General features: G+C 33.2%; 9 protein-coding genes and 2 long non-coding RNA genes across 15 annotated transcripts in view; 4 read left to right on the top strand and 7 right to left on the bottom strand.

Annotated features, from left to right (window-relative positions):
• Positions 1-3,713: 3,713 nt before the first annotated feature.
• On the bottom strand, positions 3,714-4,701 carry LOC145728178 (uncharacterized). The gene is made up of 3 exons (XR_014178020.1): positions 4,484-4,701; positions 4,056-4,416; positions 3,714-3,996 (listed from the first exon to the last, which is right to left on the bottom strand). It is a non-coding gene; the product is annotated as an uncharacterized LOC145728178 (long non-coding RNA).
• A 5,547-nt stretch (positions 4,702-10,248) lies between these two features.
• hb (zinc finger protein hunchback) lies at positions 10,249-14,885 on the bottom strand. 2 transcript variants are annotated; one of them, XM_081977533.1, is made up of 2 exons: positions 14,514-14,885; positions 10,249-12,483 (listed from the first exon to the last, which is right to left on the bottom strand). In XM_081977533.1, exons 1-2 carry the CDS (start codon positions 14,655-14,657, stop codon positions 11,116-11,118), a joined length of 1,512 nt encoding a protein of 503 aa, XP_081833659.1. In that variant the 5' UTR covers positions 14,658-14,885; the 3' UTR covers positions 10,249-11,115. The 2 variants fall into 2 exon arrangements, with proteins under 2 accessions (XP_081833659.1, XP_081833660.1); XM_081977534.1 differs by lacking the exon at positions 14,514-14,885 and adding an exon at positions 13,837-13,961.
• Positions 14,886-41,374: 26,489 nt separating this feature from the next.
• LOC145728174 (uncharacterized) lies at positions 41,375-42,782 on the bottom strand. Its single transcript, XM_081978218.1, has 2 exons — positions 42,660-42,782; positions 41,375-42,473 (listed from the first exon to the last, which is right to left on the bottom strand). Exons 1-2 carry the CDS (start codon positions 42,735-42,737, stop codon positions 41,628-41,630), a joined length of 924 nt encoding a protein of 307 aa, XP_081834344.1. The 5' UTR covers positions 42,738-42,782; the 3' UTR covers positions 41,375-41,627.
• A 9,732-nt stretch (positions 42,783-52,514) lies between these two features.
• On the bottom strand, positions 52,515-53,928 carry LOC145727741 (uncharacterized). Its single transcript, XM_081977557.1, has 2 exons — positions 53,801-53,928; positions 52,515-53,747 (listed from the first exon to the last, which is right to left on the bottom strand). Exons 1-2 carry the CDS (start codon positions 53,822-53,824, stop codon positions 52,638-52,640), a joined length of 1,134 nt encoding a protein of 377 aa, XP_081833683.1. The 5' UTR covers positions 53,825-53,928; the 3' UTR covers positions 52,515-52,637.
• Positions 53,929-57,799: 3,871 nt separating this feature from the next.
• Positions 57,800-58,945, bottom strand: LOC145727743 (uncharacterized). The gene is made up of 4 exons (XM_081977559.1): positions 58,663-58,945; positions 58,478-58,615; positions 58,243-58,422; positions 57,800-58,191 (listed from the first exon to the last, which is right to left on the bottom strand). The coding sequence occupies exons 1-4, from the start codon at positions 58,837-58,839 to the stop codon at positions 57,952-57,954; spliced, it is 735 nt and encodes a 244-aa protein (XP_081833685.1). The 5' UTR covers positions 58,840-58,945; the 3' UTR covers positions 57,800-57,951.
• Positions 58,946-60,989: 2,044 nt separating this feature from the next.
• Positions 60,990-66,839, top strand: LOC145727742 (uncharacterized). The gene is made up of 6 exons (XM_081977558.1): positions 60,990-61,151; positions 65,343-65,466; positions 65,524-65,778; positions 65,836-66,039; positions 66,101-66,316; positions 66,378-66,839. Exons 2-6 carry the CDS (start codon positions 65,362-65,364, stop codon positions 66,684-66,686), a joined length of 1,089 nt encoding a protein of 362 aa, XP_081833684.1. The 5' UTR covers positions 60,990-61,151; positions 65,343-65,361; the 3' UTR covers positions 66,687-66,839.
• A 327-nt stretch (positions 66,840-67,166) lies between these two features.
• Positions 67,167-68,562, top strand: LOC145728665 (dynein regulatory complex protein 9-like). Its single transcript, XM_081979077.1, has 3 exons — positions 67,167-68,123; positions 68,172-68,303; positions 68,358-68,562. The coding sequence occupies exons 1-3, from the start codon at positions 67,419-67,421 to the stop codon at positions 68,559-68,561; spliced, it is 1,041 nt and encodes a 346-aa protein (XP_081835203.1). The 5' UTR covers positions 67,167-67,418; the 3' UTR covers position 68,562.
• A 138-nt stretch (positions 68,563-68,700) lies between these two features.
• LOC145728666 (uronyl 2-sulfotransferase homolog pip-like) lies at positions 68,701-71,641 on the top strand. Its single transcript, XM_081979078.1, has 5 exons — positions 68,701-69,692; positions 70,131-70,288; positions 71,004-71,144; positions 71,204-71,370; positions 71,459-71,641. Exons 1-5 carry the CDS (start codon positions 69,258-69,260, stop codon positions 71,593-71,595), a joined length of 1,038 nt encoding a protein of 345 aa, XP_081835204.1. The 5' UTR covers positions 68,701-69,257; the 3' UTR covers positions 71,596-71,641.
• On the bottom strand, positions 71,629-84,348 carry LOC145728664 (obg-like ATPase 1). 2 transcript variants are annotated; one of them, XM_081979075.1, is made up of 11 exons: positions 84,188-84,348; positions 83,524-83,709; positions 77,119-77,175; positions 76,152-76,279; positions 75,916-76,091; positions 75,198-75,275; positions 74,337-74,434; positions 73,580-73,726; positions 72,750-72,846; positions 71,961-72,108; positions 71,629-71,887 (listed from the first exon to the last, which is right to left on the bottom strand). In XM_081979075.1, the coding sequence occupies exons 2-11, from the start codon at positions 83,706-83,708 to the stop codon at positions 71,802-71,804; spliced, it is 1,200 nt and encodes a 399-aa protein (XP_081835201.1). In that variant the 5' UTR covers position 83,709; positions 84,188-84,348; the 3' UTR covers positions 71,629-71,801. The 2 variants fall into 2 exon arrangements, with proteins under 2 accessions (XP_081835201.1, XP_081835202.1); XM_081979076.1 differs by lacking the exons at positions 83,524-83,709; positions 84,188-84,348 and adding an exon at positions 77,653-83,250 and having other exon boundaries at positions 77,119-77,179.
• A 26,991-nt stretch (positions 84,349-111,339) lies between these two features.
• The window catches only part of LOC145727435 (transcription factor Sp9-like), a 48,440-nt gene continuing 15,600 nt past the window's right edge, over positions 111,340-144,179 (bottom strand). The window contains exons 1-2 of one of the 3 annotated variants that reach the window (XM_081976995.1): positions 133,507-133,703; positions 111,340-113,491 (exon numbers count right to left, since the gene is read on the bottom strand). In XM_081976995.1, the coding sequence (XP_081833121.1) occupies positions 112,178-113,491; positions 133,507-133,581 (1,389 nt within the window). In that variant the 5' untranslated portion in view covers positions 133,582-133,703 and the 3' untranslated portion in view covers positions 111,340-112,177. Of the gene's footprint in view, positions 113,492-124,875; positions 125,126-133,506; positions 133,704-144,179 lie in introns of those variants that run through there. The other 2 variants (XM_081976997.1, XM_081976996.1) reach the window with 2 other exon arrangements.
• LOC145727438 (uncharacterized) lies at positions 121,632-122,241 on the top strand. The gene is made up of 2 exons (XR_014177884.1): positions 121,632-121,772; positions 121,931-122,241. It is a non-coding gene; the product is annotated as an uncharacterized LOC145727438 (long non-coding RNA).

Below are 144,179 nucleotides of genomic sequence, written 5' to 3'. Positions count from 1 at the left end.
AAAAACATCAGCCTGAGTGTTTCGAAAACTGAGAAATATGGACTCATCGTTATTTACTAATTTGCAGCTTAATTTTTACTGAAGAGTAGTTTTTAACCATCCAATTTTTCATTTTTTAATTATTGTTTTTCTCTGCTATTACCAGTAGCAAAACATTTTTATGTGTGGGAATCTTCCTAAAACAATTAGCAAACAATTATTTTCCAGGCCAAACAAGCTACACCTCAGAAATAAAGTAATCGATCACTAATTATGGAATTGAATTCATTAGGTTTTCAACTTACAAACAACCACTCATTCATAAGTACAATTAATTAATTAAAAAGTACAAATTTAGAGGAAAAACCTAATTGATTTGATAATCTTCTAAGAAGAAAGTGTCATAACTTATCTGATGTACCTATAGTGCTAAAAACAATCAAAAATTATATAATTTAAAAAAAAAATGGTATTTTACATAATGTACCGAGTATTCCAAAAAGAATCATAATTAATATAAGCAGTGTAAATGGTTAGCATTTTTATCCAATTATTCTTCAAAGTCATAGAGTTTTGATTATGCACAATGTTAAAGTAGGGCTGGAATTTAAGCAGGAAGAATAAAATCAAGTTTGCCATTACGATAACCCTAACCAAAACTCTTAACCTCAAGGTTAAGAAATAACAGAATAACATGTAAAACAAATAATTCGAGAGGTTCCCCATTTTAGCTGTTCCAAACATGACCTTCGTCATCAACTAGCGATTACAGTTTTTCAGACTTTTTTTGGGAATAAAGTTCGAAATTACAATGTGTACTAACGGGCTTATCTGTAAATTATAGTTGTTTATCACCAGTTTGTTTAATTGGCATCGTTCAATATCTTTCAAACGACCTATCTCTATTTAAAATAACTTAAACCACGACGAGTTCATACAAATAACAAGTTTTTAAAAAAATTAACAAAAAGCGACTACGCAACTCGAGATAAAGATATTTTGCAGGTCGTTTTGATAACTTCGTTCTCGTGTTTTGTAAGTCGGAAAGTTTCGGAATAGCGCAAGGTCACCCTTAAAAACATGGATTGAAAAACCACTTCTTGTTGTCACCCCTTGAAATTCCCATAAAAAATGGCACGCGACTTCATCACCCCTAAGTTTTGAGGGTTTTTAAATTTAGGGTGTTTTTTATACCTGTGCTTTCTAACAAGTGCTTTATTATAGTTTTTTATATACTAGGCAATTTGTTGCTTGTTGAAAGTAAATTTTTTTAAATAACAATTTTATGTTATTTGTCTGTTAAACAAATTATAAACTTTAAAATAAACTAACTGATCGTTTTGAAAACTTTAGTTAATAAAAATCATTTTTTTAGAAAATCATTATCCAGTTTGCAGGTGTATGTTGCAATACCTACTTGCAAACTTTTCTCAAACTTGTTGTTGTGGTTTTCCAATAACTTTCGCAATCGGTTTTTGGCAAAATGATAAATTTATAATTTTTTTTCCGATAAAATACAATCAGAAAGTATTATGTTTAGAGATGATAGTAATTTATAATATCCACGTGTAAACTGTGTTTTACTCTGTTTTGAGTAAATTGGCGTCAACATTATGCATCACTAAGTAAATAATCGATTCTACTTATTTTGACACATATTAAATTCCCAAAGTGTTTTAAGAAAACGTCTGATTTAAGTTGTTATTTTAAAAAAATACAGTAATTGGAAGTAAAAAAATTTAAGTGGTAAATTACACATTATGATTTAAGCTTTCAATAGTATAAAATGACTAACTAAGGTCAAAATACAACCTAGAAATATACACTACTACTAAGATATAGTGCAATTAGTAGAATTTATTTAGGTAATTGTTGAACCAATACAAAACTGAATATTGTTTATTACTTATTTATAAATGCAAAGTCCAATAAACAAAACTGAAATTTTATATTTTTATTACTATTATCTTTGTTGATGAGTATTTGTTTTTGGTAAATGTTGACTAAAATTTTAAGAAAACTTTATTATAACATTTCATGAATGTTATTATGTCCAGGTCTTTAAAAAGTTATATTAGAGAATTTTCTAAATCTATCTAAACGTCTTGAACTCAATATCAAAACTTTTATAACTTTTTAAATAAGATTAGTTATTAACAATGAATAAACCAAAATAAGTTTAGTTAAACTATTCCACAATGTTTTCTAAACAAATATGGTGCAATTTTGTAAACTAAAAAGTGACGTATGTACACTAAAACTGTAATCAACAGTAGCATTAATCCATTTAAATCATATTTCGAGAGTTGTGCAACGTACAAATTGCGTTTTAATTTTAAAAAACATATTTTTCTAAAATGAAAAAAATCTATTAGATAACAAGTTGTACAAATATTTACGACAGTCAACCACAAAACTGTTAGTTTACAACTGAATTGTGACTTTAATAAGTCATTTGTAATGTGTGCATTAAAAGCAAACCTATTTTTTCACTACACTGTCATTGTTATTTTGTCTTAATGGAATATTTCAATCAAATACGTACTTATCGTTTTGCGAAACTATTATTAGTTGATGCAATCGAGAAATTATCTATTGAGTGTTTGATATCAGGGATAATTAAAAAAAACTTATTGAGTACCGCCTTATTTACTTAGGGCAGGTAAAATCTGTAGCACCAGAAGAAAAGAATATCCACGTGCTCGTGGGTTAAATGTCATTGGATTGTCGCAACCGGAAGTACCTAAAAGCTGATGTAGAATATGTTATAGAACATTAAGGAAATAGGTACGTTAATTTTCGCAGAACACCATTTTGCTTTTCAAAAAAAAATCTACGTCATTGATCTATTAAACTATTAATACCACATCTGTTGAGCCAAACAACAATATTTATATCTTTAGTTAAGGGAAGCGACCTGCACCAAATTTTAGGGGAATTTAGAGGGCATAATTGCTTTCATGTGTTAAACGGTGTTTGGGTGGTTTTTATAGTGATTTACGGAAAAAACGCTGTACGTTATTCTGGAAAGCGTTCCAGCGATCAACAACGTGTTTGTCAGGGTTTTTTTAGCTCACTATCATAATAGTTGACGCAATCGTTCGATTAACTGTTGAATTAATTGGTTGAAATAAAACGTTGTAATGCACGTGGCCGTTGAAGTAGTAAAAAATAGAAAGAATCTAGTATTTACATTTTTTACTCTCGAAATGTAATTTGATTAATTTAGAACTTGTAATGATAACATATAGTGAAGCAGTCATTCTTAAAACGTACTTTACAAACGCTTATAGGAATCTTAACGAAGAAGGAACAGGGAATTTTTCAGAATTCATCTTTGAATTGTCCTACACCAGCAAAAAAACATAATTGAAAACAGAACATCATCTAGAAATCATTAATAATAATAAATTGACACCCGCCTATAATACACAAAATGAGCTTATAAGCTTCTACCTTCATTACTTGCCAAAAACAATGCCAGATGTGTTTCGTCGTTTTTGCGTAAAATTTTTAATTATGCGATAGGGCCAAAGGCACGAGCCCCAGGTATATTTATCTATGATTAGAAACACCCCCAGTAGTGAAAAGTGGCGGCGTTTAGTTAATTGGTTCTTGTTGCGGCTTTTTTATGGGATGGACCTTTAAAATTCTTGTCAGATTGATTTTAAGGTGTTTTACTGGACCTTTGTTTCTGCTAACCACCCTCACCCTGAATTTAATAAAACTCGCCAGTAAATATAATAATTGCTATTACCAACAAAGTAAACTGATTAATATTCTGTCAAGTAGATGTAGGCACATATTGTCTATAGAAAATAGCGTTCTTTTGTGCCATTTGTTCGGCCCTAGGCCATTATTTTTGTCGGACCCTTGCCCTTGGCCTTGCACTGACCAACGGTCAGCGTGATTCATCTATAGTATTGTTTTTCTTATTGCAATTGCAACCCCTCCTGAAAATAACAATGGCAGTTTTATAGTTAATATCCTGTAGGGGAACATAAATTTTCATCTTTCCTGCAAAATGAAAATTTTTAGATCTATTATTTATACGGATTTATTAATGTTTATTATACCTCAACATGTAATGTAGTGAGACTTTTTGTATATACTCAAGGTTCTAAGGCTTGACTTTACTGAAACTCAAAAGCACTAACTCACTTTGATGGTCACTACTTAGTTCTTACACCATCAGTAAAGTTTCCTCCAACTCCATTTCGACTGAAAACTTTGGTAATCCAAGAGGAATAGCAGTGTCAATTTCTTTATCGTTCACCAACATGGAAAGATATGATTGATTGTCCTCATTTGCCTTTTTATCATTCCATCGAAATGCGAATGTTGTTACAGTTTTGTTTATTTCCATAATATTAATCAATTGCTTCCAAATATATGCAAAGCTTCAGATTGTACTTTCAGGTGTGCTTGTAGACAATTCTGTAGTAGGTACGTTGGATTTTGATCCAAATATAGCAAATACGAACATCTCATTAAAATTACTTACTATATTTACCATTTTATTAGACACAATTTACACAGTATGACAATGAACGAGCCAAATTCAGCGTCCAATGTAGTCCCAACAGATGTAGAATGGCTCACAAATCATAATCACAAATTTTTGTATTTTAGAACCATTATGGAAATATTTTAATATCGATTTCACACATTTATTTATACCAAGTTAATCAGCAATCATGAGATACAGTTTGTTTGTCAGATTTAAGAACAAATAAGTAATTATTTACCAAATTATTTACTTGTTGTTAAGTTAGAAAATACTCCTTTATTCTCATTTTTTTTTCTAAATTGAAAACAAGGTTGTTTTCATCTAAATTGTTTCGCAAATTTATATAGTTATAATTGTTATTTGTCGTTATATTTTTATCTATGGAAGATAACAATTACACTATTTACTATTATTTTATAAAATACCGGTAATATCCGGTTTTCATACTATCATAAATAATATAAAGTATATTACAAAATCAACAGGTTATTTGTTTCACAATACTTTCAACTTACTTAAATATTTATCCACTTTACATTAGAATTTTGAATATTACCTACAATAAACAAGTTTAAATCAAAACACCTTCCATTACGTAATGCCTCCAATTTGTCATTTAGCCACGATATATTATATTTTCACTTTAAAATGACATTGAACTTGATTGAAATGTGAATTAGATGTGCAACCACTACCACGAATAGCAAATAACATAAATTTGGTTTCACTCAATTAATCATATTAATTTAGCATGGTAATTAGCAAAAAATCCATTTAACTAAATTGCATACTTAGTCCTGTGTTCAAAAACTATTAGGGTTTTTACTTAAAACTCCTCTCATTATTTCGTAACGTATCTTCTCACAGGAAATAATCCAGATCTGACCATTGGACGTGGCTAGACCCGTTCGGACATTGAAAAAGCGAAAGGAAAAACCAGAGGGTGGAAGGGTCGTTCTTTTCATTTTCGCAATTTATTATCGCCTACAATCGAAGCATTTGAAGAAACTCGCGTAATCTCCAGCTTACTGGCCAATTTAATGGCTTTAATTGTCCGAGTACCCCTCCCGGTACTTTTGTTCCGAATAATATGTGCGTGGGACGTTCACGTCCATCTGCGAATGTGGGAAAGAAATTAATTATCCGTAGAGGGTGATACGAATTCAATTTTACAATTTTTAGGGGATGAAATAAGCCGTCAGATGGCAGATGACCAATATGTGTGTAATACACTTTTTTTCGTCAAATTTGGACAAAATCACTCATAAAAAATTGGCACGTGTTTCACCCTAAAAAGGGAAGTCACCATTTTGTTCTGTTTAGCTAGGGGATTTTTTGCTGCAACCAAAAACAGGTTGACACTCATTTTTTTGTATTGGTTGTCTCTTTTTAATACTTAACCACTTAATTGCGTGACATTCCTCACTAATTACCCAAACTTTCTTATCTAGTAATCTAGTATTATAGTTACACTATCAAGGGCACCTCCGTAACCTTGTTGTTTTTAGATGAAAAAAATTATACATTTATCTATGATGACAATGACATGATTTATCCATCATTATGTGTGGAAAATTATAAATATTTTTGAAAGTTATACTTTATCGAAAACATTAATTTCAAACTAATTGTTAGTTTTTAACACTTCATTTATTTAAAAAAAATATTAGCAGTCAACGCAAATGTACTTTACAAACAGTGTAATTATTATTTGTTCTTTCAATTATTACTAACATACAAAACCATATGTTTATGGGTTTTGTCGTTATTGTTAAATTGTAGTAAAACAACTAGTTTATGACGTATTTCTATTTTACTTAAAGTGACACTCTAACCCAAAACTAACAAAGTACTGTCTAGTTTGACAGGTCATAACTTTGGTTGTGTCTGAGCTACAGGGTGGATTTTTTTACCAAAATGTAGCCAACGCAATGCTTAATTTGACCACCCTGTACAACTTGCCCGGAAAATGTTGTAGTGTCAGCGCCAGAAGAAAAAACGTCAAGTGACACTCTAAGCTAAAACCAACAAAGCACTCTCTAGTTTGACAGGTCATAACTTTGGTTGTGTCTGAGCTACAGGGTGGATTTTTTTACCAAAATGTAGCCAAAGCAATGCTTAATTTGAACACCCTGTACAACTTGCCCGGAAAATTTTGTAGTGACAGCGCCAGAAGAAAAAACGTCAAAGTGACACTCTAAGCCAAAACCAACAAAGCACTGTCTAGTTTGACAGGTCATAACTTTGATTGTGTCTGAGCTGCAGGGTGGATTTTTTTACCAAAATGTAGCCAAAGCAATGCTTAATTTGAACACCCTGTACAACTTGCCCGGAAAATTTTGTAGTGGCAGCGCCAGAAGAAAAAACGTCAAAGTGACACTCTAAGCCAAAACCAACAAAGCACTGTCTAGTTTGACAGGTCATAACTTTGGTTGTGTGTGAGCTACAGGGTGGATTTTTTTACCAAAATGTAGCCAAAGCAATGCTTAATTTGAACACCCTGTACAACTTGCCCGGAAAATTTTGTAGTAACAGCGCCAGAAGAAAAAACGTCAAAGTGACACTCTAAGCCAAAACCAACAAAGCACTGTCTAGTTTGACAGGTCATAACTTTGGTTGTGTCTGAGCTACAGGGTGGATTTTTTTACCAAAATGTAGCCAAATAAATGCTTTATTTGACCACCCTGTACAACTTGCCCGGAAAATTTTGTAGTAACAGCGCCAGAAGAAAAAACGTCAAAGTGACACTCTAAGCCAAAACCAACAAAGCACTGTCTAGTTTGACAGGTCATAACTTTGGTTGTGTGTGAGCTACAGGGTGGATTTTTTTACCAAAATGTAGCCAAAGCAATGCTTAATTTGACCACCCTGTACAACTTGCCCGGAAAATTTTGTAGTGGCAGCGCCAGAAGAAAAAACGTCAAAGTGACACTCTAAGCTAAAACCAACAAAGCACTCTCTAGTTTGACAGGTCATAACTTTGGTTGTGTCCGAGCTACAGGGTGGATTTTTTTACCAAAATGTAGCCAAAGCAATGCTTAATTTGAACACCCTGTACAACTTGCCCGGAAAATTTTGTAGTGACAGCGCCAGAAGAAAAAACGTCAAAGTGACTCTCTAAGCCAAAACCAACAAAGCACTGTCTAGTTTGACAGGTCATAACTTTGGTTGTGTGTGAGCTACAGGGTGGATTTTTTTACCAAAATGTAGCCAAATAAATGCTTTATTTGACCACCCTGTACAACTTGCCCGGAAAATTTTGTAGTAACAGCGCCAGAAGAAAAAACGTCAAAGTGACACTCTAAGCCAAAACCAACAAAGCACTGTCTAGTTTGACAGGTCATAACTTTGGTTGTGTCTGAGCTACAGGGTTGATTTTTTTACCAAAATGTAGCCAAAGCAATGCTTAATTTGAACACCCTGTACAACTTGCCCGGAAAATTTTGTAGTAACAGCGCCAGAAGAAAAAACGTCAAAGTGACACTCTAAGCCAAAACCAACATAGCACTGCCTATTTTGACAGGTCATAACTTTGGTTTTGTCTGAGCTACAGGGTGGATTTTTTTACCAAAATGTAGCCAAATAAATGCTCAATTTGACCACCCTGTACAACTTGCCCGGAAATTTTTGTAGTAACAGCGCCAGAAGGAAAAACGTCAAGTGTCACTCTAAGCTAAAACCAACAAAGCACTCTCTAGTTTGACAGGTCATAACTTTGGTTGTGTCTGAGCTACAGGGTGGATTTTTTTACCAAAATGTAGCCAAAGCAATGCTTAATTTGACCATTTTGTACAACTTGCCCGGAAAATTTTGTAGTAACAGCGCCAGAAGAAAAAACGTCAAAGTGACACTCTAAGCTAAAACCAACAACCAGAGTACCTTTTAATGGTGTTTCCTTATTTGCGGAATTAAAAAAAAATGCTAGTATAAAATGAGTATTTACCATTAGTGAGACTGGATTTAACCGGTTTTACGAAATATTTCATCGTAAACAATATAGTAAATCTCCCAATTTCGATAACTATTGTAACAGATCAATGTCACACACGAGTTTCAACCTCAAGCTGTGACTAATATTAGACTTACCTAAATTAGCATTATGGTTTTCTCCTGTTTTAGATTATAATAAATATTGTATTTTTACTTTACAAAAATTGTTACTAACTAATCTAACTAAAGCTTTCTCATGTTTTTTTTACATTTTTAGCATGTTTGTGGTTGTAAAACAGGATATGATAGTATAAATCTATACTGTGGGTATTGTCAAATTTGTGGTTTTTGTCTATCAATTAACATAGCTTGTAGTTTAATTTGAATTGCTGTTTAAATAACTTTAGGTAACTGTATATTAAGTGATTTAGTGAACGCTTAATATGCAGCATATAATTTAGTGTGTCGGTTTCGTTTAGATAAGCAATCAAAAAATACAATTCAGTTCAAAATAACTCTCTTTAATTTTAACAGAAATAACTTTAAAAAACAACAAGTAAGACCAGTTAAAGTAGAAAACTTTGAAAGATTATTGTTTTGAAAAATTTTGTCTGTGCTTATAAAAAGCTAACATTAAACCAAAAATAAAATAGTTTTATCTGTTTAATTGTCTTAACATTTCCTTAAATATTTCATAGATAAAAAAAACATGGCAGACCGCTATATTACTAATAAATGATTAGAATTGCTTAATTATTATTCAAAAACCAATAATATTGGCTTGGCGCAATATCCACATTGATTGCGTTTGTCACAAAATATCCTTTACAACTGAAATTGCAATTAATTCCCACTTTGTTTGTATATTATCAATAAAAAATCACTACTAGTGATAAAACCTTTTTCGATTGTTTAATAATACCTAAAAGAGACACAAGCGGATTTTCAATAAAAACAATTTTTGAAACTAAAATAAGTTACTTTGAGTAGGTTTTCCACCAACACTTTCTGTTTGGTTACAGTGTGTTCTGGCTACATTTCAATAGAAATTAAAACATGCTGTTAAAACAAACGATTTGAGAAAAACAATTCTGATTAGATGATAATTGCACGTGTCAAGAAAATAGTGTGAGTTTTGTAAAACAGAGGTGACACGCAACTTATAATTTTTACCCTAATTTGCGGTTATCGCTTTTGTTCTCAACAAATTTGTTGGGCAAAAATATTAGCGTAGTAAAGTTGAAAATTGAAATATTCAACAGTAATGTATTTTGACGTTTTGGTCGACTGTATTTGCTTCTTCAGGAGATGAAGTGTCATATTTTTAGGAAGAGCAAATAAATAACACACATTTTTATTTAAATCCATAGCTTAGGGCAGATAATAACTAGCCATACTTTTAATAAGACAAAAATTAGTGAATTAAAAATAACTAGTTTCTAAGCACTTGAGCAATTTTGGCCATATAAGTAGAAGCTGATCTTATCAAAAATTCATTGTTGGGAATAGTTTATTCAGGGTCCACTTTAATAGAAACTACGCTATGCTGTCAAAATACTTGGGCGGAGAAACATGTTCTGATTAGATGACAATTGCACGGGTTGGTAATGCAAGTTATACAACAGTGATGATAAGCAATTTCGTAATACACAGAACAAGCATTTCATAATCACGGTAATCACAAGTTTTTCAAGTAACTGCTATTGTTCATTCATCACCAAATGTAAGTTTTGTTGCTCTTTCTGTGAATAAGATTCATCTTTTTTTTATTATCTACACCTTAAACCAGTTGACTTATGTTTTTAGCGAAAGAAAATAAACAAAATATACCAGTTTTGAAAGCGATTTTATTCAAACCTTTGACATAATTTACTTAAAAATATCTATGTACATAAACATTTTCTATCATTTTTTGGTATAATAGCAATAAGCATACTTACTATTTTACACTAAAATAATAGTAAAATAACCTACTCTACAGTTCAGTCGTATAAAAATCGCTTTGGTTTGATACATTAATGTATCTATATTATTGGTACATGTACTTCGTACAGTATGTCACTTACAAAGTAAAATTTTTGATTTCAGTGCTCTCCATAATTTACAATTGAACCTAACCTAACCTAATTCAGTCTTCGGTAAAGTTACCTAGTCGTCAGTACCAACTTCAATACTTTTAAAAAATCACAAAAATACATAAAATCTAAAAATAATCCAAACGCACTACAAAAACACTGTTAAATTAATCTAAGAGAGATCAAAACTTGTACTCAAATTTACATTTATGGTCAGGAATTACTACAAGTATTTTAGTAAAATATTAACCTTACAAAATGAGCCCAAATGCTACTACTATTCAACTAAACCTAATGTCTTTACAATAATGATAAATCATCAACCTACTATAAAATAACTTTAGTTTGAAACATTTATAAATTCTCTTTATTGTAATTGCACTCTCAAGTGACTAGTTTGATATACATTGGATTTCTCCAGAGTGACTATTTTATGAATCAAAGGAACTCTACTGGTCTGACTACTGATACTTAGGGTGACACACTGATCTCAACTATCTTACAATTAAACAGAAACTGTACAATATTTTACAATAAAAATCAAGAAAACTGTACAACTATGTGCATGTAAAAGTATTCGAATCAATGAATCAGATCTGGTCATTGGACGTTCGAAACTCTTTAGTGAGCCACTCTTGCGATATGCATGAAGAAAGTGTATTTATCACTTAATTGTTCGCCGCACATATTACATGTTAACGGATCATTGTATCCATGGAATCCCATATGTACCCGATACATTATCTCGTCCGGATAAATAATTCCACAATGCTTGCAAGTAAAATTGGCAGATGTATTAACCGTCTCACTAGTAGAAGTTTCATGTTCCTTCTTTAATTCACGTGGATTTTCGACTACTTCTACATTACCAAAGACGGTGGTCATGTTTTCCTCGTCGTTATCTGATTCGCCGTTTACAGAGTTATCAGCTGATTTTTGGGTGAGATCCAGCGCTTCACCTTCAGATGGTTCTGGAACAGGTGCAGGCCTTTCCACGGTTTGGTGGTTGGTGTTTGCTTGACCCATTAATTCAAAACGTTCTTTTAGGAAAGCAATCACAGCCTCTGGAGGAACGCCTGGTGGAAATCCACTAAATGGTAGTAAAGGGAACGGCAACATTGGTCCCGGATTAGCCAGCAGCGGATTCATCACATTCATCTGTTGAGATTGAGGTTCTACCTTAGGTAGCGGAGCAACAGAAGGCATTGATGGGCTAGATTCTGTTTTCTTGACTTTTGGTCCTCGTCTAGTGCCGTATACATCAATCACTGGGTATGGATTTGGGGTTCCGTCAGGGTGCAAAACCACATCAGGTTTATGACCGTACTTTCTTAGATGCAACTTTAGTGAATGACAGTATTTAGTTTCGTAGTTGCAGTTAGCGCAGCGATATTGATATATTTTAGAGTGAGACTTTAAGTGGGAGTTCAGCATGGATTTATTCACGCAGGAGTAATCACAATGTGGGCATTTGAACGGTTTTGCTCCTGCATGATTAAGTAAATGATACTCCAAGTGGTGCTTATATTCGGTCACGAACGGACATTTCGGGCAGTTGAGAATTTTATCGCTTTTTAAATGCACTCTGGTATGCTTCCAGAATTCCTTTTTGGTGTAAGTGAAGAAATCACATTGTCTGCATTTCTGGATTTTCACTCGACCATGTGAATTCACTTTTGGATTGCTTATATCTTCATCGTCATAGTCATTGGAGTCTTCGTCATTCTTTGAAGTTTGTGCATCGACAGAGTTTTCTGTATGATTTTCGGGACTGGATGGTCCTGGACGGCTGGTTGGTGAGTTTTGATGAGAACCGTACCAAGGAAACTGACTCTCTGTTTTTAGGGAATTGAAAGAGTACATGCCCTTAGGAACTGGTGACGTAGTTGGATGGCTCATACCGCTTCTGTCACTTTCAGGAGAAACGGAAGGGTCACTTTCTGAGGTCACTCCTGAGTCGTTTCTATTATCGTCCATTGGCTCTTCTTTCTGTAATGAAAAAAAAATTTTAGTTTCTGACAGTGCAATCAAGAAACCAAATCCGCCTCTGGCGATTACGAGTAATAAAAAATGTTTACGCAACTGAAAACCAATTGTTTAAAAGAATCAAAAGGCTCGGTTTAAATTTAGGCTGTTTGTTTGTGTTATCTTTTTAAGACAGACAGTGGATAAGGAAACGGTAACATCCCAGATTCCGAAATTTTATCAAGTATATTTCGAAAACAACGGTTGTTTTGAGAGTGGAGCCGACTAATTTCGGTCCAATGCCGAAGTGCGCAATGTTTTTTACTAGAAAACATCCTCGAAATGAGTCATTATTTTTTAAGAAATTGAAAAAAACAACTTGGAATCGAGGTTACGGAAAGTTTCTTGCTAAAAATACTGTTTGTTCGGTCCGGATAACAGTTACCCAATCAAAAACTAGGATGATATACCTAGAAGATTAGAACGTCATTGTAATGATATAAGAAATTTTAATGATTGTGTTTGTAAAAAAGTCTGTTTTCATAAGGTTTATCAAAATGTCACAATAGTACATAAAAAATTGGAGCCGCAAAAAACGCAAACTTGCGTCATTGTTGTTGTGCATTTGATATAACAAAATGCAAAGCTAGATAATACGACGTATAGGAAATGACTTATCAGCATGTTAAATTATTTCACTGGCGGTAAAACATTAATAAAATTTTTAAATAGGATGGGAAAACAAATCTTATAAGGTGTTGCTGGATGTGTGTCAATGATTCATTATCACATCAAGGTGAAACCTCCGCTGTGACACCAATTTTCGTTTACAAAAATTCCTACTATGCCGATTGTAAAAAAATACATTACGTATACACGTTATTAACGACTAGTTTTTATGGACTAACCATTACTATTCCCCAATAATTCCAAAGAAATTTATAGAGTGACTCATAAAAAAAATTGTTTTTTTGCGGAACAAGTGGGCGATGGAAATTTCCAGTGTCGTCACAAAAACAATAACAAATTCAGACATATTAGAAAATTTGGATAAATCATTTTTTGTCTCCGTTTACCATAGAATTGAACTTTGTTTACTTAATATACAAATAAGTGTACTGGCAGGTTGTCTAAGGGAGATGAGGATAATATAATGTGATTTATATAAAAAATGCTTAATTAAATAATGCTGTCACATTCAGATTAACGCAGTTAGCTATTGAGTAATCTCTTGTATTTAACTTTTTGATTTTTAATTAACACTGAAATCTTTTATCTTTACTAATCAGGACTAATTTAAATTTAAAAAAAAAAACTGAATTTTTAAATTTGAATATTTTTTGATGTATGTTGATTAAAAGGAAATTAAAATTTTACCTGTATATTGGATAGTACAACATTACCAAAACAACTGACTAATCAAAACAATAGCTTTATAACGTAATTAGTAAATTAAGACAACTAGCACCGATTTAAGTCAGTAAGTAATTAATTCAATTAACAGCCTAGAATACTTACAAATCACTTTAGTTTTATAGTGCGGCTGATAAACACATGCGCAATAAATTAAATTTGAATCCAAAAATAATTGACTTTGACTTTCAGTTTTCAAAAAAATATGATAATATGTACATACATACTTAAGTTCGGGAAGAGAGTGGTTTTACTTTACATAAATTACGATATTATGAAATGTCATGAATAGATTGACTTGAGTAACTTTTTTTTTTGACTTGCCGCTGAAATATTAGAGCAAAGTAACTATTAGTGAAAACGTCATAACTAGTCAATCTAAATAATTTTATATTCACATTTTTCATATGTCGCTGTTTCTCCGCAATAGTGACATGTTCTCTTACAACTTATTTGCAATAGCAATATATGCAAAGCCATTACAATATATTTTTGCTTTAATTTAAATTAATAAGTCGTTGTTCTTGCTGATGAAGATGGATTTTCTGGTTAAATTTTGAACTTAATGCAAAATGGGCCATTTTTGAAAATATGTCACTATTCCGGCAGAGATGTGTAAACATAGAGAAACAATTACTTACCACTGTTGCTCCATACATAATGTATCCATTCCAATTGGGGGCTCCTTCTATAGGGCAATTGCTGTTTCCCTGCAGAATCGGAGGTCTTTGATTATCCATCTGGACAGCATTGCTGGAAGAATGTTCTTCCACTCTTCCCAACATCCTAACTCAGTGTTAGTCACACTATTCGGAAAACGTGTTTGTTTACGGAATAGCAGCACGAAAAAGCGTCCAAATACGTTAGCGCCAACGATCACGAATGAATGGTAGTAGTCTATTCAATAGTATTTCAAACAATAACAAATCGCGTAACCGATTTTACTATCAATGACGACACCGAAAATATCAACTCATCGTCACGAAACATCAGAATCAACTGACTGAATGCAGTACACGTTTCGGCTTGACATGCTAACTTAACGCCTCCCCACCCCGGAAGCCCTTGACTCCACCCTTTTTCACCCCGAGTTGGTGGGGGTGAACTTTCGGTTGTTCTTTGTTCGATTGCTGACGCAGCCCTTGCGTTTACCCTGTTTCTTGGGGCAAGAGACAAAAAACCACAAACACAAAGAAACACGTTTTTTATACAAATTTGAACTTTTTTACCAAAAAAATTACAAATGAAGCGCATGCTTGAGAAATTTGATGACATGCTGCAATTTTGATGAGAAAAGTGTTATCGTGTTTACCGACACATATTCCACTATTTTTATGATCTGTCGATTATGCTTGGGTGGAGTGATTAATGAATGTATCGCTATACTTGCAATCTAACTATAATTTCGATGTAATAATTGTTTTTATTTGAAATTTCACTTCATCTCGCTCTTTTGACCAATTGAATGAATGATCAAAATTCTTTCTTTTGGCTAAATCAAACTCTGTAGATAATCAGAAACAGTAACACCCCTCTTATAAAGGAATTCTCTGATTCTCTAACGAAGTGCATGTTATATTTAGTAACCAAATAATGCTGCATATCATTGAACTGGTAAAAACTGGACAGCTTTTCTAATCGATTTTGCCATCTTAAACCCTCATCCAGGCCAAGTTATTTTTTAATTGTACCATTTTTCAGCAAAAGACAAAAACCATTCTCATGGTGGGACTCCATCATGACGACAGAGACGGACTGGGTATTTAACTTACCGGGCCACCAGGCTGACCTGAAAAGGCCTTATTTCATGAAAAATAGTGATTTTATTAGTATAACGGCAGATGACAGAAAAAGCAGTTAAGCAATGCCAAAATGTTGACAAAAAATCATTACCCATCATGTTCAGTAAGCTGCAGTAGCAGTTACTTCCAAAGTGAGCTGGCATGCTGCAAGCACACCCCTTGAGACCCAGTGGTTATCTTAAGAAAAAAGAAAAAAAATCTTTATCTCACTTTGACTTGCATTTCTTTCCGTAAGTCTATCCCTTTTAATTCTCTTCTGTTTCTGTCTCTAACCAGTTACTGAGTAGACGTTATTGAGATTTTCTGTTTTCAGGTAGCTGGTTGCTTTAAGGGTGGAGTCTTTTTTGCGAACAAGACGATGATTCAAAACAACTTAATTTCTATGAGTTGTTTTGAGCGGAGATTTCTATGAGAATATGTACTAAGGATCATTTGATTGGCCAACAACAGTGATTTCCAATTTAGAATTTAATTATTGTTGTATTAGTTGTAGAGAATAGTTTATTCTATAATGAGCGTTTAATAACGGTTATTACTAGTGAAGAAACGACGAGTTTTGGGATCATCTGAGAGAATAATACACATTATACGCGAGAAGAAAACCAAACATTCTCTATGACTGTTTAAAACTGTATAACTTCTATAGTTGGAATTTTAATTTTCTTAAATGACGTCAGTTTTTATCATCTTTCTTTCTCACATATACAACAAATAAAATGCTAATTGCACATATTCTACTTTGAATACGAAAAGAAACACAGAGTGAAAAAGTCTTCATTGATTACTACAATGTGATTATATGCTTGGATATGGTTCTACCCTATGCTGAATTTAAAAAAAAAACGGGATTTAAGCAGATTAAAATTGTAGAACATTTTAAAACTTGCAGTGCCATTTCTGCCTTACAATTATGATGAAAAGTGTTGGTTTTAAATGGAAATAGTCTAGTAACTGGACTATATTTTTGTGCAAAGCATTTGCAGATTAAAATTAGGGTGTTTTTTGACCTGCTTGAACTCATTTAAAAAATCTTACAATTTTTATTATATGAAAAATTCTAGGTCAAAACTACCTGGCCGTCTGGTGGGCTGGCACCATTGCCAGATTTACTGGGCGACGTGCATAATACATGAATGAAATGAGCAAGAGCGATGAATTTCAATTTGGAATTCACTAAGGTATGGAATTGATATGATGTACACCATCGGAAATGCGTATATTATTTGATAAATAATCAATAATTTGATTAAAAATTATATCACTGTAAATGACATTCGCTTATTAATAACACATCTCAACTCAACTTTTTCTGTTTTCGGCCTTAATAGCCTAAATTAAATAAATTTGACCAAGAAGGTCATTTTGATTGATTAAATGGAAATCAGAACTGTCTTAAAAGTGTATGTCTGTTTTAAGATAAACATGTTATCTAAATATAATGCCGACTAATGCTTTTTTTGACGTACAGAGTGTCAAAGTTCAATATAATTGAGTTTTTTTCAATTTCTCAATAATTTTTTTGAAACAGTTACTTTTGCCGATAAGTACTGTATTTTTTCTAATTTAAAATCACAATCTCCTAATTTAATAGGTTCATTTGGTTTAATGCTAAAAAGGAACTACACCCTTAAGTTGTACCCAATATTGTAGACTGAAAGCACAGAAAAAGTATACCTATGTACACTTTATGGTATCTTTTTCCAGGTCATTCTAGACCTTTTTTACCTGGATTTTATTGCAACTATAATAAAAGTAATAAATTGTAAAAAAAATTAACAAACCTTTATATTTTTAAAATTCGGCAAACTTCATAAGGTGGAAATGTTTTGGGTAATATTACATTGGGTCTGGCTTTTTTTCTTGTTTTGTGGCATCAGTAAACTCGTAAAAGACGAGACAGTTTGCAAAATTCCAGAGAAGAAAAGTTTGAACGCCATTAAAATATGCAAAAAGTTGAGATAAATGCAAAGTTTAAGAAAGTTTCGTTCCTTCCAGTTATTAGTTACATAAGGATTATCCCTTTTTGTTTAGACATAACTTATTAACGCTTCATCAAAGTATAAAATTTAGTTGACCTGATTAATTTTATCATTTTGTGGTTTATGGTAATTCCAAAGTTCCCAATATTTTTTGGTATACTTATTGTGAATTAAGGAATATGTAATTCACCGAGAGAGATGAATATTATAATGTTACACGAAAAATGACGAATGCGGTTTGGTTAATGGGTTTCTTAGAATAACAAAGCACTAGATTTTTTATTTCAGCTCTATCCAAGTTGTAATTGAGACTTTTTTGGTTTAATTAAATACAATTAAAAAAAAGCTAAATGGAGTTTATTTTTAGTAGATTTACGTCTAAAGAAGCATTCTTTTAGGTAACTGTTACACCTTTCCATACAACTGGTGAATGTTATTATCCCAATAGTTCAGTTCGTAAAACATAAAATTTCTATGAATTCACATAATATTTAAAAACCAAAAACTGATAACCTTATTAAGTTTTTAATATTTGCTAATATTCAGCTAAATTTAATTTCAATTGGACGTAATCAGCATGCGACAGACCATTTTATTATACAATCAAACAGATTTGAATATTATTTATATTTCTCAATATACAGTGCTGACCTTTTATTTTTTTTAATGTTTAAAACGTGTCTTTTTACTTGGTTACCAACTTTTTATCATTTAATCTATCTTTAACTCCTATCAATTATAAACAAACTGCAGCAAAAATATTTAACTTGCTAGCAACCAAAAGAGGACTTGATACATAAAAAAGTGTAAGAATACCGTGTCACCAATGGTTAATTTGAATGATAGTTTTCATATATTCGCAAAATTAAGTCATTATTCATGTATATTAAAAAATTCTTAGAATACAATGCAAATTTATGTTAAAAAACTAACTTAATTTAATATTAAGCTTTGTATTTTAATTACTTTACAGTCAGCATATTAAAAAAAATAGTTACACGTGTTGAATTTATAACACAATCTTTTTTAGGTTGTTAAAAATAGGAATGTGTGATATCAATTTTTTTATCTTTGAAAATTATTTTCACTTAATAAACAAATTATGTAACTGCTGTTTAATTATACTGAGAATTTTTTAAGTACGTTTAGCATTAAAAATTAGTGAATAACATCGTTCTGTAAACGTAGCTACAGATCGTTTCCAAAAAGTGGATAATTAGTATTTTATGGATATCGAACGATAACCTAGAATTCTAGAAGTTTTCCTGTCAGTGTTTTTATTATTCTTTTTGTTCGAAATAACTCTAGTATGACTAGAAAGAGGTTAAACGAATAAAAAGCACAAAAACAGTAAACAGACTATTCATAAAATTTCCAGAAATGTTTATGAATTGGGAATCGAGCTTTTATAACACGTATGCCAGTAACGTAGCTGCACAAATATGAGATTTAATAAACATTTTGTTTTGTGCAGCAATTTTAACAAATAATAATCGAGCTTTGAATTAAAACATTTGATGATTGTCACGAGATTGTTGTAAATTACCATCTCGTGACTCATGAAAATAATTGTGATAGCACGCCACTGAAATTTCACCATTCACAAACTGAGGAAAACAACGTTTTCTATTTATAAAGGAAATTCTTATTTCCGATAGGCACGTATAGATTTTTTATTTATTTTGTCATAAAAAAGGACAGTCTCAGTGGCGCCGTGTATAGGTTTCAGACAATTTTATCATCCATTAAAACATTTCCTTCTAGTTAATCATTTTATTGTGGTTTTTGTTTTATTCTAAGTAACCGTGACTATTTCACTTCCATAAGTGGACACATCACATTTAAAAGTTGTTCTGTTGTTTAAATTAACAATTTTTTATTATTTAATGGTAATCATAGTATAAAAACTTGAAAGCTGAACAAATAACATAATCTGGAATACGTCATATCAAAAAGTAAGCGAATTATAAAATAGTTTGGTTTTCACACTGCACGCTCTATTTTTAAGAGATTTACTTGATAAAATAAGTTTTTGAAGCTTTTAATCAAACATGAACTCAAACATTTAGTACTTTGTACCCTTAATAGTGCAAAAAATTAAGAAGGCACTTAAATTTGCGATTCTGATTTAGATTCCTCATTGAACACGTGGTTTAAAAAAGATAAGGTGAATGGGAGTATTGTATTTGATCTACAAACAAACAAACAGAATTGAAGTGGAAATTTCTGACCAACATATTTTTTTAAGAAAGAATATGTTCAATTTAGTGAGAGCCGTTAATTTACCGGTAAGGTAAAGTAAAATAATATTGGAGAAGTAAAATTCAATGTGACAGACAAGTTTACCAACTGTACCAGTTGAATGCCAATTGAATTAGCAAGTTTATGGGTCTAATTGAAAGTTGCTTGAAATATATCATTTTCCTGTTACGGTTGTCATTAATAAGTAAAGTCTTAAAAATTAAAGACTTAAAAGGCTGTTTTGAATTGTCATTTTGGTGGAGGTTTTTGGTTTAGCAAAAATAAAATAAACGAAGTAAAACTTTTCTGACAAAGTGATTCTTGTATCAAATGAGTAACCATCTTATAACTTTTTTATGACAAGGCAGCCTTTTCTAAAAAAAAATGCTTTTTTTGCTTCTTAATTTAGCTAAGCAGTCACGTGACCAATGTCAAAATAACTGTCATAAATCTCAGAAACACGTATTGTATCGAATGCTGCAAGAAACTTTTCTAAACCCTGATTTTTTCAACTTTTTTAAGCATAGCCAGACAGTCAGGGAGAAAATTGCTTATCAAACCCAATTAGAGTAAGAAAATTACAGTTTTAAGGACATTTTTGGAATCTTCATTAAATTCTTGAAAAAACCCTACAATATTTGGTACATTCAGGGAGAAAAGCGGTGTCAAAGTTTGAACTGACAGAAACACAGTATTTGTAATTTACTGGTAATTTATCCATCACTAGTTCAATTGTAAGTTGGTTAAGTATAAGTAATATTGTCTACACCAGAATGTATTTAAAGAAAACCTCGAATTTGCTTGGTTTTTTTAGTAAACTTGGTGTCTAATTTGTTACTAAACGGAAACTATCATTACTTCCGAAAAAAATGCACATATTTGGCTAATTACCATATAGAATACTGCAACAAAAATCTACTTTCACCTATTAGTAAGGGCAATTTATTACCAATTCGCTATGAATTTACATTCTTAATAGTATGAGCAACGATCATTAGAGTTAAACTTTTTGGTATTTAAATTTTCCATTTGTTTGCATTGAAATTCAGTAGCGGGCCATTGAGTAACAGCTCATTTTAAAAAAAAAAAAGTTAGACAAAGAACGTCACTGACAATATTAAAACTTTAATCTGTAAAAAATGCTTTCTAAAGGTAATTATAAACTCTTTAAGGTTCAGGCAATCACTTACTTTGAAAAGAAGCTAATGATTATTTACATTTTTAAATCAGAAGATTAACTAATTATTAGGTAATTTAGTTGTACTTGTAAAATTAACATTTTAATATTCTGACGTCAGGATTACGTTGTTAAAAAGTTGGTAGATGATGTGATACTTTTTTAGTGGAATATTTTTATTTTTACTAGTGTCTTACTAATGAAATTTTTTGTTTTTATCAAGGATTAAGCAAAAGTTCACTAAACATTTACTAAGACTAAAAATTTACTTGAGAATCGTCATAATCCTAAGTTATTTGGTATTTACGGTAGAATAGTACCAGGAAATAGTATTTTTAGTTCAGTTCAGAAATTTTAAGTGTCTAACTGACAAATTAGACCTAATTATCTATAGAACATGTTGGGAATCTTATTTTACATAACTCACTCTATGAATCTGTTTCTGTTTGTTATATAAACTTACTCCAATAGTGGATAACAATTGTTTTAAGTCAAATGCTTTATTCTCCGCTCAACGTCTGAATGAACAGAAATCAATCAGCAAAATGTTATTGATGAGAAATCTCTTGATTTGAATTGTGCCACGAACTTTGCGTCAAACTCGAAAGTACATTATGTCTAGTTAGTACGTTGCTCTTGATATTATTACATCATTAGTTGTATCCGCCTTAGCATTAGAATCGATGTTTTGGTGATGAGATCAACATAAAATATATTTTTTTGTTGGCTTATATACTGGTAACATCCTGTATGGAATTTCTTCTTAGAGATTTCTCACAAATTAAGGCTGTGACATTTCTGTGCTACTTTTGTGACAGCCAGCCAGAACATACGACATCGTCACCAGAATTGTATTTTTATGTAATATTACATAATTACAACCGAAAATCGTAATATATTGTGCTGATTCAGTTAAAGCAAATATATGGCCAGTTAAAACAAGAATTAAAAAACCATTATCTAGTAACATTATTATATTTGCTTTCAACTGACGCAGTTAACAAAATGCATGTCAATGTTTTCAACCATCTCGATTTACTTAATAAAAAACCCTGAGGAATAATCATTGTTTAAATATGAGAAACCTTCAGAACACTGCGGTTTTCCATAAAAATTTTAACAATCTTTATACGTGCAGAGTTAATTTAGTACAACTTAACAATACTTCTAGTACTTTTTTACGTTAATGTTTTTGGTTTTCCAGAATTTCGTAATTTATTACAGACAATTTGCTTACTCCACTTTTTCGAGCAAAAGTATTAATTTTAGGTAAAAGCCCTTTTTTTGTAGGTCAGGTACAAGGTATGATGCAGGGTCGGACTTTCACCAACGTTTGAAACCATTCACCAAGATTTAACTAAAAACTATACCCACTATGCTGAGATTGACGCAAATACTGTCACGTCATAATCTGTCTGTAATTTGTATATAAATTAGTTTCTTACCTTCTTATAATCAAGTTTTAATTATTTTTTTTAAGTGTCTAAAAATGGCTTGAGTCCGAACCTGCGTGTAAAAATAAGTAAATAAGATTTGCTTCTGGCCGCTATTCTACTTTTTCCGAGAAAGAGGAGTTAAATTTGCAAGTTTCTTTGCTTTTTATGACTTTTTACTCTTTTCCCTTATACAACCAACACAGGGTCCGTGACCAGAAAAGGTATTGAAAGGAACCATATAATTTACAAGGCATATTTATAAGTAGGAACCCTGCTTTTTTGAATACGCAAATAAACCAAAAAGGATTTGTAAAGGCTTGAAAAATAGATTTTTCTGCCAATCTTTTTGTGCCGTTTTCATTCTTTCGGTTGTCACGTTGGAAGAAATTTGCGTTTAGTGTTCGAACCCTATTTTTGTTTAGTCATACTGTTTTGCAAATCGGAGCAGTTTTGATCAGCTGCCCGAGTATAGGGTTACGGCGTCCCTTTTGTCCTCGAAAGGGTCAATCAGTGTGCTTTTTCCCGAAAAAGGATTATTTTTGAAGCGCCTCCCCCGAACCTTTTGTGCAAATATGTTATTTTTGTCGGTTTTGTTTGATTTTTTCAAGTTTTGCAGCTTGAGCTTTGCCTACTCGGATTCGTCATAATATGACATATGGCCGGTTTTTAAAAACCAGAAAACCAAAAGAATATAAGCCTTTCTATTCCTATCCTATTCTATTTTGCCTGTAGGTAATTTTAGACCCAGGTAGTTGAATATTTGAAGAAACAAATGTGGTTCAAGAAAAATGGCTATAATATCGAAACCATATTAAAATAACAATTACTGAGATCTTCTAAATGGTTATAGCTGTATCTGTCCTGTAATTTTTTACGTTAGAAAACTTGTTCAACGCACAACTTCGAAAATCGATTGCAATCTCCCCTTCATATAATCTCCCAACAAAGCAGAATCCATATTTTCCTTAATAGGTTTTTTTCTCCGATAAGTCATCCCCTCGTCTCATTTTTATATTTCCGTTCAACCCCTTTGGCAAGGCGACCCTCACTTTTGCGCCATCCTATTGGTCGTTGAACACTTTTTCTATTTTCGTCTCCGGCAGATAACGATTCGCCTTGAACTAAAAAAATACTTTATTTCAATACCAAAAAAAACCTCGTTTTTATCTAATCATTGTTTTTAAATAAGCACAAACATACGTGCGTTCTTTCAGCAACTAAGGTTGCATAATGCAGCATCCTTCCATTTTCCCGTTTTTTTGGGATATTGGAAAAAGTTAAACACTGCATTTTAAGCATTTGATGTAGCTGCTTAATCAAGTTATAGATAGTTTGAAGTAAAACATTATCAAGACACTTTTTTTAGGTAAAATACGATGATGTATTTACAAAAATTCTTACATCATTTGTTTTCGAGATATGGCTGCTAATTTTGCAATTTTTTTTTAAACGCTATCTTGGACCTTGTAATTTTAGTTTTGTTAATATCATTATTAGTACAGGGTGGTTTATTCTAGAGTCCTTTTCTCTAGTGTAATCGTGCATACCGTTGACCGTTCTGTGTTATTATTAAATTACCTCCTCATCTATTTTGTGACCAAAACTAACTTTTTCCACATTTCGCCGTTAATTTCACAAACCGGACATCATATAAACTGAAATCCATACGAAGACTGTATACACAGCCTCACCCAACAAAAGACAAATAATCGATGACAGACTTTAACTCGACAGGCCATTTCCAATAAAAATAAGATTCTCTGATGGTTTACTGTATGACAAAGCCCTTTTTTCGATCGTAAAAGGAAAGGGTGCAGTTTGTGCGAGGGTGAACGTTGCCAAAAATAAAATGGAGTTGATGATTAAGATTCATTGTCCTTAAAATTTTCAAAGAGAGACACGTGTAAAAAAATTGTGCAGTCAAAACCTTTTACTAGCTTCCACAACCAGAAGGACGTATTTAAAGGAACCATATAATTTTGACAGGGCAAATTTACGAGTAAAGACCCTCTTTTTTTGACTATGCAAATAAACGAAGAAGGATTTGTAAAGGCTTGAAAAAAGGTTGTTTTTCTGCAAATCTTTTTGTGCCATTTACTACGACCTAAAAATGGTAAATCTTCTTTTTTCGGTTGTCACGTTGGAAGAAATTTGCGTTGGTTGAAAAATGAGTTAATTAAAATTACAATGTCATTGAAATTTTCAAAGAGAAACACGTGTAAAAAATCACTATTTGCACAGTCAAGCGGAATTGTTTGGGAACAGTTGCCGAACCTGTTATATAAAAATAAAAATACTTTATTTGCCTAGATAAAGTTTATCAGTAATGTCGGAAAATATTAAGCTTTTTAGCTTTTTTTATACTCGATAGCCTTATTTCTTCATCACTGTTACAGCTGTCAGTATTTATTAAGATTAAGATTTCGAAAACGTGTCGCTATTTTTTACACGTGTTTAAATGATCATGACAATTTTTTTACAAGGTCTCAAAAATAAGGATTACTGATGAAAGTACTTTCTTATCTAGTGAACTACGCGTGGAATTTGAAATGAACAAACAAAACTCATGATTACCATTTTATTTGCTAATATGATAACTATTTATTACATAGTTGTCCTTTTTTTAAGTCACATGCTTAAATATTTTTAATACGTTTTGAGTTGTTTGTCAACCGGAATTCCTGCGTAACGTAACGAGCTATAATAATGACGTATTTGTCTCATACTGATATGAACATAAAATAAATATGACTTAAAATGTCTACGAATTTTTCAAATAAAGCCACTGCTCTTAAGAAAGTACAAATTTATAAGTGTTGATCAATATCTCGGAATCTAATAACTACATAGGTTTTTTTTTAATAAAATGTTTTAACTGGACAACAAATATTATTTAAACAGTAAGTGTAACACTATAAGACCATAAACTATAGCAAAAATCAAAGTAAATTGGGATGACGTCCAAGATTGAAAAAAAAATACTTTGAATGTGTATTTGCTTCTTTATTTAACACATTTTTCTTTCCTACGCTTATTTTAGAAGGGTTTGTCATTTTCGAACTAAACATGTCAATCGAAATCCCATAAATTAAGAACATAGCAACCTTATGTGAGTTTTAAATAGATTTATAGAAAAAAAGAATATAACGTTTGTAAACATTTGCTTCTTCAACTGTCAAATTTAAAATATTTACCTTCCTGTGGCGACGTAGAAATCCATAGTGTAAACCTTGATTTTTGTTTCTGTTTCTATTACATTATTACGTCATATTTTGACAGTTATGATATTTGGCTGTCAGTTACAGTTCTGTCTTTTGTTCTGTTTTAAACCTAAAAACTGTCCCATAGAGGTACAAAACAACGAAACATACTTGAAAAGTTACAAAATCAGTGTGACTGGTTGAATGCATTTTATACCTACATCAGTGCATTTTTGAGATTTGTAATATTTGGCTGTCTATTTCTGACTTACTTTCAGTCAAAATTTTTACCATAAAGCAGTAAAACCACAAAATATTCTTAAAATCCAGCACAAACAGTACCAAGAACATTTTATAGTTTTATGAGCGGAATTTTGAAATTTTGCTGTCAATTACAGGTTACTACCCTGTTAATTGTTCTGTTTTCAACCTAAAAACTGTCCCATAGAGGTATAAAGCAACGAAACATACTTGAAAAGTAACATAATCAGTGTAACTGTGGTTGAATACACTTTTTCAGCTCATTTTTGGTTCGCCTTGTATAACAGTAATGAACATGTCACAGGGACTATGAAATTATATAGATAAAAATTTTCCTAAAACAGCATACCTACATAGAAAACCCGACGATAAGCCGATCGGATGTGATCACTTCCTTTCCAATAAATAGCTGATTTGTGACTGAATTATTACTAACAACAGGACTGGTACCTATTTTAAGCGATGAAACAAATATCTTTTAAAGTAACACATTTTTTGAGTACACGTGTGCAATAAAAATCCAGATAAAATACGAACTGTATGTTTTTATCTTATTTAAGAGAAGTATCAAAAATTTCAAAGCGGTAAATATGTAATATTCATGTTTTTGTCTCGTTTAGATATTTGGACCAGTCATACTGTTGAGAAAATCCTTAAATTTTGTATAATTAATAATAATGTCGATAAGTAAAAAACAAACATTGAGTAATAAATACGAGGCCTAGTTTATATCGACACGTGGAAGTAAAAAAACACGCCACGAGGACGAGGAGATTAATCGAAACGACGACATTTCTGGAACTATCATCAATTTACAACAATAAAAGTTTTATCTTCTAAGACCAAAATAAGCTTAAAAAAATAGAACAAACTAACCTGCGACTCATTCACAAAAAGCAGCCCCATATGTTTGACCTTTTTTATGGGATTTTAGCGGTGTGTAAACGAATAAGGGAGGTATCAGGTAGATCTTTAAATCTGGGGTGTTAACATCCATAAAGATAATAAATAGAATTAGGGGAGATTCAAGTTAAAAAAGCTTTTGTGCTTTTTTTTTCACAAGTGATTTTTGAAACGTCAGATTACGTGACTGATGACTTTCTTAGCCTTTTCTGTAAATATCCTGAATAACCCTTGGGTAATATGTTTTTTTTTTTGGGTAGAAAACAAATTTTTGCCAAACGGTTTTCATATATAAAACAAATAAACTGTCTCGCAACTAAAACAGCTTGGGGGTCGTAGGTCCAAATTTGTAAACAAGGGCTATTATAATGTTTTAAAATCGCAGCTTTTTCCCACCAAAATTAACCCAACACACAAACAATAAACGTACTAAACAAATAACTTATCTAAAAATAACAATTTTGTTTTTTCTTGTGGTGCACTTTGAATTTGGTCGGGTAAATAGCGAAAGATATGGCGTATCAGGGGCGGATGTCGATAGTCTATCTAAACAAAAAATTCTGATAAAACGCGTTTAGTTTTCAGTGTCTTTTTAGGAGTATTTACTTTAAAGTTTTATTATTTACGTTAGATTGTTCAATCCGTTGTTATTAATAGAGAAATTTGGTTCAATTGCACTAGAAACAGGTAGTTTTTGATATCAATTTAACCTTTTAGTTATTTGGTGTCTGTATTCTAAAACTATACAGAGTAGTCAAAACTTTATTTTTATAATGTGAACTTATAAGTGAACTTTATAATGTGTTAATCAAAAATCCGGGTGGATTGTTTCTACAGTTTATTTTCGTTTCTCACTAATTTTTTGGTACCTAGTCAGCTAAATTTGACGCCATTGCAAACGGTTATTACTTTTTTTAAGGCTCATAAAATGGAAATGTTGCAAAAATTTACGATCCTAATTTGGTAGTAAAAAATCAGAAAGGAAAGGTTTGGCGACAGTCTATTTTGAAACGTCCTATTCAAAGACCTTCTAGTAAGGCAAAATAGGGTCATAATATATTTTATGAGTGAATTTTTGGTTAGTTGTTCGCCGAAGGCATTTTATACTTTTATGTCTAACATATTCTTACACTAAATTACTTACTAATTCTTAAACAAACGTCTTCTTATACAACCGTCATTTATTTTCTATGAAAAAAACATTTATTCCAACATTCCATATTAGGATTAATTTGAATTTGATGGGGCTACGCGTGTGAATTAATTAGTTTACGGTTAATCTTTGTTTTTACAGGAATTACTAAAAGCACTGCGAAAGTAAATAAATGTTGAGTTAAACCATTTTTGTGGTTAATATAGTTTTTAATGCGACTTTGATGTGTATTAAAGTGAGATACAAATACTAGACAGTAATGTAAAATATGTTTTTAAGCATGGGGTACTAGTAGTTTAAGAAAATCCAAGCAAATACAAATAATCTTTAGTCAACAATTACCGAATTATTTACATTAAATCAATGTCAAAATGTCAAAGCTCGAATTATGAGGCACAGTAAAAGTCACTTTATATGTGACATGATTCTCTAGATAGATTATGTAATTTACAGGATGTTTACAAATTTTTGTTTAACTTACTCTATGAAAATAGTTAAATCAACAACATGTTTTAATAAACTTCACTATAATCACCTATAGGTTAATTTAAACTGAAACTTTTAAAAAACAGGTTTTAATAGATATTTAATAGCATTTTTAAACAATTATATTTTCGGTTGATTGCAAAAGTATACAAATAAGTATAATAAGTTGACATTTGGTTTAGCAGTTTTCGAATTATTGGTATTTAAAAATTGTGATTTTATTGTTTTTTTAAATTACAAGTTGTTGTCTTGAATGTTCATGCTCCATCCAGTGTGCAGAGCACATAGTTTAACAAAACAACTGTCAAACTACGTCATCGTTAGGTCTTTTAATTACGGAAAATACCAACTTTAGCATAGAAAAATTTACAAAGTTAAATTATAATAATAATAACATTTAAACAGTTGGAAAAGCTGAAATTGTAAAATCACGTCTTCTGATCGTGACAATTTAAATTAGCAGCAAGTAACAATGGAAAGTTAAGTTGAAGCTTGTCAAGAACTTTTTCAAGTCACGTGACCAGGAAAATGTCATCTTTACCCTTGGCAAGTCTGTAAATTACATTTAAACAGTTGGAAAAACTGAAATTGTAAAAACACGTCTTCTGATCAAGACAATTTAAAATTGAAGTTGGCAACATTGTTAAGTTAAATTGATTGATTTTTTTGGTATGATGATCAGGTGAAATATGCTTTTTCTAAATGTTTAGCGTTTGCCTGTAATTTCATAATTAGAATCAAGTTTTCACAACTGCGTTCTTCAAAACGACACCAAACAAATCATTATTACAAAATTAATAGTTTCTATTAATAGTATTAATTGACATTGGAAGTTCACAAACCTCAATCTACAGTTAATTAATCTCATGCAACTATTTTGTTAAAACTATTAAAACATTGTCGTCATTTACATATGTAAATTCACCTCATCACACCTGTCGCAACATAAAAAACAGTGTTGACGTCAAACAATAATTTTAATACGTTTCGGGCCGTTTAAAAACATTTTTTTTAGGAGAAAAAACAAGTTATTAATTAGAATGATGTGATTTTCAATTGGTTGTGACGTCAATAATTCTGCTGTTTTCTTCATAAATCTATTTTTAATCTAATTTTTATTTGACTTACCCAAAATAGAATATGTGAGTGATAAAAGCTACGCGTTATCTGAATCATTATGGTACAGACGACTCTTCGTTGTGTAAAATTAGATAACGTATGACAAGAGAGAAAAAAATTATTACAAGTACATAATGCACCCACTCTAATAATAACTTATAATGTTCTATTGAAGCGTAAGTTGATATAACAATGTCAACCATCTGACATATGACGAGAAATAGAAGCGGAAGCTCTCAAATGTATTTTGAAAAATACAATAAACGAAACAGTTGTGAAAGGGCACATGTCCGAACTGTTGCAATTGAATGTGGACCAAAAATACAATTCGTACTAATCCCAACTAATGACGCTGAAACCACCCCCGAAAACGGACAATGGAAATGTTTGGCCCTTGGTCAGTTCCTAACGTTCGATTCCGTTCCCACAGGTCGCCTGGCCAAAATTAGTCTGAAAGAATAATTAGTACTAATTTGAGGTAAAAGACCAAGTGCGAACTAAAGATGTCTTGTTAATAAATTAACAAGGTTAAACGAATATCGGAAGCTGGGTCGCATTCTTGGTCTGCCAAAGCCACGTCCGGAATGCGAAAATGACGCCGCTGGCCGCCAGGGTCGGCCCGTGAGACAGGAAGAACCCGGGGGTTAAATTAGTCGCCCTCTGGATGATGGAGTATCGCGGAGAATTTAAACGACCCCCAAAAAATGCTGACCAACACGAAAAAAGACCGTTTATCATTGAAGTCGTTTGCCAGTTTACTCCAACATGTGGCATTAACTAGACTAACAATGACATTTCCACCAAATATTTATGTCAATTATGAAATCACAGATGTTTATGCAAGGTGTCGCAGCTTAGAAGAAAAAAAGTTGAATATCTTAAAGTTGAAAACTTTCAAAGTTGACTTATACACGGTGTCCCTGAATTGTTGTCACAAACTGTAAGGAAAGACACAGGAACTTCTTCAAGATACAGGAAGTCAAAGCTAAAAACATAATATATTTAAATACTACAAATAAGCCAAAACCTTGGTTTTCTAGCTCTTCGTGTTGCAGAAATATTGAATTTCAAAAAATAGTAAAAAATACTTTTTTTGAAAAATTAACAATTTGAAAGTGTTTTTTTGGTGTTTATTTCACCGAATTTAAGGTCCTTTGGTATTAATATACCCTTTTCTGAGCATTGGAACTCTTCTGAAGAACAATAAAAAACTGACATAATTGTACTTTTTACAAAAAACAGTATTTTTCCAAGAGAGATAATGAACTTTATCGTTGACTCATCTTGTACTACTTCCTTTTACAGTTTGTGATAACAATTCAGAGACATTAAAAACTTGCTTGCTTTCTTTTCATCACTTCTGTTATTTCAATGCTTTAAGAAACACTTATTAAATTCATTTTTCCTTCACCGTTTAAAAAAAAGTCACATATTTACTGAAATATGTTGTTTTACCAAACAAAAAACGTGCCAAAATCCATTTTATGACTTGACGTAACTATAACTTAAGATGGCATTGCTTATTCATAAACAAACAATAAAACTGTTTCCTAAAAGGACCCCCAAGGAAGTTGGTAATTTGCTCTGGCTTAAAACAACTTGTTATTATTTTAGGCCGAATATTAACACCAATTTAGGTATGTTTGGTGTAGTAACTTTGGATTTAGCAAAAGCTTTTATAAAATTCTTGCTATCAAATCGATCAGTCAAAATCGAACACACGAACTCACATAAAGCGATATCAATCAGTGGAGCGGTCAGTTGGTCATTTTAAAAAATGTGTTCCGAACAATGCAACCCATAAAAGTCCATAATGACAGCCAAAAAAGGAAGAACGACCGACAGTAGTCCCATAATTCACTTTTTGGATGCTTTGTCCATACGTCTCGCTTTTTAACGTTAAAAAAGGAATCGAAGTGATAAACGGTCATTTATTGACATTGCGCAAAATGTGGGACAGTGGTTTTTTTAGAGAAAGTCTGCCAGTTCTTGGAAGGTTCGTATAGTGCTTGTGTTATGGGTTCTAATGTACTCCACACTTATAGATTTCTTTGGTTAAAAAAGCGACAAAAAACTTTAGGGACAAGAATCGTTGGTATCATGCCAAAAATGAAACTGAAAAAAGTCTAAATTCTGTGAAATATTCTTCAAGTTTGGACCAGCAAAGCACAGTAATTATGGGTTTGTTATTAATATGTTGAATAAAAATATGCAACAATCATAATTTACTTACTTTTCTATGACTATATGTAAGTTTCAGAGCCCATCTTTGGGTAATGCCCCAAACAAGGCACTTATTTTTGTTGCCTGGTGAAAAAGAGAATGAGATGTGAATGTAAAAAGATGAGTTGAGAATCTTAATAATTAAGTAAAATGCATTTTTCAAAATGCTAACAACTGTACAGAGTGGGCAAGATTTCGAAAAGTATAAAAGATTGATACCCTAGTCTCGATGTTTTGATGCCTTTAGTTTTGTTTAAGATTCGTTTAGTGTTTTATTTCATCTTATTCTAAAAAATAGTTGTTGAGTTAAGCGTAAAAAACCGATTTTCGCCTATTCTAACAACTTATTTCATTTTGTTCGTTTCGTTTCATCGTCGTTCTGGCCCGTTTTAAAGAAAAGTTTTATTTAATAAATAAAAAAAACCGCCTAACTGGAATCGCACTGGAATCTGTTGAAATAAGAGTCACAATAACGTGACCCAAAATCATAAAATAAAAATTGTTATTTTTATTATATAGTTTAGGTTTTTCAAGGTTGAAAAATCGGTAAAGAATGCTAGATTTTTACACTTTTATAACGTAATATAAACTGAGACAGATCCAAATTGTTTGTGATAAAGGTCTGCTCTTCCACTGACCATTTTTACAATGCCGACAAATCAATCACTTTGTTTTACAAAAAAGGAACGATGATATTTGTTTAGAACTTGCTACAGGGTTTTTACCTTTTTATAGTAAAATCTAAAAGGAAACAAACAACTTCTTTTAAAGAAAAGAAAGATAAAGCAGGTGTTACATCATCTTTCCAGTATTTCCTAACACGTGGTACTATATTTTGTAATAGGGTGGTTTTCACTTTTCTTCCAAGTTTTTTTCAGGGAAAATTGTTTCTCTTGATTCGTTACACTCTAGAGTGCGTATTCTAAAAAACAAAGGAGTTATCAAGGGAAAAGTATGCAGAATGACACAACAAACTGAAATTGTCAACTCTTCTGGAACATTCTATCAACACTTTCTTGCCAATTCTATTCTCTTTGTTTCCAAGAATTAGAGCCCAGGTATATTTTTTGTCTTCAATGGTATGAACAATGTCGCCAAGTCTACCGTTATACCATTTTTGTTGTTCTTCTTTCGTTCTCTTGTTTTTAGTTTTTTTTTTGTATATAATCTACCGTTTTTAATAGTATTGTGAAACATTTTATATACTGGGAATTGGTTCTTGAATAGAAAATTTAATCAGGATTCCTAAAATGTGCTCAAAACAGTAATTTTCTTACTCGAATTAGATTTTACAGCCAATTTTGTCCCTGACTGTTCTTTTAAATTGTATTTCTGGCAGTTCAAACTTTGACACCACTTTTCTCGCTTACAATAGAAAATTTTGTAGTGTTTTTACAGGTTATTGAATAGAGGATTTCAAAAATGTGCTCCAATTGGTTCACGTGTAACAATTTAATACAGTTTTCGAAACGAGACGTGTTTTTCAGATTTATGACAGTTGTTTTGATAATTATCACATCGCCGTCTAGCTAAATAATGTTCTAGGACCACGTGAGAACTGTGGTGAAAACTGTCAAACTGTGCTTAAAAGTTGTAAAAATCAGAATTTACAAAAGTTTTCTTGAAATATTTCGTATAAACCGTGTTTGAGATTTATGCCAGTTATTTTGATAGTAGTCAGATGACTGTCTAGCTAAATTATCCTCTACATTGTCACGAATGTCAAAACTGAGAAAACAATTGTTAAAAATGTGTATTTTTGAAGTATTTTTTTATTTACCGTTTTTGAACATTAATACAGTTTACGCTCTGTTCCACTGTTGTTCTTTTCTCTAACACAGAAATGTTAAAATGAGAACATTGAATGCGAATCTGGCCTTTTCCTTTCTATAAACCCTTCTCTTGTAACTCCGTTCTTTACTTTCAAGAATTAAAGCCCAGTTATTTTCTTGGTCTTTAAAAAACAACAGTATACAAACAGACGCTCTGTTCCACTATTGTTGTCCTTTTCTCTCACACAGAAATATTTTCGAAATGAAACAAAATGAGAGTCTAATCTTAAACCCTTTTAGAACACCCTTTAAAGCATGTGCCACACTGACAATAGCATAATAATGGTCTGGGTCGATATCAAAAATACGTCTCCCTCTCGGGTTGTTATTAAATGGAATCTCGTGCCAACCCTACATCCTTTTCACCAATGACAAAATGCAAACGAAATCGGAATACGGTACCTGAATCCAATTTGGATTTTGATAAACTGGCTCGCATCTGTCAAGGCTTCAATGTTATAAAGAGACATACACCCCCGCTTGAGTCACTGATCGAAAACAGTGATGGAGGTTTTATTAATTTTTCTTGTACTTTCATTTTTCTGTTTCAGCTCAGTTTACTAGTATAATAAGTTCAGTGTTTTTCCTTAGTTTTTCTTTGATTAAGCAACGTTTCACTGTATTACTAAATGAATAACAGCGGTAAAAAGTGTCATTTTAAATTGTAGGACGCCACTGTTGGCTGACCGCCAGTTTTGGGGGAGAGTCCGAACCGAATCTTTGGGGATGCTGATAGTGTACGAGGGTCGGGACAGCAGCCATTTTAGATTTTATTACCGTTCGATACTAAAACACATATCGACGACTGTCCGTTCGAATCGGGGGTGACAATCCCCGTTCTCCACCCTTAAGTACTTCACCATTAAGCCGCCGCCCAAGTTATATGCGCTTTTGATGTTTTTTGGTTGGTGCCGGGCTTTACTTGAAAAAGTTTTTTTATTCCTTAATTGCTTTACCTTGAGAGGCTTTTTCGGTCGTAAACTCTTGCAATTTTTGCCTGAAAATATTACGATCCTTCTGCTTTGAAAGTCAAGTTTTGAAAAAGTGCGCATTAGGGTCAGTGACGCAATAAACCCTTCCAAGAACGAAAATAACTCAATTTAACTATCATATATTTCAATATTCTTGTAAAGCGTCCCAACTGTCCCTATTCATGAGGGCACTTTCTAAGTAACAAAGATGTGGTGGCCAGCCAGGTTATATTTAATTGCCTTTGATTTGCAAAATAAAATGCCTACATTTCTGTGTTGTTTTTATATCAAGATACGAATATGAAGCTTTTGTGAAACGCTAAGGGTGTCACCCACCCCTATCTTATTTCATTGATTGCATTATTTATAGTTAGTAGCCATTTGGACGTTCGTTGTTATTTTTCCCATCATATTTTCACTTTGGGGGTTGATGGATCTCTGTTTGTTTTGGGCACGTACTTATTAAAGCTTTATGAGTAACTGTATGATTGAGAACATCAATTTTGGTGCGAAAAATGTCAATTGTTGTTTTGTTAATATAGTGTCAAAGAACAAATTTGCCGGTAAAACCCACTTGGAGTGAGAAAATTACTGTTTTGTCAACGTTTTTAAATATGTGTGTTTTCTTACATATTCCAAATGAGTAAGGTTTTGGAAATGAAAGCCAATTTCTGCAAGAGTTGGGTTATCAAATGATTTTTTTAAATAGCAAAGAAAATTCATCTTCTAATTAAAACTTCTTGATTTGTTCGTTAGTAGTGATGAATTTGCGCGCTGCAAGAAATGGAATATCAAAATTACAATATATTTCATTTCTTGCAGAAATGTGCTTTTATTTCCTAAATCTGACTGTTAAGTATAATAATATGCTCCTTATTATATTTAACAAAACCAAGTACCCAATTTGACAAACCCTGTATAATTTAGAAGAAATTTTATTACTCAAAACCATGGTTCTTCGTTTTAAGTTTTTTTTAGAACTAACCTTGCGTGGAAATTTCAGTAAAAAATTTGAGAAAAAAATATATAGAAACAATAATATAATAATTTACAAATCATTAAAATTAGTTATAAAGTTACACAAAAAAAATATATTCAAATAGCGGATATAGGGATACAATACTATACAGGATCTCATTTAAAACCTTATTTTGGTAAAAGCGACAACGTGCTAAACCAGGTAACCAAATTCAAGTTTATTGTCTAGGTTAAAACATTTAATTTTATTACTCAAGACCATTGTGCAGTCTACACAAACTAAGCTTTCCTACAAATTTCAGTGGCGTAGGATAATATTTTTTCGAAGCCATGTTTCAAGAAAAAATATACAAATTAAATATAATAACTAGCAAAGCATTAGAATTAAGTATACAAACAAATTAGAATTAAGCAGCAGATATAACGGTACAATTTAACATACTCATTTAAACTATAAAACATGATATTACATTTTTGTATATAATAAGCGGTAACATCGCATTTTGACATCAGTTTAGAATAACAGGTCATCTGTCTCACAGGTTCTGTATAATTTTTAATAATTAATTATCACAAGAAGACAAGAACATAGTGGCAAAACTAAAACATCTAAATGCAACAGAAGGGTACATAAAAAAGAATCTAATTTTTATTTGTTTATATGAAACGATAGTGATGTTTAGTCACCATATTTCTATACATTTTGACATAAAAAACCATCAAAAAATTGTTTTTTTCACGTTTGTATTTGAATAAATAAACAGTATTTGGAGTAATAGCTGTTTTAATTTTTGCATTTGTAAGAAAAGTAAGAATAATTCCTCTGAGGATTGTTTTTTCAATAATAAATTGAAGCATGTTAATTTACTTATTAAATTGGAGAGATTTTAAGTTTTTTACCTTTTTTATTGGTAAACTTCCCATATCCGGATCGAAAATCAATACATCCAGAAAGATACACTCTACATCTGGTATAGGAAAACCAGCGGGAAGCGTTTATTTTGAGAAACGCATTGTGCAACCAGGAGTAGTTTACGATTTTTTTAAAACACTTTTAACGGCCTCATAAATTCTAACGCAACATCAAAATAGGTTAATTGCCATTGCACATTTGTAAACAATGTTTTTTTAAGGAATTTATTTGGTTTTGCCACTAGATATCCAGGTGAATAACATCTTAGCCAGTTAGTCAAAAATAAAAAATCTAAACTGCTTGTGATCTGAGGTGAGATAAAACTTTTAAAACTATACTGTATGAGTAGCTTTTTATTTATCGTGGGATTATTAATAACGATTGTTTACAACATTTTTATCACTTGACCTATTTTAATGCCGATAAATTTCGATATTTTAGAAGTTACATAAAAAAACGACTAAACAGATGTATCGGTGTCGTAACCTCCGCTTACTGTTTACGAAACGCTAATAAAAAACGTAAACAAACAACGGTCGCACATACATAAAAAATATGTTTCCAAATGAGAAACAAAAATCAATAAACACCTATCGTTCGATTTAAATTTGGCTGGTATTTTTAGGAGAATTTGATGAAGCAACTTTCTTTGGTAATTTGTTATTCAAATTGATGATTTTCTTCATATTATGTTTGTACTAAAAAGTAACATTGTAACCTAGAATCTACTTAATTGTATATCAACGGTTTTACTATTGTTTAAAAAAAAACATATTTACTTAGTAGTATTATTAGTATTTACTAGGCTTCAATAATCCGTAACTCTGATTGTAAATATTTTTTGAAGTTTGTAAAAAAAATAATTATTCCGATATTAGCTTTCGCTGTTATTTAATATTTTTCTTATTTCACATGCTTCAATAATCCATATAATCTCATTGTATATATTCATAACAAAAAAAAATATTCCAATATTTCCTTCGCTGTTATTTAAATGTAATTTATTTTAAAAATAGTATATTTTCAGTGTGAAAGCAACAAAGCTAAACTTGGGGGTAAAACTCCACCCGTGCGAAATGTCCGTTGGCCTCATTAAAATGGAGAAGCCATTAAAAAGACAATAAATAACCGCCCTTCAGGTCTCTGTCAAAAACAGAACAATCTCAGGACAGTCCCGAAAGTATTGAAAAATTGTCGATATGTTTATCCACGGTACAATTACGAGGGTCAAAAAGTTTAACCCTAGGGTCTTCGCTGACAAAGAAAACCCATTTAAAGGACAATGCATAGGGCACATATTAAAATTTTCTCTGACCAAGGGTCAGTTTTTCAATAGAAAAACGCCAAATAAATCACTTATCGGCTATTGTGGTGCGGTTGACTTTTGGCCTACATCTGTTCAAACCGTGTTAATGCCGTGTAAATTGAATGATTAAAATTTTTACGGGTTGAGATAAATTCGGAAAGCTGCCTTTATTATTGATTGTCAGAATTTCAAAACTGCGATCTGCATCTGCTTACGTGTATTTACCAACAGTTGGTTCTGCCAAAAAGAAAAAAGTTCCCAGAAAAGCTCACATTTGGGGCAAACTAATCAAAGTCTACATGGGAACATCATCTGAAACTCTTCTGGTCACCCAAAAAGTCGGAAACCACTTAGGATGGACAACGAATCGGACAAATTAGAACTAATATGTTATGCAGTTTTCGTGTTTGTTTGGTTTTTACGAGGTTCCGTTTCCTGCATTCATTTAACATTATATTTAACCTTAATTTATGATAACAGTTGGTCATTCATAGACACCATATTAATTTACTACTAGAATAGTGATTGATTATTTTCACGCCCTAATAAAAAAATAAAAACAATTTTACTCCTAAACCCTCTTTCAATACTTTAAAACAAGTCTTAATTGTCGCCCAAACAGAAAAGTGTGCAAACACATTTTTCAAATCGGAAACGGCGACTTAAAACGGCAAAACGCTTCCCCGTTATTGGTTTTTTGTTATTTTTGGAAGTGTGCCTGTCAAAGTGATTGAAATCAGGCAGATGTATTATTTTAAAGGCACATGTGACCTTTTACGATACTTGTACGGTTTATGTAGCAGATTTTATGTTTGTTTTTGCCTGGAGACAAATCGGTTTTCACTTAAAAAGTTCCTGGGTAGGATACGTTTAATTGGTTGTGGTGACACGTTCCTAAGACTTTTTAATTTGTCACCTAAATTACCTACCTGGTGATGTAGTTTAATCGGTTTTGGATTGCAATTTTTTATAAAATACCCAAAAGACATGGGTTGGATTTATTTATCTCTTGGAAATCAATACGATATTATCGGATTATTTGAAAATGTATCCAGTTTCTAGACTTCCGGACCTTTTTTACGGTTTCCGTGAATTGATGCTACACCACATTGGGTTTTTATGAAAGATGTGTTCATTCATTAGTTTTTTGCCTGTTACAACTTAAATACTAGTAAGCAGGCTGATTATCAATAATTCGACTAATTAGTTCGTGCCATATTTAGTAGATAAAGTTATTTATAGTAAAAATGTCAAAAAACCAATTTGAACACTGTATCTTCATGATAATATAAACATTTTTTATATTATCATGAAGTGTATTATCTTCGAAATTACATACATACTTCAAAATAATGTTTTTTTTTTTGGAATTATGCTTCTTCTTACTGAATGAATTTAGAGATTGCTTGAATAGTATTTTGTGTTCTATATACCAGAAAAGTTTACATCAAAACGTATGCAAATTCCAGATGTGCAGAATTTGAGTAAATTACAGCACAGAGGATAGTTTGTGGTTGTTCAAAAACAGCAGCAAGCTGAAAGCTGCCTTTTTGACCAATCATAAACTACCAACAATACTGCGATTTACAAAAAATGCTGCACATGTGGACTTAGATTTTTACTGAATCATTACTAACTTCCATTCACATCTAGACAGGCTGGTGAAGAATTTTTCATCTGTATTCTATTAAAGCTGATGTTCTAGTTATGAAACTGATTTAAAACTAAGTAATTGAAGTGTTTTTTGTGAAGTATTTTTTGGGGTGTTAGTGAAAGTTTTTTAAAATTATTTGCCATAACATTTTCCAGGCAAAGTCTATTTTTTTTCATCTCTGAGTCTCTATCTAAGTTACTAAAAAGTCTGAAGTAAACAGGCGCCACTTGCTTTACAATACAAATAAATTGTAAAGCCAAAAAGTTGGAAAGAAGTTAATCAGATTTTGAAGACTTCATTGACCCACAGCTCTGAATAATGATTCCTAATAACAAATCAATAAACAACAAGAACCATAATTGAAACTTAAACAACTAAAGAGTACCAGTAGCAGCAGAAAAGTCCTTTTACTACTTCTACTGCATTATTACTGGATACTTCCTTCTGTTTTGGAAGATGTTTTGTCACCATTCTTTCTTGTAACACATACAACACTATCATGACTTTAAATGAGTGAGTGTTGGAAAGTGAATTTAAGAGCGATTTGAAAACGATTTAACTATACAACAAACGCTATTTTAAGTATAAACTTATTACTATAGGTTAAGGATTTAAATCAATATTGAAAGTTAATACAGCTTAGGGCGCTCACGAACGATTAACATTATAAATTCATGAATCAATTAGAACGTTTTTTTTTTTTCGATGATTGACAAGTGATATTTTCGTGTTTTGCTTTTGCCGAGAGGGCATATAATGATGATTTATGTCAAGAAAAAAATTAATATTTGGTAAAGGTAGTAGTTGCATGATGTAAAAGAGGGTCAGCAACATTTATTTTGCATAAGAGAGTTTATTGAGTTCCGATTTTCGTTTTTAAAGGAAAACAAATGTTTTAAGAACTTAGTGGTTATTAACTTGACATTCTGGTTGAATTACATAGGTTTTGTGTGTCTTTATGTTATAAAATTGCTGTATAACCACTTAATCAACGGTTGTTTTTCCCTGGGACTTCCTGTATAAACTTTAAGTTTAATAAGCACTTTCTAAACTAATTATGAATAATGTATTGTTAATTTTTCCTTTCTTTTAGTAGCTCTGAACTATGAGTTTGCTCATGGTATATTGTGGTAAATATACCGTCACCAGTCTGTCCATATAGTAATTTTATATCGAATAAATAGTTTTGTGAGTTATAGTTGTTTCCCACCCGACTATATCAGGTTGTAAAAAAATCGAACGTGTTATATAGTTGAGCTGGTCAATTGCCCAATTTTTTCTTAAAAGACTGACACTAATTTGAAAATCCAAACATAATTTAAAGAAGAAAGGAAAGAAGACCGTTTCCAAAGTAAAATATTTGTTAAAGAAGAATTAAAAAATTCTAGAACAAAAACTAAAAAAACTGGAAGATTTTTGCACTGACTGTACTAAACAGGGTCGTACCTAGTTAAATCATTACAGTAGACACTATTTTAGACACCTTTTCGAAGAAATTCCTTCTTGATGGTTTTGGTGTCCACCAAATTTTTGGGTGCATCATAAATAATAATTAAATCCAGTAACAGCATCAAAATCAAGATGATTGTCTTAGTAACCCAAATAATTGGTTATTACCTGGGCTGACGTAACACCCGGTCAACGAGCTACCTTGTGACTCGTTATGGTGAAACTACACGCGTCTCATTAAGATAATTCTATTTTTTTTTTCTGGTTATGAAGAGCAAAGGAAAAGTTAAATTTGCGTCATTATTCTGACTGAGACCTACATTTTGCCCAAAAACCTTGAGATAACCTGAATTTAATACACTTTTGCAACTAAAGAAGAAGTATCTGGTTTAAAATAAAATCCACTTTTTTTAGTAGTATAAAAATAATACTCTATTCATATATCGTAAAAATTATTTGTCACCGTTTCTTAAAATTACTGAGCATTACTATAAAAAAGTTCTTAAATTCTAGTTCTAAGCGATAATATATACAAAAGGCAATACTATAGAACTTACAAGTGTACGTACTGAAACAAATCACAGAATCAGATGCATCTCAACAACTATCAGACCAAATAAATTATGAAAATTGGTAACTTTGAAGCTTTAGGAATCGCTAAATCAACATCGTTTATTTGTGGTATCCTGGGGGTCCGTATTGAGGAGCGGCACCGCCGGCAGATGAGGATAAACTGCCTCCAGAAGCTCCGCCAAGAGATCCGGAGTGGTCAATTCCAAGACCAGCGCCAGATAAGTCACCTCCAATTCCTGATAATCCAGAACCAATACCAGCTCCAGCGCCTGCACCAGCACCAGCTCCACCAGATGCAAAACCTCCAGCAGCAGCAGCGGCAGCAGCCTCCTTTTGAGTCTTGTATCTGATGAAGTATACTTCGGGTTTGCTTGGTTGAGTGGGAGCTGGAGTTGGCACAACAATTTCGGGTTGTTCTTCTGGTTTCTTCACCAACACATAGACTAAGGTCTTTTCTTCGTTTTGCGGTTGTGGTGGGATAATTGGAGCAGTAGGGGTAGGTGGGTTAGGTGCTTTGATGAAGATGATTTTGTAATGTTTTTGGGCAGTTCCGACAGGAATTACTCTTTGTGGACGACGTTCTTCTGGTTCTTCAGGAGCGACGTGAACGTAGACATGCTTGTGTACAGTAGGACCGGCAGCTGGGCCACCAAAACCTCCATCCAGACCAGCACCACCTCCAATACCAGCACCTCCTCCAAATCCAGCACCTCCACCAAATCCAGCGCCTCCTCCAAATCCTGAACCAATTCCACCTCCTTGTCCAGAGCTGAAGCTGGAAGAAGCATCAAATCCGCTACTGATGACTCCTCCACCACCTCCTTGGGCCAAACCTCCATGACCTGATGGTATGCCTCCAAAGTCGATGGGTCCAGAAGGGCTTGGGTAGTTGTAGCCTACAGGGGGTTCGGGCCTGGCAGAGGCCAGGGCCACAAAGCAAATAATCTAGAACAAAAAATATCTGCTTTATGTTTTGTCCAAGTTTTGAGTATAATAGAAGTTAGAATTTTATCCAATGCTTTTGTGTAACACACTATAATCACACAACACAAATAAAATCAACCCCGATTATTTTTTTCGGTGCAATTACTTTCACTATTCGCACGGTTTAATGTTTAATCGCGTACTTACCAGATACGGCTTCATATTACTCCAAAAAAAATACAAAGATGTTAATCGGTCAATGTGAGACTCCGATTTAAACCACATTTCAACTTTTTATAGTTTAAATTTGCCCGGGTCCCCTCTCGGATGCTGAACGGCGGGGGGATGATGAGTACCACTGTGCTTAATGCAGGTAATACAATTTTTGGCGATTTGTATTAAGTGAATGGTAGTTTTGATTGTCCGTCAATTGCACAAGGTAAAACATGAATTGGAAATAATTATCGTCAATGTTACATTAGGCATCGCTTGTGTCATTGCCGATCTTCTTATCTCATCATCTAACCCAATTCTCGAGATATTAGATCTATGTAATATCGGGAATATAGCAACCGCTGCTATTATTTGTATTTAATGGTTTTTGCAATAAGATTCTTATTAGAGTTTGTTACAAACACGTTTCAGTTTAATTTTTATTAGGTACTAGTTGATGCAATTGAAGTGAGATTTGCTATATCATCTGCATTTGTATAGCAGTAGATGCTTTTACAATACACTATTTTAGGAGTAATTTTGATAATACCTACAATATTATAAGTAGTAATGTTTTTGATTTTTTGCTTCCTTGTTTAGGACACTAGCTAATGATTTAATATCTATAAACACTATCTATTGTAAGTTTAGAGACTATAAAGCTTTATTGTTAATTATATTTAAATTCTATTATATTATGACATGTTGCCACACTATTTATCAAATTCGTTGTTACTGAAAATTTTTATTGGTAACCAAGTAGATACATATTTCAAATACACCTTTTGAGTCTTAGCATGACTAACAAACTTCCTAATAATATTTTAAAAGGAAAATGCAAATTAGCCTAAAAATAAACATTTTAATGTGCTGTTTCCAGGTTAAAGTGAAAGGTCGTCAAAAACAAGAATTTACCAATAAGTCTGCTAAAAAAGGCGTCTGTGGGAGTCGAAAATTGCAGGATTGTTAAACACAATTTATAAATCAATTCAAATTCAAATACCTGTTCTATTAGTAAAAATAGATTTGTGTTCAAAGATATTATGTATAATTATTGTGCATTTGGTATTTCACCAAAATTGACTTGTTGATGGAGAGAAAAAAAGAATGATACTTGTAATTATTTTAAAACGTTTTGGAAAGTTTGAGTTGCTTTAATTTTTTTATACGCAACAGGTTAGTGTATTTAACGACTGTTGTAAATAACATTTTAAATTTAAGCAAGATTTTTCATAAATTGTGAAAGTAACCCTAACATCAACAAAAACCTAGACTTTAACGACATGTGTTTTGCTATATTGTTAATATTTTAAACATAAACACTCATCATAAACTACAGAGTTTAAAATTCACATTTGTTACACCAAGAAGGTATTAATTTCACTGAAACAGCCTTGCTTTTCCTAATTATCGCATAATTAACATACATGCGTAGCTTGAATTTTTCACTTTTATGTTAGGTAATCTTTTATCAGTCAAATCAGGTATATAAAAGTCTAACCTTAAACAGGACGTAATCAACACATTATTCTGTATTTTTTTCAAATCCGTTTAATTTCCTTGCATAATCTACGATGTTGTCCATTAATACTAATTGCACTCCTGTTACTCGTTAGAAACTTACAAAGATATCAATTAGAGTCAATCAAGAATCCTAAGTAAGTTTATTAAACACACAAACAAGATGAAAAGGAATGGACAACTCCAAAAACATCAAGAAGATACGAAACAATGATAAACGTTCCAAATGTCACAGATCCAAAAGAAGCCATGAAAAAGCTTAAACAAAACGTTAATGTAAAAGAGATAGGTGGAGCATTCAAAAACGTAAAACAAACGAAAAGTGGAACAATAATTGTTGAAAGTCACAGTAAGGTCCAACAGGAGCAACTACAGGCAGCAATACAAAAAATAGAAGATATCAATGCAAAAGAAAAACTAATAAATGATCCTATGTTCATGATCACCGGGATTGAAAAAGGCTTTTCTGAAGAAGAATTTATAGAAGAACTGATTAGGCTAAATGACGAAGTTGAATCAGAGCTACAAACAAGTGTTCGGGATAAAATTAAAGTGGTCACGAAGAGACAGTGTAAAAACATTAATAAAGAAAATTGGATTTTACAAGCCCCTCCCGCCATCTCAAAGTGGTTCTTAAAAAGAGGTACGGTTTATTTTAACTTATTGACAGTTTACGTGAAGGAGTATTACAACCTAGCCATGTGCTTTCAATGTGCCGGTTTTGACCATGTAGCAAAGTATTGTTCACAAAAAGAGTGTTGCCATAAATGTGGAGCGGAGCACAAGTCAAGTGAGTGTACTGAATTAGTTCTACGATGCCCGAATTGTGTCAAAATGAAACTGGAAGATACTAACCACTCTGCCAGAGATATGAGAATCTGCCCAGTGTATCAGCGAAGACTTTTAAGGTACAAAAATAATATTAACTATAGCACGGTTTTTCAGTAACTGAACAAGGGGAAAACAAGTCATACAAGAAATTTTTTGAAAATATTAGCATTATACATCAGAACGTGCAATCACTCGGGAATTCAGTAGATATACTAAACGACATGCTTGGGGACCACCCTGAATGTAGGATATTGTGCATTACAGAGCATTGGAAATCAGAAGAACAACTCAAATATATGTCTTTGAAGAATTTCAATTTAATTGCAAGTTATTGTCGTGAATTAAATAAGCATGGGGGGAGTGCAGTATATGTGCATAAAAGCATAAAATGCAAAACGCAAAAAAAATATTCCAAAGTTTCGATAAAATATCAGATCGAAATAGCTGCAACAGAATGTGACCTACAAGGTGAATTAGTTTTGGTACTATCAGTATATAGACCTTCAGGTGCAAGCATAGAGATATTCTTTGACCGCTTTGAATCCTTACTTAGTGCTGTAATGAAGGAGAACAAGCGCGTTATTGTTGCTGGCGATTTTAATGTGGAAATGCTGAAAAGTAATACAGCTAAGGGAGACTTTGGTGACCTGTTGGAGTCGTTTGGATTGAAACAAACAATTTTTGAGAACACTAGAATTAGTAAAAATTCTAGCTCTTGTATAGACAATATATTTGTAAACTTTAACAATATTGTACATAGTGCCGTGCTACATACATCTACCTCAGATCACACTGCGCAAAAAGTAACTTTTAAGATAAAGAAAGCCTTTGAAAAAAATATGGAATACAAAAGATTTTTTTCAAGTGAGAATAAAAATAAATTCTTTAAATATTTAAAAGAGCAAAACTGGGAACTTGTCTATAAAATACCAAAGAACGAAGTAAACATGCAGTGGTGCACCTTTTTAAATGATTTTATCAGAATATTTAATTTCTGTTTTCCTTTAAAATTAGTAAATACCAATCAAAAATATAAAATCAAACACAAGAATCCCAGAATCAGTGAATGTAAAAATAGATTGGACTTACTGTTGTCTTTGTCCAGAGTTAATAATGATTTTAAAGAGAGCTACAACAAAACTAAAAAAGAATATGACCAAATATTAAAAGCAGTGCGGTCTGAGGAATATGAACACAAGCTAAGATTATCAGACAACAAGAATAAATGTATGTGGAGGATTTGCAGAGAGATAACTGGACAGAATAATAATTTTCCTGAAACTGCAATTAAGGGCGATCCGGAAGATATTCCCAACGAATATAATAACTACTTGCTTTCAATTGTTCCAGATATTTTAAAACAATTAAACACCATCCCCTTTAACTGCAGCATTAGGGAGAATGACCAGTCTATGTTTCTTAGAAAAATGTCCACTCAGGAGTTATGTGAATTGTCAGCAAAAATAAAAAATAAGCATAGTAGTGGGATTGACGACCTACCTACTAGCATCATCAAACCAGCTATTCCGGTTGTTAAAGATGTGCTTTGCCATATAATTAATAATTCCTTCAAACATGGTATATTTCCAGAGCAATTAAAGATAGCGTTGATTAAGCCTTTATTTAAAAAAGGAAATGCGGATTTGATGGAAAACTACAGGCCTATTAGTTTGTTGCCGGCTTTTTCAAAAATTTTTGAATTATGTATGTGTAAACGGTTGATAGATTTTTTCAAGCATTGTAATTTATTGAGCTTAAATCAGCATGGTTATGTGCCTGGAAGGTCCACGCAGACTGCAATATTTAACTTTACAAAACGGATATTAGAAAGTATGGAAAAAGGTAACCTGGCGATTGGCATCTTCTTGGACCTGTCAAGGGCGTACGACTGTGTTGACCCAGATATGTTGCTTAGAAAACTTAAGGCTTACGGTGTGCGAGGTCAAACATTACATTTGTTTTCATCATATTTAACTAATAGGCAACAAAAAGTTAAAATATTAAAAAATGGACAAAATTATTTCTCAAGTCTGAAGGAAAATAAAATTGGAATTGCACAGGGAAGCATATTGGGACCTATTTTATTCATTGTATTTCTTAATGACCTGAGCAACATTCTGCTTTCAGAAAATGAGCATGTGACGTGTTATGCCGATGATACGAATTTATTGACAGGGGGAAGAAATGTAGAAAGCCTAGCACTATCGGGAGAAAACTTATTTTGCAGAGCACAAGATTGGTTTAAAAGTAACAGATTATTACTTAATAATAATAAAACAAAGGTTCTACTCTTTAGAACAAAACAATTCAAAATTGAAAAACCTGGAACACTAACTTTTGGACAATCAAATACAGAGCTAGTAGAACATACCAAATTTCTTGGAATTCACTTGGATGAATTCCTAAACTGGTCAAATCATATTTTAGAGTTAAACAAAAAGCTTAGTTCAGTTTGCTATGGCATACGAGTCACTGCGAAATACATGAATGAAAGAACATTAAAAATCCTATATTACGCAAACTTTGAATCTGTGCTCAAGTATGGGATAATATTTTGGGGTTCTAATAGCTTAATGGAAAAAATTTTTGTTTTACAAAAACGAGCACTTAGAATAGTCAAGAAAATGGGATACAGGGAGAGCTGCAGGGGGGTTTTCAAAGCTAATGGCATTCTGACGGTGTGGGGACTATATATTTATGAATGTATAGTTTTCTTTTTCAAAAACAAAAGTATGTTTGATCTGGAGGTACATCATAGTTATAACACTCGAAGCGTAAATGTAAATTATCCGATACACAGATTAACTATAACCGAAAAAAATCCATATTATGCCTGTTTGAAGCTTTTTAATACATTACAAAATGATTTAAAATTAGAAAGAAATGAGAAACTTTTTAAAAGAAAGGTAAAACAGATGTTAATTAATTTAGAGCCATATTGTATCAGGGATTATGTAAGAGACTATTAGGTGTACACTCATTCTTAAAATGACGCTGTTTCTTTTTGTGTTTTCATGTATGTTTTTTGTAGTTACAGGAAATGTATTGTGACCATAATTAGAAATAAAGAAGACTAACTAACTAACTAAACTGGCATTGATTCAAAGGACTGAATTGCTTGGTGTGTAATAGCGAATCAATTAGAACATCATTTGTTTGTCAAGCTTTTATGTAAGTTTCGGTGAATGTTACTAATAAATAAAAGAAACCTTTAGTAAAAAGGTTTTAACCTTCATGTGTTGTTTGTTGATTTCAGACGAAAGATCTTAAGTACTTATTGAAAAGTAATGGGGATCACAAGATGTTTGCTAATGTAAATAAATGGTTTCAGTGACAGAATTATCTGTTAAATCTAAGACAGTAGTTGTACAACCTTTATCAAAAGCATGTACTCTCTGCATGGCTTCTAATTACATTGTACATTTAGTTAAAGCGAATGGAACATCAATCTTGTCCATTGGCATAACTGAAGCATGAAAGCTGTAGGTGGTTGGTAGAGAGGACGCACACACAAAAAAGCGCAATTAGAATGTTGTGGAACCGAAAGAAATGCTGTTGAAGCATCCGCATATTCAGAAGTGGGTGGCCAGTGCTTCTCGCAATTCTGTGAACGGCGAATTGTTTCAATGACGTAATTTACTTTTACCCACGTCTGGTATCTAATTAATATTGTTTATTTTTGTGCCCAGGCAGAACCCTCCCAAGGAGAACACATATCTGGTTGGTGGGTTATGTACCTTGTAAAGAAAGACCTATAATGAAGCAGTGATTGAGTAAGATAAATGCTGAATAATCTCACAACATCATCTACAACCTAAAAAAAATCCAATAACAATAACAGAAAGTGATAGTATTGGAAGAACCAATATTACACAAACAGGACATTCACTTGTTAGCAATATTGTCCAATACTGCAATAGTAAAATTTCACTAAATCAAATACCTTTATTGTGGCAACACCCAGTTCATCCAGAACTCATTCCATATAGTAGGCAATTTCAGAAATTTACTTAATAGATTATTATTAAATATCTCAATAACCATATCTGTAGACAATTACTGTAATGAGTTGTTTTATTTCATTTTATTATCATCAATTCAGCATTTACATTAAAAAAACTATTAACTAAATTAGATCAGCAATCAAAGTGAAATTTTTATCGAGAGGGTTATTTAAAACCACGAACCTATCATGAGCAGATATTTAAATTAGCCAATTAGCTCTTAATATAAGCTTAAAGTATTAATGACAAAATAATATTTGTAATCAAGAAGAGCCAAATAAAACAATTACAGCAAAAAGTCTTTGTAATATTGTGTTTTAACATTTACTATTTGGAACGTATTTTTTAAAATAAATCGACGTACATTATGTAAGTGAAACAATAGGTGGTTGTCCATTGTTTCTTGTCTCTGTCAACAGAAAAAAATACGGAAAAATTTGAAATAACGTTGTGAGAAACAAAAGTTAGATGATAATGTGAATCCTTAATCCAGTCAATGTATGGTCAGAATTTAATGAGTTACTTCGTAATAAAGTGTTGGAATTTTTTTTATAATTTGCAGTCTGTCATGGGAAAAAAAATGATTGGAACATCTTAGTTTTAGTAGAACAGTATACAAGTATGCAAACTTGTGTTCTGTTTAAGTATCACCCTGTATATTTTTCCATTGAAAGTTTTTCTTTCTCTTGGTCATCCATGTTCTATGCTTGGGCATCTCTTAATTGCCTAGTTATATGAATAGTATGTTATACCTTAGTAGCTTCATTAATATTTTTTTAGAAAGTTTTTGAACAAATTGCTCTCAGAGGAATTAACAATAGTTTGGCAAGTAAATAATTTATCAAACTTTTGAAACACATATAACACACCCAACCATTGTATTATAAACACCTGAAGTGGGTATAAATTAAAAATTAAAGATAAGTAATAGTAATCTGTCATAATATTGATTTTTGTGTTTTGTTTATTGATAAATTAATCTAAAACTGACAGTAATCACCAAATTTATCCCAGCCTAAAAATCTGTTTCTGCAATATATTTAGATACAACAGGCAATAAAAAAATTGTTAATTTTGAATCTTACAGTAGTAAAGCAGGTCAAATGTTAATTAAAATTTCGTAATGTAATTATCAATTACATGGCTCATATGCTTGAAGGCCGTTTAGCGATTATCATACCATACTTGTCACTCCCGACCTATCCCTCTTGGGATCATTTATTAAACGAAAACTTTCTAAAGTTCGAACTTAATAATACGGAAGAGACAAAACTTAATTTGGATGTATGAAGCTAAATGGTGGTTTAAGCAATCGTTTTTATTACCTTCATTAAGTTTAAGTGCTTGAATTTCAGATCGAGTACGTGAGATACAAGAAAACGCTTCTCCCGAGGTGCCGCAGCTGATTATTGCAATTTGTTATGAAGCTGATTGTAAATTGTTCAAGTTTTGCGTTATTTGGGATTATTGTAATGTCCGGCCGATTAATGTACGGAAGTGGCAACTATGTATAATTTGCAAAACTATGTCGTAGAAAGCACAAAGTTGCAGATTAAAATTTTCCAACCCACTAGGGATCTTAATTAAATGACCCGTCAGATGATTAATCTTTTTTTTGGCGCAATTTAAATGTGTAATAAAAATCCTTTCTCTTTTCACGTCTAATGTAATTCGGTATGTCAATGCTCGTAATGTTGTTGTTCACTCGTAATTTAAAGCGCTTAGTCGTCTGGTTATTATTTTATAATGATAAAAGTGGTCTTGAAAATTAGTATAAAAACATATTTGGCAATCAACAGCAGATGCTACCACATTTCAAATCAATCCTTGTTATCTTTAATAAAACAGTAAATTTAAATATAAGCAATATGTCATCTTGATTATCTTGCAACACTGCGTGTGTGGTCTTACATAAGGCACCATAAAATATCACATTTTTTAAGGGAAATTTAGTGACTCGACTAAAATTTGGGATTCCCAGATATTATTTCTAAAATATTTCGCTCATAAACATTGATTTGTCACAAGGTCGATTGTTTCGTAAAATGTTTTGTTCACGATTACCATGTCAAAAGCAATTTCACATTACTATATCGATACACTTGTTGGGGATATCTACTCATTAATCTTTGTAGGTCCGAGTACCAATTTTATGCAATCGGTAAGACGCATATAAAAATAATTATTTTGCTTAAATTATTAATAAGTAACTCTAATCTGCAATGGTAATATTTTTTAGTTCTTTTAGTGGGTAGTAAGTGATGAAATTAATATTACAGGAATTACAAATTGCTGCATTATCGATGCACTTTTGGTATCTTGATTTTGTAATATACAAATATTTCCACTATTTTATTATTGTGATCTCATTACTAAACTTTAGTCCAAATGTACTGTTAGTGAAAGTGTGATAACTTTTGACTAATAGATTCTTTTCAACTTGTCTTATCTGTTAATCTACACTTGTAATCCCGTTACAATATAAAATTTTAATCAACCAGCTCATCTTAAAAGCTTCGAAGCGTGCTTCTTTTATTTATAAGAACACCAATAATTTGTCTGGATTTTTTTTGCAATTATTACACGTTACTTTTTATTCCTTTCAACGTAAAAGTTTTTTGAATGTATTCACTAATCTCTAATTAATGTATATGATATAGTAACTTTGGAATTGCGAAAGTCCATCACAAAGAGAAGTGATGAAGACTCTTGCTATTGTTATCAATCTGAATTGTCTTGGTACGTTCGTTTTTTTTTTGTCTTCTCAATTAAAAGTATTGACAATGCAAAAAACAGTGTCTGGCGGTTAACAAAATTATTGTGTAGTCGTGATAATACATCTTCTTTGCCTTCATTACCTAATACCAATTTTGATTGTGAACGGGCAATACCTATAGACTTGAAGACACATTTACTACTCCAATTAAATACTTTCACAACAGGTTCGATGTAGTCGGTCTCATCCGGTAAAATGTATCTCCATTGTTAAGAACTCATCAAAGATGTCTTTACCCTGTTTGGTTGTACATTCTAAGTTATATAAAGATTGAGAAATCTAAACCAGCTTAATAATTGAGTAGATTTGACAAGTCATTTATCATTTAAACTTCTTTTTTGTAAAAGAGTAATAATGCTTTAAAAAAACCTGTGCAGTTTTACGTTTGTCGTAATTGAGACACCTTAATGCGAGGAGGAGCAGGTGCAATGTCTTTTGCCAGTATCCTTAACCCACATTTCACGAATACTGGGCAAGTAAATCACTTCAGAAACTCTTTTATTGACTTTACCTTAAAAAATGCGGCAACACTAATGCGTTTTCCCTTGTATGGAAAGCACTAAACGTCAGTTGTGTCCATAACTATTTTGATGAAGGTGAGATGATTGCGTAGACAAATAATAATAATAATAATTTTCAAGCCATTAGGAAAGAAACGATCTTCAACTTGTATATCGCATTCCGTTAATTTCCTATAGTTGGAGATAAATTTGAGAATTTAAGTTATAACCAACTGTATATTTACTAAAGTGATATTTTAAAAAACCTCATTACAACAGATCAAACAATATTTAATTAATAACAATTCAGTCACAATAATCTCTAACAACAAAACTATAATCACATTTTAGCTTCCCTTTTTTGGTAACCGGGTGGACCATACTTGGGACTGATTCCTCCAGAAAATAACGAACTGGTACTTTCTCCACTGCTCACTGATGGTTGAGGAGGCACAATTGCAGTCTGCGCCACTGAACTGGTAGCAGTCGATAACACTGGTTTTGGGTTAGCCTTGTACTTAACAAAGTACACTTCAGGTTTAGATGAAGCCGCTGCTGTTGGTGCTGGAACCACAATTTGTGGTTGTTGTGGCTTGTCTACCAACACGTAAACCAGAGTCTTTTCTTCAGTGGCCGCTGGAGCTGCAGGCAAATGGATGACTGGTTGTTGGGCTGCTACACTTGGAGCTTTAATGAAAATGATTTTGTAGGTTTTCCTTGGTGGAGGAGATGAGATGATTTGAGGAGGTAGTGGAGGCTCTTCAGGGGCCACATGAACGTAAACGTGTTTTGTTACAAGGGGGGATTGCGGGGATACCTGTGGAGAGATTAGAAATTGTTGTTGAGGTGCTGGTGCGCTAGATTGAGTGACTTGGGGTAATTGGGATTGAATTTGGTATAAGTTTTGCAGATTGAAATTTGGTGTCACCTGAGGTATTAAGGTAAAAACTTGGTTAGCCAATTGGGGAATTTGCTGATAAACTATACCAGCTTGACTTGAGCTTGAGCTTGAAGCAGTTTCACTTAAAGTGAGCTGAGGAATCTGGTTACTGGTAAAATATGTTGGCTTCTGGAAAGTTGTTGACTGAGGAATGTAAGTTGTGGATGGTTGATTTGGCAGTAAGCTTTGAACACTAGGTTGACTAAGTGTTGTTTGTTGAGTCAATGGTACATTCTGACTGGACAGTGGAATTTGAATGTTGGATTGACTTTGGCTTAATGCAACTGGTGGATTTGCTATGAAAGAGGTACTTTGTTGACTAGCAGGAAGTGAGGTTTGTACGGATGATTTGATTGGAGTGTAAATCAGTTGTTGTTGGGAAATTTGTGGTATTGCTTGTTGGTAATTTATTTGACTTGGTGTGGTTGGTAACTGTTGCTGTTGTGGTTGCTGATATGAGTACCCTCCTGGCTTAGCAAAAGTGACTGCTAGCACCGTGCTAAGTAGTATCTGAAATATAAAGAATGATTATTTGTTAACAAAACTAATTACAAAGTACTCACCACTACTCTTTTCTGGTCTATCATGATTATTGTACGACAAACTATCTAGATGTGACTTAAAGAATTTTTCTGACATATCTTTATATAAATCCCCGCCTTACCAAAATTAGGATTTTCTAAACGATAAACTAATGTAGTAAACATCGAAAAAATGTTAATTAGATCGCATATGCCGATCTCATCCACTAATTTAATAATTATTAATGAATTCGTCTATCTTGGTAATGTTCGAGCCTCAGCTTAAATGTCGTAAAAATTATATAAATATTTAGATTAAGTGAGAGTTTAGATGATTAGATTTAATCATTTCCGAATTCTGTGACATACAATTTCAAAACACAGGTGAAAATAATTAAATATCTACCCAATAAACTAAAGCATCTTAAGAAAACAGACGGACGTTAAAAATTGTTATGTAAGATGCTTTGCGGTTATTATTTTAATTGAATGGTTGGAAACCTCCCAATACATGCCGATATACATTTTTGGAACATTTTGTGGCTGGTTCATTAACAAAACACTTTCACTACCGATATTTTAAAAAAATTTAAACTGGTTTGGATTACACCTTATAATCTCAACGGGCATAGGAATATGGGTCATCGAAAACCGCAAATAACACTGATGGCTCGCTTTAATTGAGCAAGGTAGATGCAAAATTGTATTCGGTTTATTTGTGCATTCATGGAACTAATTGCATGTGAAACGAGGGACATAAGCAAAAATGTCTTTTTGTTTTTAGGTGAGTTTTGATAGTTTGTCGGCTACTCTGAAATCATCAGAAATGGATTAACTAATTTGCTAAATTTTAAGTAAAGCCTTGAAAATTGTGACTCTAAAGTGACTTATTATTACTAAAAAATAAAGATTATAAAGAATGACATACAAGACATGGCAAAAAATAATATTTCCAGTTTTGTTTGAGAGTTTGGCTATTTTTTATTTTAAAGCTTCCTCCTTTGTGACATTAGATTGAACATTTTACTCATTAGATGGTGCAAAGGCGTTTGCAATTAAAACTAGTTTAATAAATCCTTAAGTTAATTAACTTTTATATGTGCAATGGTTTAAATTTTCTTTAAATCGATTTCTCACTTTCTTAAGCATTTCCGGTGTTGTAAGACGACATTTGTTAATGTTTGCTGTCGTAAATTTAGAAGGTATATTTAATAACCAAGTGTATAGTTTGAGATTAAAACTAAACTTGTAACCACAAAATAAAAATCGAATGAACGCAAATCTGGCGGTTTAGGTGACCATCAGTATCGTAAACAGAGTTATTTCCATGTTATCCCTAATTCCACTATATTTTAAGAATATTATTAAAATTTTTCTATTTCTGAACTGCTCGTCTGAATACCGTGTTTGTTCAAAAATCCCACTGCAAATTATTCCCACTATAATCTATACCTTTCACAGCGTTATTTTCCTCCTCATTTTAGTTGTAAATCTACACTCCGGTCCATTTTTAGTTTTAAAAACCCCAAGAAGAAAAGAAAAAGAAAGTTACACCATCGTTAAAGAAGAATAACTAAAAGACAACAGGAAAAGATGAAGAAAATGCGATCAAATTAAACCAAAGAATTGAAAAGAGAAATTTAAATATGAAGAAGAAGTTAAATAAGATAAAAAGAAGAAGACTGAGATTCCGCCAAAAATTGCATTCTAAGGAAGTTTAATGAAGAGGAATTGGATCAAATATAACTTTGGCGTCAAAATTAGAGAAGATATAATTTTCACAGAAAAGTTGTGTTTTATCGGTAAGGTCAGGTACTTGCACCTTCGGATAAATTTATTTTTAAGATAATTGCTACATAAATGACAGAATTGACCAATTGCAGGGTCTGATTTCACAGTTTCCATAGAAACTATCCTTAGAATAAAGTTATTTTGAAGTGAAGGTACTGGCCCTAACTGAATAACTGCAAGAATTAGTTCAAACCTTCAAACATAATTTTTAAGTGTCTTTATGCGTACTTACACATCCTGTATATAAATATTCTTCTTTTTCTTTATTTCTAGCAATTGATTAAATGGGTTATTATGTGTATGCATAATCAAGTTTTTTAAATAATAACGTCATTTAATAAATTATATTTTTTTGTTAAATAATTACATTATGTATTTCTGTGTCTTTGTAATTCTCTGTGCTTGTAAAATGCTGTAAGACAGTAAGGTTCAGCTAGTCCTTGATGACCTGGTGAACAGTCTGTTTTGTGGTACTTTTTTTAAAAAATACTTTTTTTCTACCCCATAGAGACAAAAATTGTATATTTTATAAGATAGGTGATTTTTTGACTTTTGGTACCACTTTTCTGTATTTTTATAAAAAAAAATTGTTACGTTTATATTATGTGTAACAACTGTCACGACCATCAAAATATTAGTGTTGAACTGTTTTGAGAAGTTCTCAGATTACAAATCATTTTAAAAAGAAGGAAAATGATGGCAACTATATCTAAAAAGAGTTTTCCTTTTCCATTAGTCACTAAATTCCTAGTTTTTTTATACAATTAACTGTTTTTCCCAATCAATTACTACTTGATTTTTTATTACATTTATTTTGAATCAACCATGCATTATACCTGTCGCCAGAGTGTCGGAACAGAGTGGCAATCCACTGGCAATGTCAATGTCTTTGAAAGCTTAGGTAATTGAATCTAGTCTACTATAAATAATTTTTTTTATCAATCTGCTTTAAAATTAACTCTTATAAAACCACCTGCATATTTCGTTAATAACATAATTGAACCACCATGTGGTAGACTTGCTTACAAAGCTTGTAATAATCACCCAAAAAAACCATCAAATTTACAATAACATTCCGTTATATTGCTGTTGGTTACTAAAAGTACCATTTATTCATTACTATCAAAAACAAACTGAAAATAGTATATTCTATATTAAGAGCGGAAAGTATATATTTGCCGCTTGCACATGAAATTTGCAGCTTGAGGCGAAGCCGAACGCTGCAATCATGTAAAAGCGGCAAAAGTACTTTTGGCTCGAAATATAGACGATATTTTTTCGACGACTGCTGTGGGGTGGATTAGAAGGACAACTCACATCATTTTCGTCGCTCGAACTCATTGTCACCGATAAATCACTTTGACGGAATGTGGTTATTTCAAACAGGTATGTCAAGCGTTGTTATGGAAACGCCGAAAAAAGTTGGTGACTAGATTGTTAGTAGAAAGCGAAAACGCTCTAGAGCAGAAAATCTCTCTTTCTGCTCGCGCGCGGCAAATAACCCCTTTCTGCTTCTAAATGGAAGCGTACATGAGGTACTTTCAAAGTAAGTCGTCGAAAAAATAATAAGCGTTAAATAAAATCAAACTTATGTAAATTACATTTTAAGTTAAAAGCAAACACACGCTGCTGGTGGCGTATCATAAATTGACTTGTCGCGCATTAATATCGAATAGTAAATCAACATTTGAACAACGGTTGTTTACCACTTCTATCATGTTACATGAATATTAAAGCATGAAGAGTTTTTCTTTAAGATCATACATACAAAAAGTATGATATTTTTATATTGAGGTTAACAGTGAGTTTTAAATTACTGCTAATAATATACTTAGTAAAACTAGGGTTTAGTAGCTGTAGAGCTACATCTACAGATCACTTAAATTTATTAACTTTTCTTTTCAGAAGCATTGAAATAATTGTAGGTAAATTACCACTTGTACTTTTTGATCACGCTATTCACCGGTTCAGTACTAGAACCAGAGTCGGTAATCGCACAATGCAATTTGCTTAACTTCTTCCTGCGGAGAGTATCGTTAATAACAGGAGAAGAATGAAGACGCATCATTAAAAAATATATAATTTGACTTGTCTACTAATGCTTGGGCATTGTGTGTGACGAGGATGAGAACGTTTTTAATAGCTCATAGCATATAATGAATTATTTTAATAGCTGAGTAGTTAAGCAGAGTATAATTAAAGCTTAATCAGTGCAGTAGAGAATAATTAACCCTAAAAGAAGTTCGTACGTTATATCTAGTACCGTTTATTTTTTCCATAGCAGCGCCCGCAATTACTAATTTCTCACGCCTTAGGAAGTATTGCGTAAGATAATGTGTTTTCGACACGAACTTGTGGATTTAAGATTCACCACAAATATTGCTTTAATAAAAACAAGAACGTCAATATTTTACATCCTCGTTTAGAGACTGTAGAATTTGCTTGTCGTCTTTTACGTTACTGAAATCCTTATTATCATCGTCTTCATGATAAGTAGTAAAATCTAAATCACACTCAAGCTCCAAATCAAAAACAAGCTCGTCTTCTTCATCACCAACTCTAGAAGATCCTATTTCTTCAGCGTCTTGTTCAGCGTCACTTAAAGGAGTAGGAGCAAATCTTATTGGACTATGGAACTCGCTCTACAACCAACCCGAAATGTACTTTGAATTTGGTTACAATTCAGGTAAAACCTGTTCAAGTACTGCATCTAGAATTTTTTCCAGCACATCTTTTACTGTATGGTGCACCAAGTCCAGTTCAATTACAATGCCTTCACTAGAATTCATGGAAGGACTTTGTCCACTTGCATCCACTGTTACGTGTCTATCCTCTTTTAGTGAAGGTGTTACTGGAGAGAGTTTGCTGGACAACTACAACAAAAAAACTGACTTAACCAAGTTAGTTAAATTTAATTAACTCTATTACCTCCTGAACGTATTTGTTAACTTCCTGGACAATATCTTCCCATTTAGTTCTAAAAAAGTTTCCAACAAAACGATCTATGTCATGGGTTGGCCGTTCTAGTAAAAGTTTTCTAATGATAATCTGAAGGATTGCTCGAATCTGTAAGATACTTTTAATATTTTAATAAATACAAGTAATTTCAATACCTCAGGGTTTTTATAAAGGTATTTCTGGTGATCACGAACTACTTCAATTTTGTGGGTGTTGAGCCTTTTCTGTTGCAGATCTGTCAGGCAGGTTAAATCGTAATAATCCATTCCTCTAGGTGGATCGCAAGAATGAAAATCAAGGGGATCAACAAAGTGAGTGCTTCTGTCTGCCATTTTATGTGTATAGTTTTAATTAGTAAACCAGAGAAAGTTTATATGAAATTTTCAATGTATAGCTGACAGTTGTTTGTTTGGTCAGAGATGACATAATGTTTGACAAAATCATAAATAAATATAATATAATACTTAATTAATATTATCCTGAATTTTTATTTCCTAAAAAGAAGGAAATATCTCAAAACATACTAACTGTATTTTTGGTAAATGTAAGAAATGTTTTGTCTGATGAATACTTCAATGTGCGTTGAATTATTTGGCATGCAAATTACCAGCCAGGTCGCATTGTTGCTTCATTGCAATTGAGTAAATTCCTTGATTTAACTAATAAAATAGTTTGTATGGGTTTTGCATTCTGGGCGTTGGTTATACGAAAGCAAGAATGTAATTTTATTAAGATACCATAAGAGGGGGTCAGTCACAGTTTTAGTGAAAATAGATCAATAGTATTAAAGGTTGTTATTTTTAGCATTAACTGAGAAAATATTACATACTGAAAGAAAGGAGGTAGTAATGTTCGTTTAATTGAATCTTAACAGTGGATGTAAGTGCGCAAAGTGGAATAGGTTGACCTGAATTTTAATTAAATGCACTTTAACTGGCTCTGCTGATTAAATTCCACACCAATAAAAATTGCACCTGTTCCTTTAAGTGACGATGAAAAAATAGAATCTGCAGGAATTTTATGAAGAAGGAACTACATTTTGCTACTTATTGAAGACAATGTTCTAGTTTTATAGCTTAATGGGACTAATTTTTGAAAGTCGTCACGTTTATAGCAGTATGATATGTGTAAAGGCAATAGCCAAATGTTACAAACTGTTATTTCAGTTAATTTTTACACATTTACAAGTCTATTTTGTGGTTTTTTGTGGCAAATCTCACAACTGTCAAAATAACGCTAATAAACATATAAAACGCAATTCAGGTTATTTTTACATATTTACATTCTCTAAGTCTGTTTTAACAAGTTTGCCATACTCTTTACAGTAACTATTCCCTTTTATGTCTATTATGTATGTACAACTTGTTTTTCTACTCAAAACTTAGTAACTATTCAAAATAAACTAAAATGGATATTAACTATCAATTATTCATTTGGCATTTTCTGTATTGGTCAAACTAGTAATAATTAGCTTCTCTTCACGTATACTGTTAGCAGCTACTGAAGAACAATGGTCTCAGACACAAATTTTTAAATTATTCTTTTGCAAGTATTACAACTGTAAATTATACAGCCTTTAAACAAACTGGCATATAATAAACCAGAATTCACACGCATGATTATTAAACCATCTCCAATACGTATAATTTTGAATGACAGTTGTTAAGCGTGACGACACGTTGTTGTTAATTAGTAAAGTACTTAATTTGCAACTTCACATCTATAATGTGTAAGTGTCAATAATTAGTTCCAGGAGCTCATGGTAGTGCTGAAGAAATGGAAATTGCGTTTTTGCTGCCTGCTATGGAGTGTTATTAATCGTTTTTCGCTGTGGGGTTCTATCATCATCATTTATTTGTGCAGGTCATTAGAATTATCTGGAAATGCCCTGCGGTTTGTCTAAAATTTGGTACAGTTTACTTTCACAATTAATTAATTACATTGGGAAACACGTTTGTTCAAAAATAATTAATAGATCAATGATATGAGATATTTATGTGTATCTGCTAATTATACGGAATAATGCAGTGAATAAAACCAGTAAAAAACAATTTGTTTTACAAACGAAACCACCTCATACCTACCGATGGTCCTTATTTAGGGAAAAACAGTCAAACTGATGTGTAAAATCAAGATTTTTAGTTTTAACGTTTTAACAGTAAAGTGATTTAATTTAAATAACTTTTTTCCTAAGAAATATTGATAAATATGTGTCTCTCTCTGTATTTTAGAAGAAATATGACAGGTGTCCCATAATATACCTATAAAACTTTCAAAAGCAAGTATTAAAATGTAATCAATAAACATCTTCTTAACAATGAAATAAAAAATATATATGCGAAATTGCCATCTTATAGTTCACCTTTATTTAATGATTGATTTTTTTTTTCAACCGAAAATAAAAAGCAGATATTGCATTCTGACGAACTTGACACCCCTTGACCGTGGTCTCTTATCATTAAACCGGTAGCGGCTACGAAGAAGTGGTGGCAGATATAAAGAAGACCAGCAGGAAGGTCGTCGAAGAAGCTTTCCGCGTTCCGCACGTCCGACGTCCGTGCTGTCAATCGTTTTTCCTTGGTTCTTCTTAGCGGTACTGGCTTGTAATCTTTAGTGCTAAACCATCGACAAATTGATATTTGCGGTAAGTATCTTTGCTTTACATGCTTCAAAGGGACACTTAATTATTTATGGTTTTTTTTTTAATAGTAACTAGCATTAATTGTTTGTCTAAAAGAAACCAAGCTAATATTAAACTAAAAAACTCTCAAGAAGTATTATAATATTTACATAAATGCAGCTTAATTTACAGCGATTGGATAAACAATTATTGTTAAACTAAAGTTTTTGGAAGATACAGATATTACAATTTTTCTTATCTACAAACATCAATTTTCTAAAATGAGCTGGTTCAAGAAGAAATTATAATTCATGCAAACTAGAAATTAATTTGTATATTGTCTTTTATTTGATAAGTACACTAGTTTTGAGACTATAAAAATGCATATAAATTGCAGTCAGTCAATAATAGCTATATCTCTAGGTAATCACTATTTAAAGTAAAAGCTCATTAGAATCAATAACAGGTCAATGATGTAGTTTGTTTTTGGTTGATTTTTAAGTTACATACATAGAATAGCTACAGGAACTTCTCTATTATTGCCAGACATGAAGATGCCAGAACAGGCAGCTAAATACTGTATGAAGTTTAAAGCATAAAATAGTTTCACCTTTTTGATTGGCATTTAACACGTTCCCATATCGAAAGGAATCTGAGCCTAATTTAATAAAATTTGCAAACAATAAGAACCGTTAGCTGTACCAGAGTGCAAGAATTCGACGATGTCAGAATTTTAAACAAACGTGTAGTGGGTTTTAAGTAGCACTAGTAGTTGTATTAAAAACCTAATCATATTTATTATTACTGCGAACAGCGGCGGTAAATTATTTTAATTAACATTGTTATAATACAATGGTTATAGAAAAGCCAGGACGCTACTGAGAAAAAAAATACAATAGTCGTTAATGGATTTAGCACTTCTCGTTTAGGTGTGTTATTGAAAGTAATATCGATACCTATATTTGACAGTCATTACTGCTATTAAAAAAAACTGTTATACTTTTCCTAAGAGGTTCAACAAATATAGACATAAAATGTGTCTCGTTCTTCAAATACCACATAACAACATTATAATGAGTTACCAACCATTAACATGCAGCCAACTAGAGAGTATTTCAACTTCATTAGCGATCCTTTAACTATCTCTAACATTTTAAACCGGAGCAATTAATCTATTCCAATATGTACGCAGTAAATTCAGACCACACTCGTTTATTTAACCTATCATTTAGGTGTAGTTACACAGTGAGCGTGATGGTGAAACTATTATCATAGAAGCAGAATCTCATCTTCAGGGAAAATCTGCAGGAAGTTAACTATTTTCGTAGAGCCGTGAGAATGTTGGTTTATGGCGAAAAATGGGAAAGAAATAGATGTTGTGTGACCTTAACAACATAATAATAAAAAACTAATGGTTGCAAACATGAACGACAAGATGTTTCACTTCCTGTAATAAGGATGAAGAACTGGAGCAGGGAAGTAATTTGCTTGATGGTTGAATTGATCAAAATTCAACATTTTATTCAATCAATTTATTGAAAATTGACTGCTATTAAGTTCAATAACAGAAATGCTAGCATATCAACACCATTTTTAAACAGCAGCAACAACATTCACGAACATTATAATATGAACTCTAGTCTTAAGTGCGAATGTGGACAACCATCTGCTATACCAACTTATCCAATTATTTTCTTTTGTTCTTCAAATTCCCCAACTTGTGAGATTCTTATGAAACCTCATTTAAATATGTATTAATTTATAATACTGGGTCACTTACATAAACTCTTATCTCACAAACAATTATTAACTAACTATAAGTGACACAGTCTATATACTTATTATTATTCAAAAAACTACTAGTTTAAATGAACCATCACATAGTTTGGAATTTTTCTATTGTCTTGAAAAATTCAATCAACCACAACTATTTGCTGTAGAATACTGTGCGTGTAGTAAAAAAGCATAACATGCATTAAGCATCTTCATGAAAAATTAATGGATATTGTTTCATAATCATGTTTTATGATTGCTTCAGCATAAAAAAGAATCACTCAACTCAGCTTAAGTAAATTCCCGTCAAGTTAATATTACTCTGATTTTTTTCTCGTATTCGGTTAAGTTCATTAGTCACAACCACAATATCTGCTAATAAACTTTGGATCAGAACAATAGATGAAAAACCAATTACCATTTCTCCTATTAGCACGTGATTAACGCCTCGCTAAACCAGATGGAACGGTACTTAAAATTCTCTCCGATCTTAGGAAACCAAAGAGCCTGTGAGGTCGTTGGTACTTATGCGTATACATATAACGGTCTCATAGGTAAGGAAAGAAACCAGCTTGGTTTTTCATTGAATATACACAAGTCTTGTTTGTCCACATCTTAAATCGAGTGTTTCCGCAACAATACACGTTCCACGATTTAAATGTACACTGATTCATCAGGATGTGGTTCTAAAAGGAAATGTCAATTTATGTAAATTGTCTGGTAACTGTTCTGGTGGTACCAGATGAGTTTTGGTATTTTTTCCAACCAAACGTGTTTAAGTACCCAGTTACCTTTCTTAAACAAACACTATATTCTCACATCCAACGTGTTAAGTAAAATGTAATGTTGGGACTTAAATGTCTATAGAATCAGCTTTGCTGGTAGAAAAGAGAAAATACTTTTTATTTGGTTTCATATATGGGAAGATTCAAATATAAAGGTTGTGAAGTGTGAAAATCACCATAAAGATTCTGTTTCTTTTAAACTAAACCTTATTTCTGGTACACTCTAATTGGATCATTTGTTCCTACTAAATGATAAGGAACCAAAACCTTTCAGGAGGCATTCTGTATACCAAATCAGATAAAATTATTTACATGGACATTTTCTTTTAAAACTTACAGTTGCTAGAACTAAAGTATAACGGTACATACAAATATAGCAGTATCCCCTAAAAATTAACATAAAATAAACATTATTAAGTTGAGTTTAAACCTTGTTTGGATACCAGTTCAATTAAACATTAAATAGTCGTAAATTTCCCAAAAAACCAGATCTTTTAAAAAAAAAACCGATATGTTTATAATAATTTCACCAACGTTTTAAGTTCAGGTCAGTGTTTCACGGTCAATGCGACAACGTCCACTTTATTGTTATTGTTTTTATGCCGTACCAGTTTATGAATGAAAGCCGTGACAACGTTTACCACGGTCAATTGAACTTATAAACAATTACCGTAGATTATAAACAATATTTTTTATTAATGAACGTTAGATGAGATAGCTGACTAAATATATGCGTAATTAGCGATGCTATGAATGAATAACTAAGAAAATAGATTCCTGCATAATAATATACAAATGAGATTATCTGGAATGTTGACCAATCTCAGGAAATTATGCACGCTTTGGCAATTTGCCAGCTTTGCGCTATTTGAAGAGTTTAATCTTCACAGAGTTTCAAAGTCATTAGATAAAATACTTCTTCAGTCTTTATCTGTTAATTTCTACGGAGATGCTAGATAATCCGCTTTATGGGTGGCCAATAGAACTGGTTAAAGAACCTGAAGACAAGAAATAGAATAGAGCGTATAAAGCATAATGAAAACATTAGGTTTAGAGGCAAAACCTAATAATCTACGTTCCGATGATGATGACGCTTGGTAATTTCAATGTCTTAAAAACTTTATAAGAATTGCTAAATTAATGTTCATTACATGGGTATTAGTGTTATTACATCTATTATAGTGAAATAACACGGTACATGAACTTTAGTCATTAAAACGCTTTAAGATGATGTGACGAAGTAAAATTTTACTTTTGTAACTGTTAATGGTTTTAGATGAGAAGTTATATTACTCCATGGGAAATCTAAAATGTATTTTAACCGAAATTACTTTATAAGAAAGTTTTATTTGAAAACTTTTGTACACTTCCTTCCTTCCCATCCTAGAGTTAGCATTAAAATCAAGGTTGAAAACAGCAGCAAAAGAGAAATAGTTTTTCAAAAATTATCTAAAAATCAGACTGGAACGTTATTAATAAACCATAATTTTTCATTCAAATAAACCTTCAATTTCTGCACTGTGTAGTAATAAAACATAAACAAAACGTTTGTCTAATTATAAACAAACTTCTCTACAGTAATAACAAATTATACTATTTAATGAATGAACTTTTCATGAATGAACGTTAATCTAATCTAATCTCCTCTTGATTACAGCGGATTACATACCGCAACCATGAAGACCGCTGTGGTAATTTTTGGTGTGATCCTAGGGGTTAGTATGGTGGAGGGCTTTGGAGGCAGCGAAGACCGATTTATTAAAAAATATGCCATGATGAAGGTAAGTTTCAGTTTTAAATTGTGGTAAATTAGGTTGATTTTTAAATAATTTTTCCAGATTTATGAGAGTTGTTTTGGACCTGAAGTAGTACGTCAAATACGGAAAGAAATGAAAGCAGCTTGTGCCAAGTGTGCTTCCTTGGAGCCAGTAACTCCTCCTCCAGCTCCTACGACTCCTGCACCACCAGCACCTTCAGAAGAACCTCCTCAAGCTGATGCGCAATTTCCTGGTGCTAACTCCGTCTACCCTAATGCCAACGCTCCTGGGTTTGACATAGAAAAGCTTAATCAAGCCATTATGGCTTTCAGACCTGTAAGAAACTTAATGTTACTAAGTGATCATTTGGTTCTAATTTTTGTTTCGCTGTAGAACTCTCAGGCAGCCTTTAGACCAGCCAATTATGGTCCTCAAAGTATGCCCAACAACTTTTACAGTCCCATGGCTTTCAGTGGATCCAACTACCAAGGTGGCTTTCCATTTTTATATCCTGGATATCAACAAATCCCATTCTCACCTTATGGAGGATATCCATTTGGAGGGCAACAATTCTATGGAGGTGGTAGCAGAATGTCGGTATGTACTAAATATTTACAAACTACAATAAACTGTGTCAACTGAACCAATTTTTATATAGCGTGATATGGATATTAGAGGACAAATTGAGGCAATTACTTCAAAAATGAGTGGCAGAGTTCGTAACGTTACTTGCGTCATGCAAGAGCTGGGATACTTGGACGACAACCTAGAACCTAACTTCAGCAAGATCAGTCAGAGAATTGGAAACCTCCCAGTAAATGAAGAACTAAAGCGAGACATGCAAGATGGAGTCAGTTTTTGTCAGCAATTTTCGGTAAGTCTTTTAAATAATTAATTCCAACATCACTCACACTAAACTTATTACGTTTATCTAGCAATGCGTACCAGAAGTGAAAAAGGACAAATCTCCATTGTCCCGAGAACTAATCAGACCAATGTTCTTCTTCAAATGTTATAAACACAAAAAACTGGAGGCTTGCATCATGAAAGATGTGAGGGAAAAATATGCCGGAGTGACTGAAGATGACTTTGAAAGTGGAGACGTCGAGTTGAGGAGAACTGGACGACAATCGAAAGCCTCAAAATTAGATTCTCAGGAAAAAGAGATTGATGATTTAGCAGGGTCTATGTATGAATTTTTGTATGCTAGCGATAGTGGGTTTGATGTTGATGGGATTTTGTAAATTCTGTCTTAGACGGCCATCCGTATTTTCTAGATTAATTGATTAAGTATTCTTGGATTTTTGCAAAGGAACGGTTGCCCTGATACGGTTTTATTTGGCATTATAGTTTCATTGTGAAAATTCGATAAATAAAAACATTTTCTTTCCTAAAAAGGTGTTTTATTGGTTTTTTTCTGTCTGCATCATCTCATTTGAGAAAATCATAGTTTAATTCATATTGTAAAACTTTGTGAATACTCAAGAAAGTAGTCAGAGAGTGCCATCTGTTGGTAGTACTGTGTACTATATAAAGTATATCCTACTTTAATGGTATTGTGGTATTCATAAACAGTTTTCTACTGTATGGAAAGAGCTATGGAACTTAACTTATTCTCTCATGCAGAAGTCTGTAGTTTCTATCTAATTAAGTACTTCCAGCAAATCCCTGTAATCTGAAGACATTTTTAGGCAAAACAAGGGATTTAATTCTGCTTTAATTGTTATAATTTAATTAACAAATTTAATGAAAAACAAAAAATGCACAAATTTTCTCAACATACATTGTGGTTTTAGATTTTTACAGATTGTACCATTAAGGGCTACATGGTTATTGGATAGTCTCCTCTTGTAAAACCTACCAAATTACACACAAAAACGGTATTATTGTATAATCAATACACTACATCCAAGAACAGTTTGATCAATATCAGCAACTACTTTCTATACCAGTTAAATACAGTGCGGCTTACAAAAATGTCTTTCAAAGAACACACTAGTCAGTCACCCACAAATTGTGATGAAAATGTAAGCAAAAGTATTGTTCTTAACGTACTTAATGAAACTCTTGACAAGTTGGCCATTTTAAAATACGTAAACGGTTGGTCTGAAGATGAACAAACCACCATAGAGTATCAAACAATAGAAGAACAATGCAACGTGATCAAAAACGACGACGTACTCCCTCCTGCTTCCAAAGAATGCGTTGATTTATTGGATTTTCGTAAAGATTGTTCCTTTATTCAATCAACGATCAAAAGCACTTATAAAGAACTAACATCTCGAGGCACTTTTCGAAAACTGTCTGAAATTAGTGAGACTTTTAACAAACTGCAACTGGAAGAAGCTGAGTTTCTAGAAGAGGTGGGTGTGAAAGAAGTTAAGTATGTTCAGTTGCAAAACTCTTACTATGAAGATAGAGAAAGGTTTCGGAAAGAAATCCATAATACCATGGTAAAAATTGGTAATTTAAAGGATGAAATTGAAGATTTTATGCAAGAAGCTGCTATTAAAAACACCTATTTAGATAAGTGGATAAAGTCAAAAAGTGAAATGAATGATTTCAAACTTGAACATAAAGAAAATGATGCTAGTAAGGTAATTAATGAGAGATTACACGATTTTGAGAGAGAAGATCGAGTACATTTTGAAGTGGGTAATGTATACAGTGAGACAGAAATGGTGAGTTAACTGTTGTAAAACTTATCATGTCTATAAATTTACTTATAGGACCTTCAAAAGCAAATTAAAATGTGGAAACTGAAATATGAAAGTGATTGCAACTCCTACGATAAAAAAATCAGATGTCTACGAGAAGCTATAATAACGCAGCAACAGAAAACAGCGGAAATGGTCGCCAAGGTATATCAATAAAACACTAAACTACCAAATGATTCCCATTAAATATTTTTGCAGTATTTAACTCGTGAAGAAAAAATTGAGGCCTATAAATTATATAAAGTAGAACAAGAAAAAAAACGGCTTGACAAAGAGAGAAAAGACAAAGCTGCCACTACAATTCAAGCATGGTGGCGTGGAACAATGGTACGCAAAGGTCTCGGAAAATACAAAAAGAAAGATAAAAAAGTTAAAAAGAAGAAAGACGAAAAACGGAAGTAGTCTTTTGAGGTTGCGTTTTCAAATGTTTTGAGATTGTCAATGTAAAATTTAATTGAAAATAAAAATTATTTCACTTTATTAATGACATAGAGTAAGTTTGTATTTTACCTTAATGCAAAATTATCGAAATGGCTTTAGTAAGAAACATCATTGTGTAACAAGTTCATGCTAAAAGGAAGCAAACAAGCACGATCACGAAAAGTCAATAAAACAACTGCAACGCAGCCATTTTCCAAATTTCTACTTTGACTCCAAGTCATCAATTAAGCGGTTATGCAATTATCATTCCAAATTAAAAGTGAAAACCAATCCTTGAATGCACGCCAACAGAACTACGCAAAGTGCATGAATAATACATTTCGAGAGAGTCTCAAACTAATCATCATTTAAGCATCTAATTACTACTGAACAAGCTATTATGAACAATAGGAATTTCTCAGAGTAAATCTATAATATAGTTTCAGTGAGTAAAAACCGTTTGATGATTAAACAACAAAATTACAACTGAAATCGAAAACAAAGTGCCGGTAAGCGAAATTTCATAGCTTTATACCTTTCACCTTTAGGTAATCTGAGGAGCAGTGTGTGCAGTATGTTCCCAGAAGCTTGACCCAGTAACATTATGGTTTCGTGCTGTGCGGTTCAAATAAATAATTCTCAAATAATTATAGTAAAAAGAAATCGTCGAGAGCCGGTATGAATTGGCGGAGAAAAAGACTTAAAGTGCGATGGTTCCTAACAACTGTTTTTACGTTATTTGTGAGTGCCACTACCATTTACAAAATAGAGTGCATTTTAAATGAGTGTCAAAAAACTCCGACCCCGATGAGTTATCGTCTGCCGAAAAAATCTTTGTTAAGTGTAAAATTTAGTGTTGGTAATAGTACCACAGAGAACACCAAAGTGGAAACTGTTTCAACAGCAATTCGGCACACTAAACATGTAACCAAATCCATGGCTCAGTTGGATAAAATGGATGAAGTTAATAAATATTTCTTATTCCTAAACTTTGTCCCTAAAAGTGGATCCGAGATTTTGGTTTTCTTGTTAGAGAAAATTCAAGGATTGAACAATTTCAAGCATGTCAGATTGAAAGGTGGTAACAAGCGCAAATTAAATAAAATCCAGCAGGTAAATGTTATAACTTATGTATATAATTTTATATTACTCATTTATTTAAACTGCCCAAGGATAAACAACTACGTTATGACAAGGTCGTCTTCTTAAAGAAGACATAAATTTGACCATGAAACTTGATTTATCATCAATGATGCGAAGCTTTGCTTTCTTACCATCTTAATTTTATTAATGTTCGTTATAAAATTTATTACAAAATATAACTGACTTATAATCCAAATTATATGCAATCGTTAAATGAGTAATTCAACCTACACAGATATCTGATTTATGTAACAATGAACGGCAGATACAATTTCACCCAATAACGGTTTTAATTTCATTCTTTTGAAAGGTCAAGAATTCTTGCGTAAAAGTAGTAACATTGCTTTCATACCCCAAATACCAATAACATTTACTAGGCCAGCCAATAGATATTTGATACTATTTTAGGAAGAACTGGTGGATGAAATATACGGCTTCAGAAGAAACCTCGCCATTCCTCTAAGTTTTGACCGAACAGTGTATTTCGTAAATTTTACATCATTTGATAAACAGTTGCCGATCTATATAAACCTTATTAGACACCCCGTCGAGAAAGTTTTATCAAGGTAAGCCCTCTGTATTTCGTAAATAAATGGGTTTGTATTCATGATATTTATGTAGTACCGTTTCAATTCTGGTGTCGTGCTGATTTTATTTGAAGTTTAATTAACTAACAGCACGTTTGTACGGTTAATAGAAAATGTTTTTGACAGTTGTATGTTTAAACGTATTGATTTAATGTTTAAATCTAGATTAATCAAATGCTCGCAGACAAATCGTGCAAAATAAAGTTATACTGAAACCAACACAAAATTTTATTAAATTGTCTTATGATTAGGCAATCTTTCTGTAAAACTTCGAAATACGTTCGCTCTAAAGCTTAATTTAAAATAGTTGCTTATAGCAAAAGAATGACAGAATGTAAATTTACACTTTGTAATACCTACTGAAAAAAATTCTGTTTTCAGCAACAGTACAGAGTGAAGGTACAGTTTCCAAGAAATCAAAAGGATTGCGTATGAGAAAACGGTAATGTGTATAAAAGTTTTAAGTGGAGAAACCTAATTTAATGTTCCTTTCGCTGTTATTGAAATCCCACACACATCTGTTACACAGTACGCAGAAGACATGCGAGCATAATGTAAAATCACTTAAATGTTGTAATTTTATTTTCAGTTTTACAACCACTGAATCATAAAAATTATAAAAACAAAATGTTTTTTTTTTAGTTTTTAAGTTGCGCTATAAGATCTAATAACAACGTTTTTGAATGATTTTCAGAGCAATCTCAAAAAACACTAGGGCTTTAAATGAGTACTTCATCGATTGCATCCAAAGGGAGAACAATAACTGTAACTTTAAGAATGGACAGTCCTACGATTTAACTATACCCTACTTTTGTGGACATGACCCTAAATGCACGTAAGTTACATTATTCGTCCAGAAACCCTAATACAGTAAACAAATACCGCATATTTTAGGTTGTTAAACAACCAATGGGCCTTTGACACAGCAAAGCAGAATGTTGAAAAATATTACCAAGTTGTAGGTGTGCTGGAGGAATTAAATACCACTCTAGATGTTTTGGAGGGCCAAATTCCACAGTTCTTCAAAAGAGCCATAATAACCTATGAACAACACTTATTAGGTAAACACAGTTTAGTTTACTATACTGTGCATAGAATGAATACAATAAAACTCATAAAACTGAGTCTTAACAGTAATTTTCCTTTCAGATATTTATAAACACAAAAAAGACCCAATTGTACCTGAAAACGTGCGTACTATTTTGGAGAGGACCTTGACCAAAGAAATCGACTTTTATAACTGGATCAAGAACCGATTGTTCAATCAAGCTAAATTACGACTATAATAAACAATTACTCAATAAACAATAAAACATTACTCCCGTACAACAATACTTTAATAACTGAATAACTTACAATGAAAAGCTTGTTAACCAATTACTTATTTAGAGAAAAAATACAAATTAAAAGTCTAGCAATTCGTACTTGCAAAAAAGAATATCATGTTGATGTATAAGTAAACCATAACAAAAATGGTTAAAGAAAGTGTTAATCATTTCTTTTTGGCGTCTTTCAGACCGGCTCCAGCGTTGAATTTAAAGAAAATTATATCACCATCTTCTACTACATAATTTCTTCCTACAAATTCAAATTTACCATGTAGCTATCTATGTTTGGAATTGAAAATTCTAACAAAATTACAGATACCTACCTTGTTGTCTATATTTACCGGCCCCTTTACAGGCGGCTTCAGAGCCCTCTTCTTTGAAGTCTTGGAACTTCATCACTTCCGCCATAATAAAACCTTTTTCGAAATCGGTATGGATTCTACCTGCCGCTTGTGGCGCTTTAGTCCCTTTCTACAAACATACAGTAGGTACGTGGTTAGTATGACAGACGGTTGATGGCGCCACTATGTTGAACACCATAGAAAATATTTAATGATATTTTTTTTTAGAATACTAATATTTGAAGTGAGATATCAGCGCATTCTCTTTAGAACGAAAAGAAACAAAGCTGGTAATATCTATGATAGACTTGGAGATCTTATACAGATAGTTTCTGGTAACTATCAAAAAATCAAAACTAACATATAAAGACAACTTTGAAGAGGGTGACAAATTGTATAATCTATATTAATTGGTTAAACGCGAGTTCCATTCGAACCAATCAGATAAAAGCAAATTTTCCTCAAATAAAACAGACGAAAACTTGAACTTTCGACGAAATTCAACGTCGAAAATTCCATGCCAGAACACTCCACTTTTCAGCGAATCGACTATTTTCATGCAAATTCCGAAGACAATTTCAGGGCCCCGGTAATTTATTTCATTCGCCTTTGCGACAATTCAATAGGTTTTGGGTCTTTTATTTTGCGAGGCGCACTCGGAATATTAGAATAACTTTTACATTACGTCGAGTTTGTCGAGCCACGAACAAAATTAGGGATTTACGTTGACTGCTCCGAATATTTTGCAGATATTAAAGTAACAAAATTTACCTGGATGGTCCAAGCTTTTACTTCATCCGGACCGGCGGTGAAGAAATACTCCAACTGAAGTGCTTTGTATCCTTGGACTATAATTTTATCCAATGCGCTAAAATATAAAAGTAAATTAAAAAATTTGCAGAATACAGTGAATTAAATGAATTTCAACCGTAATTTCTAAGAAAATTACGTCAATTTGGCGGCACCTTGACACACCAAAAACCGTTCCCATTTATTGACAAATAAGCCAGGGTCAGTCTGTCTGTCTGACGGCCTCTAATAACCCAAAAATACATTTTAATGGTCTTCCAAGATACGTTTCTAGGTCCGCCTGTTTATGAATTGACCATTTAAATGGTATTATGTCGGTATCATTTCTGATGATGACCAAAATTCAGTGGTGGTGTTAAAGAGCACCTAACCACCATACATTATTTAACAATTTTACTGCAATATATCAGCATCACTACAAATGCTGAGCAAAACTATTGTGTTAATTTAAAAGAAACCTAAATAAAATTGCGTGAAAATATGAACGAATAAAAATACACACGCCACTGTAAAATGTTATGTAAACCCTGATTACTTGGTCAGAATTCAGCTTTACAAACCACAAAAAAGTTAATGGCAATAATTGCTGAATTCTTAATATAGTTTTTCTGAATGGCCTGACTCAATGGACTGAAAATCTCATTGTTCAAAGATGAAACCTATTATTAGAGGTAACTCTTACGGTCTGAATGGTACGTGTTTAAAATAATGGATTTGTCTACCATTACGGCTCAAAAAATGTTGAACTTATTGAAGCTATTTAGTAAGGAAAAAAATATAGATAAACTCACCTAGGAACTCCAACATCTTCTAAGAACTTCTTTCTAAGAACCGGATCTTCATATTCAGTAACTAGTTTGTATTCAAACGCTCCAGAAAAAGGGATAATTAGAGAACCTGGGTCATTCTTGTCAACCCACTCTTTAATTTTTATCAACCTAAAAATACCTTTGTAAATTTTTCTAACATGTAAAAGACCGCAAATTTTGCGGTTCGAATGCACCACAATACCGTCGGTATAAAACATGTAAGTATTTCAAATTCTATTCAGCTTTGATATCGGAACGAAATGAAAATTTTTAACTTGAAAACAGATGCGGTTGCCTGTGAAAAAAGCCTTAAAGAAACTTTCCAATACCTAATAACAGCTTGTCAACGAAACGTCATCGATTGATCCATTTGCGGTTTGATAACGTCTCCGCCAAGTCAAGGGGTTTATAAAAACTGTTTCAACTACAAAAGATCAATCTTCGTTTACCTGTCCGATTCGATACGCCTGTCACATGTTAACAAAATGAAATTTACTCCAGCATTGTGAGTCGTTTATTAAAATGAGCACGCTATTTGGATTTTTTTTTGGGGAGCTATTAGAGGTTTTCTTGAAATGTGCTGCCTCGAATTGATATATTGAAAACGGTGTTTCAACGCTTAATTCATGAAAAATATCTTAAAGTACTTGACTTGAGAGTAGTGGCAAAATTGAATCAATCATTGTTTCGGTCCGGAAAATAGCTTGTTCGATAAAAAATGGAAAAAAATATTACTTACCATTTGTTCTTCTTCTTAATGTAATCCTTTTCCGAAAGATTAACTAGGTATATACAAGGCTTCGATGTCAAGAAGAGGTATTTGTTTAACACTTCAATCTAAAATACCATACAAAAAATATTAATTGTAATATTACACTGCAAAATTAATGAAATTTTATTGCATACTAAATAAAAATTACAGCATTTTTTCTCAGCTCACACCATAAATACCCCATTAATTTCCCCTATTAAGTATAACGATACAAAAACACCACGTCGCCCAGACATAGAAAACAAGAAAGATTGAAAACAGTTTACAACAATATGCAATTCATTGGAGACCCTTGTGCGGCACCCCGCGATAGTGTCAATGTCGACAACCACGGAGATGATCTCCAGGTGGTGATATTATTATGCCACATTAGCATTGTACGCAGTCATGGTACCCTTTGTGCAGCCTTCTCTAAATGGAATCATTCATCGGCTAGATAACATCGGTACATGTATCGTTTTGTTTAATCAATGTTATTATTTATTGTGTACCTGTACCAACGACGCCCACGTATTAGTGGTACTGTCGGCTTTTATTAGCATAATAATATACGACCACGCAGCTTTTTTAAAATATTTTAGTGTGAAGGTTGTCCGTGTCAAGTAATTGCCATACCACGATTGACGTGCCAAATGCGAATTAGAAATGTCAATTTGCCAGTTACAATTAACATTTTTAAAAGTGTTACACCATGAGGGTCACGACACACGTTAGTTAACAAGCATTGAATTAACATGAATTTTAAAACAAAGTACTATGTCATTGATTTTGTTACTGAAACTATCAGAAAAGTAAACTTAATGAGTTACAAGTATAAATTACACTTACATCTTTGGAATCCCAGTCGGCAAATCTAATGTGTTTCTTCTCGTCTACTAGTACAGACTTAACTTTAACTAAAGTGTCCTGAAAACAATATATTAATCAGGATAACATTACAAACCATATTCTCAATTCAATTTAACAATAATATACTAGTTTGAGTTATTAGAAGTTTTTGATTGATTCCTGAATCGTTCAAGTACCACCTGGAAAGAGCAATTTTAAACAAAAAAATTAATCCAACAGAAAGATGATTAAAGGACTTTAGAGATGTTACATGCCTTGTCATAAATTATGAATGGTCCCAAATATCGTACCAGCTTGTCAATATCAACAAACATTAAATAACATTGACGACGGCGGCGTTAAAAAGGCGATAGGTATCGGTGCCAAGTCACGGTACCAACAGAGATCGGTAATGGAACCATGGACCACACGTGGCGCATGCGCCATAATTAGCATAACCAACGCTTGATATTATCTGACCTGTCCTTTCTGGTACGATCTTTTCGAAAAAAATCGCAAGTCACCGTTTTCATAATTGAATTTGAAATTTCTGTTTGGATTGTTACTTTCCTGTCGGGTAAAACATAACGCGTGGCCGATCGTCCGTCATTTCTGTCATATTGTTCTGAGTTTTGATTGATTGTGAAAGAACTGTTTGAAACCGATTTTTAGCGTTAACAGTGTCTGTGTGTAAAAATTCGAAGCAAAGAAAACTTACATATTCAGGTTTGCCTTTCTTGTCGCTGCCTCGAACCACAGTTCGTTCCAGTTTCTCCAAATTCTTCAATAAAGTGTCCTCGTCTTTCAGTCGCAATTCTTCAGCAATAATGTCTAAGTCTCGAACTGGATTTACATCTCCTTCCACATGAATTACGTCATCATCCTCAAATGCACCTAAGTAGCAAACAAACTCAACAACATTTAGAACAAACAGATCTTAAAAAAAAAACTTACGGCAAAGATGAAATATTGCGTCACAGGCGCTTATATGGGACAAAAATGCGTTTCCCAAACCTTGCCCCTCTGAAGCACCTTTTACTAAACCAGCGATGTCAACTACATTAAGAAATGCTGGTACTTTGCTGCAAAAGACTAGTAATTACTATTGTGTGCAATTAATAGGATCCTAAACTGTTTTAACCCTCCGTTAAATAGCCTCAAATATTGTCTAATCGTAAAAATGTGGAGGTGAAACCCAATACAACACAGGTACAAACCTAATCATCAGTTAGCCAAAAAACCGCTCCTTAAGACCAGAAATTAAATAATAACGTCGATCTTTCCTATTTAAACCGGTAAGTCATGTTATTATGTGTTTTAGAGAATTTATCACCCAGAAATCTCACACTTGTGCGTGGACGGTTTCAATTGTCCCAAGAGTTCTACCGTACAATTTGCACTAAACATCAGCAATTTACTCTAAAAATTTTTTCAAAACGCACTGTATTCGTGAGCCGCCAGGAGGTATTTAAACGCACAAGACTGCAATCGTAGCAAATCCTGAACTCATTTCAAGGGATAATTTGAAATTATTGCTAAACGGTGTCTTTAGCACAACTCCGACTCTAGGAAACAATTTTGAATTACGTGACTACAAAGTTGAGGGAGGTAATTTTCGAAACTATGAAACTGTAATTGCGTATAAATAGTTGGAGCCAAAAACTGGTGTAACATTGATGTTTTTAGTAAATCGAGGGAGCTAACAATGTAATCAAGAGTTAATGAGGGTGGCCACACCAATTTAGCTGGCGCCGACTGACGATGGGAACAAAACATTCGTGGCACGTGAGAAACGCGTCATTACGTCACCAGAAATTTCATTATAAGGAAATGAGGCGGTTTATTAGAACATAATGTTATAATAGGCTACAAATTGTCGAGTCGAACCGAAATTAGGGTTAGGTTATGCATTCCTACTCACCTAAGTGGTTTAAAGTATTCACAAAGGTAGTCAAACCTCTCGTCAGGCACTGGAACCCTACGTAAAGAAAAAAAAGTCGTTAGATTCCTTTAAAACGCTTATATATTATTACAAAAAACACAATAAACTTTAATGTACATTAATAATCTCCAGCTTGAGAATCAACTGATTGATCAGTGTCTACTAAATACATATCCATGTCGTCCACGCATTGATCTACAATTCTTGAAACCATCGTGGCCAAACTTTGAGTTTTAGTTGAAGGAGGTGGGAGAGCAAATGGTGGTAATGGTTCTTCGTAATAAATGTAAGGGTTTCGATAATTCTTCATAAAATCTAAATACTTCAGCAAATTGTCTCGACGTTCATTGTACAACTTGAAACCTTCTTCGTAGTAACGCTTCATGGAACTAAAATTTTCATTCTTCACTTTTAGAAACAGACCCAATCCTACTAAAGCTGATGCTGATATTGACAAGCCGGGTATTACTGGACGTCTTTTAGCTAGAAAACTCACTCCTTGGACAATATATTTCGCTACGTATTGCTCCAACATTCCTAATATTGGTAATTCTTTGTACTTCAAATCAGGGTAAGTTGGAGTACGAAACTCGATAGAAAACATGAACAAATTGGGGTTTTGTAGAAATGTTTTTAAACATGCAGGTGTGTCAAAAAGGTATACTTTACTATTAAAGGAAGCAGCGTAGGAGAGTACTCCTTTGATAATAATTCGTTTCTCCTTGTAACATACAGCGCAGGATCCATTTTCGTAAACGTTCGAAGGAATAGCAGTCAGAGAAACTTTAGTGGGGAATTCGGAAGGCAGACTATGCTGGTTGTATGGCGGCAGAAACTGATCAGGGGAATTTAAAAACAAATCAATGTGATCATTACAAATCCAATAAAAATAACTTCTGTAATGAACTAGTCCGGTTCTATCAGGTGGATCACCTCCAGTGACTAAATTACCAGCTACATGTAAACACACCGGGCAAATTGTCTTATAACTGCTCTGACGTTCCAAAAACTCTAAAGGGGTAACCAACATATTTCCAAGTCTTAAAGGCCAGTCATCCATAACATGCTTGTAATAATGATTGATTTCGTAAAATGTACTTAGCAAGTACTCTCTACTTTTACTCCACACATACCAGTTTGAGGTTGAAATTGAAAAAGTCACTGCAGCTTGATATTGCTGATCAAACCATTTTCTAAAGAATTCCGAGTCTTTCAACCACTCTTCGTATAAATGCTGCATAAAACCACTACCAAATTTAGGAAGTGTTATTTTAGGGGGCTCTGCGGTCAAACAATCTAAAACTTGTGATATATCGGCCAATAAGTCAACCACTAAATTCGGAACCAAATCAACGTAAGCTAAATGTCTAGTTTCATTTAAAGTGTTGGGGAACCCATCAAAAACTACACCTTGCGTGATTGCCATTGGGTTAAATGTTGCAGCTTCCACAGATTTGATTACCATTTCATCGGTTAACTCCCAGCCTTTTCTTAAAACTACTTCCATATTTTTGGCCAACTCAGACAAGTATAAATTCTTGAGCACATATCTCACTGCCTGTCCGCGTGTTATCAATTTAAAACCAAACTCATTCTGAATTCTTCTTGCCAGCGTTGTCTTGCCACATTTTGGAGGACCAGAGACAGCAACCTTATAACGGATTAAAGGCAATCTGAATTGTTGGTCAATGTATTTTAAAGGATTTTTCTTAAAACCTTCACTATGACTTTTTCCAATAATAAAATAGACGTAACTTCTATGGACCACAGGAAACACATTTTTGTTGATTACCGCAACCTGATACATCTGTATAGGTATTTGAGCTTCGTAGTACTGAACAGGACAGGTTCTACCAAATTTACTTAAAAATTTATATCCTGACGATAGTAATCTATCAGCCACTTCTAAAGAGACATCGTAACATGATTCTAAATACGATTTGTTTCTGAATTTCAACGGTTCAACTAACAAGAAACTTTCTCTGACAGTTTTCTGTATGTTATCCAAGTCCAAAACAATAGATACTAATTCTATATTCTCTTTAGTAGCCTGTGTTTGAATGCCATTAATTGCAGCTAAACCAAATTGAATTCTTTTTAAAATTTCTGGCTCCATTTCTGCAATAAAAAGTTCCGGGTTCTTTTTCGGCACAGTATGAACCACAGGAGGAAATTCTAAATCCAATATTTTGTTAACTTCGTCAATATCCTTTTGATCAGCAACTGAGTCAAAACTAACCAACGATGTTCCTTTTAAATCTGGAGCTACATCCGGTTCTGGTAACTCTACTAACTTCTTGGTGTATCTATTTTCTCTTCGTTCTTCTATGAGAGCATCAAAGCGAACTGATCTTTGCTCATGCCACTTTTCTAGTGCTTTACTATACTTTGCTTCAAACTCGTCCTGTTGTCTTTCTTGTTCTTCTTGCCAAGTCTTCAAGTAGGAGTCCAACATTTTAGTTTTTAAGTAAGTTTCATCGGCTTCAGGGTAAATTATTAGATCTGGAATTAGCTTGTTTTCCACCATGTACTCTATATCGTAATGCGTTTTGGGAAAATCATCAAAAACAAATCCCACTGATTTGAAAGGTTCATCATTCCAATACATTTTTAAATTAGTCAAAATATTACTTGGTAAAGCAGCTTCGGAATTTAAGTAAGCACGTAACGTTGCTATTGATGAATTTGAAGCCAGTTCAAATAAAGTACTTTTATTATCAACATGATACAGATTCTTTAAGATGTTCTCAAAACTTAAGTAAGCAAGACCATAGTTTTGAGCAAGTAATTTAGATAAATGGGTCTTACAACTACCCGACCCACCTGAAACACAAATTCTTGGTGGAGGCACGCGAAAAGGGTAACCACAAGGTAAAAATTTAACTGGGTCTTCTATAAATCTGTCCATATCTTCCTTTGAACTCAAAAGATACGTTTCCGCATTGTAGTTTACAGCAAACTCATCTCTCCCCTTCCACAACACAAAATTTTCTGTTAAAGTCACGGGACAATAGTACAGCGTATTGCCAAATTTTCTTTCCTGCACTATGTTGTAATAGAATTCAACTGTTGCAGTGGGACTAGAAGCTTCTTCGTCAGGTTCAGAATCTTCAGGTGCTAGTTTTATGTCTGGTTTTTCTTCAGTTAATGGCGACGCAGAATAACTGTATTTAGCGATTAACATTTTGATGGTGAACTCAAAGAGCTCAGGTAGAGATTTTCCCGAAACATCAATTTCTATAGGGGTAATATTTCGCTCCAAATAAAACTTATTCACGTCCTCCCAACTTTGATTAAATGTACTAATGAGAGTTTGATATTCTTCCATTCGTTTATCGAATCCATCTGCTTCGTCATAAAAACTATCGTCATCCAGAATACCACTTAAAATATTTTTAACTATTCCTTTTCTGTCATCATCGGAGTTTAAAGAAGGGCACCTCATAGATGCTGCATATACTCCAATGTCTTTAAAAAAATTCTGGTAATTGTTAAAATAAGTTGACTTACGCTCCTTGTAATTTTTTACTAAATATCCAGTACTATCTTTTAGTACTATAATATCGTCACCACTGTAATCTGGACTAAACTGTTGTAGAATATTCAAATTACACATCATACCGTCAATTATCCAACCACCACAACCAAATCCTGCTTCAAAATATTTTTCTTCGGCAACTTTCATATGTTTCATAAATAGTTCGAAAAGTTCCCCTCCAGTAAGGTGAAATTCGTTGACACCTGCTTGAGCCAAAGCGTTTGCAACAAAATCTTTTACAAAGTCATCAAACACTGTTGCCGGTTTTGGACGGCGTTTTTGTGCTAAGTCTGCAGGAAGATACTGTAACAGTTTTCGTCGATTAGTTATGTAAGATTTCCAAGTGTCAACGTCTAATTCATATATAGGAAAGTTGAGTGCTTGTAGTTCTTCTCGCAGTTTTGTTAAGGCAACAGCGTACTCGGAGTCTTCTAATGTATCAGTTTGTTTTTTCTTCATAGCCATTGGAAATGATGAGATTTCAAAGTGATCCTTTTTCTCTTCTAACTCCATATCTTTCAATATGTGACTCATATTCTCTAACATGGTGATTATAGTTTTGACCCAGTCCTTTATGTTTTCAGTCCGGTTTCTTTCCTCTTCTTCTGCTTCAAGTGCTCTTTGTTCATTCAACAAGGCTATGCCTTCTACTATTGCTTGCTGGCGAATTTTCTCTAAATATTCATCTTGTCGTTGCTGCATGAATTCAAGCATGATTGTGTCCGCTGACAATACAGTTCCACCAAAATAATAGGCAAGGCAATTAGCTAATGCTGTGCGTCCGCTTCGTTTAGGTCCAAAAATAAACATTTTACACGTAGATCGAGGAAATGGTGGCAGTAAAAATGGTCTTGGATTATCGCAGAATGTTTGATAAGTATTCTCATCAGTTAGGAAGTATATTTTGTTCATAAACTGAACTGCATACTTGACGGTTCCATCACGAAGATACCCCATTTTCATTGATACTGGGCATTTAGTGCCAAACTCGCTCCAAGACCATAAGTATGACTTGCTCGGGACCTGAACCGTTCTGAGCTGTTTGAAACAATCTTCTGGAGACAAATCTGTTTTGTCTTCAATTTCTGGTCTTGGTGTATCAGTATCCACAGACGACAAAGTCACACCGGATTTAAGAAACGAGTCTCCTTCATTCCCAATCAGTTTGTAAGGAACTAAAACTTTCTGAACATTCATAACATTCAATCTAGCTTTGATTAGAGTCAACATTTTTGATACACTTGTGCGACCATCTACTTTTATGTAATACTCAGGGTTATGGGCTAGAACGCGATTTTGAATAAAATTCAATGCTACACAATGGTATTGGTCTAATTGGGATGAAATGGTAGCACTGAAATCTCCCGGTAATTGAACTAAATGTTTGAGACGGAAATTCTCACTGCTTAAAATACTTGGATCAAACGCCTCATCAATTATATCAATGTCTTCGTCCAGTTCTAATCTATTTCGATATTCCTCATTATAACACCTTCTCTGTAAATCATGTAATTGGTTTAGAATTGGATCAAACCGGTAACTGTTTCGTTTGTTTAAAACATCGATTGCACTGCACTGTATGTAGATAATAAAATACGGTTCTTCTAGTAAGTCAAACAGAACCATTAACTGCTTTTCATAGTCTTTTCCAATGTGAACTTCTGATTTTGACTGATTAAGACTAGGAGTGTGTCCGGAAGAAACATCAGTCTGAGACTGATTTGTATCATCTTGTTCACTTTGGTATTTGGAGGAGATGGATACTTGCGGATTGCTTGGATTTATGCACAGGTCCGCGGTTTTACTAAAAAGATCTTCAAAAATATCTTGAGCAGTAAAAATTGCAGATTCAGATGACGCAGGATCTTCTTCATACAAATCGTTGGGAATAACTGGTAATCCACACAAAACAAAACCTCTATGTTTAGCAGTTTCTGACTTCACTTTACGCTCTACCAACTTGAGAATTATATCAATACCAATTGCTCGTCCACAACGTAAATTAAATTCGATGCATTCACCAGCTCGCGAACCAGACATAATCTCTTGCACAATCAAATCCTCTGGTTCAACATAGACACAACCCCAATGTTTTGCTAGCTCCCTTCCTAGAGCTTGTTGTCCAATATCAGGTTTCCCCAGTATTATAAATGAAACAGGGGTGGAGGATAAATACCGTATGTGAGCATCCTTTTCCGAGTATGCATCATAACAGTAAACTCTTCTTTTCTCTTCTTTTTCCCTGCTTTGTTGAAGTATATCGATTTGAGCTAGTAAAGAGTTTACTTTGCTTAGGGGATCAGAATCTTCAGTGTGACAATAATAAGAGTTTGTGTAAGCGTATAATTCATCGCATCTTTTAGGTTGTTTTTCTTCTTTACGGTAATCCAGAAGAGGGGTTTTATCAAGAAAACTGGTTCTGGCTATAACGGTTTGATCGATTTCGAAATCTTCAATGTCCGCGGTGTCCGGCATGTAGTAATTGATTTTGCTGGGTTTTATATTACAAGACATTGTAACTTATTTAATTAAAGCTATTATTTTAGTAAATCCTTGGAATATTGTTTGTCAATGTTGGATTATAAATGACACTATTATGACAACAATGTTAAGTATAACCTTTGAGTTCATAAGACCAAAAAAAACGAAAAATATTCGGTGCTGCCAATTATCATAAAAACCTAATTTTTTCAATTCACTAATAAAGATCATTGAGGCAGCATTGCCAAACCATGCATTTTGACAGTAGTGTTGCAGTAAAAATGTATAAATTAACTTTTAGGAATAGACCAGGTTATCCTAGAAATTCTTGCTGCTTACAAGCTAGAAGAATACTAAAAAAATACTTATTTTCATTTGGATCAATGGTGCAGAAGGGAAAGTTTTCAGCTGCAGCAGAACTTTTAGTCAAAACATTGAAAAATGTGGATTTTCCAACATTGGGCACTCCAACAATTCCCAGTTTTAAATTGGTACCCACACGACCAATCATGGGTTTCCTTTCTGGTTCCTGAACCTTTTTTGGCGGCATTCTATAAAGAAAAAAAACAATATAATTTAGTTTTCTACTTTAAAATAACACTTTTACGACAATGATTTTAGTTAAGCTAAAAGCTGCGTTAAAGCGGAACTAGTAAACACAATTGTACGCCTCTGACTACTCCAGTTTATCCATAATAAAATAAAAATAGGAGCCGGCACTGGCCTGAACATCTATTTTATAACGCAGCGTATAGATGGCGGCAGCTGTCCTACCAAATGAAAATAGGCTAACCATATTGAGATTTTTTAGAATTACGGCAATTATTTAATAAATTCAGGAAATAATAATTAATTTTCTTACAAAATAGACTTTAGAGATGTTGCTACCAAACAAAAAACCTGACAGACGCCTTCAGAATGTAATAAAAGGCAGTACACACTTGGTTAATTTAGCATCCAATGACACCAGTTGAGAAATAAATAAAGGTGGGATAGTGTTCGGGTTATTATATACTCAATACTACTTACTTGAAACAGCAATTTGCGGCTCAAAAAACACTATTTTCGGCTTAAAAAAATACACACACAACACCGATTAGAGAGGTTAAATTAGGTTAGGTTAGTACATCGTTCTTCTTCTTTAGAAAGTCAAAAGTGACAGTTTTATTACAATGTTGCCAGCGGCGTACAGTGTTGTCAATAATTTCAGCTTTAACTTTAACCTGGACATTAGAAAACTTTTTTATTTTTTTATTATACAGGATACCTGACCCACCCTGACAATTTTTTTTACATGAACCGTTTACGTGATTAACTTGAGCGTTACAATACAATTTTCTTTACGTTATCCTTTTTTCTTTTTATTTGATTTTGATACCTACTAACTATGCTTTCGATGATATCATGCCCACACAAATAACAATGTAAACGTGAATATAATAAGTGGATCTAAAAGCTGTGTTGAAATTTCTAAACCATGGGTATGACGGTATAATTTCCCGGGAATTTTGAATTTCAACGGCGAATCACTAGCATGTTATACAAAAGGAAAACATATTCCAGTAGCAATTTATTCCGCAGATATAACCATTTAATTATAACGTGTGTTCTTGGCAAACCTTCATTTTTGCTTAAATAATATAACATTAGGAAAGTATCTGCAGTAGAAAATTATGGGAAATAATGGTTTCATGTTACATGAATCGTTTTTTTCATATAAACACATAATTAGGGATGTTAGGGCTGTTAATCAACGTTTGATGCATGTCTAGTAGGAGAAGATTAAGAAAATTCAAAATGTTTAAGGCGGTTTTTCTAAATGATGACATCAAAAAGTGCACATCCGCCCGTGACAGCCTTCTTCACAAAACCGCAATTGTAACAGTTTACAAAAGAGCCGGTTGGCCACAAAAGTTCTCACTTCCGGAATTGCAACTGTGTCGGTGAAACGAATACAATTTTAACGATAATGTATCGATATTACGTTACAAGTTCGAACAAAACCTTTGTCAAGTTCCTCTGTCATCAATGGTGATAAATAATGAGGGCATCTTAAAGGATAAGGTGCCGACAGGAAATCTTTTTAAGAAAAAGTTCATCGTGTTAACCTATTCAATGTATAGAAGATTCAGAAAATTGAGACAGATCTAGACCGAAAATTGAGTCATTGACAGTTAAATATGCACCAGTAATTGACCAAGTTCCATAAAACAAGATTTTTTTGATAATTTAGAGCCTATTAATTCCTTATTTCGTTCTATAGCTCTTCAGCTCAAGCTCTTCATTTCGTTGTTGAGAATCTTTTTGTAAGCGTTAAAAATGTATTTTAAAAATAGTGCGCGACTGCTTTTTCCTCCATGTTAGTTTACACATATTTTTGTTGAAGACAAGAAATGGAATAGTCTATATGGAATGTGGACATACCTTAGGATGTTATGAATACCCTGGAGAGAACATGTTACAAACGTAGAGGTCCTAAGAAGAACGGGAGAAGGCGTGGTGATCTTACATGAAGTTAAAAAGAGAAAACTGCAATATCCCGAACAGGTTATGAAAGGTGAAAGGTATGAGATTCTGCAACTCATAATCCAGGGAAAGATCGTTGGAAGGAGATGGAAATTAGGACTGGCTTAGGAATTTACGAGAATGGTTCGGCGTGGCGTCCTCCAACCTATTCAAAGTAAGAATAGCAATGATAATAACCAACCTCCGACATGGAGATGGTACATGAAGAAGAAGAGAAGATACATAAAAATAATTAAAGAACTGTGTTATTCTTCACTTCTTCAATGGTCATTTGGTCAACTATTGGAAAATACTTTTGCAAAGATATAATATTTGTTAACGTAAAAATCAGAATTTATAATGTTTGAAATACCCAATCACCTTACTGATGTTTTTCATGTAAATTTACAGGTTGAAATACCAAGATACTTTGGTAAAGTGAAACTTAGCTTAGATGGTGAATGTAGTACTGGTAGAGTGCCCCTAGTTAAATCAATCAAATCAGCTCATATGCTAAATCTTTATATTCTTAATTGGCCATAAATCAGCAAATAAGAAACACATTTTAAACAAAACAACATTTTTTAAACATCTATATCATGTACATTAGTGTAATGTTTATACAGGGAGTTTCAAATTTGAGATTCAGCAACATTCAGTTACGCTGGAGTGTAATAATAAGCTGTTCTAACATTTGAAAAATTCGTATAACTTCTTGTGATACTCGGGAAAATTGAATTATGCTTCCAATATTTACTACAGAGAGTAAATATACATAAATCTTGCCAGGAAAATATGTTGGCACACAACTCAAAGATACAGAGTGTATAAAAAAAATTATCGCGCCCCCTTGGCGGGAGGCTGTTTAGGCAAACATAGACGCGTGGCTGACGTATTATACTTTCTGATTCTTATCCAACGTGAGTGGGCCGAACTAAATTTTTATAATACATTTATAGATATAAAGTAGCGGGAAATGGGGCCTTTGTTCGACCCTGGGTTGCCTGCACGGGTCCCCGTTACGCCCCCCCAGCTGTACGATTGTCATTATTGTCAACGTCGTCCTAGTTAGCAAAAAAGGCGGGAAGAAGGTGTCACGTTTGCAAATTGTGAAGAAAGAAAAAAAATTAACAGGAAGTTTCGTTTTGTATTCTCTACATACATATGACGTACTTAGTGTTGTTGTTTTGACTAATTTTTACAAATAAAGTGCACGAGATTGTAGCGGATTTGTAAAAATACATTTTATCAAAGCTAAAAGCTATTAAACTTTTTTTGAAATAGCGTTCTAAAAATACTAACTAAGAAACACGTTGCATTTTAAATAATGAAGTCGACTTTGCAAATAACCGGTTGAGTTTTGAAAAATATTTTTAAAACTGCAATTATACGCCGTTATGCTCCCGTTGCACGCAATATTTTTCATTCTGTTTAAAACGAAGGGAAAAGTCAATGTGCATTATTATGAGACATAAAAAAACCTGGATTATTCGCGATTTCAGTTTTATAAAAGATTAAGTTATAAAAAGGTCGTTAACCATATAATTGTCTTGGTGGTCTTGAAAGAGCGGACAGTTTTACTTATGAAAGTTACCAAACTAAACAGTGTTATTGAAACTCAAAAGGGCCGACATGGGCGCCTTGCCCATATTTTGAAGTGTGCCTAATTTCAAACGACTTTGAAGACCTCCTACAAAGTCAAAAACATGCTTGCTGACGTTCATTTCGAGTCATTAGCGTTTAGACAACTTTTAAAAATGACCAGATTTGCTGATTAGTTACGCCTACAAAAAGGAAAAAACCTAAAGCAAGTACAGGGTGTTTACTGATGGTTTTACTAGATGACAGTTTTTTTTTATTTTTGATTTGAGCAAAATTTCCGTAACTCTAACCGTTTCCGAATTATTTGACTTTTATTACTTTTTTTTTAAATGCATCAAAATTTTGGTGTATCTCCGCCATTCTTTGGGGTTTTAATGACTGTAAAAAGCTCACAATGTTTGTTTTAAACTGCTCTTTTACCTCGTGAATATATGCAGAGGGTATAAGGAACAAAAAAAAAACAGTCAAATTTGAAACCCTTTGCCAGTTGTGACCAAATTTAACGGTTCTAAATGGGTGTAAGCTTAATCCACTGGGTGTAGAAAGTTATTCTGATTATTTTTGGGTTTTGCAAAATTGATGTAATTCTTACCATTTCCTAGACTCTTATTACTTTTTTTTTTGGAAATTGCGTCAAAATTATTGTATTTTTGAGATTCCAACGACTGCAAAAAGCTCAAAATGTTTGTCTTGCAAATTTGAAATTAACGCTCTACCAGGTGTGACCTTGTTTACCTGGTTCTATGTGGGTGTAAACGTAATTCACTCTATGGAGGAAGTCAATTTGTTTATGCATAATTTTCGTAACTTTAACCGTTTTCGAATTATTCGAATTTAAGTACCTTTTTTTGGAAATTGCTTTCAAATTTTGAAAATTTCGTAACTCCGTTATTTTTCAGGTTTTAACGACTGTAAAACACTCAAAATGTTCGTATTGAACTGCTCTTTCATCTCGTGCAAACCAAAACACGATTGAATATATACAGGGTGTTCAAAAAACAAAAAGAAAAACAGTCAAATTTGAAACTAACGCTCTACCAGTTATACCCTCTTCTAAGTGAGTGTAAACAACATAGTCCACTGGGTGCATAGAATCGATCTGAACATTTTTGACCTTTTTTGGTTTTTGTCTCCAGCATTTTTGGGATTTCAACGACTGTAAAAAAGCTCAAAATGTTCGTCTTGTTCTTTCACCTCTCGAACTTATACAGGGTGTACTATGAACTATTTGATGACTACTATAAGATGCAAATTTCCCTCAAGGTCTGAAAATGAGCTTTTTTAAGGATTGGAATATACATTCCTACAACACTTTTTCGTACACAGTTATTTATAATGAGACACCCTGTACTTTTCTCAAGCACAATCAATTTTCCAGTTGACACTAAACAAGACCAATAAACTGAACCCAATAATAATCGGGTAAAACGAGTTTTAAGATAATTACCATATATAATTTCTATTACCTCCCATTTACATGTTGGGTTCTCATAAATAAGAATCGGCGAATAAATACTTACCAAACGGGACTTCCCTCGAATTAATTGTGGGCAAGTAAACCTGTCAATATGCCATATACAAATACTGGCTTCACACGAGCATGAATCAATTCTCTTCATACTTATTATTGCATTTACAGTCTGGTGTGTGGTCTTCGTATACGTGTTGAATTATTAAGATTAAGTGCCCATTGAGGTACTTCATAAAATGGTATTTTCCAAAATGTGTTTAATTTTGCTTGTACTGTTATTTTCATTGAAGATTCTTATAATTTTGTGACTTAGTTGGTCCAATAACACATAATGTAACGAACACAGAATGTCAGTTTAACTAACCAGCCTATTGAATTTTTTGTGGAACCAGCCAGCCAGATGGAGCCCTCCATAACCGTCGTCCATTGGCGCACGCGATCTCCTGGTGTGGTAATAGTACACGCGTAGGTCAAAGTGCCCCCCTACCGTCTACTAAATGCTTCTTAAGACGAAGAATAATCCTTGGTAATTGCTACGTATTAATTCAATTTTCTAGCACTTCCGGCGCGTACAATGCGAACCCTTTCGGGGGCCCGGATGCTGGGTCCTATGGAGCGTCCAATTGCAGGGTTCAGGCCTGTAATTTGGCCACAAAGGATACTTTGTCGAACGTGACACGGGGTGGAGTTGCTTCCATAAAGAGGTAAAATGTTCAGTGTCGCCCTTGCTGGATATGAGGGTGTATGAACAACTTTTTTACCAATATTCAGGTTGGGGCTCTACTAGGTCACAGTTTTTACATCTGTCTTTTTCCGTTAGACTCATTCAGTTCACATATAAAAAAAAAAAATGTTTTCATTCTTTCTCTGGCTCTCTAGGAATATCTTCAAAGTTAGGTCATGTACGAATTTACTTTATAGCACAGTCATCTTAGCATGATCAAGGAAGCATCATTTAAGTCACGTGTAAAGGCAAAATTGTTTGTGAAGAAGGTCAACCTGAAGATTTGATCAAAAGTGATGCTTCTGTGTAGATCGAGATGGAAGTCATTGGAAGAAGACTATGTTGAGGATTGGATGAATATAGGCTAAAGAAGATGCTTCTGTAGTTCCTAATATGACTAGAGAAAACGTAGCCACTGTCTGCTTAATTGAATAAATAACAAAAATAGTAACATATCTGACCCTTAAAATGCATTAAAAGTATCCTGTTACAACGTGATCTAGCTAGACAATATCTTGTATCTTCCAAGTGTTTCCACTTGAAATTCTTAAGGACAACGTAGTTAAAAATGATTTTTTTTTAAACTGAACCAATCCACGTTCTGTAAGGGGCGTTCCAAGACATTAGAAAAATTTCAATACCTAAACAATACTGGGGTGGTCTTTCAACCTCATGTTGAAATTCTGTCCTGGCTTGCATTTTATCATTAAATTGTAAAAATAACGGTTTTGGATAATTTTACTTAAAAAGCTACGCCATCGAATTGCTGCCCTCGGGGTTACATTCAGCAAATGCCTTTCGTATATCATAACTATAATTTGGATTGCCAGCAGCTTGCTGGTCGCAACATGGCCGTCATCATCCCATATGGAGATTACTGAGGACTATAATACAGATAAACGTCGTGCACGAATCCATAAAAATGCTTTAAAATATCCGTTAAGGCCTACCCTTTCATTGGAAATGTTTAAACTGGGTGTAGCCGACGATCTGGGAGCGACCATAGCCATTTTGCATAAAAAGCATCCTTCAATCAGTCGATTTGATTACCGTCCGATCGTTGAAAACGGTGGAAAATTGTTCTAATAGCGGATTGGGGAAAATGATCATTATTTTAATTTACGCCAGAAGGCAGCAAACAACATGAAAGCTGCTTGTTGATTTCATACTTTAGGCCTTAAGTTTAATAATGATCTTTTTTTCCCACTTGCAATTACCAACTGAACTAAAAGCAATTTTTTCAAGTTTAAAACACAGTTTGTATACCTTGGAAATGTATAGCTAACCAAAACCATATCATAGAAAAAGAGGTAGATTCTAATATGAATGTCGCTAATCAGCATCAAATTTTAGTGCTAATATGAGACCAAAAGTGGCAGTAAAGTAGCAATAACAAGTCAATTTAATCGTTTTTTGATAGCAATGTAAATTAGAGTAAGTTGAAGATATACAGGATGTATTGAAATAGATTTTTGAGGCCTTTGTCAACGTGTTGAAAGTATGAAATTACACTGCTAAGAACAAATGACAGATTTCCATCCACTGTAGCTATTAATTTTTGTTTAATATTTATGGGCGTTTTTGTACTTCTTGAATACGTCAAAAAACTATTGACTCTCCTCCAGGAATAAAAGCAAAAAGTATTGAATCACTGAAATCAGCAGGAATTTTATCGGAAGCGTTGAAACCGCGCTGCAGGTTTGCGTGTATAGACATCGGCGAGGTGCTCTTGGTCCCCACCTGAGGGACTCCACCAATCCCCATCGAGAGGCGGTTCCCAAGCCGGTGTAATTATATTGCAGCATTACATATTCATACATCGTTGCGACCATTTTATTTAATACATCATTAATTCCACTCTCCATGCGTACATATACACGCAAACTTGTGATATTTAATAAAAGTAATTTGAAATTTGCACATACCTACCTACTAATTTAGGTAAATTAGCCTTATTCAGTGTAACAAAATGTTTTTCGGATGTTAACATGTCGTCTAATGCTACCTGTTAATTCCTATATGCAATCATTATTTTATTTTTTTTACAGAATTTTTATGCTTTCTCTAGCTCTTCATTTTACCGAGATACTGAATCTTAAGAAGTATGTAGTTAATTCTTTAAATTTTTTTGAAAAATTTTAAACTGCTTTTTTTGCGCTTATTTTACCTAATTTAAGGTTCTTTGGTATATACCCTTTGCTGTGCATTGGAACCCTTATGAAGCAAAATAAAAGTTTGCCAAATTTGCACTTTTGACAAAAAATGTAATTTTTTCAATTTCTTCTTCTCTTTTCTTGAAAATTTTAGGGAAATTGCCAGCACAATTCATTCTTGAAAAGTCTGGTGAATGTTTTTCAACAGAGTAAAAATAATTTGTAATAAAACTAAATATAACTAACTAACTAAATAAATATAACTACTAAACTAACTAAATACATGACAAAGTCATTTATACCTGATTACATAGAAAACGGATTTGCAATCTTTTCTCGGTTGTTAACAATACATTTTACAACAAATAACCTTACTGAATATGTTCTAGTTCACAAATCAATCTCGCAGTACATATTACTGAATTATGAAAATCAGGTGTTTTACTGTAGAGTTATGATGAAAGAGGTATTACACTATTTTTCAATATTTCAATTTTCAACTACTCATCACGGTGATTGAGCCAAATTGTCATTAATTTTAACAGTTTTAATTGTCGAGCTGTCATTCAACTAAAACCGAATGATTCAGCAAAACATTTCTATTATCATGTCGCGTAAAAAAAATCAGACACAAGTCAGTTGACCTTTTTACGGTCCGAATAAAAAAGAAATGTCAATAAAACCTTCTAAACGTCTCATTTCGAGGGTGAGAAACGTCAATTAGCTGGGGTAGCTATTCGAAGTCATCCGAATAGAAATATAGGCACAATCCAGAGGGAACATCACACCGCATTGACTCCAATTCAGTGAACATTTAACAGCAACATCAGCGGTCTATTTGGGAACCGATGAATGGAAAATTTATTCCGAATCGTCAAAGGGTCTATGGGAAAACGTTTATTTTAGGGAACGTCTATACTGAACTCTCATTATTGACAATTTTAAAGTTCTAACCTTGTAGAAGCACTCTTTTGAGGTAACGATGTTCATTGAAATCGGATTTGCTACAATGATTTCAACAATTACCAGAACAAAATAATTGAACAATTTTTCCGGAGGTTTGTCCCTGTAAGCCTAACCTATGTGAACAGAACACATGTGCATCCTACTTGTTTCATTTTAATTATTAATATTAAGGCTTAATCCTATCATTTGCTGTGCATTGTACAGGAAAAAAATGAGTAAATTATATAGAATTTTTGTTAAACCATATGCGGCGTACGTTGTATTGTTGTATAATGCCGAAGTAGTCGGTCGCTGTTCTGTTTAATTTTTCATTTCCTCATGCAATATTCTAGCGGCATTTTTTCTGTAATGTTACTTCAACCACCAGTCATGATTTGGTTGTAGAATTTTATATCACTTAATAAAAAAACGTATCCAAGAACACGACATGACTATAAGGTTTTTATTAATATTTTAGTTTAATGCAAGCCATTTCAGGGTGGCAAAATATCAGTTTTTATTTATAATTTATATAAGTAAGTATAGTGTTCTAGTAGTAAAAAGTTAACTGTCATTCTAGGAAAAAACTGCAAATCAATAATAATTATGTATAGTCGTCTCTCTTCGAGGTCCAAATCTTAGAACAATAATACGAGAAAGACAAACAATGTAGAGCAGTACCTTAAACTGTCCTTTAGGTCAGCTTGTGCATTGGTAATTAAGATAAAAGCCCAATAAATGTCCTCAAATTTGAAATACGTGATGTTAACTGTTGTCCCGATAGTAACAGCTTTTGAAAATTCAAAAAGCAGGAATGATCTATAGTGGAAAGTAATGCAATTTTGTGACTCAAATTCTTCAAAACTGATTCTCAAAAAAACAGAAAGATATTGAATTTGTACCTCAAACTCCTTAAAGATCATTTTTTTAAAAGCGATTAACTAACGAACTCCGACCAGAAACAATCAACATGACAACACTAATTAGGTCGGCATATTCTGAAGGTGTTATAAATGGCGAGGAGGAAAAAGTTTTACGTTGTTTGGGTAAGACAGATCATTAAACAACAGTGTAAACGAAAGTCGTTAAAAATGCCCATTTACGACCCATTGAAAATGAGATTTCTTTTGCGGCTTCGGTTACTTTCTTCCTTTAAAATGAGGTAATAAAATTAGCAAAAGGTCAATTATTGTTGGGTAAAGACAAAAGAGCCGCTTATTGTCGGTGGCGCCATAACCTCATCAGTACCTTTTGGGTAGATCAATCTGTGTTTTTGGTGATTTGTTATACGTCCCAGTAGACTTTGCAGGTAATGCCGCTGATGAGGAGGGAACCATTAGAAATAATGAAACTAGGTTGGTCAATTGTATGAAAAATCAAAGTAAACTATAATGTGATGACTAAAAAATGCATATGAATGACTAGCAGAGAGAGAGAACTGTGAAATCACCTTGATGTGAAATTTGTGACGTTTCTTTTTAGTTTGGTTTCTCGAATATTTTAGTTCATCATTTCTATTTTCGATTATGTGTATGGAAACATCGATGACAAACATACGAGACCACATGATAGCAGGACCCTCTAAAAGCTTCCTAATGGCATAATAGCGGATGTCACGGGTCCCGCTGCGACGTACGTTCGGAAGGAAACATAACGCGTATACCATTTCGTGTGACAAACAATTGAACGGGAGCTGTCAAAGCCAAGAGGGGGTAACAAAAGAGGGTGACCCTAGTTACTGCTGCAAATTATACGCCACTAGGATTTACAACGGGATTAGTTCAAATAATGCTTTAATGCCTCATCATTAGGCGAACTACATTGTTTAGTATCTCACACTAGGCTGAGAACATTTTTCACTTGTCTAATAAATATTGCAAAAAAAATTTTTTCAAGTAGTTTACAAGTTCGCCAATGATATGTGACCTAGCTAACCTACTCCTTTTTATAAGCAATAGTGTATTCTACGTTTTACTGTACAAATTCAAAAAACTGTTAATAAACTAAGTGCCCTAAATTTTCCTCTGCAAGAATCCCTATAGCCCATTTTTAGTAAACTCTTATAGCGCGTTTTTGAGCGACAAATACTTTGCCCATCAAAGTGTTGGAACCCCAGAAAGTAATGCCATATTTAAGAACAAACTCAAAGTTAGCACAATACAAAATACTCAAACTATTTTTGTCCTGCGGGTACTTAGATGTAACCCTTATTCCGTAACATATTGCAGCAAGAACATGTATCAGCTTTTGCACATGTTCATCCCAGTCTAGAACTTCATCCATAATAAACCCCAAGAATACGGGAATCTAGACTCACTATTGCCAAAAGGTAAAAACTAAGAAATTTCTGTTTCTGATTGTTTAGTCCTGAATAGCACATTGAACAGACAGTAGTTTTATCATTATTAAGCAAAAGTTTATTTTCTGAGAACCACTGAATTATCCTATCACCAAATTCCGTTCTGAGTTATCTGACTCAATTCTCTATTCTCTACAAGAAGGTTAGTGTCATCTAAGCCTATCAATTCTTTTAAACCAGTACTCTCAAAACAAACTTTTAGAGACTATTTTGATGATATAGGTAATCGTAATTGTAATGTGTATCGTAATGTCATTTTAACTGTTTTCATTACTTATTTACTCGTAAGTTTAAGCTAAGTCAATTCTAGACTTCAAACAACTATTTACCAACTTCCTGCTCAACCTGTCGTTTTTCAGTCCGTTGATATTTTCAACACGACGTTATGTGCAAGATTTAATAAATTCGTTGAAACGTCACGGTACTAAATAGCAAAACATCGGTTATTACAGTACCGAAACCCTAATGATAATGATTGGCTCTGAAAATGAAGAGTTTCAAACCACATCCCAGGTTGAGTGGCCGCGGCCTGTCTAACAGGGACGGCTCATTACTCTAATTTTCATTGTGTAATGGATATGTAGAGTGCGTTTATCGAGCCACGATAAACCCGCCCTAATAACAACCGCTCTATGCCGCTTCCTCGTTGTGGCAAATGAAATGCATAAAGACTGTCATGCTATGACGGTCATGACTGAGTGAACAAGACGCCATTCGTTCCTGACCTATCAGATCCCACCATGTCTTAAAATATCATGTAAAGATATTCTGTACTCATACTACTTTACTTAGTAGTGTGGTTTACTTACTAGTATTTATTGCATCTTCAGCTAAGTCTGTTCTGCATGTTTGTGATAATCTTAAGCTGGTTTAAAATCTTCAAATTCTTGCAGAGTCATCTGCATTGCATTGTAAGCAGCATTATCCAAAATCATGACCCAAGAGAACCACATTTATAGTTCAAATCTTTCTGGAGCTCTTCAAAAGGAGACTAAACAGTATTCTTGCATCTTCGGCTGGTTTAAGTTCTTGAAAATGTCACCTTCATATAGAGGCAATTCTAAGAGTTACCACATCTTATGTTAAGATCATCTTTAACTGGTTTAGGTTCTTCAAATCCTTGAAGAGTCATCTGCATAATATTGTCAGCAGCATTAGCCAATGGTCAGCATATCTCAAGAGAGCCATATTTAGAGTTTCTAACTATATTGAGCCCCATCTTTGGCTGGTATACATTTTTGAAGTTCTTGAAAATGTCAGCTTCATCTAGAGCAATTCTATGGTTTAACCACATGGAACATTTTCAACTGGTTTAGGATCTTCAAATCCTAGAAGAGTCACCTGCACCAAAAGTCAGCATAGTCCAAAAAAATCATCTTTACATTTTTTTTTCTTTAGCAGAACCATTTTCTAGATTGGATTGGATTGGATTTTACAACATCTCAACTGTTCCAAGTAAAATCATTTTCAAAAATGTAATTTTTTGGTTTATTCCATTTGGATTCTTCAAAAAGTAAAAACTGTATCATCTTTAACAAGTTTTTGCTCTTTGCTTAGCTACTTCCAGTTGCACATTTCGTGACAACACCTAATCAAAACACTAAACTTTCTGTAAATAATGTACAATTTCTGTAACTAATCATTGTTTAGCGAACATGTCATCATAGAGAAATCAATACAAGTATAATATCGGTTTGGGATAACCCAAAACTTTATTACCAATCTATTAGAGACGAAATTATCATAAATTAAGGACAAACGCCTTTCAAATGTATTCAATAAATGAATAGTTTAGTTTTAGTAGTTGCCACGTTCAATGATACTTTGGGTGGATCCATAACTAAACCTTTCGTAAATACGTTTGCTAGTAAAGCCCATAGATTGGGTGTTTCTGGTACACCTCCATGTCATCCTTTGGGCGTGAGCGTTGTTAACATTTTAAACTCTACAATGGGACCTCGAATTTGAATTTATTATGTCTTTTGATTTTGGAGTAATGTTGAATGTTGTATTTCTCCTTGTAAATACCTAGTATTTTGCAACTTACATGTCAAATTAAAAAAAAAAACTATTAAATAAAGCATGAAAAGATATAGGCGTGATCGTTTCAAATTTCTTGTCATATGGCTTATACAGGCACTAAAGTTCGTAAAATTTTGACAAAGCCGATATCAGGATTGCTTGAATAACATCCGCCGAAGCCAAAATTACCAAAATTATATAGTTTGATCCCAGTTTTCAATAGCGGGCCTTTATTTAAAAAATGTTATCGTTATTATACCGAGTGGTACGTTTTGCAAAACGGTCCAATAGTGATAGGCGGTACTATTGGAAATTCGTGTTTGGCGGCGCAACAGTAATAAGATCCTTTCCGGATTAAATTACAGGACTACCGTAAGTCCTTTAGCACTTCGTGATCACGATCTCAGAAGTCGTGCAATGACAATTCCCATGCATTACCTGGGCAGTACCTGCTAAACGCGGCTATGAAATAATGTACGTATTTTTATAATTTCGGAAAATTACACACTTGTCAATAGAAATGCACCGAAAGTGAGGTGTTCCTTTTGGAGGTTCAAACGTTCTTTGATTGGCTTAATTGGTTATACGTGCGTTGCATGTAGTCAAGTCAATTTATTTGAGTTGACCAGAAAGCTCTTCGCATAACCCAAGAAAAATTTGGCAAGTTTTTTCCCACGATGCTAATCTGGTCTTATTAACTTTTTCCTTTGAGTTTTAACAAGATTTCAAACGGTGATTTTTTGTTTTATTTTGGGATCATCAAAAACGTCCTTGTGTGTTCTTTGATGGAAACTTTTATTTAGCTGAAATTTTAACTATCCATCCAAAATGACCTGATCAACCCACTAAATTTCATGAAACGAACAAACGAATGATCAGGGTGGTTACGGTCTAAACCGTTTCTGTATCATCACACACACCTCTTAACGTATGCGGATGAATGAAAAGCGGAGAATACATTAGACCTCATAAAATATAGTGGTTTATAAGCCAGGTGTTAGTTCGCACCACTTTGTCATTCTGTAATGTTTTTTTGTCCTGACTCTTTTCAGGCTCACTCCCGGTTTTTAGTTTTCAAGAGGCGTTACTAACCAGCCTCTGGAATTATGCGATTTGATACAGAAAAGGGCGGTACGGTGGGCCTGTGTGTGTGAGAATAATGATGGTATTTGCTAGTAAAAGTTTGGAATTTTTATGCTCTACTATACGTAACAATTACCTAATTAATTAATGTAAAATGGGAAAAACTGAAACGTTCTCCATATGTGAAACCACTTCCTCCAGTAAATGCTCGGTAAGTATATAGGATAGTCTTGCGGTAAATAGTAATTGCTGGTTGCAAGTTGTAGCTTACAAGAATAATAATTGGATTAATTGAAACGTTGAAGAAGTATATTATAATTTTTCGAAGAAAGCTAACCCTTCGGAACGTGGGTAATAAGCGTTTTATTGACCATATTACCCAAAAATCCATTAGCGCTCCCCACCCCAAAACCGGAACGGTAATTTTTTATCTAAATCTGTCAGGGCGTATTGAATGCGCCTCGGCAATGTTTTTGAAGTTTATTAAATATGAACGCCCCTTTTTATTTAGAAATATTTGCCACGGCTGTGTCAATCCCTTGTACTTTTGTCGAGCATAAGGTCACCCAATGGCAGCTGTAAGGGTCCAATCCGTTACGGGAGGAATTTACATCCTTCTGATTCGACACGGCCACTTTTGAACCCCAACCGTCCCCTAAGAATAAATCTGGATCAACTAAAAAAATTCAGCCAAAGTGCAATCAAATTTCAATTATTCACGATATTTAAGAAAATAACCATAATCAGAAACCGGGAGGAAGCGAGACTATAATGATGCCACAATTCCGCGTCCGATATTAGGGTTTTTAAAATGTTTAAGTCAGAAATAATCTTCAATATGTTGAAAGGGCAATCGGAATGTGATATCATTACGACATAATTGACTTAATTCTCAAATTCATTATGGTAATAAGCAGGTTGATGCTATTTCAAAGGACATTCATAATAATTAGGTTTGTTGTTGTGGGTATAATTGCGGTGTGTAAGCCCATTAGCTCAATTTTGTATATAACCTCGATGATTCGATTTAATTTTAGTTGACAAAACAATAGTTATTTGCGCTACAAGAGAGGAAAGTGCAAATTTTCCTTCTGCAAAACAATCAAATTTTAAAGGCGCAAAAGGCAGTTTTCAGCATGCCAGTTAAATACTATGTTAATAATGTTGGATAATAATAGTACTTGAATGAAAATTGTCAATTTGTCAAGAAAGTCTCAGAGACACTGCATTGATTTCACTTTTATTCCCTGGGAAGTAAAAGTGAAATTTTTACTTCTAAAAGAAGGGAGAAATTTTCTATAAAAATCGTAAAAAAACGAATGTACTACTGAGTAAGCAATATAAAAGAGTTTTCACCTTTTTAATCAATCTTTCAACAAAATTTTTAAATACAGTGTGCAACTTTACGATGACACTAATTTGAATCTACATTGTTTAAGCAACCAACCACACACAGGGACATGAATTAAGCATTTTGGGCATATCGATATGGAGATATATGCGCGTGTTAACCATTGTTTGTAGTTCTAAATGGAAAGGTGCAAGGTGTTTTCTGAAGTGAAAATGCTTGTAATGTACATGTAGAACTTCCGGAGTGAAGGTTTTTTTTTGGGTGGTGAGTTAAAACTTGACTGTAGGACCATGAATTATTTAACGTTTTTACACCACGTGTACTGTTAAAAGGTACTATTATTGTTCAGTTTTAAAGTCACGAGAACACCTACTTTAGTCTTGTGTTTGTCATTGAAGGAATTCCAAGTGGTCGTTCAAGTCATTGTCGCATATTGCGTATTGTGGCTAAAGAGATGAGCAAACGAAACTTTCATTCCCTACAAAGCAAAGCTATTTGTCAACCAGGTAAGATATAAAAGAACCAATAATGGACCTCCTATGTGGATCATATTTATTGTTTGATTTTGGGGGCAACTCGTATTGTTCGGTTCCTTTTCAATACACATGAATGTTGTCTGGTCCTACACGACAGAAAACCACGAAAGTTGTGAATGGCTTTTCAATGATTTACTACCACCTCGCATACATCGTTTTTCATTCACAAACCGTTGACAACAGTTTGTGTTGTAAATTATCCAATAAACGCATCAAGTTTTGGTAAACCAGAAAAAAACGAATTAGGATGCAAATGTGTAGAGAGTCAGTGAAAATCTGTATTTAAATGGGATGTAGCGTACCAACCCTGGGCGGTTTTCCCCCGCCATTGGGCGGACAGAGGAGGAAACGGGAGGCAAGAAATGGGAGTGCATGATTACACGAGGGGCTCTTTTGTCCTTAATGATACGTTGGTGCAGTATTCATTTCAACGAATACCAACGTAATGTCATTCCGTGTGTCACGGAACATTGTGTTGTTATGAATTACGCATTTTACTTTTTCAGGGTGCATGTCTAATGAATTTTATAATCTAAACCCTGGCAATATGGTTTTATAAAGTCCAATGCAATATTTCATAATTGCTATAAGATTTTTTGTATAGAAAAGTGAGTTGCTTTTGAGTTGACAGGGTTTTTACTATTATCTATGTACTTTTTGGGAAGATCTGAATGACAAAGCAATTTTTATTTAAAAAAATATGGTAAATTTTTACTTTAGCAACCATGCAGTTGCAAGAATAGCAATGAAACGTAAGCGTTGGAGCACCACTTTGTCAAGAAATAACCTTTTTCTTTCTTCATATTAGTACGAAACTTGACAAAAATTGTTCAAATATTTTTACTCTTATGTCCCCCACTTTATTGATATTATCCAATAACAAAACTATTGTAGCCCTTACTAATTCATTAACCAGTTTTCTCCACTGTAATATTCCCCATAACTGGGTTATGATTTCCAATTCGAGCTTCTAATAAATAAATACTCTCTACGACCATATTGGCTGCATTTAATTAAACAGCGGAAATACGAAATTAGATACCATTATAAGCCTGACAATTTTCCTGGGGCTGGGCCACGTAAGCGTAAAGCAGCAATAGGATCTTGTCACAGTCTTACGTGAATTCGATTTAATGCACCTAATGATTAGGATTCATTATTAAGTGGAAAAACCTTGCAAGGAATTGAACAACAAACAAGCATCCTGTTGTATTAAGTAGGGTTTTTAAAAAGATTGATACGATACAGTAACGATTTTTGTTTTGTAAATAGTAATTGTATGATAGTTCTGGTGGATTTAACCTTATACGTGTACTTTTTCTACTATTTTAGCAAAAATGTAGTTTTGAATTATTTAATGAAAGTACTCTCTGTCCCAGGAAAAGTGGCAGTGATGACTATGACGTCATATGGAAATTCACTTCTGTCTTAAATTAGTTCTTAGTTCTTAAGTCTTAAGCACGAAATATTGTCAATTTTAACAGCTTTTAGGGCGTGGCATCCTTAAAAAATGACATTTTGACAAATGGCACTCCGGGTCATATTTCTACCATTAACTCAAAGCTGTGTAGGCAGTCAAAAACAATTTTCAAGATTCTAAAATTTTCCGAAAAAATCCCTGAAAAAAAAGTTCAGAAATTCAGTTTTTGGTTGTTCAAACGGTGCGCAGTACAGAAGAATGTCATATTTAGTAAAAGCTGTCCCCCATCGGGGTGTATCACCGCCCTCTGTACAAGAAAGCCTAAAATGTCACTTTTAATGGCGGCGTTAGCGGTTTTCGTTTTGTACACAAACCTATGCAGATGCAGTAGAAAATATGTTTATTTTTATTTTTTTGTGTAGTTGATTAGAAGTTGTGAGTGAAAAGTCAAAGAACGCTTCATTCCTGATCCAGATATGTATAGATATGGCTTTTTATACCCAATAAAGTCCAGCCAAAGCAAGTTTGGTTAGAACCCTTTGTCCTGGAAAGTACAACAAACTAATGTGAAAACTGCTCAATCAAAAAAAAATTGGAAATCCTTGAAGCTAGGTAAGCAAAACTGGTAAATGGGTTTTATATTATTACCAAGACCTTTCTTTTAAAATGTAAATGTGCCAATGGAATTTTTAAAAGCTGTCCTGTTTCTTCAGAGTAAACCTTTGTTGCTCTCAAAATGCAGGCGACCTCAAAATGTAACTCACATAAGTCACATACCAATGTATGTAAGAGGCAATAAGTTTACTGAATGAGAAAGCATATTGTACTTACCACTGAGTATTGTGTTGGAGTAAAATCATTCCAGTTCAAAGCTTTCAACCACTGTTGGGTTCGAGCAGGGTCTTTTGGGAAGTAAAAGACTGACACTTTTGGGCCTTTCACCAAATTGCTTTTACAATTTGGCAGACAACAAGTGGACGGCATATTGTAGAGGCAATAGAATTTAAGTTAAAAAACCAACAAAAAATTATAGAACAATGAAGGAACAATAACAATAGTGATAACACAATAAAATGAACACAAACTACACTGTCACTAGAACAATAAACATATAAACAACAATATATAATAGCAAACAAAAATTACTTTGGCAAGTAATCCCAAGTCTTGACTTTAAACCTTAAAAATTAATTTAATCATGGAAAAACTCAATTTCCACAATACAAACAAATGCAAACTGTCAACCACTATTTCGGCCATATTGGAATTTTTGGCATGCACCTTCTTGGCTTTCTTGTACAGAGGGCGGTGTACTATCCCAATGAAGTTATCTCAGTTTGAGTTTGAGTGAAATACTTTCTCAAATTAATAGAACATTTGGAAGTGTTGATACAGTAATTTAAACATATTGATTAAAGGAAATGTATCCCAAAATAAATAAATAAAAACTTTTAGGGGTTGCTTTTCCCTTCAGGAGGTCGAAATTGACGCAATTTGCAGCCGAAAGTGAACTGACACAATAAAGGTTAATTTTAAATCCCCGTATAATAAATGCGAAACTGTCGCTTTGATACCGGGCCTTACAAAGCAGCAATCGCATTGAAAATTCCACCCCGACGCTGTTCGGGGAGAATAAGGCGTCGTTTAGACGCGTGCGGATGCTGGATTGCCTCAGGCGGATCAAAGTCGGATCCACGGGATTTAATTTTGTTTGACTTGAGAATCGGTGATTCGGTGACTGATTGTGTAATAGGTGATGATGTGATTTTAAAGGGGGAAGGCTCAATTATTAAAACGTTTCATGATATCTGACTCATCTAGAGAGAAGTTTCATTATCTTTTGTTCTCTCACAGTTACTATTATCTTCACCCTGTATACTACCCTCTAATTGTAGATTTAAATACTGAATAACTTTTACCAAGTTTTGAAAAGGTCCAACAAAATTTCTTTCCGTTGACATCTGGCTAAAATGAGTGAATCTCCGCCTCCGAAAAATTAAAATTGAACGGGTGCTTGTGGGCGTGGAAGTTCCCTCTGGAACTCGCTTTTGTTTTTCCAACGGAATAACAGCACACTTTTCATTAATTAAAAACTCGTTGAAGTCTAGGTGGCTTCGACCTGACAATTGAATATATCACCCCGTGAAAACAAAATAATCGCCACAGCTGTCAAAGTGTTGCTGCCACTGCGGTATTTATTGTGCGAAATTATCGGCGGAAGGTGTGTTGCCGTGAAACAAATAAGACGACAGAAAAGGAATTAATTTACGCTCTTGTGAACACGCCTTTATGTTTCTTATCGCTTGGATAAGCACCGATTTTTGGTATTGTTTTTCAATTAGGTAGATTTGGAAGTTGGCAAAAGAAAAACGGCAGGAAATTTGGCGACTGCGGTGGGGCATTTCTCGCCCGTTCAGACGAAGAATGGACTCAACCAGTTGCTTTACAATGCATAACTCAATGTCTTTCTTCACCATTATAATGAACCAAATTAGCTTTGTTTTGTTTGCTAGTATTCCAGTTTGCGCTTGGACTATTCATTTCTGTTATTAACGTATTTGTGTTTCCCCTCTCTGTGGATAAAAAAGCTAAAACTTGTGTTCCCAAAACGAACGACATCCATTTTTAACTGGTAAGGTAATTAATAGTCACACGAGGCTAATTAGGAGGGAAAATAATTGACAGTGGTGACAGAATTCAGATCTACCATAAAATTAATAGCGTAAATGGAATTTACTAATTTACTGTAATTTGGAACTTTATACATCGGAAGTAGTATCAAATTTGCAGTTTCAGTAAATGATTAATAATGTTTAGAATTAATACTATAGTCAATAAGTTTCTTTCAATTAAATGTAGTCAAAATGATTGAGTTTAAAGAAAATGTATCGATTCCTAAAGCATCTTAAGAAGAAGACTGAATCTGGTCTTACCAACCTAACCTAGTAAAGATCCGGAAAAAGTGCAAAGGATGAAAATTACGTAAACAATCAAGCCAACTGAAACTGGTCTATAAACATAAACCGACCAATCTTCACTGAAAATGTATACAGAGTGACCAAACTATAACAACTTTCAATTTTTTTACTCAGTCTGTACAGGGTGTCCCAATAAGATGTGCACGCGGCTGTTCTCCGGAAACTGTACATAGTATGACTACAGGAAAAAAATTTCATTAGTAAATATGGCCAAGAGAAAATACTGAAAATAATTTTCAGCTTTCTAAATCCACCGCTAGGGGGCGCTTCGATACCACTAAAATAAAAAATGTCCAGAAACTTAAAATTTAAATGGAAAGGTATAGTAAAAATCTCATAAAAGTAATTCCCTATTCTCTACGAAGAGTTTTCCTATTTAACTTTTTTTCCTATCTCTTCAAATAAAGTGGTGGGAGTAGTCGAAAGTTTGCTTTGAAAGAAATGAAATATCTCGAAAACGGCTAATCGTAGAAACTTTGCTTTTGCGGCATTTTAAAGAGCATTTTCCGTCCTGTAGAGTGGCCCAAAACAATGTTCCATTTAGTTTTCGGTCTTTTCGATAGAGGGCGTTTTTACAAAAATTGCACTTTCATCTTAGATATCTCGAAAAAATCAAATGCAATGGTATAGCTTCCTATTACTTATTCCATAAGCAATCAGAAAAAAATGATTTTTTTTTTCGTTGTCTGAATCAAAACGGAATTGCGTGTACTAATGACTTCCATTATAACCAAACCCTATGCAACATATAGTATTCTAATTTGTTTAATAATGTAATGTTTATAACGGTAAAAAAGCTATTCTTAACGATTTTTCAATAATATCTCGTTTTACAAAAGAGATATGTAGAATACTGCAGTTTTCACACAATGATAGATAATATGATTGCTTATGGAATAAGTAATAGGAAGCTATACCATTGCATTAGATATCTAAGACGAAAGTGCAATTTTTGTAAAAACGCCCTCTATCGAAAAGACCGAAAAATGGAACATTGTTTTGGGACACGCTACAGGACAGAAAACGCTCTTTAAAATTCCGCAAAAACAAAGTCTCTACGATTAACCGTTTTCGAGATATTTCATTTCTTGCAAAGCAAACTACTTGGACTACTCCCACCACTTTATTTGAAGAGATAAAAAAAAGTTCAATAGAAAAATTCGTAGAGAATAGGGGATTACTTTTATGAGATTTTTACTAGTTTTTGGACATTTTTCATTTTAGTGGAATCGAAACGCCCCCTAGCGGTGGGTTTAGAAAGCTGAAAATTATTTCCAGTCTTTTCCCTTGGCCACATTTACTAATAAAAATTTTTTTCTGTAGCCATACTATGTATAGTTTTCTTAAACAGCCGCGTGCACGCCTTATTGGGACATCCTGTACACGAAAGACCAGGAAGGTAATTTTGGAGCACACTACTTAAAAGAAGAAAAAAACGTTGTATACCTCAAAAACAACCGAGCTATAGAGAGGCAAAGTTTTGAGGCACTTTTTCAGAAAAATGGTGTGTCTGGTGTACAAAATAGATTTTGTAAAATATCTCCTAACCTAATAGAGATCCGGAAAAAGTGCAAAGGATAAAAATTTTATAAAAAAAACTAAGAAAACTTAATCTGGTCTTGAAACCGACAAATTCTCACTGAAACTGCATAACGAGTGACAACATTTTAACAACCTTCACTTTTTTAACTCATCCTGTACACGAAAGGTCACCCACCAAGGTAATTTTGGAGCTCATCACTTAAAAGAAGAGAAAAAACGATATTTTTTGAGTGGTTTACAGTACAGTGGTAAACAGCTGAGCTGTAGATAGGCAAAGCTTTTTGAGACACTTATTCAGAAAAATGCTGTTTCTGGTCTACAAACCTAACCTAGTGGAGATTCGGAAAAAGTACAAAGGATAAAAATTTCATAAAAAAACTAAGAAAACTTAATCTGGTCTTGAAACCGACAAATTCTCACTGAAACTGCATATCGAGTGATCAAACTTTAACAACCTTCACTTTTTTTACTCTTCCTGTACGTAAACGGCGAACAAAGTGATTTTGGAAGACACCACTTAAAAAAGAAGGAAAAAAAATGCTGATCTTTTGAGTAGTGTTGTACCGTTGCTGTACCTCAAAAAACAGCCGAGCTATAGACAGGCATTCTGATCTCCAAAATGGATTTTGTGGAAGATTTCCTAAACTTTCTTTCAACCAAGAAATAACACAGATTTGTTTTGCCAGAAATAGGAACTTTACTATACATATGAAATAATGTTGTGTTAGGTAGGTAAGTTTCTAGAACTTTCAAATAAAACAAGACTTATTTTTGCTTCCCACATAAACTAAAACATTTATATTAAAATGATAACTGATAACTTACACTTATTTAGTTTATCGTTGATCGTTAACTGAAATAATTGTAATTACTTACAACAGACTTCGTTTTATAAAACAAGGCTTAACACAGAAATTGACGATTTTTTTGCGGGAATTTATTATTTGTACAATTAATTGATAAGGTTTATTGACATATTGTTGGCTGCAGAAAAAGATCAAATTTCCGTGAATAAATTCGCTTCTTGAATAAATTCTTCAATTATTGTCGTCTATTCGTCGGTTTAAGGCTACTATAAATCAAAAACATCCTTATTGTCTCACTTTTATGATTTACTGCTACTTCTAAGCAAAGAAGACAACTTCTGGCGATTCAATGAATTGAAAGTTATTTAAACTATTTGACACACTTAAAATAAACTTGTTTTACAATGCAAGATGCATTTTGCAGCTTAGTCATCGGTGATGTTAGCAATAATTTACGACCTGGTTTTCAATGAAAATATGTCACTTTTCAGTCTAGTATTCCACCAATGCTATTACATCACGCAAAAGGAATTTGGAATGCAAACACACGGTGAAATTAATGTTTACATAAAACAGTCAGGTTAATCAGGAATTTTGATTTTTATTATTTAAAGTTGGCAGTGATCATAACAAACATGAGTCAGTTTGGCACAAGTCGTATTGGTTCTAGCTTTTGAATAAAACTGGTTTTTGGCTTGTTTGATTTTGATTAGTGTTTTTGAATATCAAACATTAACCAACAACGCCCCTATAACACACATGTCAGTTACAACCACAACAGTAACGACTTCCTGCACAACTCAATAAACTTTGCGATTCAATTTCCTTGGTAATTGACATTTGATTGATTAACCGCATGCTTTATTCCTACCTTCATACTTTACACTCTTAAATATGGGGGCAATTAAAGTTATTTCTCACACTGGCACAAAAATGCATAAAATAGTTATCGCTCATAATTGATGGATTTTTTACCATAACTTCTTATGAAGGTTTTTCAAGTTAGTAACCAAAAGGTATATTTATATCGCCAGGAATATTTCAGCTGACAAATGATGTGACATCGCGGCTCGTTGCACTGTTTTTTTCGATCCATCTGTCGTTTGAGATTTCCAACAAGAAGAAGCTTTTTGCCGAGAAAGTCACTTTATCATACGACAAATGGGCGGGTAAATGGGACATTCGAGTTCTGTGATCGCTCTTAATGATCCAAAGCGTGCTTTTACAGAAAATTACGTTTTATAGTTTAACTACCAAATTGTCTGCAAAATTTTCCTGTTTGTAACACAGACAAACGAAGGTTATTTACATAACATGATTGCCAGGTTAAGGTTTTCACTACATATGTTTGCCATTCATTTGTTAAAATGTCCGAGACACAGTTGGGGGTCTAAACGGTTTCTTTGATCACTTCTTTTCAGGGAAGAACAGAATTTGAAAAACGTGTCGTTTCAACGCTTCTGGTGATAGTTAATTTAAACAGTGGCTCACTGAATATTTTTATTTTTAAAACTTAGTTGTTTTCGAAATTTCACCGAAAAGACATTGTTACACATTATTGCTACAGCTTCCGTCCCAACCACCCTTTTATAGCCGCCTCAAGCTCATTAATATCGAAATGAAACGCTACCGAAATAAATCATAACTAAAAAACTTGTAATGTGGCATCTTTGTTAATTGGTTGTCCTTCTGGGAATATCCTCAATAAATTTTCAGGACTTTAACCATGTAGCGTTTATTGCCATAACAAAACCACAAACAGTATCCAAATTTTGTCTCTATGCAGAATTATTTTACAGTTTCAATCAAATTCTGACTCTGTTATTCTGCAATGATTGACGCTATCCCTGATTTGAACCACTTCACATGTGCTTAAAAGCTTATAATCTTTCGCTTACTTCCTAATACCCCAAAACAAACCGAGCACTCGAGAAAATTAACAAAAAGCGACCGCAAACTGTTCCCGATTGTTCATCTCCCCGAAGTAGGTTTAATCAGAGCTCCCCTGGAGTTCAGCTCAATTGAACGCTGTTCCTTAATGGAAACGAATTGTGGAGCTCGTGTCGCTTTGTGGGAATTATTATTCCAATACGACCGCATGCCATGATTTCATTTCGTATCACCGCTAAAGTGAATAAATTTATTTGATTAGATTATCGCCGATATTCGAGAGGCTTTAGGGGAAACACTGCGACACCAATTGAGATTTACGGCTTGTTTTCCCTAATTTAACCTAATACATGAAGCACTCCTTGATGAATGAGACATAACTGACTTACTACGAGTATAAGCTACAACAAAGCATATTAAAACCGATGATACATCATAATACTTAAAACGCTTTTATCAAGTTGAAAATCTTTTTGAAGTTGACGCTGCCAAGAAGAATAATCATTGTCTGCTCTACCCTAACATAATGAAGTAAACCAATAACTGAATTTTGCTTAATCATTGGAGCTTCTATTTAAGCGCGCCGCCAACAGAAGTCAATTATGGGTTGATTAAGTCCGCTAAAGCAGCCCCTGATCAGTCAAAAACCTTTTAAAAGTCATTAGCTTACACTTGTGCCTGAAAGACATCTGAAGCGAATAAAGCAAGAAGCCTTTGATACTGATATTTCACACCGTTAATACGATGGACGGCGTAGACTTTGAATACATGTTAATTTTCTATGAAAAGGTCTTCAGATATTTTTATTCTTAATTATCACTTATCAATCAGTAATATTTAAGTATGACGTTAGTCAAGGTTAATTTATTTTTACCACCGTCAAAATCAAATGACTTTCCACTTGCTCTATTGAAAATACAAAAATAGTATTTAAACATATTTGGACACACAAAAATTGGTCACCTTCAAATAACATTTAGCAGCGTACTACTTTGTTTCATTCACCATCATTCAGGTCTGAAAAAAATGCTATAATTGTAACCTTTGAAACAAATGTTCCTCTTAACAGATGTGCCAGCGTGTATAATGATTTCTTATTTTGTCGGACTTGTTTGAAGAATAATTTATGACGGGGAGTAATTTTAAACTTCATCTCAGTTCAAATAATTTGATACTTTTAGACTGATAGGCAAAACCACGATGTTTATTGAACGGATTAGTCTGATGATGTTTAGAGCCGTATCTACGATCAAAATAATGTCGAATAAAATTTGTCATACGGCCCCTCCATTAAGGAAATCATTTTCAAGCTTGTATAGACGACCCTTCGGTAATTTATGTCGTAGTCGTTAGCATCCCCCAAACACTAACTGGGGTTAAAATTATAGCGCGAACATCAAACCCGTTTTGATATAAAATTCTCTCCCTAATAAGATTTGGACTTGGATTCAATTTTTATGCAGTTTATTTAATTTTCAATTAAAGAACATAAATCTTGTCAGTTATTATTTAATGACAGCTTGCAATAAGTACAAAATAACTCAAAAAACGAAGGAAGCAAAGGACAATTTAAAATATAAAAATACCCTCCCGGTACACTGAAACCTGAAATGTAACACCGTGATATATTACGTACCTTGTCGTATGTGTGTCATATATTTGATTTAATAGAGATAACAGGATACGACAAAAACTACTACAGTTGTCACCTCATTAAACAGATAGGAACTTAAAGTTCAGATTAAGAAGTCGAAACCGGGAGATTTAAAAATAAATAATTGGGCTTTCAGCGCGCTTGTGATTTTAAATTGCTGTGAATAATGGCTGCGATTCTTCACAATTAAGCAGAGTTTATTAGAGAATAGTACAAGAGTCAATGGTTAGTAGAAATTATACGAGTAATTTAAGGATGTATCATTTGTTAGTAGTGGCAAATTTATCAAATAGTGATAAAACAGAACGTTTTGGAAATTAATTTACAATTTGCAGGTTGCATTTTACTGTTTAATAATATACCAGGAAGAAACTTTCTATCTAAGTCAAAAATATTTAAATTGAAGGAAGCTGTTTTTAGAAAATCAGGAAAAAATGAGTTTAGTTGTGCCAAGTCCAAAAAGTATGTTTATTTTACATAACTATTATATTTAACCAACCAGTTCTTCGTTGTTAACAGCTGTCAGATATTAACAAAACAGTAAAAAAAAATTTCAATTAGAAATTCGGTTTTTTGTATAGGAGATACATTTGATCTGGAAAGAAGAGATATTTTCTAATCTTTCTTTGATATTACCTTGAAATATTCATCTAACCTATGATCCTATGATGATTTTTAGTAATAACTGTATTTTTAGTTCTAAACATGCTTTAACCAATTACAATTACCGATTAGTTAACATTACAAATTTGTACCTAGCAAAGAGAGTTTTGTCTTATTTAGTGCTATGACTTTACTTTCTTAGCAAAGAAAGTGTTAAATCTAAATTAGAACTATTCAGAAAAAGCTATCTTCACTTAATGACTTTATATGGTAAAAATCTACAGAATTGAAGAAAAGTTGATGCATTTCCCGCCTTTAGGAAAAAGGAATAAAAAAAATTTGAAATACTGCGATCATTATAAGAAATGTTAAGAACATTTTCTAACAATATTACTAAACTTCTTTCTCTTCATCTAGAAGATTTTAATATACATTTTCTTTTATCTGAAACATCCCTATTACCTACCCAACTTTCTTCAGTTTTATTCTGGTAAACTTCTACTCTTATATGTATTTAGACTAAAATAAAACTAAATATGAGGAATCAAAATTATAATATTTATTTGATAAGGCGTTCACAAAAGCTTCATTGGACATCATTTTTTACAAAATTGAATATGTATTTACAAAGTTTTGGTGACAAGAGCGAAACCAAATAGTATAACAAGGGTTTCGTTTAAATTTACAAATTTAAACAATAGTAACATATTGAAATAGTTAATTTAGACACTTTACAAGCAAATAAATAATTATGAGAGGGTAATACTGGACGCATAGTAAAGTTAAAACAGCACTTTAATATTTAAAAATACAACTTATAAATATAATTTATACAAAGTTTGGTCTCATTGTTAGAAGAGTGATATTAAGATTAAGTTTCACTCATCACCAAAAATGATGAAATTTACAGATTTTTAGATTTGTTAAGTCTCAGTGCCCGATTTTTGACCAATTTAAAACTAAAATTACCACAGATTTTCAACCCACAGCTTTAGTTTACGAAACATGTTAGAGCGCTTAAAATGTACGTTTCCTCTTTCACCTTATCATTTATTTCTAGTACATTTACTTATATGATACACTACTTTAGTATTATATTTATACTATTTACATGGATATTTATAGTGCAAAAGATAAGCTATGTTTGTATTTATACAATACAATATTTTATTTACGGTAATTCGTGTAGCAGGAAAAGGATCATCTGATATATTTTGGTGACAACAGATGATTTTATCAGTCGCACTTTACTAAGCGTTATATAAAAGTATCTGTATTCACTTATTTACAATATATATCTCACAGAAGTTTTATATCACCTGGGGCCACTCTAACGCGGGTAGCTGGAATACAGCAATGCTGGGCCCCACCGTCCTCAAACCAGCCCGGGGGGCTTCACATCCAATCCCGTAACCATATCCAGTCCTCCCATTGGTTGTGACGGAGATGGTGTTTGGTTCATTGATGATGGTGAATTGACATTATTAGTCATATCGCTTTGACTATTTTCCTCGGAATCACTGCAAGAGTCTGAGCTGCCTTTCTTGCCGTTTCCATTGTGAGTCTTTACGTGCTTTGCCAGGTGATCAGACCGCATAAACCGTTTATTACACACTGGACATGCAAAACGTTTTTCTCCCGTATGTGTCCTTAAATGCCGTTGCAGTTCATCAGACCGCGTAAACCTTTTACCGCAAAACAACCAGTTGCATACAAAAGGTCTTTCACCGGTGTGCCATCGTAGATGAGCTTTCAAATGGGAAGTTTTTCCGTAAACCTTGCCACAGCCTGGTATGTGGCAGCTGTGAATGTTTTTCTTACGTAAATGTACGCCAGCAGGTCCAAGTCGTTCTGCTTCTTGGCAGTTTGGACAATCGCATGTGGCACGTCCGGTATATCGTCTCTGGGACCTTGGGGATGGTACTTGAGGAGGAAGTCCTCCGCCTCCTCCAGTTGGGGAAGGACTTGAAGCTGCTGCGTGCAGTCCAAAAGAAGCTCCGACAGTCTGACCAGGCAGCATTGATTTGTAGGTATCTTGCAGTAGATGCTGACCAGAAGAAAGCAAATGATTCGAAGCTGCTAGAGAGTGCGTTAAACTAGAATAATCAGAAGTATAGTTAGCGGCAGCCATTTGTGCATGCATCCCAGCAGCTCCGCTCATATCCAACCAACTTCCTGCTGTAGAATGCACATCCCACCAAGCGTTAGCTCCAGTTACTGTGTCACTCTTCATTGCACCATGAGTAGCTCCAGACATCGTGTTGAAAGGCCAAGTTTCATAAGGATGTCTAGAGTAAACTGAACCTAGTGCAGCATGATGGGTAGCTGCCCCCTCCACCTTACCCAGCAACGAACTCTGATGATGAACATTGTCGGTGACTGATGGTTGCGCAGTCGCTCCGGGAAAATACAAATCACTTCCATAGGACGCTGTGGTGGGCACTGAAGCACACGACGTCATGACAGATCTAGAGTAGGTTGGGTTCGACGTAGTTGACCGTTGAGGTAGGGAAGTGGCAGAGGACACTCCGGTACTTCCTGGTGAAGGAGCACCTTGAGGTGACTTCTTCCAAGGGTGGAATCCTTTACCAACTGCGGCGTCTGCTAAAGGTGGTGGTGATTTACTGCTGAGCTTGTTGCACTGGGCTGCTAGCATTGCCAGAGGAGTTCCTCGTAAACTTGGATGTTCCTGTAAAAAACAAAGTATAAATTACAGTAGTCGAATAATACAGAGTTATAATAAGTGTATGTTAGATTAAAAGTCCATGTTTCTGTAGACGAACTATGTAACTGAACTTATATGGTAAAACGAATAAAGAACTTTATGTGGAGGGTAATGAAGACTAGTGGTCAAAGAAAATGTATGCAACTACTGCTATTTCAGAGATCATTATTCAAAACCAGTTGTATAATTCGTTAATTATGGCAATACTGTCCTTTTTCATATATGCGGCCCCTCGATCCGCGGTCGGCGCTTTAATCAACAGTATAATGAAAAGTTGGCGCCTATGGGTCGCGTTTCGAGACACGCACAGCTAAACAAAAAGAATTAAAATCATTCCCAAGTCAGTGGTCGTCATTACGGTAGGACCCCGCTTTAGGCAGTAAAGTTTTTGTCTTTTGGATGGATGCATTCTTTTTCACCTCATCATCTCGTAGTTATCTTCCTTAAACCTGTCATTTTAGTCTGATTTGCACCTTAGAGCATCTCGGATAGCAAATGCTCTTTAAAGATTTATAACACTGAATTTAAATGTATGATGTCTGTTTGTCAAAAGAAACCACAAGAGTCTAAAAGAACTTATGTCACAGGATCCGGAAGGACAACTGATCATTATCTTGGGTTTTTAAAAAAACATTTTTCTGGTTAGTTATCTTCCTTCCAATGTTTGACAAAAAGCAGATATTTTTAAATCGAGATATTTTCCAATTGTAATAAAAGCAAAAGGATATTTTGCCTCTCTTCCTTAACTTGATCACCATATTCCCCAAGTTCTTTGTGTGCTGTCCCCCACACTTCCTCAATGAGTCTTTTTGCATTGCATCAAATCCTACCTTTTGACAATTTTTTCAATAAAAATAAAAGGAAGTATGTAATCGGATCCATGCAGCTTTAAGTATTCATAAAATTCATACATCAATATCACTTTGGATTATCCTAAAATGTACCATTATCTCAAAGGACCTAAGCGGAACAACATGTCAAAATTACACGTAATAGAACAGGTCCAACAATATCAGTGTAAGCCGATTACAGTGTTGTTGAAGGTAATAATGTCGAGAACATGGATTTTCGGAGATAAGCTTTTTAGCCGATGGGACAGGTTTTGTACCTGTACCAGATGGAAACGCAACACTAAAGATTATAAAGTGCATGTTTAAAATGGTTTAGATGTAGAACAATCAAATGTTTGTTGATTGCACACGTGTACTTTCAAATTTTCCTGCATAGTAATGTGGATATCTCATTAAAATGTTGCCTTACGGTGTTAGAAACCACCATTCTAGACGTCAGTTAACACTTGGATGATTGGTAATTTTGATTTAGTGGACCTTAGGCGGTTTGTATTACCCGATCTGGTCATAATAGTTGACTACTGTTACCATTTGCAGGACCATGAGTGTAATATTGCAGTTAGTGTCGGATAGCCCTGAATTTATACGATACGATAATTAGATAAGACCTTTAATAAAAAGATAGTGTTTCAGATTTGTGGATAACGAGCAGTTTTGTAAGCTTTAATTGCGTTTACAGCCAAAGGGCATTCAATAAAAAACGCCTTAATAAGGCTACAGTACCCCAGTCATTATCTTGTACCACAATTAAGCGCCATACTAGAAAATATTTCGACTTTATTTACTTAGATTTTATGTTTTTTTGAGGTCATCATTAAAACGACAGGCATTATCGAGCAACAATCAAACATAAACAACCGGTAAGCGCCAATAAAGCAGCCGAAAATGACTTTTTAATAATGACGAATCTTCGGACGTACCAAACGATAATGACGAATTGATTGGCGGACCGAAACAGCCCCCTTTTGCCCCCCCTACGGTTAACAAGGGTGTCAGCTGGCGGGGGCGTAAACAGTTCAATTTTATTCACATATGGCGTTCCATTTGTGGTTTTTTTCAATTCACTAAAAAAATCAGTACTGATGTCGGTAAAGAGAGAACAAAATTTATTTTTATTTATAATTGATTAGTTTAGTAAGATAAATCAGTAACTTTTTTCAATAAAATTGGGTGCTTGAGCAGACAAGTAATTAAAGCACATAAAATTTAACCGGGCGGTTCCCGGAAGAACTTCCCATTTAAAACCAATTTCTGGGTAATATAATGATGCGCTTTTAACTAATTTTCTGTCAGGTAGGCGAGTTGCTTCTAATTTTCATGCAAATGCCGCTGGAGGGATTATACCCCAGTCTGTCCCGGCTTGACCAAAGGAAATAGAAGTCTGATGGCATTGATTTACCAATTCCCCCAAGCGTCATTTAACATTGGTGTTCCTTTAGGAATGTTTTTACTTAAAATGGGTTTGATCACTATGCGCTGTAGAAACTAGTGGTAAGAGTAAATGAAGTACGCCACTGACGATTTTTATTCAAAAAAAAGCCCCCACCGAATTATCGCGGCATCGTTTATTGATTAATGTTTTGAATTATGATCCAAAAGTTCTCACAGCCAGGGCTCTTTCAAAAGTAATTAACGGAATGACCTTCGTTTACAGTAGTCGGTGGACCCCTTGTTTCTTTTGTATCTCTCTTTCTCGTAGCGCCCCGAGCGTTTTTTGCTTTTATGTTATGAACGAGCGTAGTGCTTTCGTTTGACCGCTGCCTTGTCGAGTCAGCAGGACAACAAAAGGAGATGTATTCGACCACGCCCAGTGGCCACAATGAGATGTGAAGAATAAGTGATATTTATTTGCTTTTTGGATCTATAATTTTGGTTAAGTACGACTTTATAGCATAATTATGTATAGATTTTCTGGTAATGCCAGACAAAGTTAGTTTTTCTGATTATCTCTGAATGTAGCCTATTTAGCTACATAGGCAGATCGATTCTCAACTAGTTCTCTATTCTCATCATGTTCCAGTAGTTCCTTCAATTGTAAATGGTTACCAAATGGATTATCCGTCCCATAACTTCGCAAAAGATACAAAATTTCTTAATAACTCAATTTCACAACACTTGATTAATCTACTAAAGATATACCTACTTATCACTATTTATTACAGTTCGTTTTTCAGTGAAAATCCAGCCAAGTTACAAACAGTAACACTCAAGGTATAAGCATCAGTGTTACAACCAAGTAATTGATGCTATTTTTGTATTCTGTTACTTAGTCTAAATAATTTTTGTTCATAATCAGTTTCCTTCTAAATATTGTCGTTTTGGAGATATTGATCAGTAAACATTGGAACTTTCAATATTAGTAGGCAACCGTTGAAGATAAAAACGGCTAGATTGTCTCTTATCTTACTGTTTTAAGATCTATGTTGGTATTTTCAAAATACTCCAAATTTGTAGTATTTTTCGTTTTTTTAATAAAATTTTTGGTACAAACATCCTTATCCTATAATATCCTTATCTTAAAAATTATCTGATAATTGCGAGAAACTATCTGGAAATCACCGTACACTTGGTATCCAAAAACGCTTGATTTTAAGACAGTGCAATTACTCATACTATTGAAAGTTTGATACCTATACTAACTAATATTTCAACGTTCCAGCCATTCATTCCAAATTCATAACAAACTTTATGAATGAGGGTAATCAGTCATATGCGTTAAGTACCCAGGAGATGGTAGTAATTATTACAAATTGATTCAAAGTGACTTATACTGGTACAGTTGCATACATAAAGAACAATATTAATTTTTTTAGATAAGCTAAATTGACTTAAGTACGCCAGGTGCAAAACCACCTTTGTGAAAGGATTAATTTCGCTTAAAATCAATTGAAAATACAATGACGTTAGCCAATAAGTACGAATGACTAATGTGTTGTACCAGCATGGTATATGAGCAAGGTGCAGAACAACTGCAGAACAACCGATAAAAATAATTTGGATTAGTAAATTAACAGCTAGTGTGTAAAGTTTTAATTAAAAAGTAAAGTTAACTAATACAGCTAGATGAAAGTAAAGTATAAATCCTGGATGACGTATATTAACATCCACTGATGTAAAATTACTAGACAAGCATCAACAAGCCATTAATAATACTCTGAATGGCCGGCAAAATAAAAAGCGACTTATAAAGAATAATAAACAGTTATTAATCGTTTTCAAATTGACGCCGCAATATAAATAAGAATTTTACGCCGAATTAAGCGGATCATTAATGAATATAACAGATGCGGGTTTGACCGACAAAAATTCACAATCAAAAAAGGTGGTTTCTTAATAGGAATTTGGTATACTTGGTCGGAGATTTCCGGTCTTAAATTAATTTGTAAAATTTTTTGGATTTGTCTAGGTAGGTGGGCTTTAGCACAAGTTAAAACTGCCAACAATCACTATGAAGTTTGCATAAAATAAGTAATTACCACGTACCACGTGCATGACGGTGAGAAATAAGTACTTATTCCCGAACAGCTTGCATTTTTTAAATACTTTCACACCTGCTAGCAAATTACCCACAGACCTAACCTGGAAAAAAACCCGTTGTAACACTTGTTACCAAGAAAAAGACGACTAGTCATTGTCATAAGCAATGAGCAACTATCTTACACCGTAGCAGGATTGTTAATCTAAAATCGCCATAGGCTACAAGTAACATATTTAAGCATACATTAATTAAAACTGTAGCCATATTATACTACGTGGTACTACCCACTATATGGGGCATTGCTACCGGTGTTTGCAGCAGTTGCTAAATAAACATAAAAAACGACTGTCAGAAAACGTTCTCTCCTTAATGAGATTCGGTTGTAAAGCAGATCGCCTCCCGGCCACCCCGACGAAATAACAAATCTATATTCATGAAGGGCCCCCAAGGTACTGTTTTATGGAGCAGCCCGAAATAAATATCCCAGACCCTCAGAAACTGTTTTTTTTGTGTAAAATCCAAAGTTATATAGACAATAATAAACAACCAATCTTATTGATAAATAAATCATCAGTTTATTGTAAATTTTCTCCAGTTTACTAGTAGTAATAACGTTTCAAGGTGAAATACTCCTGAGGTCACGGTACATCATTACCATTGAAAATATAATTTAGTTGTTGATTAACAACCATTTGATCCTTAAGTCGTCGATAACGACTGGTGTATTTTTCCTGTATGAACAAATGCAGACAAATAAATTGAATGCATGGTACATTGAGTTACCATAATTATTTTTTTGGAACACTCAAATAATATAATAATAATAATATATAGTATACAAAAAACTAGGAGGTTTTACGAGTAAAATTGTAGATCCATGTCTTAGGCATAAAGCAAATTTAGGAATATAATCATTTGACTAGGCAAACTGTTATGGTAGATAGCAAAACAAGTCAAGATTTTGTTATTTGCCATGGAACTTAGTAAATGTTCAGATAGAGGTATGCCTAAATTTGCTTTATGCCTAATACATAAATTGACAAGGACGTATAGAATTTACATGTTTATGCAAAATGTTTTTAAATTTTTAAATAGTAACTAATTTTTTATTCTATTCGTGTTATTCTATCTTAACGGAAAACACCAGAAAATGTCCTAATAATTGCCAAAAAACTCTCGTATAATTATCACATTTAGTATGTACCTAATTCAATTTACTGTTGCTGACCACTGTGAAAAACAACAACTAAATATAATTAAGTAATTTAGTGAGTAAACATTTATTTAAGCATTTAACACATAAACGCATGTTTATTTTCTTGACAAGTGACAGGCTAGTTTGAATAGTTGCATTTGTAATAGTTACCCAAAAATAATTTTTTAACAAATTGTATAAATAAAATATTGATTCCACGATCAATATTACAACTTGGTTCCAGCAGTAAAATGAAGTAATAAACGTGTTTTACCTTTATTCAGAATAAACAGTTGTAAGTAATAGTGTATTTGGTAATCACACAATTAAATTCAAAATTGCTTTTTTTTTTAAAGATGACGATATCGTCAGGTAAGCATTTTACATTACCACTTAACCGGTGTCTAATCTGGATAATGTCATTAACAACTATCGAACTGTAAAAAATAAGCAACGTTTAAATAAACTGTCTTAATCAACGGTAATTACATAAATTACCTAAAAGTGCTGTCACAAACCCACAAACGGTTTTTTGCTTTAGCACACAAGTTTGATAAGTTCATCGAATGTTCGAATTTTGCATGCACGTTTTGTGATATCACATCAGAAAAAATGTCTATGCAAAAAATAAGTAATAATTCCAGGTAGAAAATATCAACATATGGTCGTATATTTGAAGCCTTAAAAATTGTCAACCCCCAATCATAAAGATGATTGAATGTACGGGCTATATAAAGTGAAAAACAAGTCGTGCCGAACAGATGTGAGTGATGTGTATAAATTTGAATGAAACCGAAACATATGCTGAACCCAAGTTTAGTGAAATTGTCATACCAAAAGTACGACACCCATTCCGTATTCGTCTTGTATTTAAACGGAACAAAATAAGGAAAAAGGAATATAAACAAAAGCAAGGAACTTCCTCCAAACCTGCCATAAAGGGCGTGGACTTTTCAAATAAATTAAAATAAATCGAGCCCGTTTTTCTAATTTTAGTTTCTGCCTGGCACGACAAAATTAAGCGAATGTCGTTAACGGCTTCATTTATGTGAAGACGACAATCTTGTACCCTCGACACTCAACCTAATTTTAATATTTTTTTAATAATAAAACGGGCGACAAGGAACGGGCGGAGCTATTTATGTAGAAAAATGACAGGTTATATTTATTTATTTTGTACGTTTTTGTTTTTGGCTTGTTCTACGGCTGAGAATACAAAATTGACGTGTCAACTTACGTGAAACACCGGGCCGACACGGATTTTAATAGATTATGTCCGTAGGTATGCAGAAATGATCAACCAAATATTTAGACCATGTTCAGAAAGGAATTACCATGTCAAAAAACTGAACATAGAGTAAAAAAATTGGAAATGTTTATTTAGAATCGTGGGTGACAATTTTATATTTATGAGAGTGACTAAACCTTATAAAACCTCCAGTCAACCTCTAATGGTCTCCATTTACTATCATACAACATGTAAATTGTTACAAAAACCCAAAGCGCTATTAAACTAAAGCGCATTTAACAGTCTAGTTTTTTTATCGGTACTTGAGTAGACAAACGTTACTTAATTTGCTTGGGTAGTCTCATTAGAAGTACAGAGAATCCAAATAAAAAAAATTACTTTTCATTGCTTTCTAAGGAAAATTTAGACTAATTTAAATTTCAGTGAAAACTCTGTTAGAATCATTTTGAATAAATTTTCATTTTATCAATTTCATTTCAAATTTTACAGGACATGTTACATAACTTTACATACACAACTCCTAATAATGACCTTCTGTTTGGATCGTTAATACGGGGACTTTTGCCTATTTAAGTCCCTTTGAGATCCTTTTAGCTGTTTCCTCTATGCATACTTACAAGAAAACCAACAAACCTCTTTTGTATCCAAAAGCTGCTCGTTTTAAGTCCATTGTAAAGGTTTTCCACTTCTACAACTTTATACCTAGAAACTGAGTTAAAGTGAATGTGCTGTATTTGGGTATTCTTCGTAAATGGCAAAATAAGTACCGCATATAAACAAACGAATTACCTACAGCTGAGGGAATTGTTTATCTAGACCTCGATCAAGAAATTAGTATTTGAAAGGTCATGTTTTGTACCTAATTGAATGAGTTTTAATTTTTTTTACATTTGCTTGACATTTTTAGTAATAATAATTTACCACCTGAACGTTTTATGGATAATAATTAGGCTGTGACTTAGCATAGAAAGTTGAAATGAAAAAATTAAACTTTTGCATAAAAAAGCAATCAATCTTACTGGCTAAGTGTTAAAATTAAAAGCATTTTCTGGCTTTCTTACAATCAAAGTGGAAAAATGGTTTGTAAGGGAATAGTAACTGATCCTTAACAAAATAATCAAGGATTGAATACTAAATTTGACTAACTGAGATTGTTTGGGGCTTTAGTAACCATAACAAAAAAATCAAACTTTAACAGCATCAAAAGCTTTGTTGACATTGTCAAAAAATCTAGCCAATATATCCCTGCAAAGTGTTTTCCGACGGCTACCTATTGTAATTTCAATATTATCCACACTCGTCAGATCGTCAATGCCAAAACCACTTCAGAATAAAACCAGGTTTACGTCATGCCGAGCCCTTTACACTCTTGATGGATTCTCACAGCATGGTACAACCCAAACAAGCGCCGGAACCATTGATCTTGAATCGCCTTAAAGACCTTTTGTTACCGCGATGACCGTCAGAAAGTGGTACTAGTTTGCATATGTTTTTACACACACGTTACACGACCTTGTTTTAACAGACTATAATTTAATTAATCGATATGTAGTGGGTAGTTCTAGGATATTTTAATATTCACTTATTACTTATTCCTTTGACCGACTGATATTAAATAACTCTATTACAGGAGACTAGTTTCCCAGGGCTCGTTGAAACTTTCACGCTGCTGATGAAACGAGGAAAATTGAGCGCAATTACTCCGTAATATTACCCATAAAATATGAATAAGACCGAGTTCTTGTATATTAAAAGAAAAATAAGGAACGCGGAAACGGACGACTAGTTTGGTTGCCTATGACTTATTTAAAATTGAAAGATGCGGGAATAATTACCAGGAAATTATTTATAACGATGTTGTCTCTTTGAAAAGTTAACGATGTAATTTTCGTATCAGGAAAATTGCTCTAATAAATACGCAAATAAAGGCTGCCGTGGGAATGGTATCTACCAAGTTACTGCTGAAAACTAACTGTAATTAATCATCTAAAATTAGTATATTGAATTGATCTATATAAGTATAGTTACAAGAAATTTTGACTCAGTTAATTATAAGCTAGCATAAGATTGAATCTAGCATTTGAATATGGTGGTAAACGAATAACCCATAAAAAAGTCTCAATTTTTGCCTTGACATGTAGTGCCTCCTACCATAATCCATATAGCTTAAGAAGTCTTAACTGCTGAGTTATAAGACACTACACTACCAAAAGAAAACCATTTAAATCATCATCAGAGTTGTCATTTTAATTTTTTTTTATACCCAGCTGCAACATTCTAGATTTATTAAAAAACCACCTTATACAAATAATGTCAAAAAGCTAAAGAATTGTTTTAAAATATTTTTTGAATTGCCCTCTTTTCATATGATTTCCTGATTGAGTATTTTAAAACTAAAACGTTTATACAGGAATATTTACTGGCCAAAACTCCTTTTTGGACTCCCATGAAGTAGTTGAAGTAGTTTAACAACCTGTCGAATCCAAATATTACTATCATCAGATGACTTTTTCAGGTTTTTTAACTTCGTAGAGAGAAACCCAAAAACAGGGGATACTCAGTTCTATTCACTGGGATCCTGTACACAAATTTTGACGGTTTACACACACTGTATTGTGTCAAAAGTTGGTCCCGATCAATTATATGTCAGAAACATCAAATTAAAAGACTGACGTGACCGCCAATCGATTTGGTTTAGAGTATACTGGCTTAGAATTACTTCGGTTTTGTGTTTGGCTATATTATGTTTAAAACCTCTGCTTTGTAGTGATTTTTGTTTGTAATTAACTAATTCAATCGACTGTAGAAATTTCCATATTTTCTGTTCTTTGCATTTTACCACTAGAATCTGCACTAAAAATTCCTGTATAATTAACAATGCTGTAATGTAATTAATTCAACGTTTTTTTGATACTCAATCATTCCATTTTAGAACTTCCATACACTCATTACAGCTATATTCTCTATATCTAGCTCTATAGAAGTATTAAGGTCGCTAGATTGCCGTCGCATTATACTCAGTATAGTGCCCCTGTTTTACTCATGTTAATTCGTTTGAGTTGAGTTTTAATTCTCATTTTTACTGTAGATTTACTTTGGACTACATTATTGTGCCTAACCTGATAATTTTGTTAATAATATAAACTGCTCGTCAAAAAGAATGGGACTGCAAAATTTTTGGTCAGTTTTGAGCAGCGGTTTCTTCAAATTGATTCACTCGATTTTGGCCGTTTACAAATTTTATTGCAAAATTTCAAAAATGGGGTTGTTTTTACTTTTTTTATTTTTAATTTAACCATTTCTTTAAATCTTTTATGGAAAGAGAAAGGGATTAGATTAAAACTATCCAATTTAAGTAAAAAAGTTAATCTGGGTTATACAGGGTGACCCAAATAAAATTTTCAAAAAACAAAATCATATTTTTATCATAAATCTTGGCATGTTCAGTGATTTTAATGGAAAATAATGATATTAGATAAAGAAGCACACTATTTGTTTAATGATCCAATTAATATATTTAGACGTTTTTAACAGTTTGTCGATTAAGAGCCGTTTCTAAATTTTTTGGTTAATTTCAAAAATGGCTTTATTTTTACATTTATTCAAATTCAATAATTTCTTTAGATTTTTTACTGAATAAATATGGGATATTCAAAATTACACTTAAAAGTACCCAATTTAATTGAAAATAAGTAGTCTATATTCCCACAGTGGATTAGTGAGTGTAAGTGAAAGTAAAAACACAAAGCACAGCTTAATCTCCACAAAATTTATTAAATAGTGTTTTTTTTATTTTTTTTTTGGGTCACCCTGTATAACGCAGATTAACCCCTATTTGCACCGTTATACTTTAAGTCAAGCTTAAGTTCAGACTGTAAAAATACAGGTAAAAAAATTACAAGTCTGAACCTCACTTAACTTAAGCTCAGTTTAAAGTATGACGGTGCAAATGGCGGTAAGCTTTTTAATTAAATTGGGTGGTTTTAAGTGTAACCTTGCCAATTCCTTCTTAGGTTATCAGAAAGAGAAAGAAAATACCTTTTAATTGTCAAAAGAATTATTAAAATCGAGTCAATCAATTTGAAGAAACAGCCCTTGAAAAAAGAGCTAAAATTTTGCTGTCCCATTCTTTTTGACGAGCAGTTTAGATACCAAAATCAAAAATTTATTTTTATTTTAAGCTTTTTTGTAAATAAACTGGCCATTAATTAAATTCGGTTAAATTGTGTTTAAATGACATGTTAATCATAAAGTTAATCTTCCAATTCACTAACATAGATTATATTAATTAACTAAATATTCATGACAGTGGTTAGGTTAATTAAAAGAATGTCATGCTGGGTATTAAAATTCAAAAATTTCTGTTCTTTTACTGTCATTTGTGAGTTGCTTTTTGATTTAGTGCTGGAATGACAGGTAGAACTTTGTTTGAATTTAATTTCCGCATTATCAAAATTATTAACATAAAATGTGAGAATGTTATCTTTTGTACTAGGAATATGTAAATGAAACTGGAGTGGTACTACATAAGCGTTCATAAATAAAAAAAGACAAATCTTGATGACAGATACTTACAGGGGATTTGACATTCATCGTCATGGCCGGTATTTGATGTGTTCCGAAATAATGCCCAGCACCAGGCGTGACATCTGTCAACATAGCGACACTATAAATCTTGACACCGTTCCTTATGTATAAATCATCTACACAATCGCGAGTATTGTGTCCAGTGAAACAATCGAAAAAAATCACTATATTATACGACACCCTGTGATGATCAGTACTTCTATTGTCGAGTTCACATAGCTCACTATTTCTCGGAAGGGAAACAGTTGAAAATCAACGGTTCCCCTTCTGAACTAAACCGCCAGGGGCGTGACCGTCGCGGACGACCAATCGGCAACGTTGCCATTTATAGCGCGGCCCCGCCCTCAATTTTTATCTGTAATAAACGGACGCGCATGGTGGATGGCCAGTTACAAATTACACCGTCCTATAAATGATGTGGCATCTATTATTTTGTATACCAGCTCTTTATTAAAGAAAGTACTTAAAGTAAGTTGGAAGGTGTTATTTTCAGCAACATGCTTATATAGTGTTAATTCCAGCTTAGCACTCTATTATTTGGCGTGATTTACGCTTTCCCACTTGAAAAACTATTATCTAATATCTAACTAATATCTGTTTAGAATAGGTTAAAGCTGAATTTTATTTTGATAATTGAATCAAATTATCTTTATTTTTACTGGGAAGGGTAAGGGAAAACCGATAAGAAATGGAGGAAAATTATATGCAATTATTTGGAAAGTATTGTTTGGATTTATGTAAACTCTATTCCAGGGTGAGCGGCAGGGACGCAATAATTGTCGTTCCTTGTCTATTAGTTATGAATTGAACGAGACGGAATTTTGAAATTCGGCGTTGGCGCTGTCCGCAACGTCATTTAAAATTTATAATTTTCAAATTCCTATTTTGATATTTTCGGTATACCACACTGATGCCATGTTGCCGAATGCTCTCGTAAAAAAGATATTGATAGACAAAACCGCTTTCTTATACACTGACACGGAGCATAACTAGGGGCGATTGCTTCATCTATATATATAGCAAAAAACAAAAATAGTTTTTTAGAAATGCTCTATAACCGAACTTTACAATATATCATGAAATCAAAACTTTTTAAATCACCGGTAATATGGAACGCTCCAGCTGTCAATCGCGAAATATCAATGAAAACCTGTGGAACTAATACAAGAAATGAATGAATTTCAATTGAGGTTACCATTAACAGTTACTGGGATGGAGAGTAGGTACCAATTTTTGGAAATTTAAATTATAGTAACCAATAAAAAGCAAAAATATCATTAATAAATTCACAACATTGAACGGTAAAAGTAAGTTAAGTATGCAAAAGAAAACCCTATTCCCAAATGAAACATACAAACAAATCAACAGTATTTTTTGTGACCCGGTACCTGACTACTATTTTATTACCAGAAACACCCAGTATACCACGCCAAATTGCAAAAACTTCGCATTTATTGAAATCTAAAAGACATCAACAGTCAATTAGCATAGAAACCTACTGCTCCCATATATCATTTCAATTTGTTTAAATACATGTTACACTTCTCTATAAAGCATTTTATTAGTGTACTGTTGACAGTGTTAAATGTGTAAAGTATAAGCTTTTTAATGCTGATAATAGGGTTTTATGTCAGTTACTTATTACACACACAAGTAATGACCTATGACGCCTAATTAACGTATAAGCTGTGTTAAAACTGTTTTAAGTTGGTCTGTTGACTTTATTTGGTTATACTTTAATAATAGTTCATTACAATAAGTCCATCACCTTTTTTTACACACATTAGTCTTTGTTACAAAGTAAACTGCCTCCCTCTCAACAAGGACAGTAATTTTTTTATCATTCTCAAAACCTCGTCATTTTCAAACCAATCAACGTTTGTGCCGTAATTAGGCTTGTTTTTGAACTGTACTATACAGGGTGAAAAAAAAAGTTTTCTCCAATTAACCAATAATTTTCTTTGGTTTTGTTTTAACATAAGGAAGTGTGGTTTAGATCAATATCTCGGGACTTTTTGAGCGTTTTCCATTTAACGTCCCATGTCTTAAGAAAAATCGATTTATTCAAAGAAAGACGACATTACAGTGCTCAATCTTGAATTAAGTTATGGTAGCATTCTATGTCGGTTGTAGATCCAATATAATGTGTTACATAATCTTGACTGATATTACTATACAGGGTGTCTAGAGACAGTCAAAGAGGAAGAACAACTTGTAAGTGCAAAAAAAGTATCAAACTTACACGGTTTGCATATTGCTGAAATCAATATCTTGGAATGTTTTTGGGCGTTAACATTAATGCCAAAATGTTAACGCCCAAAAAAATGGAAAATGGATAAAATAGCTAGCTTTATATCTGTCATTCTATTGTATACCCAACATTATCGGTTACATAATCTGACGGTTAACTGGGAAACGGCCAAAAACTTCCCGAGATATTGACCTACACAACACTTTCCTATGTAAAAATAAATAATTACTGCTTAATTGGAGACAACTTGAAAATCAAGATATAACAAAAAAGATACAATATTTAGTAATACTCTCTGTTCAGCGTCACAATCACCAGCAAAAAACGTATGTCCGTGATTAGATGTGATATTGATTGATTGTCAAATTGATTATAGTTTTAGATTACAATTTAAGGCAGGGGCTACAATGAATCATATATTAAGCTGGTGTACTTACAGCAATAGCCTAAATCTGGAATTTTGAATGGTGTAAAATACAAACTCTTGGTTTAAAGCTATTCTTGATATAAATTTTATTCGTCAGATAACAGTTTAAAAAAATGCGTATTATCTATTTAGGTCAAATGTTTTATCTGTAGAATAGGGCTATACCTATACTGTGATGTAGAGCCTAAACTGAAATTGCACCATTTACTCATAAGAAGTTGTTCAGCACAATAAATCAATTTTGCTGATGACATAGAAATGTTTTTGAATCAATGATATATAACAGACATACATAAAAATTCAGTTTTATACTGTTCTGTTCTCTGTAAATATTTTTATTTTCATAAAAAAGGCATTTTGAACACAAATAACAACACTATTTGAGCTCAATTTAGTCACGAAACTGATAAAAACGTCAGAATAACCTGACATTAATTATTGAACCGTCAAACTAACAATAGCTGGTAGTATGATGTTATAATACACACATTTTTTGTCGATCTTTATCTAATGAAATATAAGTTCTCATCTCAGAAACATGTTTCAAATACCAAAACGTGTTGTCTTTGAAATGCCGCTAAAAACTTTTATATTCCTTATATTATTTACATCGGAAATATAGGCAACAAATGATTTTCATATCAGAGTTCATAAATCTAAAAACATTTGGGCAATTTTCGATTCGTGCAGACATCGTGTGGTCGTACCAGGGTCGACAAATTGCGTATTCAGCTTAGGACGTGACTCTTTGATCTAAACCGTCGTCGCGTCATTGGCGTGGGAGTAAAGTATAAAGAACGCTACGGTTGAATTATTTATTTCGATTCTCACATTTCCAATTGCGCTATTTTCGGGGTTAAAGTGTGTACATTATGAACTGCGGCGTTGATTAATTGATCATTTATTCCGAACTAAAATTACACCAAACATCGAAAATAGTCTCGAAATTTGACACGACACAAGTATAATCAATTTGCTAACCATTATCCAGAAATGTCTTTATGTAATTCCTAAACCCAATCGAGGGATAATTTGGTTTGGTAACTGGAGGGTCCAAATTGAAATTCGCCGAGTTTTAAACGGGGTTTATGCCAAGGGGCGAATGCCGTCAGATAGTGCCAGTCACCCTAACTTGCAAATTAGTAAACCAATCACGCTATCACAAGAGTATTAAGCAAACATATTGATTAAGTACCGAAAAGGTGAAGTTTCCATTAAACTTCGAATTTATTTAATAGGAAAAAACTAATAACCGACGAATTCCTCTATCATCGAAATTATCTGGTTAATGGGCAAAAAGTGGAGAGTCAGTAAGCAAGGACTCGGTGGCGAGTTGAGCCCTAGTGATGGAAAGCGGCTGCTTAGAAAGCTCTAGGTAGTTTTGTACATAATGATGATGACTTTTATAATGACGATAATGCGGCCGAATAAGGCAGGCGCCGGCATATAATTGCGACCCCGTCTTGACAGCGGTCGATATTATAGATAAAGTCTTTTGAAGCTGCCTGCTCTTCGCCTTTCAATACACTCACCAACGATGATCTTGCTAAAAATCCTTTAGGAAACAATGAAATCGTGGCCTAACGGTAGCTCGATGTTCACGAGATTAGAAGAACGAAGCATCATAAAGATGAGTAGGGCACTAACGAAAAACTCGAGCTAGTTCGGGGTAAGAGCCAATTAAAGCCGCTTAATTTCCACAAACAACTAATTACCCATAACAGTAATAAAAATGGATGACACGGTTTTTTTTTCCAAATTACACTAATGAACAATTCAAATTTGATGATCGAGGTTATGTCCATGTGAGTAATTCTGTTTAAACGATGCTGACACCTATAAAGTAACTTCATTAGCGTAATTAGTCACACTGACAAAATAGAATTATTATTTCAAACAGTAACAACCAAAACTCATTTTAATTAAATAGTGTGGTGTAAATCTGGTATTATTATACACGGCTGGATAATTTTCTCACATTAGTGTCTTTTATTCGAGCTCAAACACCTGTATTAAAAATGGAAATGATAGGAAACACTGGGTAATGATTTTATGTTAGCAAAATACATAATTAATATATCACTTTAGGATATCTATCATGTTATATCGTTATAATGTAAATTAATTATTGTCATTTCACTTAAATTTAATCTGAAAAAGACTAAATTAGCTATTTTTGTTTTGAAACATTTTAGAATCATCATCAAAGAGGATTATTCCAGTTGCCTAAAAGAAAATTTTAATTTATTTCTTTACATCAAAAGTAATTAAAACACTTAAAGTTGGTATTTTCACTAAATACCTACTTTACTAACGATGTTAACTTCATCGACAAACCAACATAATTGAGTTGATCTACCATTTAAAGGCAAACATAAACACTTCCATCAAGACCAATAAGTCACTTCTTGCTACAATTATGTTAACAAAGTTATAGACTATTATTATAACAATTTTCGGCTTGTTTGAAATAGTTGCAAAATCAAATTCTGACAACAATACAAATTTATAATATCTGATTAACTATATCTATGACCAATTTGTTTTATGATATAAATGAACCTTATGCAGGGTGTATTGAGAAAGCTCTTCGTTACGTTGTTAGGAATTTATTTGTAACCGTAAAAAAAATTGATAAAAAAAATAGTTATTGACTATTATTTTAGTCATTTACCAATTCTCAAATAACATGTTAAAGTTATAATATCGCAGAAATATTTTTTTTTTGTACCGTCATAGTCCTATTATCAATGAAAGAAACTTGGCAATAAAGCAAAAAAGCAACAAATTACTTTCTTTACAGACGCTATTTTCATCTTAATTTCAGTGCAAAAAATACCAAACCATTAAAAAATGTTTGCCATAAATTAGAGGGAGAATATTTAGAACCAGCTTCTTGTAGCTACGTCTCGTCATATTTTTGAACTAGGACTGATGACAATTTTAGAAAAATTATTTCTGCTAATAATGTTTAAATAAATTTCTCACACCGTAATGAAGAACTTGGATGCCATTTTCAATACACACTGTATAAGGTGTTCGAAAATACCATATTGTCATTGACAACAATAAGGAATACATAATAGTTTAAATATGGAGAAAAAATTATCCTGAGGTATTTTTATAGTCCTTTTACAGTTACAGCATAGCCAAATCCCTTCTAGTTTTCTAGGTTCCATCAAGTACTCTGTATAAGGTTAGGGCAAACACCACAAAACTTACTGTGTAAGTTTTTTAAGGAAAAATGTTCTAATGTCAAATTTTCTTTATAATAATAAATATTCCACGTTACACGTACTTTGATATAAAAAATAATCATACTAAAAGCCTTACAAAAACAAATTTTCGTGGTTGAAACAAATACGCTAACAAATTAAACGTCCCTGTTAATTATACCCTTCACTATGTATACAGGAATTAGTCTCATCACGTACCCTGGTGGCTTATGACGAAAAATATTTAATTGCTTTTAATTTGTAAGGAAATTATAGAGCCAGAAAATAAAAGCATTTTACTAATTCCAGCAATTTCAGTTAGGAACTAAAAACATGAAAGGAATTTGAACTAACTTATTAAAAGCACGCTCTAGAATTCCTGATGGCTGCAAGAGCAATGAGGAACCAATCTTTAGTTGCAGCAATTGACCTGATGTTCAAGTATCCACCTTCAATCATGGGCGTATTTCTTGACCTTATAAAAACTATTACCTAACTGTATAAGTATCAGTTTGAGAGAGAAATTAACGGTTGCCATAATGAAATTGCTGGTATCGTGAAATGGAAGTACTGAGGAAGCAAACGAGTACAAGTTGCATGCTGAATTAAATAATCTTCACTAACCACACACAATAGTGGTTTTAGTTGTAGATAGAAATTTGAAAAAGAAACACAAACACACCCCTGTAAAACACTTGAATTATAATTTATTCATTGAATCGTAAAACGGTAAATACCAACGCCCGCCATTTATTGATAGATGGATATGGAACAATGAAAAGGCTAGTCAAACAATAGCATTGTATTTTTAATTCATCAATAACTCAGCGTCTGTGCCATTTGATCTTATGCAAGCCACCATTTGCATTCAAGTCGATAACAGTTAAATATTTTAGACGAGCAAAACAGAACTTTCTGCCAATACCAACTTTGTGTCAGTTAAAACCTTCAATTTATTTATGCGGTAATTAACTTTCACCCTAACTAGCTCAATGTTGAGTTTAATTTAGTCATTTAGGTGACCAGTATATGAGGGTGAAACAGTTTCCCCTAAATAAGATTTTAACCATCTGTGTGTTGGTTTTCAGCCACAAATTGTCCTTTGATTTTTTTGCAGTTGCCGTTTGCCATATGTCTTGTGGTATAAAAATTACTTTATCAGGTCTAGGGAAGCTCCAATTTTAATGGTGGAAAATATAGTACTAATAACAATAATTTACATCAATTACCTAATCAATGAAGGTAAACTGATATAAAATTATGGAGTGTGTTAAAGACTAGCGAATAGTGGATTTTGTATGGAAATTGCTAAAGTACGGCCCCCGCTTAAGGCGTTCGCTATAAATTATTTACATTTTAACGATTTTCAATACTGTTTCTTCACAATATTGAAAATCCAAGCTTTTCTCGATCAATGCCTTCTGTTTGTAACTGAACCTTTCAAACTTAAATTTCACCTAAAATAAATCCCGATTTTACGTGACCTGGACTGGATATTTTGTTGATGCAGTTTAAAACCATGTCGTCTCAGTTCATCAAGCCGAATAACCGATCGGATTTTACCGTCTTCGTACAGCATCGACTGTAATTACCGACAATTACCTAACTGAATAACTAGCAGTTTGTGACAGAAATTGGTGGTTCGAGCTTTATTGAATTACCGGTATTAGCAAAGTCTCAGTTGATTTTTAATTTAAACCACCATCAATTGTTGGTATATTAATTTGAAGTACGACTGTTTTTGTTTTAGATACCGGTAGAAGTACCCCCAAGCTGACTGATTGAGCATTACAAATTTTATGTTACAAAAATGACTAAATAGCCTGTCATTAGTGTCTTGTGTTGTATATGGTATTTTTCATTTAATTTTTTTTTCAGATTTAGCACAAGTTTTGTAGAAGTGTCTACACAATTTGAAAATGTATGATATACCGCTATTTATTTTTTATTATCACCCGGAAAGTTTAGTAATTTCAGAAACCCAATTTTTTTTTTGAGGATTTTAGCAACTTTACTTTAAAATCAGTGGCAATCGTAGTTTATTCACTTTCTAATTTAGTGTGGAACTAGATTGTAATCAGGGTGCTTATTCTTGAAACGAGAAAAGGGATTTATCAAGAGAAAGGTCTGTAGAATGTGACAGAAACCCGTTATAGTGAGCTTCTTCTGTCACATTCTATTAAAACTTCTCTAAAGTATTCCGTTCTCTGCTTTCAAGAATTAGCTCCCATGAATTTTGTAAATAAGAATTAAGCTTTGATACATAGTCGTTTTCATTTAAGTTCAAAGACAAAATTATTCTACTATTTGAACAAATAAACAACGTGCATCTGCAATAAACAGTTGTTACCTCTGTATCAGATGTTGCTGATAATATTGTGTTGCAAGAATCCTAATGATTAATTGTCTATTATCAGTGACTTTTGCAGAAGCATTTACATATTCAATTCAAAGAGATACAACCCGATTTATGTGATAAAGATAAAGCCGGCATGTACACGTATTAAATATGCAAAACTATGTACCAACAAAGAATATTAATTTTACTTGTTTTGATTTTTACTTTATGAAAAAACCTGTTTAAAAGTTTCAAGTTAAGAAAAACAGTAAAATCTGTTTTCCATTAGAACTGTCTTTGCCACATAAAAGCATCATACTGCTCTAATAAGTAATCAAAATTTTAATGTTTACTTTTGATTGTTAAATTTTTCTTAAATTATCATTACCTCTAAAAAATCCGCACCGGTAGCAGCTTGAGGCGAAGTAGCCTGAATTTGATAGGGAGAATAGGCACAGTTCATTTTCCAAAAAATCGTCGAAATTCACCATCAAACTACCGAACAACACCACCACGTAATTAAGGCTGTGCTTTCTTAATCCTAATTAGAAGTTAATCCCGATGGGGTCCTTTCGGTGAACCGGAACAGCGTGTGAGTGGCGTACTGCGTATTCGTATCCTATCGACCCCTATGACGATGTCGGTTTCGGCGAGCTGCGTGGGGCACCACGCCCCCGCGCTTCGAGGGGCCCCATTGGAGCGATACCGGCTCGAGGACCACCTTTACACTACTCCAAGATAAGATCTTGGTTATAAATTAATGAATGGAGACGATACAATGTGTTTTGTTTGCCGTTTAATATTAAATGTGTACGGACGTTTTATTCATGTCGTTTTTTCGATTTTTGGGGTTGCGATCGTAATCGGCTCAGGCACTAAAACGAATTAATTTCTCTTTGTATGACAGCTTATTTCACCTATAGTTTGATCGTTTAAACTTAATTAAATTATGGGTGGATGCTTAATAATGTCAAATTTTCATTAAAATTGCTTGAAAATCTATGATTTTGTTTCACGAGCAAAAGCCAAAATTAACCCTTAGTGAGCAAAGAGGCTCAGTATCCAGAAGAACATTTTAAAATCCGGAGAATTTACTTACCCTGTTACGACAGAAAACCAGAGTGTGACTTTTGTTTGTAAAGAATAACTAACACTACCTAGTCCACCAAGTTATATTGTTATAGTTATAATTCATGTTACTGATTTGAAAATTATTATCATTTCTATCATTAATAACTTTTAGTGGTTTTCAGTTTTTAAAGACTTTCAGTGACTGTTGGTGTCTTTTTTAACCTTTTTTTAAATGTTGATTTTACGGTCTCTCTCTGATAGCTGGCGAGGAACTAAAGTATCCTAAGGTGATAAATAAATTAAGCACAAATCTGTTAAACACATAGTAACTTGATTTTCAGACACCTTTGACACTACAAGTGGGTTTTGAAGATGAATTCAGCTGCAGAATCCTAAAAGTTTGGTATACTGGGATGTCCATGTATGCTAATATTAGTTTGATATAGATGGTTCTGTATTTCCAAAGACATTTGGTACAATTTTTAAAGCTTATGAAAAATCTTTTTTATTTCCCAATCAAAATTAGAATCTTCAGGATTTCCAGAGAAGTTCGTTATAAACTAAAAATTCTCCAGAGTGAATAATGGTTCAAACTTTTAAAGAGTAATTATTTTCTACTTTCCTATACTTGCACAGTCTAAACTATAATAAAATATTCCTGAAAAGTTTGCTAATACTACTGTCTTTATGGTTATTGTAGTGAAACATCTGGTGAAATTAGTTAAGCCAAAACAAGGAATTAGACCAACAAGCAACTTAATCAAAATACAACAATTTCCATCTGCTTGTTCATTCCTGTATTCCATTAAAAAAGCCGTTATAAAAAAACGCAAAATAGACCGGAAAATGAGTGTCCGTTTTCGTAACCGCCCCATGGAGAGTTATTCCCAGAGATCCACCCGATTAAACAAAATCCCATTGATATCGCACGAAAATGCCCTTCTTTACTTTTAAGGTTCGCATGAGAGATAATAAAGGGAAGATTTCGATTCGGAATGAATGGAAAATAAGGACTCGGTGGGAGTGTCCCGTAACTCGATCAGTACGCCGGAACTGGGAGTTCCCTGGAGCACGTGTGAGAATCAGACACCTGGGTTAAAATAGGAATGTGCTGAAAGTATACTTGTAACTTTAACGTGATTAATTTGGACGACGCATGTCTTTATTTTAACACGTTTCTTCCAGGGAATTCCGTCTGTGTTGAATTAGAACTAATTTATTTCTACCCGAAACTGTTTTAGTCGATATCACAATCTGTGCACATCTCTAAGTGGTGGAAAAACCATCCCTTCTTTTCACAATAAATAATACCATCAGTAGCAACGACAAAATGTACTGTATTATTAGGGTAGGGCTAAGGCGTTTTACTTTGCTTATTGCACTGTAATTTTGCGATATCTCACTACAAATCCTGACTTGGAACTCGTGAAGTTCTGCTTGGGGCACGCTTCTTACCGTCAGCCATTGAAGAAAATGCGTCACGGTAAAACATTTATCATATGTCCAGACCGAAAAACCTGTAGCTCATATTTCCATCCCGAATACTAAGTTAAAAATAATTATTACGAATTGCCGTACAGCACACAAGAACTTTTAATAACCACCTTGGACAAAGAGATATATCGATTAGATACCACCGTAATTAAACCTCGGCCAATGGCGGTTCTTTTTCATTATTATTTATCTTCGCCAATATAGATAAAATGTTTCAGAAAAACGGTTAATATTGGTGTAGTTACCAGGTGTGGATTTACCTACCACCCTTGCAATCAACAAATTCAACATTTTTCCATACATGTCTGGGAAAACACAAAATGATATATAGAAACCTTAATGGAAGATAGAAAGAGTATTTGGAAACTTTTCAAAGAATCACAGTCCTGACCTGGAAATAAGTAAGGCCTACAAAGAATGATGAGTCTGCCTTTATGATTTTCTTGTCAATGTCAGAAAGATATATTGTGGCAAGGGGTTCGAAGGGCCCTGAACGGGTCGGAAAAATATGATCTCGGATGTTTAGCATCCGTATTAGACAGATAAAATTATAGTTCGCGATCACTTGGGGCATTTTCTACCGTAGTTAATGTAGGTTGCTGTAAATTGTAGGAATTAAACTTAGAACCATTATTTACGAACTCACTGCTTTAGTTAGTACACGTTTTTTGGTTAACAGGTTGCAAAGACAGGTGTTTTTTGTTAGTCAAAATATTTACTGGAAAAGGGACAATACTATCTATTTTTCCATACATTGTTTAATTAGATTTTAAAAAGTTACCCAGTCACATCCTCATCTTTTAGTTTTCTGTGGAAACCTTCCCCCTGGATATTTCTGATACACTACATACAGCACAAGGTAAACTGAAAAGAAGTATGCCTTGAGAAGCTGAATCGAATAACATAATAATATACAGGGTGCCCCATTTGAAATAGTGCCCTTTTTGGCTTTTGAACGCACCGACAACCAGTTTGGTGGGATTTCCTGTTGAAACTTTCACCCTGTATATCTCTGGAACACTTTTTATAAAGCACATAGTACACTGTAAAACACACCTTGAGAAGCTGAATCGAATGACGTAATAACGTACGGGGTGTCTCAATTGATTTATTATTTACCCATGAAAAAAATTCAGAGACATAAGGGTTCTAGTGTATAACCTCCTAGTCTCTATAGATAGGATGGATCCAAAAAGATCGTGACTAAACATGAATTATTTTTTATTTTTTTTTATACTTTGACATTGCAATAGTAAAACCTTTGGCTCTAAATTTAAAAAAATTAATACATTAAGTGATATCCAGCAATTAGGGTCGCCAAGATTAAATGAATGTAAATAACAACAATAATTACATTTGATTGTACAATAATTAAAGTTCTTGTTTTCCAGTACAGATTAATGATAGAGGTAGAAAAGTAAATTGTTTTCTGTTACCGGTTAAGAAACCGTCACAGTGTTTCATTGGAAAAAAATTATACACCTCTTTATATTATTGCCGCCACAGGCCAAACCTCTACAACTATTTAGCTTGTTCTGCAAACGAGACTCTAATTGGATGTCATTAGAAAAATGAGAAACTAACAAGCGCCTAGTTTTCTTTTGTCATGGAAAATATCCATTTATAACATAATTATCAACTCATTACGAGAGCTATTACTTTTGATACCAATCTAATCTGGTGTAATAGTTTTTATCCTTTTTGTTTTTACCTTGTTGTCGTCATTAAGTTTGTTAGTTTTCATTGAGTTTCACGCGATTAATGAAATCTGTCTGCGCCAAGTCCCGAACTAATTTTCTGAAGTTTTTTGTATATAATATTTTTTTGGGTGGAAAAAAAAAACAAGATAGGGCAAGGAGATGTGCAACGTTTATATCGGGCCCCCGCATAAAGAAATTTACTGGCCATAATTATAGGGTAGCGATATTTAATTGCAGATAGAGTCCGCGACTGGATGGCAATGGGGCCTCAGCTCCGAAATGGCTCTTTGTAATGCTCGCCGCACATTCGGAAGACTTGCCCCGTGTGAACGTGGACCGTATTGATGAAAAATTGATTGGATTACTTTTTTCGGGCGACTTTTTGCCATTATTATTTCTTTATTAGCCGACCGATCTGTCTACCTGATTTTATCAATTTTCGAACCAGTATTAAACTATATTTGACGCCATAAAAGCCTTTATCTTGTCTGTATCATTCAGATTAATTAAAACTACAAAAACAATTTAGCCCGTGTAAAACAACATTGATTGCAAATGTGTTTTTGCATTTTTTTTTCCAAACCTCAATTTTCGCCACGAGATCACGAAAGGCCAATTACCACGGTGCAAAAATTAAGTTTATTGTCATTTTCCTGTTTAAAATGGTTCAAGGTACACGTATAATTGTTACAGTCCAATTATAGTAAAAATGTGTCACACATCAAATTCAATATCTACTACTACTACTACTCTACTACTTGTTTGTAAAAATCCATCCAATATTTGACCTGGAAAATTGACTACAATGACCCGTTAAGTCAGTGTTCATGATATTAGACTATATTTTTAATGTTTTGACTTTGTTAATTGACTAGAGCGACCGCAAATAGCTCAGTAAGTCAATTTTCATAAAACTGTACAGTTTTTTAACGTGTTGGCCTTGAAAATAGGCCAGAATTACTGCAAATAGCTGCTAAATCAATTTTGAGTACATTTGTCTTTTTTTAAAGCGTTACTTTGACTTATAGGGAGTATTATCAGGACTAAAATCAGTAACGAGTAAATTTTGATGAAATTTGACTATTTTTCCTTAAAAATCGACTACAAAACAGCAAATACTGCGGAGAGTCAAATGTCATAAAATTTTACTGTTTTTAGACGTTTTGACCTTAAAAATTGACTTAAATGATTGCAACTAGTCAAATTTTATGATATATGACAATTTTGCGCTACCGCAAATAGCTCAGTAAGTAAATTTTTATAAAATTGTACAGTTTTTCAACGTTTTGGTTTTTAAAAGGACTAGAATTACTGCAAATAGCTGCTAAATCAATTTTGAGTACATTTGTCTCTTTTTAAAGCGTTATTTTGACCTAGAGTGAGTATTATCAGAACTGAACCCAGTAAGGAATCAATTTTCATTAAATTTTTTTTTATCGACTACAACAATAGCAAATACTACGGAGAGTCAAATGTTATAAAATTTTACTGTTTTTAGACGTTTCGACCTTAAAAATTGACTAAAATGATTGCAACTAGTCAAATTTTATGATATATGACAATTTTGGAAATCTTTGTCTTTGTTTTCGATTTTTACGAAAAAACCTATATTTTTCGAAAAGTAACCAACATAACCTCAATAAAATGAATTTGACGTCTGGTATATCTTCATTGCTTCATTAAAAACTCTCAATATAAAAAATATAAGTAATTATTATTTAAGTAATTGTATTTAATGATCAAAGAATATTTTAGGAAATAAGGAAATCAAAAATTACTTTCTTGAATCAGTTTAAAACTGCCACATTTTAAACTTGATTTCACTTGAAACCCGATTCTAGGTAAACACGATTATGCATCTTAGTTGCTCATTTCCTGGTGATATTTACTTAATGATCCCGATAAGCCGTATCCTTTAGTATTTTTGCATACATGACATTCGCAATAATTGCATTCGCACATGCAACGCCGCAAACTAGAGGTAATTAAAATAATACGATCGCTTTCAGGCACTTTACCATCGTTTACATAATAATGGTAATGAATTATGAATAACTTCACAATAATAGTCGATGTATATTTTTTTAAGTGGTTCAGTACAGTCAATGATTAAATTAGCATCGTTTGGGATGCACAAAACTTATCAAAACAGGAGAAAAATGCTCGTTAACTTTTTTCGGGAAAATACACACATGTTGTGACGCGTGCACGTCAGAATTAATGAACTTGACACAAGAAGTGGTAGTTATGATAGAGGACCGTGTCATTTGCGAGGTGACATCGGTAACACCCCCGCCTGTACGTTACCATGGACACCAAAGGGCGTAACCCCGCAACACCTGGCTGTCACCCCCTGACAGTCATTATATCAATGCCATTACGTTCCGGCTAAGTTGATAAGAATTTTTGGAATTTTCCATGTGTAATAATTGGTCATTATTCAATCTTTTAAAATGTTTGTCAAATAGTTAATATATTGCTTTCAAAATAGGATGTTTTCAATCATCTTTAAGGCAAACTGACAAGTGTAGAAATTTGATAATATCGGTAATTTAAGACAACCCAAAATGTTTTGATTAGTCATTACTAAAAGTTTGTTTTAGCTGAAGAAATTGTGAGCAGTTGAAACTAGAAGTTGAAGTTATCAAAATAATAGTGACAAATCTTGATTTAATTACCTTTTTTAAGAAACAAAAGCTTCGTGAAAGTTATAATCATAGCAAACCAAGAATTCTAAAGTGCCATGAACCCCTGCTGAGAATTAGGACAAAATAAACATAAACATGTTCAGTTGGTTCACTTTTCCAACATTACTCTCACCTTTCCTTCCTATTTATTGACAATTTCATAATGGTTTTTTTTATACTTTTTAACAATAAGCTGACCCTCTGTACTTGTAATCTAATCAACTAGAACTGATTTGATATAATAAGGGCAAACTGGGGTTACGCATCGGTCATGAATAAAGATCGCGTGCCGCCCGAACATTTCGTTTGCTAAAATAACGATCTTTGATTAAAATACATTATCAAAAAACATGAACAAACTGAAAATCATCACCGAATTTACGGCACGCACATTATTTGGTGTGGACGGTTTCGAGAGCATTATATTTTCATTACTAAATTGAAAGAGAGAAGGTTTTATATCAAAAGGTTTCCGAGAAACGACGAAGAGGGAAAATTGCCAGCCCTCTACAGACATCTGATTAAATCGCTTAAGTAAGTTAGTGGCTTATCACGTTATTATCTTGATATCCACAAAACGAACAAAAAACAATCATGATTCGAGATTTAATTAATTTACCGCGTTATTAATCGCAGACGTATTCTAGACCCACAGCTCCAGACGGAGTTCGTACTTGTGTGTGTATCATAAACATCGCGCACGGTTCTTTCTCTTTGATAATTGCAGGTTTGGAAATGACGAGGGAATTCTTGTAAAGTTCATTAACAAAATTACAGAGAAACGAAACGCATTCTCACTAAAGAATACGTAATAAATCTGCCCAGTCTGCGTCTACGAAGTGTTGAACAAGATTAAGCACCGCATCTGCACAGACCATATTAATCGAGTGAGGTTTGACATTAGATTTAAGTACTAACTTAAAGCAATTAATTTTTTACTGTAAAATCCTTTTGCAATTTGAAAAAAATGATTGGAATAGGAATAATTCCTTATATTTGTACCTGTAAATTGACAGGTTGTACTGTTAATTGATGCACCAAGTAGTTTTTGGATGACTCTTCTAACAGAACTCTGGAAAAGCAAAAATTTTGCCATATACACCAATACCTGAATATTTCTGAACAAAATTTTAGGATGGTAATCAACGTGGATACTTTCAAAGTAGGTTGCAAATTACAAATTAGTAGGTACCATTTCTCAGCTCAGCCATCAGTCAGCTGAACCATCTTAGTGTGTGAACTATAAAAGTCCAGGCTATGGGAGATGTTGGTAAAATGGTTTTTCTATGTTATAGGTAGACTTTATTATAATATGTATTATAATTTAGAGGGGACTTACAGAAGCATTTTTGCGATTCAACAGCAACCCAACTTTAATTCAGCAACTATTAAATTTCATAATTACTGTTTTAATTAAAGTTTGCCTGCCTAAATTCTACAACAAATAATGTTCTAGAGAAGATTTCTACCAAGTTAAGCTGTAGTCACAAATTCATATATTTTGACTTTCAGATCTAAATCATTGCAATCAAATACAGCTTTAAAGTTTACATCTTGTGACAGTTTTTCAGCTAAAACAGAAATTAAGATTTGGTAGGGTCAGTGGATATTTCAAATCAGACTTAGTAAGGTAGTTGAATGGTGTTGTTTAGTAGGGGTAATAAACAAGTATTTACATACCATCTCAGAATATTTGATTAAGATACTTATTGGGTTCGTACCAAGTTCCAGTAGGATTAGTAGATTGAGAAGAACCTTGTAGATGTGGCTGCAAACTTGGTTGATTTCGTGAACTGCATCTGCTAGGTTGAGATGGGTAAAATCCACCTGGACTACTACTGTCCACATTGTTAAGAAAGTTTATCAAATTCTAACCATATCAGGTGGAGAAAATTCAAAAAAACCGACCATATGAAAACAAATGCACAGACAAGACAAAGACAGAAAACCCAATGAAAAGCCTAGTAGGCAAAAACTTCGTGGCAATGTTGTCAAATTTGAATTCATTGCTTAGATTAGTGATAATTTTGTTATTGAACCATTTTCTGAACAGTTTGGTCTAGTTTCTGCATTTATTTTTTTAATAAAATAAATAGGTACTCCTTTAGCTGTTTAGCATTCGAATTACTGTTCTGTCAAAAATAAATAAATTCTTACCTTAAAACCAAGCTTTTAGAAAAAAACAGCAAAAATCTACATTGGTTGTTTATTGTTTAATGTTTAGTTTCATATTGAGGTTATGCTATCTGACAGATCCAATAATTGAAATTAGTTGATTTGAGTTAGCAATAGTTTTATTCATCAGAGGACTTATTGCAAACAAATTATTGAAATAATTAGAAATTTTGCAAGTAATCTTGGTCGACAAAATTAAAAAAACGTTTGGCAACATCGAAGCAAAATTTTCGCCCCACTTGAATTTTTATTAAGTTTTTTGTCTTTGTCTCGCTTATGCAGTTATCAACGTTTCTCTGTCCGTTACACGTTTTCACACGAACCGCAATAAATAAACGAAAAAAAACAATTATCCGCTCATGTTCTTGCATTAAAACCACCTATCCAACAAGAAAATGAGTAATTGCAATTTTATATGATAAAAATGTTCTCCGCAGACTTTTTCCTTTATGCCGGTTAATAAACACGATAATAATTATTATTTTCCGGCAGTTGGAACGCCTCCATTTTATTGATCATGTCCGCCTTCTTGTCAGTTTCAGCTAGATTTGTAAAATTATCAATTTTATTATTCATTACATTGCAAATCGCTCGGGACTCGTTCGTACTTAGTTTGGTTCTCGATAGGCCGTGAAATTACCCGCTTAATGTGTTTGCGGAATTTGATTTCGCATCGATATTTACTTGCATTTATAAGAATGGTTAATGATGGTAATTTGCAAACTGCAGTTATATTGTAGATGACATGAAGAGGACGTCACGTGCTGCGAACCGTAGACACTTCCAAAGGCTGTGTGAAAGGGGTGCTTCTTTTATGTGAGCACGCAAAAGGGGTTGAAATAGCACTTGGCATTGTCACCACATTGTTAGTAATGATTGATTGCGATTAGTTTAATCGATACGTTTTTATTTAGTGACTGCTCCTTTGTTCAGATCTTACCCAATCGAAAAAAGGGTTGATCGATTACGATAAATTAGCTACAATTTTTTCTAAGCAAAACTAAATTAACTCTTCAAAAAAAATCTGTTATTACAGGCTACAACAGTACTATTATTAAAAATAATCGAATGCAAATATGTACCTTTCCTTACGCAAAATTGAATACAAATTCTTTACATAATCTAGTTATTAATTAACGTATCAGTAAAGCTGCAAATTAAATAATTAATAGGTGGGCATTAAATTACACGGTGGATGTGTGCGCATACATGATAAAAATCGGTCGCAATTACTTCAGATATTGCGATCACGTCTCAGTCTTAATTTATTTTAGCTCTGAATTCATTATTATTCTGAACAGTGTGGCAATCTCGGGATTAATGTATCTGATGATTTTTTATAGAAGAAATTAATTAAGTTTCACTCTATTGCCGTCTTCAATCTCATCCATAATAAGTTTTCATTATTACGCCGTTTGAAAAAATTTATTCGAAAAATACAATTTATTAGTAGAGTTTTACTAAATGCATAGTTCCACATTAGAAATAATATATGATTGATCTAAACAGCAAACAATTAAAAATCAAATTTCCTAAACGGTAAGCTAAAAATCAACAATGTGTCTTAATTAATATTCGTAGGAAAATTAGCTAGATGGCAGAATTTACTATAGTTTATTCCATTCCTTAATTAGTAGCACATATTCAATTAGATGGCAATAAATACGCCTACATAAGTAGTTACAGGCATAGCAAAAATCAGACCAATAACTGACTAATTAATTGCAATAAATTATGGTAAATAAACTATTTTGCATATTATTACAAATTGAGCATAATATATTAACGACCAATTATTAGTAGCTCCAGAGCGTGAAAAAAATTTGCTAAAACTAGACATAAACCAGACAAAATTAACATACTTAATTGAATTTGATTTTACAACACTGTAATGATGTAACAACTAATGGTTTCACTAAACGGACAGAAAATAG

The sequence above is a fragment of the Ips typographus genome, linkage group LG4, assembly GCF_016097725.1.
Source record: "Ips typographus isolate SLU linkage group LG4, UJ_Ityp_2.0, whole genome shotgun sequence".
NCBI classification, from domain to species: domain Eukaryota; kingdom Metazoa; phylum Arthropoda; class Insecta; order Coleoptera; family Curculionidae; genus Ips; species Ips typographus.
Note: the sequence above shows the minus strand (reverse complement) of the source record. Positions and strands in the feature narration are given on the sequence as shown.

Coding starts and splice junctions, on each gene's coding strand:
- hb (XM_081977533.1), bottom strand. CDS start 14,657: ATGTTGGGAAGAGTGGAAGAACATTCTTCCAGCAATGCTGTCCAGATG. Junction 12,484..14,513: donor TTATGTATGGAGCAACAGTG/GTAAGTAATTGT, acceptor TTTTCATTACAG/AAAGAAGAGCCAATGGACGA.
- LOC145728174 (XM_081978218.1), bottom strand. CDS start 42,737: ATGTGGTTTAAATCGGAGTCTCACATTGACCGATTAACATCTTTGTAT. Junction 42,474..42,659: donor GTAATATGAAGCCGTATCTG/GTAAGTACGCGA, acceptor TTTTTGTTCTAG/ATTATTTGCTTTGTGGCCCT.
- LOC145727741 (XM_081977557.1), bottom strand. CDS start 53,824: ATGATAGACCAGAAAAGAGTAGTG. Junction 53,748..53,800: donor TAGACCAGAAAAGAGTAGTG/GTGAGTACTTTG, acceptor TTTATATTTCAG/ATACTACTTAGCACGGTGCT.
- LOC145727743 (XM_081977559.1), bottom strand. CDS start 58,839: ATGGCAGACAGAAGCACTCACTTTGTTGATCCCCTTGATTTTCATTCT. Junction 58,423..58,477: donor TTAACAAATACGTTCAGGAG/GTAATAGAGTTA, acceptor TTTTTGTTGTAG/TTGTCCAGCAAACTCTCTCC. Junction 58,192..58,242: donor TAGATGCAGTACTTGAACAG/GTTTTACCTGAA, acceptor GGTTGGTTGTAG/AGCGAGTTCCATAGTCCAAT.
- LOC145727742 (XM_081977558.1), top strand. CDS start 65,362: ATGAAGACCGCTGTGGTAATTTTTGGTGTGATCCTAGGGGTTAGTATG. Junction 65,779..65,835: donor CCATTATGGCTTTCAGACCT/GTAAGAAACTTA, acceptor GTTTCGCTGTAG/AACTCTCAGGCAGCCTTTAG. Junction 66,317..66,377: donor GTTTTTGTCAGCAATTTTCG/GTAAGTCTTTTA, acceptor ACGTTTATCTAG/CAATGCGTACCAGAAGTGAA.
- LOC145728665 (XM_081979077.1), top strand. CDS start 67,419: ATGTCTTTCAAAGAACACACTAGTCAGTCACCCACAAATTGTGATGAA. Junction 68,124..68,171: donor TATACAGTGAGACAGAAATG/GTGAGTTAACTG, acceptor ATTTACTTATAG/GACCTTCAAAAGCAAATTAA. Junction 68,304..68,357: donor CAGCGGAAATGGTCGCCAAG/GTATATCAATAA, acceptor ATATTTTTGCAG/TATTTAACTCGTGAAGAAAA.
- LOC145728666 (XM_081979078.1), top strand. CDS start 69,258: ATGAATTGGCGGAGAAAAAGACTTAAAGTGCGATGGTTCCTAACAACT. Junction 70,289..71,003: donor GTCGAGAAAGTTTTATCAAG/GTAAGCCCTCTG, acceptor AATGATTTTCAG/AGCAATCTCAAAAAACACTA. Junction 71,371..71,458: donor CTATGAACAACACTTATTAG/GTAAACACAGTT, acceptor TTTTCCTTTCAG/ATATTTATAAACACAAAAAA.
- LOC145728664 (XM_081979076.1), bottom strand. CDS start 83,191: ATGTCTTGTAATATAAAACCCAGCAAAATCAATTACTACATGCCGGAC. Junction 77,180..77,652: donor GTTGGAGCAATACGTAGCGA/AATATATTGTCC, acceptor TTTTTTCTTTAC/GTAGGGTTCCAGTGCCTGAC. Junction 72,847..73,579: donor GAAGATGTTGGAGTTCCTAG/GTGAGTTTATCT, acceptor TTTATATTTTAG/CGCATTGGATAAAATTATAG.